The sequence below is a fragment of the Ruditapes philippinarum genome, unplaced genomic scaffold (genome assembly GCF_026571515.1).
Source record: "Ruditapes philippinarum isolate M1 unplaced genomic scaffold, ASM2657151v2 ctg667_1_1_1_1, whole genome shotgun sequence".
Lineage (NCBI taxonomy): Eukaryota > Metazoa > Mollusca > Bivalvia > Venerida > Veneridae > Ruditapes > Ruditapes philippinarum.
This window is the reverse complement of record NW_026859933.1, coordinates 523,979-668,157: the sequence shown is the minus strand read 5'-3', so window position 1 is coordinate 668,157 and position 144,179 is coordinate 523,979. Positions and strand designations below refer to the sequence as shown.

Here is a 144,179-nt window from a genome sequence, read left to right as displayed (position 1 = left end):
CTCTGCTAGATGTGTTTACGCTACATTAGCAAAGATATTTAGACAAAAGAATGAAGATATCATTTTACCCTTTAGACAATGTCTATCAGAATGGGAAAGAGATTAATAGTTCTGGTATAATGAAATAATATTTCGCTGATATTCGTTTCGATGACCCATTAATATTGTCTGCATGGATTTGTAAATGCATTTCTGATTTCAAACAAAGCAATATTATTATGACAATGCACCAACATTTATTGTCAATAATGGTCATTTCATATTGATAAACGACGTTATTATAAAGATATATATTGTAAATTATTGAAATTGTTACCAATCTCAGTGCAGCTACTGCTAGTAAAAATGAGAAAAAATGTCAAATAATAGATATCAAACGTTAAAAAGGGAAAACATATTTACGCATGGCAAAACATACAAACGGAACAACAAAAGACACCACTACTTAACATAGTTAACTGTGGATAAGATATGCAAAATTGAACACGGAAAGGCACCGCCTAGGTAATGCAAATATATTTTGCTGCACAAAGCGACGTTCCGTTTATTTTGTACATATAAAAGTCTCAATATAAAGAATGTTTCATAGCAATGCACACACATGATGGGGAAAATATGTAAAACATAAGAACAATATCAACTAAGAACAATATCAACAAGGCCAGGCGACGTTCACAGAACGTAGCCTCCGACACGACCCAGCCACACCGGCAGGGCACAAAGACATCATACCCATAAGGTGGAGAGGGCACAGGGGCAGATAAAGGATGGCGGGGCACGAACAGATATGAAGAAAAGGAACTGATACAGGAAGTAAAATGACAACGGTGGGATAAAAGAAGAAGAGAGACGAGGAAGGGCACACAATGGGAAATGAGGGAAATAGAAGGAAATAAATGTACTTACCACTGACGACAATTATTAACAAGATTTGACAAAACGTGTCATTGTGTTTGCTTATTTGGTTTTACAGCGCACCACCAAAGTATAGGTCATACGGCGCTGAAATAGAAAGATGATTTTGGCTAACATCGATTGTTACGAACAAAGCAAAACCAGGGGTTAAAACCAACTCATCTGCTGGATCTGAGAGAGATCCGTAGATTCCAGTTGTTCGAACCCATTTAGCCACTTCTTACAATTACGCAGGTAAAAAAGAAGGCTGCAATTGTTATGCCTCAACCATTTAATGCATCCTCTTCAGCTACAAGGGGATACAAACAAAGAGGGGTACCGCCTCGGAAAGGTCAGTTGCAATATCACTATTGGGGAGTTTTAGGTGGTTTTAGGCGAGCAAAACTTCAGTCTTAGCTCCAATAGCTCCAATATATCATGGCTACATTAGATAAAATAACTAAAACACTGAAATGATCATTTTTAATATATGTAAAAAATATACAGTCCAGTGACCTTAAAGGAAGGAAGAGCAACAAAACAATTACCTACAAATGCACGCCGACAGTAGACGAAAATTAAAAAGTGACATCTCTCCTTAATAAAGACGTTACACATGCCCATACTTAAAAATGTATGATACCTGATAACCTTGAAAACATTATGGTCCATCCGCTCTTTTGAACTAATTTATTTGGACCGTGATTGTGTGACAAAGCCCCTATACAAGTTAAAGATCTATGTAATAATCGTAATAATAATACAGGCAGTGATTGTAAACGTTCACTATGTTATACTTTTATTTCATTTTAACCGAGTAAATCTCTTAACATTCAAACGGTACAGAAATATTTCAACTGTGGTAAAAGAAACCCCTAGATTTTGCACTCACATCTGGGAACAGTTGAAGGTCTTTTTTATTCTTAAGTTCAGTAAAATCAAGATTGCATATAAGATTAACACTCAAGATTCTTCCAATTCATATCATTGTTTTCTGCTTGATATAGTTGACAGATGTAGCATATATCAACATTTTGTTAAAAGGTGTAACAAAACCAATATTGGTTTGATAAATGTAAATTGTAGAACGCTAGGTAGCTGTAGAAGTCAGATGACCTGTTTCTTTCTGTGAAATGATAAATCATCACCGCACTGCAAAACATCAAAGTACAGATGTTATTTCTTCCGAATCATTTTGTTAATGTACGATAGTATCCGCCTAGTTGACATTTATGTCATAGACAAAACAAAACTGCTGTGAATATGGTAAAATATTAAGAGCATAAATCTTCTGAAGTTAAACAAGATATAAACTATACAAGGAAATAGACAAAGGACGTCAGTTACAATATATTCGCCTACTCCATTAAATCTTTTAATGCTTTTGTGAATCTTTGAGGAATAATTGATTGTTATCGCAAATTTCAACTACTCAAATGATATAGTATTTGAAATGTGTTTGAAGTATATGTATAGAATAGGTGTTATTAACATGAAGGAAAAGAACTTTCATATTTTTCACATATTTCTAAAGTTTTGTTTAAGTCGTTATAAAATGATTTTGATAGATATGTAAAATAGACATGCAGTTGATTTCAAAAAGATTCTTAAGGTGCAATCATCTAATGAGGAATTATTTAAATATTTTGCCACAATGTCACCATAGCAACTGTAGTATTGACCGTATTTGTAGACTGTATTTATGCCCCCGAAAAGGACGCATGTGGCCGCTGCTTGTTCGTCCATCTATAGGTCCGTCCGTCTGTGCGGGCAAAAAAACCAGTGGTTTATGAGATTCATTCCGTCGATAATTTAAGATTAAAAAGGAAGAAACATCATAAACCAACACGTAAAGAGGAATTATTTACTTGTTTATGAACAAATTTTAAAAAAAAAACATGAACCCAAAATGTAGGTACGTCCGTACTCCTTTTTGTTACGAAGTTTTGTCAGAGTATTTCACGGAAAGCTTTGAGAGAAATTCATCGAAAATTCATCAAAAAGTTATTGACATCAAGTAAGGTATGATTCTTTTCCTGACTATTTCTCAGCACCACTTTCAGAAATTCATTAAAATTTTGTAGGAAAATTTCCACATTATAAGTATGTTCTTGTACAATAAATTTATGCCATTTAAATGCCTTTACCGCTTTGATTTTTTCGGTCAAAAGGCCTGAAAATGATTTTTTCCCAGGTTTTCAACGTATTTCAGAATTTTCCTCTGTACGTGTTACAAGTCCGTGAATTTATTATAACATTAAAATCGGTCTGATTTATAAACTTCTTTTTCAAATTTCTTTGTGTGATTAAACTTTCATTGTTTAAGTCATTATATTAGATATTTTTATATTGGAGATTTGAGCCAATAAATATCAAAACCTTTTTGCGTTCTACAAACTTTTTTGCAGGCTTGTGACGTCAACTCTAAACAACCAACCAGAGCAGCGCTTTTATGAATGTTTTACGTTGTTTCTGTATTTTTCTGTGTAATATTTGCATGTTTGATAATCAAATAGTTAAATAACACATACATTACAATTAGCAAAATACCAGTAATTGGTAAATCTAATGCTTAACAAATTCAAAAATACTATATAAAATTAAAACGCGTGGGTTTTCTTTCTGTGAAAATTATTGTCTAACCGCAAATATGGGACAAAGTGAAACTTACGTTTCTATATCTCGGAAGCCAATAGTGAAACGATTGTGGCGATGTTAGACGCTCATGAATAGAATATGATAATAAATGTGGTACACTCAGCTTTGTGTCTCTGTCTTATTATTTACGGCGATAACTGTTTTACAAATAAGAAGAAACACCTTGGACAAATTGAACACCTTGGATCATACTTTTAAGAATGTTTCGAAATTGGGAAATTGCTGGAAAACGATTGATTTCGTTTATAAATCAGTTTTTACATTTCTAACTAAAAGACAAAGAAAACAAGCTAAAATACTGTATCGTTGGTGACTATGATTATGCTACATTTTTACTAACAAAACAAGAACAAGTATTTCTGATTATTTTGTTCATTATTTTCATTTTCAAGTATTCTACATCTCCAGACATTTACTACTTTACCAACCACAGTTTGCATCAAGTTCATTATCAGATCATATGACTGCCACGATGACAAATAAAACCACGTAGTCAGTTACACAATGTTAAAATTAAATGGATTTTCAGCTTTTCATTATTTCCTGGTATTTGTTTACTCTTTATTATAAAATATAACATTACTTTGTCAATTTAAAACAATACTAAAAGCCTTTAACGGGGTATTTGTTGTTGAGAGACAAGCAAATTTGCATTGCATAAATTATATTATAATATGTGTGCTATTTAGATATCATTATTATATAATTGTAACATTTTATCTATATTTTATCTATTTCATCTTGGAATAGAAATCATTATTATTGAATTGTAATTTTATCTATATTTTATCTTTTTCATCTTGGAATAGAAATATATGTGATATAAATCAGAAAACGTGTCTTACACGTAAAATAAAACATACTATTACTAGGTACTTATAAGTATAATATAGTAATGTTGAACTATTTCTTCGGTAAGATATGTATTTTCTAATATATTTGCAGTCAATCATTTTGAGGAACTGACTGTGAAAATGTACACGTTTTGAAACCCCCATTCTTATAGTAAGGCCCATCATTACAATTTCCTATGATTGTTCTTTATTGAAAGGTTTGTCATTGACTTAAAAAAGGTAAATAAATAAAATAACATAGGCAATGTCAAAAGGTTGACTGAGTTATAAGTCAGAATTATAAAAGTAATTAATTGGATTAGGCTCGTCAAAAATCCTACAGTACTGAAATTTAATTACTTGCGCTTGTGAAAAATACATGGAAATTAATTAAACGTGACTTGTTACTAATAAGCATGTGTCTTTAGATACTAAATAATGAATAGAGAATAAAATCATTAATAGAGAATACGACAGTTCAATAACAGTGTAAACGATTCGTTTGGACTGTTTTCCAATATTTTACGGCTAATCTTATTATTCGACCTCTAATGGCCTTGAAAATACAGACTGGATTATTGCATTATCCTGTAATTGCAAAGAAATATTATTGACATTTTGAAAACTCGTCTTCTTTGTTGAAAGGAGTAACTTATGCATTTATTTCAAGGGTGATTTTCGAAATGGTGTAATTCTTGAAAAATATAAGAAAAGGTTTATAAATGCTTCTTAAAATAAGATTTAAACATATCTTATTGCCAAAAAACAAATATAACAACATGTAAAGACAGTTACAATACAATTGTATAATATATTTGGAAAAAAGGGCTGAAATTAATTTCAATATATTTGTTTTTGTTGTTGGAAAATGTAGTGCAACATTCAACTCATTTTTTCATTGAAATAATTTTGAGAAAAGTTGTTCCATATTTTTGAATTTATACATTGATACTTTATTAACGTAAGAGGTGGTTTTGAATTGACAGGTGATATCAAACTACACAAAAAAGTAGCCTCTATGATTTCAATATGCTCAATGTCTTGTTTGCGGTACATTAAAAATAAAATAAATGTTACATATAATTTCCAATAGATTATGTATAATGAATTAAGAATCATTGTTATACTTCTATATCTTTCATGTGTTAAAAGAAAATTGCGTTGAAACAACCAGTGTAAATGTCAAAGTAAAATGTTAGCTTGATTCAGCATGTCTGCATTAGATTTACTGTTGCCCTACAGCTGATCAATGTAAAATTCATGCGTAGATATCACCACTACAAATAAGTTGTTTCAAACATTTTTGTCCCTACAACTATTTCTTAGACAAATTTGAAACGAAAAACGAATAAAATATATATTTGTACATTAATGTTTAGATTGATAATGTAAAGGAGATTTGTTAATATCATTTTAAAGTGTGGCACATAACAAATTTTTATCATTATTTAAAGTAGACATAGTTTATATTCCTGAACAAATTGTAATCTCCTGAAATGCATGTCTTATACTGTTATTCAAGTAAAATAGAGAATAACGGAATCCCTGAAGAATGTTGCAGGCTCGATTTGATTGAAGCTGTTTATGGACGGTACTGGAAAGTGCAAGTTACCGTCCACGTCCACAAGCACCAGCTAAAGCAGTATTCAACATGAGGATAAAAATGGTGAAATTATGAATTGAGAAACATTCGCAGATGTATTCATACGGCGACTATCATGAACCTTCAAAGTAAATCTTTCGTGCCATTCCATGAAAAGCGGCATATGGTCACTTAGTAAAAGAAAGCGTCTTGTTTATTGGAACAGTGCATAGAATTAAGTAAAAACATGTCATAATATGATAAAAGATCGCATCTTTAAATAACCTCAGTAATATTACAATGGTTTCATTTAAATATAAAATTCTCATTTAAGACAAGAAGCAAAATTACTCATAGATGAAAAATATCTAACGGCAATTTTATCCCTCGAGGAATATTTCCATGTTTTCAAATCGTTTTAATTTAAATCTAAACCGGGTTACTGTTACACAATAAATTTATAAAAGCTGAGGATTTTATTGCAGTGCAGTGCAAAATGATATTAGAGATATTAAGAGGAGCAAAAATAAATGTAGGATAGAATGCATGTTTTCAAGTCATTTCATTGAATAGCGAACATTATTAGTACAGAATTGCGTTGGTAAAGAAATTAAGTAAAATAGGGAATATATGAAAATAACATTACATTAAATCTGTTCCGCTATTTGTGATAAAATGGTATGTGAAACGTATGATTACACATGTATTTGTCGCAAACGTAGTATTGGATAATATGTAATACGGACGTGACTATAATGTTTTAACTTAATAGTAAATTAGCTCGAAAACTTAAAATATTAATGAATAGTGTTACTACTGGCATATAACACATGTCTTTTAAAATAAAAGTACACATACAGAACGATAATATATTACTTGTAATTCAGATCGAAAGTTTACTACTTTAGTGTCCGATTTAACGAAAAAAATGCATTAATATTTTGTATCTCCTATACATTTTAAATTCTGGTTTTATTTTGACTATACAACCAATGTCTGAATTTAATCTTACTCCCAAAGCAAAACTTTACTGTTAAAATTAACATTACTGTTAGGCGTATTTCTATGATATCAATGTACGAAAAAGCGAATCAATCAGTGCGATAAATAAACAATAAAAATATGATTGTTTACTGTTATATAAAATGTTAAACAGCATAATATAAATGAATATCAGTCAACAACTCCAAGAAAGTCATGCTGAGTAGAATATTATCTTGAATTCTTAACATGATGTCCTGCTAAGTTTATTTTCTCTGAAAATATAGACAAGGATACGGCATGCTTACAACAGCAGACTAACACAATGGAATCTTTATAAGGCCGTCTTATAATTCCATCGTAAATGTCAAGAAGATAACATTTATGACAAGATGACATTTAAAATTTCTTAATATGAATAGTAAATCAAATATGTATTTGAACTAACTGAGCTATGATATGGTAGCATCTTACAGTGACCCATAATCTAAAGCGAATTCCTAGTTAGAAATATGTGTTACAATTTTAAAATTGCTCCTTAATATTCTGCTGATAACGCTTTATTTATTTATTTATTTATTTATTTTCCGATAAAATACCACATCTGTCTCTTGATATAAAATGTAACAAATTACATTTCATTGGTTTCATATGCTGTAGAAACAAATGTTTGTTACGAAACATATGTCAGAATAATTATAAACTTATATGCCATCACAGTTCGCTTATGCTTTTCAATTTTCATGTATATTTGCTTCTTATATACCGGTATTTAAACATCTGTGAAGGACAGTCTGTGAATAAATCAAGACGTTTGAAATTTAAATCTAAACATTTTGTAATTTATACAGCAAGGTCAATCATTACCGTTTCAAATGATTGTTCTTTATTGATAGGTCGGTCACTGACTTTGAATGTTCAAATGCATAAATAATATAGGCGTTACCAAAAAAAGGTTGAAAGTGATTAACAATTAGAAAATGTAAGAAGTATACAAAGTGTGGTCAAATGCCACAAACACTAAATTTAATTATTTGCAATAGTTTGTATGGGATATTAGAATGACAACGAAGTTTTTAGATACTGAACAATGAATATAACATCTTGTCCCATTTTTTTCATGTCATATTACTTTCAAGTATGACACATTACAAATGTTAATCATTATATAAAGCAGTCATACTTTATATTTCTGAACAATTTGTATTGTTATTCATGTACGTCTTGTAAAGAACAAAGCACTGAATGTACTGATGGGGAGGCTATGACAGAATGTTTCAGACTTATAGTTTCTTTTCTTTTTGCTTAAAATGTGCTGTTAAATAAGAAGATATGCACATTGCGCCATTTATCGGTCAACCATTCATATATATGGTTAATATGGTTGACTATTCATTTTGTTAATATTCCAGAACATTTCATTGAGGTCAACATTCGGATTGTTAATCATGCAAATTTTGAAAAACCTAAAAACCATTTATAAATGACATACCAGCAGGTATGACGACTGTTCATTATAAGATCATAATACCATTTTACAACTGACGGTTCCTTATCAAAAAATTCTAGGACTGTTCATCATAAATACTTTATGTCATTTTAATATCATTGAATGATAATAACAACTGCAAGTTAAGCAACATTTTAATTGAACATAAAAATTATACATATTTACATGTACCATAATTGAGATCAATAAGACACTGTCTTGTGATGAGTATTTATATTCATGCTCTACGGAGACAGAAAGTTGTCTTCTCCCGAAGCAAATCTCGAATAAAATCACGTTTCAGAAAATTATTCCCAATTCATTAATCGTCGCTGACTTTGACGGCTTCGGATAATACTAAAGCTAAATATTTCTTGAAAAAATACATATCTGCAAAGCTTATTCAAAATTGAATCAACCTAAGTGAAAATTGATCAGGAAGTTATATCTTCTTTTTTTACCGCCAACACTCAACAATATATGGATTTTAAACCTCACTAGCTTGAAATATATACTGCGGAAAATCTGTTGTTAACAGGGTGTGTGGTTATTACGTAGGGTTTTCCTTGTCGACCATTTCCCGCAAATAGATGAGAAACATCGAAGCGTCAGTGCTATGAATGGTGTTATAAATAGCGTGTTTTGGAGGTTTTTGTTGAAACTTCTCCAAATCCCTCCAGAGGTACACACGTCGCGGAGAAGGCACACGGCATGTCAAGGTCAAATCATCTCAAGTACCAGAGGTGATTGGTTGACCTGTCGTAACTTACTCTGGAGGTTTGGCGCTAATGAATGCCGTTTTTGTTGTCGTCAGTCAGGAAGTTGATGCCTTGACAGTACTGTCGTCTCCTTTACCACTAACGAACGAAGAATGGGCTACCAGGAAGATTCTGCTTGAAAAAGACGTCCCCGATGCTATAAACTCGGACATATGGTTATTCCGGCGCTGAGAATAAATGAACTTAAAACACACACTCTTGTTGAAAACATAACAAAAAAAACAGCAACATATTTTCTGTAGTTATTTTTCAAGTGTTGTAAAATGAAAACGAAATTCGTCTTATGCCGCCAATTATTTTTAGAACACAAACATATAAGTTCTTTTTATTTGATTTATTCAAATAAACATTAATCACTTCAGCGCGCGCAAATATCGTTTTCAAATTAAAATTTCGTAAGATATGTTGATGAATTTCCGATGCTCGACTGTAAGTCATTCGTATATATATGCGTTTTTTTGTTTTGTTTTTTAAAGCTTCTTATTCTTTAATATTTTTATGTATCTCATAATCTGTATTGAAAATTTTATTACACATGGACTATCAAATTATGATTCGTTGCCCTAGAATTGAATAAACTTTCCAATTACACAATACGGGGTCATTCATTTGATTGAAGACTGATCTTTGCGTCTTTCTCTGAAATAATTATTTCCTTGTTAAAACATATTTGACCACATATTTCTGTCATTTAACTGTTCACTTTACTTCCGATTTTTGTTGTACCGAAACACATGTTTCTATTTGTGTTTTCTATTCGAATCTATAATCAGTTTAATGGGATCACCACCGGGTAAACGACTACTAGGTACTTTGGTCATGTTTTTTACCCCAAATATTTGAATGTTTCTATTGGGATTAAAATGAGCGTAGATAACTAAACAACTGGTTGTTAAAATCCCTGACGTGTCTAATTCTAATTATGAGATTAGTGGATATATTAAGACTTTCACTACAAAATATTGCTAAACAAAAGAGCACATGTTTAAATTTATTCCTTTACAAATAAAAGATCAGAGTAGGGATCTGTCAATTGCCAGACATATTTTTAAAAGATACTTTTATGTTAAAAGTTTTATTAATGAATTATGTAAGATGAAAATATAAGTATTGCTTTTTTTATTTTGCTAATATTAAATGTAATCTTGTGGTGAAATTTTGTCGGAGGGTCCTTACGGATTTTGTAGTTAAATAACTTTTTTTCGGCGATACATGGTTTAAGAATATAATGTTTTCAAACTATATGTTCATCACCATTAGTGAATTTTTAGTTAAATGTATGCAAAATATTTACTAACAGCTATATGATATAGCGGTTTATGAGCGGTTTCCGCGTACAGCCTCCTAAGGTGTACTAATAAGTTAGTTTTCCTTAGTTATCACGCAAGCATGATCCATGTCTCTGATGTAAGCGACAGTTTACCATTATTTGTCTTTAAAAAATATTAAGGACTATTAATGGTTTATAAAAACAAAAGAACATGCATGATATTGAGACTACGGTGTTGCAACGTTCTAGTTAATGACCCGTCATAAACAGTTGGTCGCTGCGTAGTAATTGGAAAATTGTTATCAAAAATAATAAAGAATATTTGCCACCTAATTAAAGCATTTACCTATAAATTTTCATTTATACTTTTTGTTTAAAAAATATTGATAAAGTTATTATATAGAAGGTTTTCATACCAGAACTATTTATTACCAACGTACGTATGCCTAAACCTGATTACCGCGGCAGTATGACGTCACGGAGTAGTGATTTTGAAAAAATAACAAACAAAAATCAAGAATTTTTCAGAGAATTATTATCTTTACAAATTGCAAATATGAAATAAAAGAATGAAACTATTTTCATATTGTAAATGTCTGTGATGAGTGATGAGTCAGCTTAGAAAAAATCAAGGTACTATTTTTTTACCTGATTACCGCGGCAGTAAGAATTGACGGATGGTATTAACATTGGGGAGGCATAGCCTCCCCAAAAACTATACCTAGTATTAAGTAGAAACATGTCACTACAAGATAAAACAGTTCTAATAGATTTCAATATGTACGATTAACGCTTCTTCAAATAGTAATATTGCAATGGTTTCATTCAATAAAATTAAAGACAACAAGAACTGTTGGAGGACAGTATTGGCTCGACTATTCAAAAATTGTCACAAGGGTGTTTTATTGAGTATAATAATGCTAATTACCTATGAATACATAAAATTGACCGAAAAGGTACAAAGGCTTGTTATTGAGATGTTTTATCAAGTAAATCCAGCTTTATTATTATGAATGCATAACAATGTCCCAAAAAGGCAGAAACTCTTCAGTAGTTATGGAGATAACAGCTTACAAGCAAAACTTTACCATGAATTTCTAAGTTGAAAAAGGGGAGAAAAATCTGCCTAAATGCAAGATGGAATTATGGATATTGGTCAGTGACCTACAATCATGATTCTAAATGCATATGTGAAGTTTTAAATAAATATCTTTAATAGTAATTGGGATATGTAAAACTTGCATGTAAACATTAACCAAGAGACTAAGTAGAAAAGGGGAGATGAATCAGACTAAATGCAAGTAGAGTTATGGAACTTGGTTAGTGACATACAATTATGACTCTCCAATTATGACCCTAAGTGTTTCAAGTAAATATCTTTGAAGACCTTTAACCAAAATTTCTAAGTTTCAAAGGGGCAAATAATTCTGCAAATACTGCAGGCAGAGTTATGCAATTTGCAAACTGATGTACATTGTTACTATAAAAAAGTATTGTAAATTTCAATTGAATATCTCAAGCAATAATTGTGATATTTGACTTTCCAAAAAATCTTTAACCAAAATTTCTAAGTTAAAAAGGGGCATAATTCTGTAAATATTATAGGCAGAGTTATCCAACTTGTCAATCTGATGTACATTGTTACTATAAGTAAGTATTGTAAGTTTCAATTGAATATCTCAAGCAATTATTGAGATATTTGACTTTACAAAAAAACTTTAACCAAAATTTCTAAGTTAAAAAGGGGCATAATTCTGTAAATATTGTAGGCAGAGTTATCCAACTTGTCAATCTGATGTACCTTGTTATTATAAATAAGTATTGTAAGTTTCAATTGAATATCTCAAGCAATTATTGAGATATTTGAATTTACAAAAAACTTTAACCAACGCAGACGCCGACGCCGACGCTGACGCCGACGCCGGGGCGACTACAATAGCTCTCATATTCTTCGAATAGTCGAGCTAAAAAGCAAAATTAAATAATAAAAGAACCCAAGGCAATTGAAATTCTATGCAATTAGAAATTACGATAGATCAAAGTTTTACCCTTAGAGGAATATCTCCGTGTTTTTAAAACGTTTTAATCAAAATCTAAACTTGTTAGCTGTAACACAATTACATTATGTGTCGATGCCATAAAATTTGAGCTGTTTATTGAAGTGAAATGTGACACTAGAGATATGTAGAGGACACAAAAACAAATGTAGAAGAGAATGCATGTTTTGAAGTACTGCACAGAATAACAAATTTGTATTGGTAAAAAATTAGTTATATAAGGATCGTATGAAAAAAAGACATTACATGTGTTGTTTGTAATTAAAGGGTATTTAAAACCTAAGTATACATGTATTTGTTGCAAGCGTAATACGTTTAGAAACTGTTTAGACGCAAAATTTGAAATTTGATTTTACTTTATCTATTTAAATTAGGGTTCATTTAATCCATGTCAATATAATCATGTATGTATAATGTCAACATTAATTGACATTTGTGCCTATCCTCCTAGCATACATTTTAATATATAAATATAAAGACCATCTGTTGATAATTCTTGCAGAATACTTTTTTTATAGCTTTTTTATGAAATGATGTTGACCCAGAGACACTCGTGGGTCAGACCCTATTTTAATCCGCCTTCTATTGTTCTCAGTAAAGGGCGTCCGTGGCCGTGTGGTTAAGTAAATTGACTTCAAACCACTTGCCTCTCATTCTTGCAGGTTCAACCCGAGCTCCGCTATAACGTTTTTGTATTCATTGCGAAAGCTATCCAGTTACATGTAGTCAGCTAACAATCACTTTTTTGTTACATTGAAACATTCTTAAAAATTCGTATGCTTAAATTTATGTACGTTCTGTTCATTTAAAATCATTTATTGCGTTGTTTATCATGGTATTTTCAAAATCAAAGCCATTGAAAAATATTTTGGTGCACATATTAAAAACATGAAACGTAAATTCGGTATCATATAAAGACATTTCTCTTTTAAATCGTCATGATTGTCAAATTCATTCTGAAAGGAATAAATACGTTTTAAGCATAATTGTAAATTAATTGAAACAGACATGAAATCATTGGAATATGGAACATTTTAATACTATAAAGTGAAGAAAGCTAAGTGTCTTGTTAACACCATCTGCCATGTAACCAAAAACAAGGATTTGTATTTATATTTTTCAAATATCGCTAAGATAAATCAAAGGTATGGCATTTGAATGCCAATGTTTTTTCCAAAGTTGTAAAATTTGTACTTTTACACTTTAGTCTAGCGATTAAATTTCACTACTGGTGCCAAAAGTCAGAATTAATTACTGTTTCTGTCTGAAACAAAATTATCAGGACCGTGAATCAGGTCCTAAAGAAAATTTTCCCTGACAAAGCATAATGCAGCACTTAATTAAATCTTTTATAAAAGCGTTGAAAGCTTTCTATTTGAAAAATAATACAAAGTAATGAATGCGCCTAATGTCTAGTGTTTTTAACATCAAAAAATAAGCATTCGTAAAGATTTTAATAGTATATAATAAAACCTTAATTACTAAAAAAATTATGTCATTATTTTGAGTTAATTTGCTCTAAATGCTTAATTAAATTACCTCCGTAAAGCAAATCTTACGGAAATGTAACTCTTTATACATTGTATTTTAATAAAATTGTAGAAGGACAAAAAATGCAATGAAAATGTGTAAAAAAATTCTACGCATGTGTGTGTTGACTGCAACACAACAGCAGCATAACAATATGGCGGAACATTCTTTATTGAAAATAATACGCTCATACGAATTAAAGGAGAATATATAGAACGTATACTTTTGATTATTTGACAAAATTGCCGGAGTATAAGTATATTTAAATTTAATAAAAAAATGTTATGTTATTCAAAAGGCTCAATACTAAAAGTTATTAAGCAGCACGACATTATTGTTTTTGTTTGGTACGTATGTTCCTTCCATTTAATATTTTCTTGTTGGGAATTTCCTTTATTCTATATTATTGTTGGTCAAACTAAAGATATGTTTCTTGTCTTTTTAAAAGTTATATATGATAAGCAATCTTTATAACTTCTAATCCTTTGTATTTAGTCCTCTTCATTTTTTTTTCTTCTTTTTTTATATTTTCATTAAGGACATATGCGTTCTTTTACTGTGGGACCATACACTATTTCTCATGAAATGACCCAATAGTGTCATATTGAGGGTTCAATGATCAACACCGTATGAAAACATCTGTGGATGTTTTTAAGTCGAAAATTACACCAAAGTCAATCATTGCTGCAGCGATGAGACACAAAAGAAAATGAGGCTCAGTGCCAGGGCGTAATTTCTTCTCTTCCGAGTATCGAATAAGCTACCCGTTTATTACAAATCATATGATCTCCATATTGTGTTAAGCGGGAAGAATATGCATGTTTATACATTTAAATAATATACATTATAGATATAATATAATAGCATGGATAGAAGAGATGGTGAAATAAACCCTATTTACGTCAGATGTTCTGCTTCTCAAACAGTGCGATTGTATTTCATCAATTTTTCTATTTCTTATATACTTTAAATAAAAAGTTCGTTTTTTTTACTTACAGTTTAGGAAATAATTGCTTTGTGTTGATACAAGTGTAAGTTCTGACAAAATATGCAAAATACGTAAATATGTTGATGACAATCGATGTAACTAAATTATCACCAAAATGAATTAAATGAACAATCGTGGCTATATACTCATCACAAACGTTAAATGATACAAATTCCTGTTGTCTGTGAAATCTTATATTTCTTAGATGTTTCAAAATTAAATTCTTGTTATTTAATAATAACCGTCTAGCGTAATACAAAATAATGTATGGGACTTGAGTCATTTTCTTTGTGAACCAATTTGATAATTATACATAATTGACGTCTAAGAAGTACGAGGGAAATAAAAAATCTAAAATCAATATTTAAGAGAGAAACACATGAAAACACTGTTTGATTTCAGATTTATCAATATTTGAAAACAGCAAGAAAAGACAACATTGTAATAATTGCGGCTTGTTTTCAATAATAGTCAGCCTAAGCATCCACGGTAATAGCGATAGGTTCTGGTTTCGGCCCAGTCAAATTTCATACTCTTTATTCTATAGTTAATCAATCACATTTGAGGCTTAAACGTTTTTTAAGAATTCTCCATTCTGTTGTAACACTGTTTAGATTTACCACTTTAAAAACTCCTTAGTGCTGACAGGTAGTACATCTTTAACCCTTCCGCCATGGAGAATAAACAAAAAACCCAACTTTTAAAGTTATCATGTAACACACAAAAACTACCCAGACGCAATTAATATACTAAAGATGACTTAAATTGGACCGCTTCAAAATTTCAAATATCAGTTTATTTGACTGATATAGCACCATTTTCCATGGGTAAAAGTAAACGATATGATTTTTTAATGACTTCTGAGTGGTGGTTTTTGATGGCAAACAAAAATCTTAAACTCGCGTATACGAGGTCAAAATGTCTCGGACCATTCTTAATTCTTTTCCTACTTCCAAAGATTTCGGAAACCATAAAACGTTAATAAACTATCATTTTGTATTGACACTAGATTACATAGTGTACTAGCAGACATATTCGTAAAATGTATGTGAGCAGAAAAACAGGATGAAAATACAGATTTTGTTTACTGTTAACGCAGAATTTATTCTTTGTTTCTGATCGAAATGAAGTAATTTTAGACGATTAACACGTAAATATATCTCTTAATTGATATGCCACAGAAACTATCATTATGTGAAAACAAACCTATCATTTGGCGAATTCAACAAAAACATGTATTAGAAATAATTTTGTTGGACGAGTTTATTGATCTGAAACAGATTTTATACGAATGAAATTAATCTGTTTTTACATTGCTATAAATGTATTGTGCTTTAAAGAAACAGTTTATGTAACCAGGGATACATGTATGTGTTTATCAACATGCAACTTAAATATAAAACATCTTAATTCTTCGGAACACAGTCATTCAACAAACGAGATAAAACAAAAGCATGACTTGTTTTCCAAGATAGTCCGTCATAAAATCACATAAAATGTGCAAATTGTATAATTATAATTTCTCGATGGACAATGTCCTATTTATTCAAATGCCAGGTCAAAGTATTAATAAAAGCATGGTAATCAACACAAAACACAAAAAGATAAAAAAAAAAATGGATTCTTTAGTATCTGTATTATACAATATGCGGTAAACGGTGTTCTTTTTGTTTACAGACATGTTCAATCTATGACATAAAGAGCACGTTGTGATGATACTTGAAATGTAACACCGTTCGCTTCAGTGTAATTGAACGGGCTGTGCAGTTCATTTCGTTGTGATTGATTATAAAATCCTTTCGATGGTCATTCGCACTGTTTTATCCACAGACATCCTGTACCATTGAACATTATTTGAGCAGAGAAGATATGTTACATTTTAAAATTTACACACTAGTGGTAAAGCCAGTATGAATACATAATGTCATTAATGATGGCAGCTTTTTAGGAAAGGTACCAGTAATAGGGAATGCCGGATCCAAAACACATTTTCTGCATTTTCACATTTAAATTAGACGACAATCAGTAAGAATTACCTAGAATTCAATAATTTTTTGGAAAAAAAATGTTTTGCCGAAAGATTAGCATAGTATATCGTTAACTTATAACAAGGTGTGACCGGTTTATAAAATCATATTCGTGAAAACCGTAAACAGATCATTTAACTCATTTTCAGAAATCTGAAATCCATTAATATTGCATTCTAAACTAAGTTTAATTTTTTGAGAATAAAAATAACAGATGTTATGAATCTAAACTTAGAAATTTAAATGTGAAAAAGATGTAACGAACAAAAACCAATCATTTGTGTAATACATTTTATACTAAACTATACCTGTAATTAAAACTATATAATTTATATATGTTATTCAAAACTAATATTTATTCTAATGAAAGCATAAAATATGATAAACAAGATCAACAAGGAAAGGTGGCGTTTAATGAACGCCTAAAGGATTTTTTTCTATCCTTAAACTATTATTCGGAGAACCATATCATTTTAAAATTTATAACTGTGTACATGTTGTGATTTAACAGCCAACAAATATTGAGATACGAGTGTATAAAAGACTTCGTTCGTTTCATCGTGCACCGCTATTGCGTAATCTTATAAAGTTGTTTTACAAAATATGTCACAATATCTACCTTAAGACATATTCGCCTACGCTTTTCAAACAATAAAATGTTCTTTCAGAGAAATATTTTCATATCACTATTTGTTACTTTCTCTGCGTTCATACAAACGCATGCGACAATCTTCTAAACACATAATTCCTTGGTAAAGACTTAACGGCTTGAAGTACTTGCATCGTAAATAAGACAACGAATCTGCTGTTTAAAGACATATCATGGCTTCTTTTCTTTCGTTCTGTAGAAAGAGAAAACATGTGTTTTACATAAATTATTGACAACATGTGAATATTTTAAAATTCATTGATTGTCCATTTTGCAATTCGTAATATTTTTCAGACAAACGTATTCCATAAACTGGTGGAGGTCATCATTAGCATTAACATGTGATTACGTTTATTTGGTTGTAACATAAGATACCAATATTAATCTCGGAAGACAAATTAGACTCCCACATAAAGTTGTCAAGTATAGGCGATACCAGGACATCTAAACTTATCTTTTAATTTGTCTCGACAACAATGTCTTGAAATAAATTTTGTGAAACGAAGCTTTGTATGGGCAAAAGTACTTAATGGGCAAAACTACTTAAATACGCCGGATAATATCTAATGTATCAGTCGTACTATTATGTGGATGACTCCTCATTGGATGCTTCAACATCCCAAGTTGCGAAAATATGTCACATATGATTCAAAATTGTTATGTAGAAAATAGTAATTGTGGTAAATCCTATGTTCTTGTTTTTGTTTTGTTTGTTTCTTTTTTGTCTTTTTCTCGATGTCCAGACTGAGAGCTCAAGAAAAAACAAAAAATGCTCCTTGTTACTCTAAAAAGAAGTAGAATATTTTAGACGATGATTGTGCTTGCGACTTCGGTGGGCATGTCAACCGCCTCTTTGTATTTGCAAGAAGTTCCCATTCTTTTGCTAGATGTGTTTACGCTGCATTAGCAACAAGAGCTGTCGGTAGGACAGCAACGCTCGACTATTCTTAGTGCTTGATAGTAAACAAAACTTTGATAATGTAAAATTTTCTAAGTTAACAAAAGGGAAAATTTTTCTTCAAAACCATGTTACAGTTATAGGCCTTGAAAAATGACCTATTATGCTCTCAAAGAAGAGTATAAAATTTTAACTTGTTTCAAAGCCAGATGACAATAGAATATGAAAATATCCGAGGTGGTATGCAAACTTAATTGTAAATTCTAAGTCAAAAAAGGGGCATAATTCTGTCAAAATGCTTGATACAGTTACCTCCTCCTGTCTACAGGTTGGGATCATGATGGTGAACAAGTGTGCAATGTTTCAAAGCCATATGTCAATGGACTTTGAAAAAATTTGAGGTATTACAAAAACTTTAACGAAAATTCTATGTCGAAAAAGGGGTATAATTCTGTCAAAATGCTTGATACAGTTACCTCCTCCTGGCTACAGGTTAGAGTCATGATGGTGAACAAGTGTGCAAAGTTTCAAAGCCATATGTCAATGGACTTTGAAAATATTTGAGGTATTACAAAAACTTTAACGTAAATTCTAAGTCGAAAAAGGGGCGTTATTCTGTCAAAATGCTTGATACAGTTACCTCCTCCTGTCTACAGTTTTGGGTCATGATGGTAAACAAGTGTGCAAAGTTTCAAAGCCATATGTCAATGGACTTTGAATATATTCGAGGTATTACAAAAACTTTAACGTAAGTGGTTACGCCGATGCCGACGCCGACACCGACGCTCGGGTGACTACAATAGCTCTCCTTATTCTTATCGAATAGTCGAGCTAAAAATGTTTAGACAAGTATGAAGATATTATTTTATCCTATATACTATGTCTATCTAGCATTATGCTCAGAAAATTGTGATTTGTTTGTTTTGGGGGGTTTTATGTCACATCGACACAGTATAGGTCATATCGCGACGTTCCAGCTTTACTGGTGGAGGAAGACCTCAGGTGCCCTTCCGTACATTATTTCAGGCACGAACGGGCACCTGAGAAGAACCACCGACGTTCCGTAAGCTAGAGAAAATTGTGATATATCTCTGTAATGCCTAAGTAACAAATAAAACGGATGCCGCCCTAATTTAACGATTTTTAAAACATCGGCGGTTTTGATGATCTCGCAAACGCCGGGCGATTTTAAATCTGATACCTTGCGTGGTCATGAATAAAACGGTCGCCGGGTGATTTTTGCCGAATAGGTTTTACAGAAAGCATTGATAGGATCAGGCGGTCGCCGCCCGATGTCCGAACGCCGCCTGTGCAATTCATAAATGGATCTGAGGTTTGCAGCGCGGGCGGTTAAAACTTGACATCTTATTATATTCTTTTCTGCAGCCATGGCTTCACCCACACAAACCTTCTCCTACGGCCACCTCTTCGCTGACCATTGTCATATGATGATGCTGCAACAATTATAGTTTTCCTTGACTTAAGAGTAATCTGTGTAGACGTACCTGTACGTCAAATAAGTTCAGGTTAAATCCAAAATTCACGAATGCATGTTTGAGGCAATAACAACAAATTCAAACCGCAATTACAACGGACGGCAAAACGATGACCTTGCGTTGCCTGCTAATGAATCGTCCGGGAACCTGGTGATAATCGTTCGCCAACTTGTGTCTATTCTGGTACCGGGCAGGGCCCGGTCGATGTCCGCCCGGGTGCCTTTAAAATCGGACGCTGTTTTTTGTATTAAAAACAATCGCCAGGTCCAAAAAGAACATCGCCGGCCGTTGACCGGGAAGTATCTGCCCGATGATTTTTTGAAAACTCACTGACCCCAAGAATTATCGCCAGCATGCCGTTAGCTTTTAAGTTAATCTTAAAACTCGACGGCGCCCGCCCGATGAGCAAAATTTTCAGCTACTTCCGTCCGATTATCACTGCCCCCGATATTGCGTTTGTTTTGGAGAGACAGACACCGCCCGGCGGCAGTTTCTTAATTGTGTCTGGGGAATAAAATTAACATGACAGATTTGATAGCCAGGTTATTTTCTGTTTGTTTTGTTGCTACACCGGTACACGACAGCTGGCATAACAAATTCTTTCCAGCTTTACTTACAAAAACAAAAAGCTGAAGAAACAAAGATTCGCGTAATGACGTTACTGATACATTAGTTTTGTAATGTTATCTCATTTCCATCCTTTAACCGTATTCGAAGCGCACGTCTTCTATGTGTATTCAACTTTACGCGGCAGTCTAGCGAATTTATTCGGCTTATGACTAGTCTATATAAGAATATGCCTAACATTTTATTATTTTCAATATTTGTTATATTTCAATATTTGTAATATTGTAATAAACGTAAAACTAAGTACATGTAATTTTAGATATTTGTTTACCCGATACCATATCCATTCAAATGGTACTTTTACACATAATGAAAATGAAAAATTATAAAATGCTAACAAATGTTTTGTTTCTTCTATTCGTCATTCTGCATCGAAACAGGTATTTTTCTTTTCAAGAGTTCCAGGTTCATATTTACGAGGGTTGTTCAAAAAGTAATAGGACTAAGAGTCTTATGTCTCCATATTCCATTAGATTTTAAATATTTTCATATCCACGGCAATAGTTAATTGTTTTCTACAACTTCAGCATAAGTTTATTGAATTATTGCGCTAAACGCGTGTTCCCTGTGATTTTAAATAACCATGGTAACACGCACCCGGCGCAGCGCGACGCTAATTTGTACTTTCAGTTTATTCATAATATGTTGTCTTTTCCCCCTAATATTTCACCAACACATTTCATCATATTAAAGTGTCATGTTGTCCAAATTTGACGTCATTCAGACAAGAAATCGCTAAACTATAACGTTTTGAACAGCAGTGATAATCGCGTTAAATGTAGCAAAATGACGTTCGTTGAAAAACTTAAAATGTGTACGATCATTAAATTTTTCCAACAGATAGGCCCTACTCCTTTAGCTACGTATGAAAAGATTAACTTTTCACAGAACAATAATGAGGCAATTATGACACTCGTTTTCAGCTGGAGAAAGCAGTTCAAAGACGGTGAATATGAGATCACAGACACGAAAGGGCTAGGGAGAAAGCGGAAAATTGACGGACGTTAGAGACGTTAATTGCAATAGCGCTACAAAAGTATTGGCGGTATACAGTCAGCGAACTGTCCGGCATGTTTGATGTTTGCATCGGGTATACTGTTTCAGTTCTAAGAAAATTATTGAATAGGGGAAATTTGTTTTAAACAGTACTTTATTTTAATATATATATATATGTGTGTGTGTTATCATTGAATAAATTTGATAATGATACGCGGTAATTATTGGTATCAATTTTTCTCGATTGCGTTTAATATATGATAGCCTGTGCTCAGAAGAAGAGAATATTTTCCAATTAATAAGCATTTTTAATTTACTGTACATAATCATATTGTTTTAAGAATGTAAGATGACATGTGTATATGTGGGTGAAATAAAACAATGCATATTTAATTAAATTTATTATTTTGCTTAAAGAAATCAGAACAAAAACGAGACCTGTAAATCCTACATGTTCTACCTCTAGACTACAAAGAGAAGTCAACTAAATTACTTCCCTGTAGTGTCTTTTACTGTAAGCATATTAGAATGAGGAAAGAGATTAATATTTCTGGTATAATGATATAATATTTCGCTGATATTTGTTTCGATGACCCATTAATATTTTCTGAATAAATATGTTTTTACTTATCTGATTTCAAACAATGCAATATTATATAAATTGCACCCAAAGTTATTGTCAATAATGGCCATTTCATATTGACAAGCTACGTTATGTTATAAAGATATATATAGTTAATTAGTGGAATCGCCACTAATCTCAGTAGAGTAAGTAACAATGAGAAAATAATGTCAATGAATAGATATTAAACGTTTATAGCACAATATTTTGTTTTGGGCTCGGGCATTGATAAATCTGCAAGTAAAAGTTAATGTTGTTGTCGAAATATTTCATGTCATGTAAAGTAATTGGTTACAAATGAATACACATTTTTATTTTCATCTCCGAGACTACATGAATTCCGTTCCTTACGCGAAACAAACATATATATGTATGTCTTTATTAAAGTAAGTGCAGTGAAATTGTGAGCGACTTTACAACGTCGTTGAAAGAATATTTAGACGATACAAAATCTGGTCAATTTAATGAATATATCCTTAATTCTTTTCTAGCATTAAAAGGTTTCCGAAGACATTCAATGTCTAAAACTATTTTATTTTTAGTGTTATTTAACTTTTGTCACATTAGTGTAGACAAATGGTTTAATGCGTACAAGGAAAATGTGGAGAAAGAAAACGATATCTAAGGTTATGACATGTAACATGATTTATTATTTTATGTCTTATTATAATTAATTGCATTTTATAGTCTAAGTTTCATGCTTACGCACGTTCACCGACTTTACAGCTATTACCCCTGGTCATCGGGCTACTGGTATCTATCTATCAATCTCCCTCTCCGCTTAGTGCAGCCGACACTTTGGCACAACGGAATTATACCACCCTCGCAGGTACCCATTTACACCTGGGTGAAGTGAAGCAATCGCGGGTAAATTTCTTGCTCAAGGAAATTAGCAGTGCCCCTGGTGGGGTTCGAACCCGGGACCTCTCGATTCCTAAGCGCGCGTCCTACCACTGGACTACTGCTCCTAATAATTACATCAGGATACATATTATGGAACTAACAAGTTACTAAATATGAATAGCGTCTATACGAGTGCCTATAGTTGATAAAGGATGGCTGCAAATTTTATGTCTTAGTCATAAAACGCAACCAATTCAGCCGCTATGGGCTACAAAACATGTAACAATGCACAAGACATACATTTGAAGGATCACAGAGGATACCGCCTTGGAACGGTCGGTTGTAATAACACAACTGGGGAGTTTTAAAGGGTATTAGGCAAGCAAAACTTCACTTTTAGTCCCAATATGTCATGGTTACATTAGCCAAAATAACTAAACCACAAAAATAGAAATTATCATATCATATGAATAGACGGTTAATTCGGTCGTAAACATTGACGATACCTAAATCTGTAAAACCCGAATACCGGACGGTTGATAGGTGACTATGATGTCAATTGTATCATTGTGTACACACCGACACAATGTTCTTGCATAGCTTATTATCCTGACAATAACGAACGGCGAAGGTGTGCATAACATTGTGTACTTGTTAATTACATGTAGTTGTGTCTAAAACACTAACTGAGCGGTAACGGAACACTGATTGTCTAATTTGTTTATTATGTCTCTTTTCACATTTTGATTTATTTTAGAGCATAGATGTTACCGTTTTATATTAAAGCCAAAATGCTCGAGGAATTGGTAAGTTAAAATCAGTATAAATAACAAAATAGAGAATTTTTATACTGCGTTGCTTTCCAAAATGTCAACGCCATGGAAAAGACATTTATCAGCGCCAAGCTCTATTCCATCGCTAAAAACAATGAGAGCTGTCTATAAGTGACAAAGTTTAATTAATTTAAGACAGAGAATTTTGCCAAGACCAACTTTAAAATCTTTATCTGACAAATTTGGCATCGGGAAATCTGCTTTTTTGTCTTTTGATGTCTTATCTGTGATATGCAGGCCGCATTACCTCTGATCCCCTTTCAAAATTCCGTTTTATTTAGTTCCGCCCATTGTTTTCTTGTTTAGGGCACACGCATTCTTTGAATTTGGGGACCATGTGCCGCTTTTCATGGAATGGCACTTACGTGTCACATTGAAGGTGCCACGATAACCGCCATATGAACACATCTGCGGATGATTCAAAATTGTACCAGTTTATGTTAAATGTTGAATTCTGGGGGCGTGGGAGGTTTATACTCTTTTATAAAGAAAACACACCCACATGAAAAAGTGTATGATACCTGATAACCTTGAAAAACATCATGGTCCGTCCTCTCTGTCGAACTGATTGATTTTGGACCGTGACTATGTGACAATGCCCCTGTACAAGTTAAAAATGTTAAACAATATTCTACGTAATAATCGTGATAATAGTACAGGTAGTGATTGTAAAAAGAATCAAAGGTATGTATTGTTATCTATCCATTTTACATTAACGTTCTCTATGAGGGAATAAGACCCCTTTCCATCAGCTCGAAGCCTAAAAAAACAATTAGCGACATGTTTAGATTCTTTTCTTTCTATACAGGGATATTTGATAAGATAATATTTCTTTTACAATTCTTATGAGTTTTAACTATACAAGAAAACGTGCCCTCCTTTTTCCTTTTAACATCCATGCACTTTTTAATTCTAAAGATGTTTATATCCTTCTAAGACTGTTCTCGTGATTAAATTGATGGAAATCATTAGTGAATACTTAGTTCAGCCACTTAAAATTAATATCACGTTTCGTTTTCAATGATTTTCCCTGTATTAAAGCTACTACTCAGGTTTGATTTTTTAAATAAATTATTGTCAATTTATCTGCTGCTAAATTCGAGAAAGCTTTTGATTAATTCATTTGTTGGCAATTTCATCCTTTATGTCGATTTACTTTTAAATGATATTAAACAAGACTGTGCATTTGCCTTCAGAAATGTACGATTGAAACAAATATAATGGCTAGCAATAGTACAAAAACTTATTACTAAACGTTTCTGCATTTGCATTACCTTTGTCATTAAACATTTGCAACTGCTCCAGGGTGAGATGCTATTTCTGACCACATTTTAATTTATCATAATGTCAAATATACTGTATGTACCGGTATTTGTTATTATTTAATTTCTCCGGTGGTTTATGAAACCGGTCGGCATGGTATTAAATTTAGAAAAGCCAGTTAATGTCAATTATTTCTTTTGTATATAGATCTATACTTTTAAATGTTCAAAAATTGTCCATGCATACCTTTTTTTAAAACTAAATTAGCTGTGTAATACTATAACTGATCATATTCTCAGATACGTTGATAGTACAGTACGATTTGAAGATTTACGTATGAAAATTTTATCGGATGTGTGAATATCTATTACAGGCTATGATATAATGTTATGATATAATGGTTAATGACTAAAATGAAATTCAAAAGTATTATCATCGTAAATAAATTTTGTGCCAATAGTCAAACTTAGATGGTATTTTAATTTCTTGTATTTGGCCTCTTTCAATTTGGGTGGTTCCAGTATTCCTACTTGAATACTGTATAATCACCCTTAGGATATGTTGCCTGCCTTTTAAATGTGTCTTTTGACGTCTTGTCTGTGATATGCTGGCTTCATAACCTCAGATCCCCTTTCAAAATTCCATTTTGTTTAGTAAGGGCACACGTATTCTTTTACTTGGGGACCATACGCCGCTTTTCATGGAATGACACTTATTGTCACATTGGAGGTTCCATGATAACCGCCGTCTGAACACATCTGCGGATGTTTCTAAATTCAAAATTTCACCATTTTTGTGTTTAAATGTTGAATTCTGCTTAAGCCGGTGCTAGGGGGCGTGGACGGTAACTTGCACTTTCCATTACCGTCCATGAACAGGCTCAATCAAACCGAGCCTGCAACATTAAACAATTTTTGCCGTGTTGGGCTTTCTTTAGGGATTCTTTTTTTTACTATTTTATGTCCGAAGTAGGATAGGAATCCCTTAAATCTCGTCGTAACATAACATTAACTCGTTTTTTTTTCATAAAGTGACCAAACAACTTGTCCTTCTATATCTTTCTTAAATGCTTCCAGATCCCACCAATGACTAATCATACTTGACAACATCATTTTTTTTACAGAGTTCTCAGAATTTCTACCCAATATATATAATTTTACAACATGAAAATTGTTACAGAGCTCTCGGTATTTCTACCCAATATATATAATATTTTATTTTTGCCGTCCACAACTTCAGCCTTAAACATCTTGAAAAGGACGTTTGGAACTCTCAAACAGTTTCGTCATTTAACAGAGCTAAACCCCTAACATTCCAAAAGTAACAAAATATTTCTAATGTGGTAAAAGAAAACTCCAGAACAAATCCAAAATCAGTTTGAAAATGTAAAATGTAGAACGCCAGGTAGCTATAGACGTTAGATAATATGCATCTCTTTTGTCTGTTTATTAATGTGAAATTATAAATCAGAACCGCACTGCAAAACGTCAGAGTGCAGATGTTATTTCTTTTTAATCATTTTGTTGATGTACGATAGTAATTGCCAAGTTGACATATACGTCATAGACTAAAGTAACAAAAATGCTCTAAAATTGTAAAGTAATAAGAACATAAATCTTCTGAAGTTAGATAAGCATTAGTAACAAGATATAAACTATACAATGAAATAGACAAAGGACATCAGTTACAATATATTAGCCGACTCCATTAAAACGTTTTATGCTTTGGTGAATCTTTGTGGAATAATTGATTGTAATTGATCGTAAATTTCAATTACTAAAATGATATTTTATTTGAAATGTGTTGGGAGTATATGTATAGAACAGGTCATATTAACATGAAGGAAAAGAACTTTTATATTTTTCACATATTTTTAAAGTTTTGTTCAAGTCGTTATAAAGTGATTTTGATAGATATGTAAAATATACATGCAGTTAATGTCAAAAAGATTCTTCAGGCGCAATCATCTAATGTGGAATTATTAAAATTTATTGTCACCATAGCAACTGTCGCATTGACCGTAGTTGTAGACCGTATTTATGACCCCGAACGGGACGTATGCGGCCGCTGCTTGTTCGTCCATCTATTTTCCGTCCGTCTGTGCGGGCAAAAAATCCAGTGGTTTATGAGATTCATTCAATCGATAATTTTTTTAAAAAAGGAAGAAACCACATACACCAACACTTAATAAGGAATTATTTACTTACGTACAAATATCAAAATAGACAAAACCCATGAACCCAAAATGTTGGTAAGTCCGTACTCCTTTTCGTTTCGAAGTTTTGTCAGAGTATTTCACGGAAAGCGCTGAGAGTAATTCATCGAAAGTTCATTGAAAGTTATTGGCTTCAAGTACGGTATGATTCTTTTCCGGACTATTTCTCAGCACCACTTTCAGAAATTCATAAAAACTTTGGAGATTATAAGTAGCAGTATGTTCTGGTACAATAAAGTTATGCCATTTAAATGCCTTTACCGCTATGATTTTTACCCAGATTTTCAACGTATTTCAGTATTTCCCTCTTTACGTGTTACAAGTCCGTGGATTTATTATAACAAGAAAACGTTCTGATTTATAAGCACCCTTTTCAAATTTCTTTGTGTGATTAAACTTTCATTGTTTAAGTCATTATATTAGATAGTATATTTTATGAATGTTTTACGTTGTTTCTGTATTTGTCTGCGTAATATTTGCATGTTTGATAATTATATAGTTAAATAACACATACACTACAATTAGCAAAATACCAGTAATTGGTAAATCTAATGCTTAACAAATTTAAAAATACTATAAACGAATACTATCTATGAAAATTATTGTCTAACCGCAAATATAAGACAAAGTCAAACTTACGTATCTATATCCCGGGAACCAGTAGTGAAACGATTGTGGCGATTATAGACGCTCATAAAATACAATATGATAATAAATGTGGTACACGTACCATAGTGTCTCTTGCTATTATTTACGACAATAACACACGATTTCACAAATAAGAAGAAACAATTTAAAAGACACCTTGGAACTTAAAAATTTCTCGAAAAGAAATATAGATATGGGAAATTGCGGGAAAATGATTGATTTTATATTTATCAATCAGCTTTTAACTTTCTTACTGAAACACAAGAAAATACAGGCTCAAGCACTATATCACCGCCCATCAACGGTTGTTAACTTTGACTCATGCGACCTTTTCACGACCAAAAGAAGAACAAGTTATTCAGATAATTTTGTTCATTATTTTCGATTTCAAGTAGTCTACATCTCCAGACATAAAATTCTTTACCAACCACAGTTTGCATCAAGTTCATTATCAGATCAAATGACTGCCGCAATGACAAATTAATCCACGTAGTCAGTAATACAATGTTAAAATAAAATGGATTTTCAACTTTTCATTACTTCCTGGTATTTGTTTACTCTTTATTCTAAAATATAAGATTACATTGTCAGTGTAAAACGATACTGAATGCCTTTAATATGTTTTTTGTTGTTAAGAGACAAGCAGATTTGCATTGCATAAATTTTATGATATTATGTGTGCTATTTAGAAATCATTATTATTGAATTGTAATTTTATATATATTTTATCTATTTCATCTTGGAATAAAAATATATGTTATAATATGTAATTTATTGTTGAAATATTTCTTCTGTAAGATATGTTTTTTCTAATATATTGGCAGTCAATTATTTTGAAGAACTAGCTGTGAAAATGTACACGTTTTGAAACATCCATTCTTATAGTAAGGCCCATTATTACAATTTCCTATGTTAGTTCGTTATAGTTAGGTTTGCCATTGACTTAAAAAAGATAGATAAATAAATAAAATAACATAGGCAATGATGTCAAAAGGTTGACTGAGTAATAAATCAGAATTATAAAAGTAATAAATTGAATTAGGCGAGCGTTTGAAGCGTGGTCAAATATAATACTGTACTGAATTTAATTACTTGCGCTTGTGAAAAATAAATACATAGCTAGAAATAGATTAAACGTGACTTGTAACAAAGAAGCATATGTCTTTAGATACTAAATAATGAATGGAACGTCTTTTAAACAACAAAATCAATTATAGAGAATACGACAGTTCAATAAGAGTGTAAACTATTCGTTTAGACTGTTTTCCAATATTCTACGACTAATCTTATTATTCGACCTCCAATGGCCTTGAAAATACAGACTGGTTTATTGCATAACCTGAAATAGATTATCATGTAATTGCAAAGTAATCCTATTGACATTGGAAGGAGTAACTAATGCATTTATTTCAAGGATGTTTTTCGGAATGATGTAATTCTTGAAAAATATACACAAGAGGGCCATGATGGCCCTAGATCGCTCACCTGACCCATCGAACTCATCCGCACATTACCTAGACAAGCATTCTGCCCAAGTTTCATGACAGGTGAGTCAAAAATGTGACCACTAGAGTGTTACAAAGGATTATCCATATTTAACAGTGTGACCTAGTTTTTTACCAAGGTGATCCATATTCGAACTTGACCTAGAAATCATCAAAACAAACTTTCAGACAACTTTCCAGGATACTTAGATCAAAACAGTAGCCACTAGAATGTTAACAAGATTTTTTTTATTTTTAGCTCCTGTGACCTAGTTTTTCATGCGAGATAACCCATGTTCGAACTCATCCGAGCAATGACCTAGACAAGCATCCTGACCAAGTTTGATGATAATTGAGTCAAAAATGTGACCACTAAAGTGTTAACAAGGGGGCAGTGTTACCTAGTTTTTAATCCGAGATGACCCATGTTCAGACTTGAACTAGAAATCATCAAAACAAACTTTCAGACCAATTTACAGGATATTTGGATCAAAACAGTAGCCACTAGAGTGTTAACAAGATTTTTCTATCTTTAGCTCCGGTGACCTAGTTTTTCATCCGAGATGACCCATGTTCGAACTCATCCGAGCAATGATCTAGACAAGCATCCTGACCAAGTTTGATGATAATTGATTCAGAAATGTGACCACTAGAATGTTAAAAAGGTTTTTCCATATTTGGACTGTGTGATCTAGTTTTTAACCCCAGGTGACCCATATTCGATCTTGACCTAGAAATCATCAAAATAAACTTTTAGACCAATTTACAGGATATTTGGATCAAAACAGTAGCCACTAGAGTGTTAACAAGATTTTTCTATTTTTAGCTCGTGTGACCTAGTTTTTCATTCGAGATGACCCATGTTTGAACTCATCCGAGCAATCACTAGACAAGCATCCTGACCAAGTTTGGTGATGATTGGCAAAAATGTCACCACTAGAGTGTTAACAAGGTTTTTCTATTTTTAGCTCCGGTGACCTAGTTTTTCATCCAAGATGACCCATGTTCGAACTCATTGAAGCTATCACTAAGGCAAGCATCCTGACCAAGTTTGATGATGATTGAGGCAAAAATGTGACCGCTACAGTGTTAACGAACAAGTGAAGACGGACGACGGACGACAGACGACGGACGACGGACATTCAATGATCCTAAAAGCTCACCCTGAGGTAGCTCAGGAGAGCTAAAAAGGTTTATAAATGTTTATAAATGATTTAAACATATTCTATTGCCAAAAAGCAAACAAACTAAAACATATACAATGATTTTATATATTTGGAAAGAGGATTGACATTAATTTTAATATATTTGTTTTTTGTTGTTGGAAAATGTAGTGCAAAATTCAACTAATTTTGTCATTGAAATAATTTAAGAAAAACTGATGTTTTATGTGTTCCATATTCATGACTATATACTTGGTTACTCTATTAACGTCAGAGGATGTGTTGAATTGACAGGTGACAACCAGTGTATCTGTTCAAGTAAAGTTTTAGCTTGACGCAGCATTTCTGCATTACGTTTTGTTTGAGGATGAAAAAACTGTATGCATTACCGCTGATAAACCACAAAATCAAATGTGTCAAATACATTTTTCCCTACCGCAGACAAATTTTAAACGAACTACTAATGAAACATACATTTTGTACATTAATGTTTAAATTGATATTGTAAAGGAAACATATCATATTATTTTAAAGTGTGGCACATCACAAATGTTTATCATTAAATAAAGTAGATATATTTTATATTCCTGAACAAATTGTAATCTCCTGAAATGAATGCCTTATACTGTTATTTAATTAAATAAGGAATAACGGAATACCTAAAGAATGCTCAAAACGACAAAATTGAAAATGGTGTAGGCTCGATCTGATTGAACCTGTTCATGGACGGTACTGGAAAGTGCAAGATACCGTCCACGCCCACAAGCACCAGCTAAAGCAGTATTCAACATGTAGACAAAAAATTGTGAAATTTTGAATAGAGAAACATCAACAGATGTGTTCATACGGCGATTATCATAAACCTTCAAAGTAGAACTTTTGTGCCATTCCATGAAAAGCGGCGTATGGTCAGCAAGTAAAAGAAAGCGTCTTGTATATTGGAACAATGCCTAGAATTAAGTAGAAACTTGTCATAATATAATAATACACTGTTAATTGATTTCACACATCTTCAAATAACCTCAGTAATATTACTATGGTTTCATTTAAATATAAAATTCTTATTTAAGACAAAAAGCAAAATTACTCGTAGATGGAAATAATCTATCGGCAATTGAAGTTTTATGCAATCAGTATGGAGAAATTACGATTGTCCAAAGTTTTATCCCTCGAGGAGTATCTTCATGTTTTCAAATCGTTTTAATTAAAATCTTGACCGGTTAACTGTAGCACAATAAATTTATAAAATCTGTTGCGTTTATTGCAATGCAGTGCAAAATGACACGAGGGATATATAGCGAACAAGAGCTGTCACCCTAGTGACGAATGCCCCCCCCCCAAAAGGTTTCTTAAGCATGCAGGTATTTCAAACTATAAGTGTGACCTTGACAGTGAAGTTAGGGACATTGTTCTTAATCGCCACATGTCGTCTTGATGTGGTAGACATTTATGCCTAGTTATTTTAAAATCCGTTGATGCATGGCAAATTTACAGTCCGGACAAGAATGTGTGCACCTATAAACTCTTATTGTGATAAAGTGAACTTCAAAATGGTAGTGTGACCTTGACCTTTGAGGTAGGTACGTAATTATCGATGTTACAATCCGGACATAAATGTGTGTACCAATAAACTCTAATTGTGATGAAGTGAAACTTCAAAATGTTAGTGTGACCTTGACTTTTGAGGTAAGGGCGTGATTATTAAACGCGATACAACGTCTCTTTGTGGTAGACATTTATGCCAAGTAATTCTAAAATCCTTCGATGCATGACAAAGTTACAGCCCAGACACGAGTGTGTGTACCTATTAATTCTATTTGTGATGATGTGAACTTTCAAAATGTTAGTGTGACCTTGACCTTTGAGATAGGGACGTAACTGTTAGACGCAAAACATCGTCCTGATGTGGTAGACATTTATGCCTAGTTATTTTAAAATCATTCGATACATGACAAAGTTACGGTCCGGAAACGAGTGTGTGTGCCTATTTACTCTTATTGCGATAATGTGAAACTTCAAAATGATAGTGTGACCTTGACCTTTGAGGTAGGGACATGGTTCTTGGACGCGACACATAACTAAGTCTTGATGTGGTAGACATTTGTGCCAAGTTATTTCAAAAGCCCTCAATGTATGACAAAGTTACAGTCCGGACACGAATGAAGTGGGGATGCACAGACGGACGGACAGACAGACGGTGCGATTTTAATATGCCTCTCTTCAGGGGCATAAAAATAAAAGTAGGAGAGATTCATGTTTATAAGTCCTTTCACTGAATAGTGAACATTATTAGTACAAAATTGCGTTGGTAAAGAATTAAAGTAAAATATAGAATATATGAAAACAGCATTACATTAAATCTCTTCCGCTTTTTGTAATTAAATGGTATGTGAAACGTATGATTACACATGTTTTTGTAGCCAACGTAGTATTTGCAAAATATGTAATACGGACGTGACTATGTTTTTACTTAAAAATACCTAATGTTCGTGTAGAACAGAATAGTTAATTTTTTATATAGAAAATTTACTGTTTAGATATAGTCATACGAAAAGGAAAATGATGAAAAGAAACTCATTTTATAAAACACACACAAACTATGAACTCAATTTACAATGTTTTACGTATCAGTAATATAAGGATGCGAAGTGAATAATGCAGATCTAACTGGTTTTTGCTTTCATACATTTATTGTTGACACTTAAAAACGTTCCGATTATAACTAAATTCAATTGAATTTGGTTTAAGAAATCCTTTATATAATAGGTAATGAGCTCAAAAACTTAAATTATTAATGAATAGTGCTACTGACATAGAATAGATGTCTTTCAGAATAAAATATACACATACAGAACGATAATTTATTTGTAATTTGGATCGAAATATTACTTATTTAGTGCCCGATTAAAACATAAATAAATACATTAAATAAATTTCATAAAAAAGGAAATAGTTACATTTCGTTTTCTATTTGTATGAGAAACACATACCCTTTGGGTAATCCGTACAGCAATAGAAAATTAACAAACATTTTTAAGTAGCAGTCCGAATTTAACGGTATATTTCCGCATTGTATTACAGATGTTTTCATACAAACAATCTTTTTATGAGATGATTACTTTTTTGTGAACCACAGGACTAATGCACCGTGAAACTAAAACGGTAAAAAGTTGTTTGCACGAGAATATCTCATATTTGCTGTGATCCACATGGTAACAATTAATTTTACCACTGTGACGTATCTCATACACGAGCTTATATACACTATTTGCATGTTGAAATTCGTATAAGAACATAAGTGTTATCGCTGGGTTTTTCTTGTAAAATCTTGACTAAAAGATTTTAAATTCTGGTTTTATTTTGACCATATAACCAATGCCTGACTTTGATCTTACACCAAAACTTTACTGTTAAATTAACATTATGGTCTTTGATTTAGAATGAGAAATTTATATACGAAAAAGCGAATCAATCAGTGTAAGAAATAAACAGTTAAATTATATTTGTTTACAAATATATGAAATGTAAATTAAATTATTCGCAATAGATTATACGGGACATTAAAATGATAAGCTTTTTAGAATCTGAACAATGAATATAACATCTTTTTTCCATTTCTTTCATGTCATAATGTTTTCAATTATGACACACTAAAAATGTAAATCATTGTATAAAGCAGTCATACTTCATTATATAAAGCAGTCATACTTTATATTTCGGAACAATTTGTACTGTTATTTATGTAATCTTGTTGAGTTAAACAGTACCTAGTATCAAGTACAAACATGTCACTACATGATAACACAGTTCTAATAGATTTCAATATGTACGATTAACGCTTCTACAGTTGCATGTGCCTTAGTAATATTGCAATGGTTTATGAGAAAAAGCAAAATTAAATAACAAATAGTCCAGAGCAATCGAAGTTTTATGCAATCAGAAATTACGATTGTTCAAAGTTTTACCCCTCGAGGAATATCTCCATATTTTCAAAACGTTTAATCAAAATCTAAACTGGTTAACTCTAACACAGTTACATTATGTGTCGATGCCATAAACTCTGAGCTGTATATTGAAGTGCAAAGTGACACTAGACAAAAAGAAATGTAGAAGATAATGCATGTTTTGAAGTACTGCGCAGAATAACAAATTTGTATTGGTAAAGAATTGGTTTATTTATTTCGGAACCGTTGTAAACAAAACATGGATCAGTGCACTTCATAAAAGGTAAGTTATGTGTGTATGGGTAGAATTGTAATACTTATTGGGCATACTATTTGCAGGTAGACATTGTAGTGTAGTGCGCTGATCTATCACCTATACTTATGCGGGTTCAAATCCCAGCAATTCCATTTTTTTAAATAATACATTTTTTTCAATGCACGGGTACTTCTCAATTGTGTATCATGCATATAAATAACACGATAAACAAACCTTAATTCGACATTTAACGGAAACCATTAATTACTCTCTAGAAAAGACAAAAACAATGGTATATTAAATAAGAATAAATCATTTCAGCCAAATACGAGATAATGGAATCTCATGTTTAAAACAATTCAGTTGAGCTTTTGTGTTACAAGTGACGTAATAGTTTACAACAAAAAATATATATTTATTGCAAGCACGCGAGTCCTGAGCTGTTTGGTTGAGGTGTGTGTTTGAAGGACACTATCACTATTTTTGTGCCCCCACTTTAGTGGCGGGCATTTAGATTTACCCTTGTCCGTCCGTCCTTCCGTCCGTCCGTCATTTCTCTTTTGTGTCGCACGTAACTCAAAAAGCATTTGACCTAGAGTCATGAAACTTTACAGGAATGTTGATCAGCATGTGTAGTTGTGCACCTGGGTATTTTCGTCTGGATATATTTAGTATTTTTCGAGTTATTGCCCTTGACTTAGTAAAATTTTGCAATTTTCAACTTGTGTCGCATGAAACTCAAAAAGTATTTGACCTTAGAGTCATGAAACTTTACAGGAATGTTGATCAGCATGTGTAGTTGTGCACCTGGGTATTTTTGTCTGGATATTTTTAGTATTTTTAGAGTTATTGCCCTTGACTTAGTAAAATTTTGCAATTTTCAACTTGTGTCGCATGTAACTCAAAAAGTATTTGACCTAGAGTCATGAAACTTTACAGGAATGTTGATCAGCATGTTTAGTTGTGCAACAGGGTATTTTCGTCTGGATATTTTTAGAGTTATTGCCCTTGACTTAGTAAAATTTTGCAATTTTCAACCTGTGTCGCATGTAACTCAAAAAGTATTTGACCTAGAGTCATGAAACTTTACAAGAAGGTTGCTCAGCATATTTAGTTTTGCACCTTGGGTTTCGCTTGTGGATGTAGAGTGTTTTTTAGAATTGGGAAAAATATCAATATTTCTGGTATTATGATATAATATTTCGCTGATATTTGTTTCGATGACCCATTAATATTATCTATATAGATATGTTAATGCTTATCTGATTTCAAACAATGCAATATTACATGACAATGCACTCAAAGTTATTGTCAATAATCGTCATTTCACATTGACAAGCGACGTTATGTTATAAAGTTATATATCGTAAATTATTGGAATCGTCACTAATCTCAGTTCAGTTAGTAAAAAAGAGAAAAAATGTCAGTCAATAGATATTAAACACTAGGGGGGGGATTTAGATTTACCTTTGTCCGTCCGTCCGTCCGTCCGTCCGTCCATCTCTCCGTCCGTCCGTTCCCTTTTTGTGTCGCACGTAGCTCAAAAAGTAATTGACCTAGAGTCATGAAACCTTACAGGAATGTTGATCAGCATGTGTAGTTGTGCACCTGGGTATTTTCCTGTGGATATTTTTAGTATTTTTAGAGTTATTGCCCTTGACTTTACAATATTTAACTTGTGTTGCACGTAACTCAAAAGGTGTATGACCTGTAGGCCTGAAAGTTTACAAGAATGTTGGTCAGCATGTGTACTTATGCACCTTTGGGTTTTCTTGTGGCTTTATTCAGTATTTATAGTATTTTCCCTTTACTTCATAAAATATTTTTAGTTTTCAACTTGGGCACATGTAGCCAATAAAAATATTTGACCTAGAGACATAAGATTGACAAATCGGTGGAGTGTGGGGGCACCCGTGTCCTATGAACACATTTCTAGTTTTCACTTTGTTACAATATTTTATTATTGTTTTGGCCACAGGCATTGATGAATCCGCAAGTAAAAGTTAATGTTGTTGTCGACATATTTACATGTCATGCAAAATCATTGGTTACTAGTGAATACAAATTTATATATATACTTCCGGAACTACAAGCATTTTAGTCCTTATGTGAAACAGTCATTTATCTGCACTTCTTGAAGTAAGTTCAATGAAATTGTGAACAGACTTTGTAACCGCGAATTTGTTATGTCGTTGATAGAATATTCAGACGAAACTAAATCTGGTCAATTTAATAAATATATCCTTAATTCTTTTCTAGCATTAAAAGGTTTCCGAAGACATTCGATGTCTAAAACTATTTTATTTGTATTGGTATTAAACTTTTGTCACATTAGTGTAGACAAATGGTTTAATGCGTAAATGGAAAACGTGAAGAAAAAACGATATCTAAGGTTTTGGAATGTAACATGATTTATTACTTAATGTCTTATTATAATTACATTAGGATACATATTGTGAAACAAACAAGTTACCTGATACAAATAGCGTCTATATGAGTGTTTTTGTCAACAGGTTCAGTAATCCTGTTCATACCCTCATCTGGAAGTGAAAAATATAAGATACAAGTCAAAAAGAGAGAGCAGAAAAAACATTAAGGTGCCAGGGTCCAATTAATCAATTCATTCATTCATTCATACAGCTACAAAGAGGTGGGGCTAAATGAGAAAAATATTTACAGAAACGGTGATACGCATGGCAAAACATACAACGGAAGAACAAAGGAGACCATATTTAACTGTTGCCGAGATAGAACATAGAAGGGCACCGCCTAGGTAATACAATTAAATTTTGCTACACAAAGCGACGTTTTGTTTAGTTTCAATTATCGGTGAGGGATGTTGCACTTTTTCATCATCCCTCATGTACAGATTCAATCAAACCGAGTCTGCAATTTTGATGTAATTTTACTGTTTTTAACGTTTCCAAGGGATCACTTTTTTATATATTTAATCAAAGCAACAGCTGGGCCAAAATTTCCATGCCTGCTGGAGCTAAGAGAGGCATAGACACAAGTTTTTCAAATCAACTTAGGCTCCATAAGATCACACAGGCGTAAATGGTGACTGCAAATCTTGCCTCAGCCATAAAACATTTAACATTGCACAAGACATACATTTGGAGGAACACAGAAGGGTACCGCCTTGGAACGGCCGGTTACAATAACACAAATGGAGTTTTAACTGGCTTTAAGCGAGACAAACTTCACTCTTAGTCCTAATATGTCATGGTTACATTAGCTGAAATAACTAAACCACAGAAGTTATGATATTAATAAACAGTGAAATCCTCTAAATATTGGACAATTAATTCAGTCCCAGATTTTCCTTTCGTAAACATTGATGATACCAGAATCTGTAAATCCGAATATCGGACGGCTGATAGGGGACTATGAAGTCAATTACACGGATATAGATAATTCCCCTGACAATACCGGACGACGAAGGTGTATATAACCTTTTGTACTTGTCAATATGTTGTGTCTAAAACGCTAACTGAGCGGTAAAAGTTTATTATGTCTCTTTTTACAGTTTGATCAATTGTAAAGCAAAGATATTACCATTTTATATTAATGCCAAAATGCACGAGGAATTGGTAACTTAAAATCAGTATAAATAACAAAATAGAGATTTTTTATACTGCGTCGATTTCCAAAATGTCGACGCCATGGAAAAGACATTTATCGGCGCCAAGCTCTATTCCATCGCCAAAAACAATGAGAGCTGTCTATAAGTGAGAAAGTTAAATTAATTAAAGACAATGAAACTTTGCTACTTTAAAATCTTTATCAAACAAATACGGCATCGGGTAATCTACAGTGGGGAACATTATAATTATAAAAGACTTATTTACGAAGATACGAACAAAATTTCAGTGAGAAAAACAAAAGATCAACTTTAAGTGCAAATGTACGATGTAATTGTGAAAACGTTTGAATGTTAAGCTGCTAATAGTTTTATATGTTTTTATTTTCAGAACTGTTATATGTTAGTAAATATGTTTTATGCCTTTGTTATTGTCGGTAAATAGCTTATTAGCTAATGTTTCTTGTAATATGTAAACCGACTTAAAATAAAGTTTCTTGTATCTTGTATCTTGTATCTTGTATGTTCTTGCTCTGCCTTAGGCCCTGTCCTTTTTTGTTTGGGGTCCTCCTGGGCTCCTTGTCGCTGGTTCTTGTTGCTGGGTCATGTGAGGGTTGCGTTCCTTGTTGATCTTGTTTATCATATTTTAAACAAGCTTAGGAAAAGAACATCCCTGTAGCAGGTCCGCTTGAAAAGGACAGTCTATGCGACTTGTCATAAAAAAATCAGACAAGCGTCATAAACTATTTTACTTCAACAAAATGAAAACAGTGACAAAAAGTATATGTCTTTAATTTTTGTAAATAAAGACGTTTCTTGTGTAAATAATTAAATAACATGTTATTTTTAACGTGTTCATCTTAAACTGTGTTCGTTAAATCATTTTCAAGTACCCAAATGTGAACATATGCGATATTATCGGACTACAATTATGAATTAACTTCTGTACGTTGTAAATAAAAAAATGATTGTATTTAGACGCAGAATGTCACAAAAAATAAAACATGTTATTGTGTAGTTCATCATTATTTTATTTAGCAATATACGTACATATGATAATGAAAATGCAAATATACAGGCATCTGTGGGAAGTCATTGCTCGGTACATATTACCCTGAAGGGAACATTGAAAACACCAGTCCGCTGAGAACACCGGACAAAACCATAGGTCCGATAGCCGTTCTGTTTTCTTAACTTTCATTGTTTGTAGGTAGGAAGAGCAACAAGAACACCTACAAAATCACAACGAAGCAGGACAGAAGACGAAAATTAAAAGGTGAAATCCTTCCTGATATCTGATAACCTTGAAAAAAAAATGGTCCATCCGCTCTGTCGAATGCATTCATTTTGGACCGTGACTATGTGACAATGCCCCTGTAGAAGTTAAAGATGTTTAACAATATTCTACGTTATAATCGTTATAATAATACAGGCAGTGATTGTACAAATCAAAGGTATATAATGGTACCTATACATTTTATCTTAACGACTATGTTAGACTTTTATGGAGTGAAAGAAAATGTCGACATGCTTCGATTATCTTCTTTCTAAACGGAAATAATCAAGATAATATTTCCTTTACAATTCGTATAAGTTTTAACTTTACAAGAAAACGTGTACTCTTTTTTCCTTTTTACTTTCATGCAGCATTTTTTTGCCATGATTTTCTAAGGCAAATATGTTTGTGTCCTTTCTAAGACTGTTCTCGTGATTAAATTGATGGAAATCGTTAGTGAAATTTTATTTCAGCCACTTAAAATTAATATCACGTTTCCTGTTCAATAATTTCCCTGTATTAAAGCTACTGAGGTTTGATTTTCTAAATAAATTATTGTCAATTTTATGCGCGGCTTAATCGAGAAAGCTTTTGGTTAATTAATTTGTTGACAATTTCACCCTTTATATCGATGTTAAAGAACGTTTACTTTTGAATAGTATCAAATATACTGTGCATTTACCGTTGATACAGACATGAAGGCTAGCTAAAGTACAAACTTGTTGCTGAACGTTTGTGCATTTTCTTTACCTTTGTCATAAAATATTGCAAACACGTATATATTATTATTTATTTTCTCTGATGGTTTGTGAAACCGGTCGGCAAGTCATTAAAATTAGAAAAGCCAGTTAATGTCAAAAATTTGTTTTGTATTTTAAATCTATACTTTAAAATGTTCCAGAATTGTCCATGCATACCTTTTTTGAAAACTAAATTAGCTGTGTGATACTATAACTGGTCATATTCTCAGATACGTTGATAGTACAATACAATTTAAAGACGTTTACGTATGAACAATTATTTCGGATGAGTGAATATCTATTACAGGCTATGAAATAATGGCATGATTTACTGGCTAATGACTTAAATAAAATTAAAAAGTGTTATCATCGTAAATAAATGTGGTGTCAATTGTCAAACTTATGTCCGAAGTAGGATAGGAATCCCTTAAATCTCGTCGTAACATAACATAAATTCGTTCTTTTTTATAAAGTGACCAAACATCTTATCCTTCTATATCTTTCTGACATGCTTCCAGTCCCCACCAATGACCAATCATACAATTTACAACATCAAAATTGTTACAGAGCTCTCGGTATTTGTACCCAATATATATAATATTTTATTTTTGCCGTCCACAACTTCAGCCTTTAACATCTTGAAAAGGACGTTCGGAACTCCCAAACAGTATAGTCATTTAAACTGAGTTAAACCCCTAACATTTAATGTGCTAAAGAAAACTCCAGAACAAATCCAAAATCTGTTTGAAAATGTAAAATGTAGAACGCTAGGTAGCCATAGACGTTAGATAATATGCATCTCTTTTGTCTGTTTATTAATGTGAAATGATAAATCAGCACCGCACTGCAAAACATTAGAGTGCAGATGTTATTTCTTTTGAATCATTTTGTTGATGTACGATAGTAATTGCCAAGTTAACATTTACGTCATAGACAAAAGTAACAAAAATGCTCTAAAATTGTAAAGTATTAAGAACATAAATCTTCTGAAGTTATATAAGCATTAGTGTAACAAGATATAAACTATACAAGGAAATAGACAAAAGACATCAGTTACAATATACTCGCCTTCTCCATTAAAACGTTTTATGCTTTGGTGAATCTTTGTGGGAATAATTGATTGTACTACTTAAATAATGTAGTATTTGAAGTGTATTTGAAATATATGTATAGTACAGGTTTTATTAACAAGAAAGAAAAAAGCTATATTTTTAAAGTTTTGTTTAAGTCGTTATAAAATGGTTATGATAGGTATGTAACGTAGACATGCAGTTGATGTCAAAATAATTCTTGAGGTGCAATCATGTAATGAAGAATTATTACAAGCTATTGTCACAATGTCACCATGGATGGTAACTGTAGACTGTATTTGTTTCCCCGACTGCTTGTTCGTCTATTTATGGCACGCAAATATCCAAAGGTTTATGAAGTTCATTCCGCCGAAGATTTTAGTTTAAAAAAGAAACCACATAAACCAACACTTCAAGGGGAATGATTAACTAGTTGATAATGTATAAATATCACAGACAAAACCCATAAACCTGTTGGAATGTCCGTACTTCCTTCTTTTCGTTACAAAGTTTTGTCATTAGTATTTATATATCGTCAGTAAAATAATAGGAATGAAACTGCAGAAACATTTTGAGGGACAGTAATTCTTGATTCAACTGGTTCGTCAGGTGTAATATCAGCAAGCACAGTGTACGGCGTCCAAATATGAATGGGTTGTAAACTAAACGTGCGGTATATCTTAAAGTAGTTTGGTCATATCCTTTTGTGATGAAACGTTTGTTTATTTAAGTAAACATATAGTTATCACAAAATTATCATGAGTGAACATCTTACGAAAGATTTATAAAATAAACAACGTCAACCAATGGTGCACAATTAATAACCATACAGCACTGCTTTCTGAAACTTAAAATAGATATGGTGCAACAGAAACGAAATGGCATCACAATGTCCACAAACCTATTGGAGTATGTTGCTTACAAGTTAAAAATTGTTAAACAGTTCGAACTTCGTGCATATTTAATTATTTTCATATGCAAACAATTTGTAGGAGACATCAACTTGTAAAATATTTTAAGAAAAACTTTCACTTTTATATTAGACGTGTGCTTATTGTTATTTTGCGAATAATGTTGTTGTAATGTTCACAATTTTAATGTAAAATGGCCCACGGACTCTCATTAGTTTTATATATTTTGGAAAAGAACTTATACAACCATAATCCACATAATTGATAGCCGCAAGTCGTATGTCTATGTAAGAAACAATGTCTACAACATTCAAATGTAATTTCATTGTAGATATTCACTTATCTAACTCTTTGCACAAGGTAAGAAGATAAAAATAGGCTGTGCAGTTGATGTGAAAACGTTATTTTCCGTACTATGGTAATAAGATGCACTAACAAAGTGCACGGCACACACGCCTTCTTTAATTATTACATACATTCTATATCTTATTTGCTATCCATTCGAATGATGTTGATCACGCCACAATGCACTCCCTTGTAATTTGATACATTTCATCCATTTTTTAGTTGGAATTTCTTTGAAGTACCTTTTAGCAGTTATTGTGGTATAAAATGTTATTCCGTTCATTATTTCCTTCGTTTTGCCTTGCTCTATCATATCGCTGTTTAATCTGGCTTGACTTTACCAACCATTCTAAATTTTACAACAACTAAACAAATGAGCATCATTCTTGAATTTCTTTACAAATTTTATATCTGACTCCTTATGAAAAGATAAGTAGGTCAAAAACCTATTGAAGGTATTGTTAAGAAAAGATCTAACATTTAATAATGCTTTTCTCTATATATGTAAGCATTAGATGTTCATATTAAATAACTCAAAGCAGCTCATCAGAACAGAAACGTTATTAGTACACATTAAACAAAGAAAAACGTTCAAGCAGAAACTGATAACACGTTAAAAGAAATATTGTTAAAATGTTTATTAACAAAATATTTTATATACTTACAAATATATATAAACACACACTAAATATTTGCTTCGACTAAGATATTACCACCTTTAATCAGTGCGGAAAAAAACAATTGAGTTTGCTGTCCCTATCAATGTATTTGTTGTCATAACACAGAAAGGAGGAACATGTTTTATAACTAAAGCAATATATCTTACCAGATATGTGTGTTTTGTGTAGTTATGTATATGAATCTTTTTTATTTAGAAACGCTTGATTTTTCTAGATTAATTGTTTTTATTTTAACTCGATAGTAAAATATTGATCGTGATCGAACGACTTGTATCAGTCAATCCCGAGTAACCAGCACTACTGTAATACCAGGAAAATATGGTTTTGCCAAAGGAAGGTTTTAATCCATGATCACTGGGTTAAGTGGTTGACCCCTTTATCGTTATCAAACCGCTGTGTTTTAAAACGTTGCTAAGACATAAGAAGTCGTATCGTTGTTTCTATTCTAAATTGTAAAGAAACTTTATAGAGCTACTATCATGTTTTATCAATACTTGTTGCCTTACAACCCGACATCGAAACTAATTTACGTATTCGAATAGATAGAAAGAGATACATAACTCAATAAACGTTCGCATACATTATGTGGTCTTCCTTGCTATAAAAAAAACTTTGTGACTTTATCAAATTATATAGTTACTCGACTTGTTTACATAAGAAAGTGTAACAGGTTTTACCTTTAGTATACATAAGACTTTTATCTCGCACGTCCTTTTGTAGAATTTCCTAAATGCAGATAGTATGAAAATATTTTGACTCTAATTCATATCATATTATGAAAATACAATGATACATTGTATAACTGTATAAAAATATACGAGTGGGTTATGTCAACTAATGACTAAGAAAATATAAAAACCCAATATATGTCTTTGTTCAAGTGACAATAAATAACACTTGGACATCTGGTACCATATGATATATGTAACTTTGTCATTACTTGATTACTAGAGCACAGTGTTTTCATTTATTACTTGAATTTGAATAAAAGATTTCCCGTCGGCACGAACAAGTTTTGGTGTGAGCAGTCTTGACGGTGAAATCTTTGGTGTGGCAGGTGATTCTAATTTTGGAGTGTCTGTACTAAACACAGAATCCTCATAGTCACTTGTGCTTGTTTTTGACAGCAGGTCACGTGATTCATCGTCTGCCTCTGTTGGTAATCTACTATACAGGGCTATATTTTCCTTTTTGTTCCCATTAAGAGGAGTTTCCTCAACTTTTTGATTTAAGAAAGGCCCAGATTTAAATGCAAGGTCAGTCATTTTTTCCAACAGTTTTTCACGTCTGTTTTTCTTTCGAAGTATTGCCATTTCCTTGAGATAGCACCTTAACTGCCCATCTTGTTTATTTCTTCTTATATGTGAAGCAATCATCATAACAATAGACAGTCCATATATAAGGACAACTACTACCACATAATATAGAGCACCATCGTTGTCATAGTCAGCCTCCTGTGAGTCGATTGTTGCTAGGAAAGTGTCATTTCCAGTCGTTTGTATACGGAAACGCATGTTCCTGGTAGCGTCCATCATTCGGTACTGAAATATTATATATAAATAAACTTTTTCACAACATACAATTCACCAATACTGATAAAACTTTCAAAGATAGCGTTTGCCTACTGTCAATTTTCATTACAAATAACAATAAGCGATTCGCGATAATATTTTAAGTAAGGTAATTATACTTGAATATACAATATGAAGCAGACCTTTGGTGTTTTCAATGTTCACTAGAAATGTGTCCATAGGACACGGGTGCCCCCACCGCGCCACTGTTCTGTCAATCTTATGACTCTAGGTCAAATATTTTATGAAAACTAAAAATCTTTTTACTAAGTAAAGAGCAAGAACTTTACAAATACTGAATAAATCCCCAAGCAAACCCCAAGTTGAAAATTGCAAATTTATACTACTGTAAGTCAATAACTCTAACAAAACTGGAAAAAAATCCGCATGCAAAGTCCCAGGTTCATAGCTTCACAGTGATGTGAATCATTATTCCTGTAATTTAGTGATGTTGATCATTATTCCTGTAAAGTTGGTCGATTCTAACTCAAGCACTCAAGGAACAAATAACAACATAATGAAACAGTTTTTACTAAGGGAAATAACTCTACAAATACTGGATAAATCCACAAGCAAACCCCAGGAACAAACTAAATATGCTGAGCAACTTTCCCATAAGGTTTAATGACTCTATGTCAAATCCTTTTTGAGTTTCATGCGACACAAGTTGAACAAGAGCCACCACCGGGCGGGGGCAACGCTCGACTTTTTACTTTCTCTAAAAGCAAACAAAGAAATGTTTGAACAAAATCTTAACGTTTCCTTTTTATAAAATTAATCGGTCTGTCTTGTCACATAAGTTTTGTCTATATATTTTGTATATATAAATATACTAAATTATATATATAAATAGAAACACGCAATTCTATAAATAGAAAATTCTATAAATAGAAACATGCAATTCTATAAATAGAAACACGCAATTCTATCAATAGAAAATTCTATAAATATACACACGTGGTAGAGTCACGTGGTGGAGTCACGTGGTAAAGTCACGTGATGGTGTCACGTGATAGAGTCATGTGGTCGTGTCACGTGGCAAAGTCACGTGGTGGTGTCACGTGGCAAAGTCAAGTGGTGGTGTCATGTTGTGTAGTCACGTGGTAAAATCACGTGGTGGGGTAACGTGGTGGAGTCATGTAGTGGTGTCACGTGGTGGAGTCACGTTGTGGAGTCACGTGGCGAAGTCACGTGGTGGAGTCACGTGGTTAAGTCACATGGTAGAGTCAAGTGGTAAAGTCACGTGGTGCAGTCACGTGGTGCAGTCAGATTCACGTGGTGGAGTCACGTGGTGGTGTCATGTGGTGGTGTAACGTGGTGAAGTCACGTGGTGAAGTCACACAAAGGTCTTGTCCTTAAGTATGTTCTGTTATAACATGAAGTTGATCCCTTCAATAATAGCAAAGTTACAGCCAGTTACAGCCAAAACAATGAAAATTTCAATAATTTGAACTTCAAAGTCAAGGTCATTAATGAGTGAAGGTCAAGGTCTGTCTGGTTATTTTTAAGGGTTATCCTTGAAGATTATTATGTTCAAGTTTGAAGACAATCCATTCAAAAATAACAAAGTAACAGCCAATAATAGCCAAACAAATGAAAATTTCAATAATTTGACCTTCAAAGTCAAGGTCATTTATGAGTGAAGGTCAAGGTCTGTCTGCTTATTTTTAAGGGATATCCTTGAAGATTATTATGTTCCAGTTTGAAGACAATACATTCAAAAATAACAAAGTTACAGCCAATAACAGCATGAACAAGCAAAATTTGGACTTTTAACCTTGAAGGTCAAGGTCATTTATGATGAAGGTCAAGGTTAGTGTGGTCTACTGAAAGGTCTTGTCCCAAGGGTTGTTGTGGCCAAGTATGAAGACAATACACCAAGAAATAAAAAAGTTATGATCCAGGTACAAGTTTGCGGACGGCAACGGCAACGCCGCCGCGACTATAACAAACCTTTACTTTTTTTTCAAAAAAAAAGTCGAGCTAAAAATGCAAACATGTTCTAAGTCAAGGGCAATAACTCTAAAAATACTAAATAAATCCAGACGAAAATACCCAGGTGCACACCAACACATGCTGATCAACATTCCTGTAAAGTTTCATGACTCTAGGTCAAATACTTTTTGAGTTACATGCGACACAAGTTGAAAATTGCAAAATTTTACTAAGTCAAGGGCAATAACTCTAAAAATACTTAAAATACCCAGACGAAAATACCCAGGTGCACAACTTCACATGCTGATCAACATTCCTGTAAAGTTTCATGACTCTAGGTCAAATACTTTTTGAGTTACATGCGACACAAGTTGAACATTGCAAAATTTTACTAGGTCAAGGGCAATAACTCTAAAAATACTAAAAATATCCAGACGAAAATACCCAGGTGCACAACTACACATACTGATCAACATTCCTGTAAAGTTTCATGACTGTAGGTCAAATACTTTTTGAGTTACATGCGACACAAGTTGAAAATTGCAAAATTTTACTAAGTCAAGGGCAATAACTCTAAAAATACTAAAAATACCCAGACGAAAATACCCAGGTGCACAATAACACATGCTGATCAACATTCCTGTAAAGTTTCATGACTGTACGTCAAATACTTTTTGAGTTACATGCGACACAAGTTGAAAATTGCAAAATTTTACTAAGTCAAGGGCAATAACTCTAAAAATACTTAAAATACCCAGACGAAAATACCCAGGTGCACAACTTCACATGCTGATCAACATTCCTGTAAAGTTTCATGACTCTAGGTCAAATACTTTTTGAGTTACATGCGACACAAGTTGAAAATTGCAAAATTTTACTAAGTCAAGGGCAATAACTCTAAAAATACTAAAAATATCCAGACGAAAATACCCAGGTGCACAACTTCACATGCTGATCAACATTCCTGTAAAGTTTCATGACTCTAGGTCAAATACTTTTTGAGTTACGTGCGACACAAAAGAGAACGGACGGAAGGACGGACGGACGGAAGGACGGAAGGACGGACGGACGTTCTAACAGGAGAGTAATTATGTGGCTACTCTATTGTTCTCTCTATTGTTCTTTTTAGCCACACAAAAGAAAATAGCCACATAAAAGCATTACGGAATGAATGACATCAAAGAGAAAGAACAGTTACCTATTGTCCCTCTAGCCACATAATTACTCTCCTGTGAGTGCGGATGGACGGACGGACGGACAAGGGTAAATCTAAATGCCCGCCACTAATGTGGGGGCACAATAAAAGTAGCATGCAAACATTTATATTTCTTTCTCAGCATTTGTTAACTGAGCTAATTTGTCTTCAGAAAAAAAAAGATCAACTTACAAATTAAATTATCTGGATTTCTAAAGTTAATGATGTGTTATTGAAATATGAGTAGAAAATTCTAGAGAAACACATATGATCAATTATTCATCTTGATTTACCTTAATTAGACTTTTTCTTAGGCTAATTGTACTGTTTTTATCGTAAAAACACACGAAAAAGGAGCAGTTTATTTTATTATATTTATTGTCTGTTGATTATTTTTCATTTTCATTCACTTTATTTCAGTAAAATAAATTTTAAATATTATAAGTTTACCTTAGACATTTTTCTTTGATGTTATACTACGACCTTCCTCGTACAAAAATCGATTCTGTGTTTCTTTCTTCTTCAAATGTCCTCACTCACCTCTTTCTTCTGAAAGCAACGAAAAAAATACTATCATTATATCATTTATTTAGGTGATCAGTCGTATTAATGTATGAATTTATCTGAACTGATGAAATAGGGCATATAGACATTATATTATTTTAACTGTATTGGGCAGGATATAGGGGTTATACAGAACATCTATATGTACAATTAATAAGATCTAATCAAAATTAAGAACTTGTATTGGGAAAATGAACGGGTTTCCAAAAAGCAACTGGACCGGTTTATTCTTGAACTACATAATTTGTAATTAAATTTGTTTATGCAATATTAAATCCATTGGATTATTTAACAACATAAAATCACGTAAAATTTTCGCCATCGTAATATATTCACAGTTATGAGTTATGATTTACAAAATGTATTGTTTTTTCACTGAAGCATATTTCTATTTTGTGTTTATATATCATCTTTACCATTTGACTGTAAAATATACTCATATCTTATGAGTATGTTGTACGCATGGTAATGTTTCCCGGATATATTTTAAAAATCTACTAAATCTCTTAACGTTAAAATTACTAAATGTTATCCGTTAAACAGAAAAAGCGATTGCATTCTAAGATAAAGTTTTTGATCTCAAGTGACGATTTGACTATAAAATGTGTTCATATGTGTACGTTATGTGTAGGTATATGCATACAGCCCGGATGTTTTGACATTCTTAATTTCTTAACTGTAAAATGATTAGATCGAATTAATTCGTCTAATGGAAAAAGTGCGTGTTTTTAACTTTTGGTCATTTAAGATCAGTTAAACTGTTTCAGATACTTCGCAAAGACAAATTATACATATTCACATAATTAAGGTAACATGTGATTTTCTATTAATATGACTAATGTTCTATTCTATTATTCAACATCTATATATCACAGAAAAAAACACCAGAAAGATCTTTTGGATCGAATGGCAAAATACTTGTGCCCAGTATACAACATAGCAACTCCGTCCCAAACCCAAAGGTCTCAAGTATTATACAGCTGCTGTATATGTATGCATATATACTCAATCAGAAATCACGTTGAGACAAAATAAATAGATGAAGAAAAATAGAAAGGTTCACATAGAATACAGAGGGACGGCATGATCGGCTATTTAAGGATTGCTATCATCATGGGTTCAAATAACGTCAGGGACGAGCCGTTGTTTTCCTTGCTCAATACTGGTTGGTTCCAGAAACGGTTTTGAGAGTGTGTCTATAAGTGAACAGTTTCCTACACATCCAACTAAAATAAATTCTGTTTTAACTAATACAGAGGGCCAGCGCATTTAACAGGGCAATTTTAATTGCCTGCTGAGTAGTTTAATCCTGTTGAAGGTACAGCGGTTTTTTGTGCATTTTATCCGATTTTCCATAAGACAGTTATGCCCACAGGGTGAATATCTTACATGGAATTCAAATATATTTTAAACTCATGCATGTCATCTCTTAGCTAGTACAATACAGCAATCTACCACACAATAATTGGTCCTTGAACATGTTAGCGTAAAGGCTACAATACTTTGATCCTAAAATAGTAGTGCAGCTTAAAGTTCATCATGTCAAAAATTAACAACGAAACAAGACCTTTTAATCCATCTTCCATAAAATGTCTGGAGAAAATCGTGAGCTTTGATGCACACATAATTTGCCTATATGTGCCATCGTAATTATAATGTCACTTCTAAAGAAATACGTCTAGAAAATTCAGTTCTTGCTATCATAAAGTTATTATTCCAAACAAAGTATTTCAATCGTCACGTTTTAATTATACTCATATATGAAATAAACGCCAGAGTTTCTTTCATTAAGAAATAGATTCTCTTGAGATAGTTTATTTATGTTGTCAATATTTCAATACATATAATTAAATGGAAATATGTATAGAATATACATTTGTATATTCAATGGGTTTTTATATCAATTTATGCTGCAATAATTTGCTCATTGAATATCCATATGCCAATGAAACATTACCATGTGAAAACTAGTAGACTTTCAATTCTAGACGTATCATAGAAATTAAAAAAAATATTAATTATATAATCAATTTAATAACTTACATTTTTACATCCGATAAAATCATTCCAAATTCTATACATTAACTAAGCTTAGCTTGTTATATGTGTGTACATCAACTGTATAATGAAGCTTGTATTTTGTTGTAAAAGCGAGTAAAGTGACAGTAAAGTGACAGCATAGAGTACACGACGAGATTCCTAATGAGTATTGACAACCTAGTTCTATCGATGGATAGTGAAGTAAACATGTGACAGCAAGATTAAGGAGATTTTGTTCGTGTTTATATTGATAGAGATATGGGGAAATATGCAACAGTTATTCATTTATTCATTCATTCATTTATTTATTTTAATAAAGCAGTCATGTATTTATTTAAACATATTAATATTAAAATCACAACAGCAAAAAACAGGGATTTTATTTTAAAAGATTATAATATTTGTACTTTTGCGTTGACTTAGGATGTTAAGAGATCTGTATCCCGTTTAGAAGAAATATCTTTAAAAAAACAATTCTTAGCTAAGGTGAACCTGGCCCCGTGTTCACAAAAATTTAAGGATCAAGATCAGGATCAAATTTAAAAACTCAAATACACTCCATAATTTATCCTAATAGGTTAATATTTAAAATTTTAGAATAAATTTATTGTTATTTTTACAAGATATGGGCATTTTACAGTTGATCCAAATATTGATCTTGATCCTAAAATTGGTCCTAATTTTGATCCGATTTTATTGTATCGTTGATTTTTTTCTTAAAATAGCTTAGTTTCTTTGCAAATCATCAATTGAATATGTACCTTTATATTCTAGCAATCTAGCAAAATACGCTTAATTTTAGTTTTATTAAACAATGAAAATACAATAAGGTTTATTTGATCCTGATCTTTTCTGGACACAGGCCTTGTTTAACTTTCTATGTTTTGTATATAATTATGAAGTTACGTTACCAATGCTTGATTGACAATGCCATTCATTTCTAATAAAGACAAGGAAATTGAATTATGAAACATAATATTAACATGTGCATGTGTTGGCAGTTATATAGATAGAATTTAATAAATGATAATGAGTTGTATAAATTCAACAATATTTACATCCCTGAATGCTTGTACATCCATGTTGCTCCGCTTTTGTTGTATTTTAAAATAACGTTATGTTTACCTTTTAACCAGGGTGTATACATAATAACATGTACATCACTGTTATAGCTCAGTGAATTCTAAATGTAGAAAAACAAACTATTCACTAGATAACTGAATGAAAACTCAAAAGCAGTGTAAAATAGTTGGGGTGAAAAATGCTCGTATGCGAAACTCCTTTACATTACTGATATTCAAGAATTCGAAATTACGTTTCAGAAAGTTCATTTCCTCATTTTGCAGATTCCCAGATTTAAGTTCATAATTTGAGATAGGCCCATGGAAGTCTATTGTAATCAATTCTTCCCTGTAAATTCTATAGGAAGTTGATTCGTTCGCAGATGACTTTCGATCAAAAAAGTGATTAGAGTGAACCCAACCCATCTTCTGAATTCAGATAGTGTCAATAAATTGTTGTACAAATGCATAACTTTTATTACAACTGTTTGATATCTCAAACGATTTTAAACATTTGAACAATGCTAATTGAACTAATTTATTGTTAGATTAACGCTTATTCAAACAAATAATTTATAATGGAGAATATAAGAATCCTTAAAGAAAGTTCAAAACGGCAAAATTGAAAATGTTGCAGACTGGTTTGATTGAGCCTGTTCATGGATGGTACTGTACGTTCACGCCCCCTAGCACCGGCTTAAGCAGAATTCAACATTTAAACATGAAATGGTAAATTTTTGAATTTAGAAACATCCGCAGATGTGTTCATATAAACTTTATATCATAATCAAAAAGAATATCATCTCTTCAACCAATTTGTAATTGCTGTATTAAAATTTTAATGTCTTTGTGTTTCATTATACACATTGCTATAATGCATCCGTTATTTCTAGAATATTAAAACTATGCAAATCCAGACAAATTGCTGTAAATGATTAAGAGCGCTGTCAAGACGTCTACTGAAATTCTCAATTACGCTAAAAAATGCTTTGAAATGAATCACTTTCTTATGTTTGTCTCTCACACATATATTTATATTCTGTTAGATGACGATATTCTAGTTATTCATAATATAGTTATAAATGAAATATTGCTGAAATAAAATGCGTATTTTCATTTTCCGTATTTTCACTGTAAACAATTATTTTTCACTGCAGTAAAACATATTTTTCGTATTTTCACTGGTGTCTAGCCGGGCTACTTTCTTATCAATTCAGCCAATACACAAAATTTAAAAGAAAGTCTTTCAAATTGTAATGTAAAAAAGGAAAGAAAAATGTAAATGATAAACAAAAAATTCAATTTTTTCCTGTAAATAGAAGATTTATTTCCATCTTTATTCACTTTCATAAATATTTCATCAGTGGCGGTAGCCACGAGTGAAATATGATAATTTTCATATCACTCAATGAAAAAAAATTCTGTATTTATTGAAAATAAACTTGAATATCCTCTATATATTACACTCTTTAAATTGCTCTTATTATTCTAGTTATATTTTATACTCTTTAACTTGCACTTATTATTCTGGTCATATACTACACTCTTGTAATTATCATTCTAAATATATATTATACCCTTTAATTAGCTTTTACATTCTAGTTTTATATTTTACTCTTAACACAGTGCATATTACAGTAGAAACCCTCAATTAAGACCGACATTGGGACCGTGCCAAAGTGGTCTTAAATGCGGGGTGGTCTTAATTGTGAATATTCTTATCGATGCTTACACACTTTTTGACCATGGTCTATTTTAGTCATTTTGTATGATATACCTGCAAATGCAACATAAACATGTTATAAATTATCATCTGATGGAAAGAAAGAAACATCAAATATATCAAATTGTATTTTTTCTGATTTCAATATCAATTTAAATATTAATTATCATAAAAATTATGATGTACATAATTCAACCCTCAAATAAAAAAATTAGTTCTTCGTATAATCAATGTGCTTAAAGCAAGATAAAACTACTCTAAAGTTTACTTTCTCACCTTATTTCATACAATATCCCTATGATGTAAGGTGTTTTTGACACCTTGTCAAATTAGGTGTCATGCCTAAAGCACTCAAGCTGATGATAACAGCGAATTTAAGATCTAGGTAGGTGTTAACTTTAAATCAGTGATCTCAATACTGGGGTCAAATAAAGAACAAAACAAAGAATTGGGACTGAATCTTGCGGTCTTAAAAGTGGATAAGCGAGGTGGTCTTAATTCTGGATCATGAAACCATTGACAAAAAGAACAGAAGATTCCGTACTTTTAAAAAATGGTCTCAATAGCGAGGTGGTCTTAATTCCGGGTGGTCTTAAGAAGGGATTCTACTGTATTCTATTTTTTAACGTGTACATAGTATTCTAGTTGTGTTTTAATTCTTTTATCTTGTTATATATTTAAATTATCATTCTAAATAATTTATTATTCTTACTAATTTGCACCGATTATTCTAGTTGTACATTATATTCTTTATTTTAGCACTTGTTTTTCTTGTGTCATATTATAATCAATTATTATTCTAGTTTTATCTAGATTCCATTATACCCTTTCTGTACTACAAGTACTACAGTATGACTGTATCCAATTTCAGCTAATGCATAACTATCTGTTTGATACAAATGCTAATATTAACCAAGAAATTTATAAAATGATTCAAAAAGCTCAAAGGCGGTTACCTCTTTTTATTATAATACAATGACGATTGAAATATTGTTAAATTTAACTAAAATCACGATGTCCAATGTTCAACAGCTAAATATTAACTGATCACTTTTTGATAAAGCTCCCTGTCCAAATCATTTAATTGGTGGTCGGACTATCTAAGTTGTTGTTGTTGTTATGAACCCGTCAAAGTAAAATCAAAAACTTTACACTTTGCTTTGTACTGGTTGGTTCTATGAACGGACCCAAAAGTGTTTAATTCCAACAATAAATCCATAAACTAAATAATGGAAATGAAGTAGCTAGATTTGATGTTATCACTTTTCTTTGTATATAACCGAAAGATATACTTGTCATATGTGCAATTCCACAGCGTCTGATTGGCGAAGGGCTAGCTATATAGCTTACTACATAATACAAGAAGAAATGTTGTAATCCATCGGATGACGTGAACTTTAAATAAGGTTGATTATCTGTTTAACAATGGCGGCATCTAGTATGCTTTCTAAAACAATTATTCAAACGATATAAAACTCATGTTTGCCCTTTCTCAAAAAGGAACATTATTCGTTTCTGAGGCATAATAATCTCCTAATGTCCCCACATTATAGGTGTGGGTGTGTGCGTGCGTGTTTGTGTGCGCGCGCGTACGTGTGTGTGGTGCGTGAGCGTGCGTGTGTGCGTGTGTATGTTTGTGTGCGTGTGTGTGTGCGTGTATGCTTGCGCGTGCGCGTGCCTATAAACAAGGCATGTATGTTCAATTTAAGAGTGCACATCATTTTGTTGAAGGACAAGCCCCGTCATATAATGTCAACTTACAGGGCATTTATCAATTTTACTAAGGTCTCTTAATCTATGTTTTCCGTGTAAGAGTGATGCTCTAATATTTGCAGAATATAAAACTGAAAATCAGCAAGATATAACAGTTTTATAGAACGTAGCCTCAAATAATGATGATTTACAGAGACGTCTGAGACAAATCACAGCGAGTGCATATAGAGTTCAACACAATACGTTAATATACACAGTAGGACCAACCAAAACCAAACGAGAACAGAAGATTTAAAGAAGGATTTGATGAAAAATAAGAAATCAGAACTAATACTTACATCAAAAACATTACCAAACAATACAAAATGTCAGGAGCACACTCATGCAAGGGTATAATGTGTACAGACATGACATATAGAAATTAGACTTTTTTAGATTATAGATGTGCCCTGCTCATGAATTGGCTACAGGTAAATGCATCAGATATGTAAATACAAGAGAACAAATCAAGGCACTTACTAAAGATAAGGATAATAGAAAAGAAACACGTATTTAAATGGTACTAAAAAACTTAATTTAAAACTGATTTCGATAGAACAATTATCACACAGTGGTGGAACAAAATGTTTTTATTTCTTTTTAGATCTGTAGCACATTAGGCAACATCCATTTTATAAAGTCATAGAAAGATGTTGCCGTAACCAACTAATTAATGCCTGTCAAACATTTCCTGAATTTAATCAGTTTTACCATCAATCAAAAAGAGCAAGATCAATACAACACGCTAACGGCAGATATTCTATCTACTATCATCTCTCTAATTTAATGATTGCATTAACGTACGTGACCATTATAGACGTCTTTCTTCTTCTTTTCTTTTCTTTTTTTTTTCTTTTTTTTTTAAGTTGTTTGATAGAATGTTTGGACTTCTTATAATGTTAGACACTTTCACAGCCAATTTTGAAGGCTATATTGTAAACATCCAGAGGGCCACAAGAACGTATACAAAGTTACAAATAATATCATTTAGTGGCATTTTCATATCCAGTTACAATCATCCTAATCAGAATAGAACAAAACATGTTTCCATGGTAACCTTACAGAATTAATACTCTTATATCCTCTAACCATTACAACTGTAATTAGAATTTCGACAATTTGATCCCACTTTGTCTCCATTAAAGATAACTATTGAAAGCAGAAATTAGAAATAATGGATTTGTAAAAAAGGACTACGACGCAGTGCAAAGTTCAATCCTTTAACAATATGTTTTTACTTTAATAAATTTTTGTTGTCATTTTAATTAGTATTGAATTCCATGGGGAAACATACGCATGTACCTTGTACCCAACTGTAGGGTTTATTTTGTTGTTGTTGTTTTTTTTTTGTTTTGTTTATTTTTCTTTTTTTTTTTCGTCGAAAATAGATTTTAAAAGAGAAATTGCCAAATCAGCATAAGCATTTGCCTGAAAAGATAATTGTACGATAGATTTTCGTATAGGAAGGTTTATGGTAGTGATATCTATTATAAAGGAAATATCTATACAAGAACTGTATAAACTAGACACACATCATGAAAATAACAATAGTTTTACAAATGTTTTACAAAACTATTTATTTTACATATAATCTATCTAATTATCAGTCAAAAATTGTAGAAAATTTCATGGTAGTCTTCTTTTATACTGTAATCAATTAAAAGAAAAGTTAACGAACATGCTTAACAAATGCATTACAATATTCATTTTACATTTAGTTTATCTAAATAGGAATGAAAACAGTGTCATTCAAAGTGTATGAATGGTTGTCTTCTTTTGTACTAGTAATTAAAAAAATAAGCATGCTTCACAAATGATATATAGGATATAAAGGAGTTTTCGGCTTGTATACCCTTACATGGGATAATGATACAATTTCCGATATCTTTTATTCTAAATGGTAACATTTAACCGAATCCTCCACGTTTATTATTGTTTCTTAATAATATATAATACGACTGTCATTAACATTTCAATTGTCTTTTACTAAAACATATATCTAAAACATTATTTCCTCGAAATACCAGCTCAAATACAACTTTGAATAAAGAAATATTGAAATTCCTACAATTAAACATATAAATCAAAAACAAATATTATATATCTCTTGTGGAATTGATAATGACCGTTAGACAATAAAGGTTATGTTCACTTACGTCAATTTATGGCATTATAGAAAACAATTAATCAATCCAGTAAAACACTTCAATAATCTCCACGAAACTCCTGAATATTCGTGCAGTAAAATACGGCTGGTGTATTAGCTTTCAAACTAGTAAGTCATCAGGGGTTAAAGAGAAAATATCTCCAAATAAAAAGAGACTATTGGCAGCATCGTAGCAACATCCATCAATTGATTGACAAGCACCTAGCAACACAGTCAAAGTGTTAGTAAAAACCAATAAGTCAAAATATTTCAAGAATTACAATCAGATTTTAATATTTATCATTCTCGTTAGAAAGATCATTAGAAGTTTTTTTTATCTATCTCGTATGTCGTGCTTGTTTCTCAATTTAAAATATTGGAGACAATTTGTTTTGCAAACTGCAGCTGTAGTTTCGCCACGATTTGTCTCTCGTTGTACTTGGTTGTTATGCTTTATTGTTATGGCGTTGATGTTTTGTTAAATATCATACAGGCACTTATCTCTAATGTGCAGGCTTAATAAAAACTGGCCTGCATTTTACACTTTTTGTTTTTATTCCTTTCAAGGGATTGGTCTTTTTGCAGAACTTTATATTGATAACACAGGTTGTCAGAAGTTGTTAACGGTTGGGGAATGATCAATTGGAAGTGCATATCCTTTTAAGTCTTATTCCATAACGATACAATCTACATATCAAAATGACTCAGAATATGTAAGATGCAATGATTGAAAGATCTTTAAAATATCTACAAATTCATTTTACGTAAAGCAAGACATAATAATTATGTTTTATTGCATTTTAGAACATACCACTTTGTCACTTTTCAGGAAAGTTTGGGAGATACGTTTTGAGTACTTAATGGGAAAATATGAAAGATTAAAAAAAAATGTACTGTAATGTATATACAGGAAGATTTCACAGGGAAACTAAGCGAAATACTCAAAATGTTCTGACAGATGTTGAATAATGGATTGTTTGACGCGCGTTATTTAAATGAACCAATTAACTGATCAATCTCTTACTATCCCTGCAGATTTAATCATGCTTGACCGACAATGAATGTAACACAATTTCAATATTAAGTAGCAGGGTTAATTTATCATACTTATTAATTAAAGAATGCAATAACATTGTTCAATTCAATTAAATTTCGGCTTAATTTCCAGAGTGACCATAAATTGCATGTATGCTTATACAGATACCTTGGTGTTGGGGCGTTTGGGGTTTTTTTTATCAAGAAACGTATAAAGTATAATAAATGTTAGTATTTCTTTACAAAGACACAGAGTGGTGAAATTTTAAATTTAGATTATTATTGAACCTTCAATGTGACACATTCCACATAAAGCGGTAACTGGTAAAAAGGGCGTTCTATTCCATGAATGTGTGTGTGTGTGTTGTGTGCGTGTGCGTGAGCGTGTGTGCGTGTGTCCTAAATGAAAAACAGTGCAAAACAAACTAATATGGAATAATGAGAGAGGAATAAGACGAATAAAAACTCACTAGAAATTTGATGATTCATTTATAACATACTATGTTTCAAAAGAAAGTGTGCACTAGGTTACTGCGAGACTGCAGCAAATTATTGGCACTTTGGCATCAAAATTTGCTGCATCAATACAACATCCCTTTGTAACCTAGTGTTAACTTTCCTTTGCAACTCTGCAACTTTAAGTATAACAACACAAAAAGTACATCGAAAACAAACAAAAAAGCTTTAAATTGATGATTAAACTAAATCATTAATTTTATTTGCATTTGCTACAAACTTCTCTGACCAAAATGCTATTTAATGTTTGTTGATTCAGTTTTTGAAACAGTCCCTATCGAAGTTAGTCCTCAGATATTAACTTTCCGGACCTTAAAACTATATATCATAACATGTTTTGTTCAAGTGGCTGATAGGGGATAAATTCTAGATTTCATAGAAAATCTTTTTACCACCAGTATTCTCCTTCTTCATAACAGCAACTTTTATTTATCATATTTGTACAATGAAGTACTATTTTAATAGTGACAGAGAAGCCCCAATCACGACTTATAGTTTATATTTATGAAATTATGGTTATTATGTCTCCTAAGTTTGACACAGTCGTTTTTCCATGGTAGATATGCTTATTCAAAATAAGCAACTGAACATGAGTTTCCCCTTTGTACATGTGATAAAAAATCAACTTACAAATTAAATTATCTAGTTTTCTAAAGTTAATGATGTGTTTGAAACATGAGTAGAAAATTCTAGAGAAACACATCTGATCAATTATTCATCTTGATTTACCTAATTAGACTTTTTCTTAGACTAATTGTACTCTCTTTATCGTAAATACACACGAATGCTTCATATGGAGCAGTTTATTTATTTTATTTATTGTCTGTTAATTATTCATTTTCATTCACTTTATTTCAGTAAAATAATTTTTAAATATTATAAGTTTACCTTAGACATTTTTCTATGATGTTATACAACGACCTTCCTCTTACAGAAATCGATTCTGTGTTTCTTTCTTCGTTAAATGTCCTCACTCACCTCTGAAAGCAACGAAGAAGTCCTATCATTATATCATAAATTTACGTGATCAGTCGTATTAATGTATACATTAATCTGATATGATGAAACAGTGCATAAACAGATCATTATTATTTTAATTGTACTCAGTATGATACAGTGAGGTGATATTATAATTCATATTCAAGTTTTTTCAAGAATTCAGAACAAATGGAATATCTATATTTACTATCAACAAGATCTAACCAAAATTAAGGACTTGTATTGGCAAAATGAATGGGTTTCAAGAAAGCAACTTAACTTGTTTACTCTTGATCTATATAATTTGTAATTAAATTTGTTTATGAAATATCAAATCTTTTGGATAATTTAACAACATACAATCACATGAAAATGTCACCATGGCAATATATTCACAGTTACGAGTTATGACCTACAAATGAAATTGTTTTATATATACTTTCTCATCTTGACCAGTTAACAGTATGCGTATTGTGTACGCATGGTATAATGCTTCTTGGGTGTATTTTGAAATTCCAAATCTCTTTACAGTAGAATTACTAAATTTTATCCGTTAAATAGAAAAAGCGATTGCATTTTAAGATAAAGTTTCTGGTCTCAAGCGACCATTTGACTTCAAAACGTGTGCATATGTGTACGTAATGTGTTCGCATTGGCATATAGCCCGGATGTTTTGACATTCTAAATTTCTTAACTGTAAAATGAATAGATCAAATTAATTCGTCGAATGGAAAAAGCGTGTGTGTTTTTAACTTCGGGTCATTTAAGATCAGTAAATCTGTTTCAGATAACTTCGCAAAGACGAAAATACATATTCACATAATTAAGGTAACACTTGATTTGCTTTTAACATGATTTATGTTTTATTCTATTCGACATCTATGTATTACAGAAAAAACACTATAAGGGTCTTTTGAATCCAATAGCAGAAGTGTTAGGCCCAATATACAACATAGCAACTCCGCCCCAAACTCAAAGGTCTCAAGTATTATACTTATACAGCAAATGCATATGTATTTATATATACTCAACCAGAAATCACGTTGAGACAAAATAAATAGAGGAAGAAAATAAATTAAACGGGGCAGTTTTAATTGACTTCTGAGAAGTTTAATCTTGTTGAAGGTACAGCGGTTGTTTGTGTATTTTCTATGATTTTCCACAAGACAGTGACGCCCACAAGGTGAATATCTTACATGGGATCCAAGTAAAAATACGAAATATATTTTGAACTCATCCATGTCATCTCTTGGCTAGTACAATACAGCAATCTCCCATACAATAATTGGTCATTTAACTTGTTAGCTAAAAGCTACAATACTTTTAATCTAAAAAATTTGTGCAGCTTACAGTTCAACATGTTAAAGTCTAACAACAAAACAAGACTTTTTTATCCATCTTCCATGAAATGTCTACAGAAAATCGTTTGCTTTGATGCACACGTTATTTGCCTTTACTGTGCCATCGTAATTATAATGGCACTTCTAAAGAAAAACGTCTAGAAAATTCAGTTCTTGCTATCATAAAGTTATTATTCCAAACAAAGCATTTCAATCGTCACGTTTTAATTATACTCATATATGAAATAAACGCCAGAGTTTCTTTCATTAAGAAATAGATTCTCTTGAGATAGTTTATTTATGTTGTCAATATTTCAATACATATAAGTAAATGGAAATATTTCTAGAATGAATGCAATGGGTTTCGATATCAAATTATGCTGCAATAATTTGCTCAATGAATATACATTACCAATGAAATATTTACATGTGAATAAACTATTTCGTTTTCAATTTAAGACGTATTATAGAAATTTAAAAACAAACCAACATATAATCAATTAAATAACTTACATTGTTACGTCCGATAAAATCATTCAAAATTCTTTCCACATTAACTAAGCTAAACTTGTTATCTGTGTGTACATCAACTGTATAATGAAGCTTGTATTTTGTTGTAAAAGCGAGTAAAGTGACAGTAAAGTGACAGCATAGAGTACACGACGAGATTCCTAATGAGTATTGACAACCTAGTTCTATCGATGGATAGCGAAGTAAACATGTGACAACAAGATTAAGGACGCAACCGAGAGATTTTATTCGTGTTTATATTGTTAGAGATATGGCGAAATATGCAATAGCTATTCATTTATTTATTCATTTATTTTAATTTTATATAGCAGTTTTGCTTTTATTCTAACAATAAAATCATCAGCAAAAAAAGATTTGAATATTTGTACGTTTGCATTGACTGAGGATGTTAAGATATTTGTATCCCGTTCAGAAGATATATCTTTGAATACGATTCTTAGCCTAAAATTGGTCCTAATTTTGATCCGATTATTATTGTATTTGCTTTATTATTCGTTTATTTTTTCTTAAAATATGTTGGTTTCTTTGCAAATCAGCAATTGAATATGTACCATTATATTCTAGCAAAATACGCTAAATTTTAGTATTATTAAACAATGAAAAAAATAAGATTTATTTGATCTGATCTTTTCTGAACACGGGCCTTGTTTAACTTTCTAAGTTTTGTATATAATTGTGAAGTTACGTTACCAATTCTTGATTGACAATGACATTTTCTTATAAAGTTACTGAAGAGCTATTTTCAGACAAAGAAATTAAATTATGAAACATAACATTTACATGTCTCATCAAAGTAGAGTAAGCTATTGTATGTGTTTCTAATATTTGTTTTCACATATGACCTTACAAAATTTGTAATAAAATATGCAAGTGTTGGCAGTTATATAAATAGAATTTATTAAATGACAATGAGTTGTATAAATACATCACTGAATACTTGTAAACCCATGTTGCTCCGCTTTTTATGTATTTTGTTTAACTTTTAATCAGGGTGTATACATAATAACATGTACATATACAGGGAAGACCCGTTGCTAATGTTGAGAGAACTTGTGGGAACTTCCTTTAGGGATTCTGTATTTATCTATTTTATGATCACATCCGTGTTATTTGTGCCGTGTGGCGGCTGTAAAAAGTCTCCCCGTACATTTAATCAATGATGTTATATTTTCGATCCTTGAAGATCGTTCAGCACGACATTATTGTTGTGCTTGTGGTATTTTTAGTTTCAACTTTTCGGCATTTTCTAGTTGGGTGGTTCCAATATTCCTACTTGAATAATGTTGAATCACCCTTAGGATATGTTGCCTCCTTTTTAAATTTGTCTTTTGACGTCTTATCTGTGATACACAGGCTTCATAACCTCTGATCCCCTTTCAAAATACCATTTTATTTAGTTCCGCCCATTGTTTTCTCGTTTAGGGCACACGCTTTTTATTACTTGGGGACCATACGCCGCTTTTCATGGAATGGCAATACTGTGTCACATTGAAGGTTCCATGATAACCGCCGTATGAACACATCTGCGGATGTTTCTAAATTCAAAGTTTTACTATTTCATGTTTAATGTTGAATTCTGCTTAAGCCGGTGCTAGGGGGCGTGGACGGTAACTTGCACTTTCCAGTACCTTCCATGAACAGGCTCAATCAAACCGAGCCTGCAACATTTTAAATTTTGAAGTGTTCAGCTTCCTTTAGGGATTCTGTATTTATCTATTTTATGATCACATCCGTGTTATTTGTGCCGTGTGGCGGCTGTAAAATGTCTCCACGTACATTTAATCAATGATGTTATATTTTCGATCCTTGGAGATCGTTCAGCACGACATTATTGTTGTGCTTGTGGTATTTTTAGTTTCAACTTTTCGGCATTTTCAAGTTGGGTGGTTCCAATATTCCTACTTGAATAATGTTGAATCACTCTTAGGATATGTTGCCTGCTTTTTAAGTTTGTCTTTTGACGTCTTATCTGTGATACACAGGCTTCATAACCTCTGATCCCCTTTCAAAATTCTATTTTATTTAGTTCCGCCCATTGTTTTCTCGTTTAGGGCACACGCTTTTTATTACTTGGGGACCATACGCCGCTTTTCATGGAATGGCAATACTGTGTCACATTGAAGGTTCCATGATAACCGCCGTCTGAACACATCTGCGGATGTTTCTAAATTCAAAATTTTACTATTTCATGTTTAAATGTTGAATTCTGCTTAAGCCGGTGCTAGGGGCGTGGACGGTAACTTACACTTTCCAGTACCTTCCATGAACAGGCTCAATCAAACCGAGCCTGCAACATTTTCAATTTTGCCGTGTTCGGCTTCCTTAAGGGATTCTGTATTTATCTATTTTGAGGGTCAACCCTTTTGCCAAATATGTCATGTCATTGTATTGTAACTGTTTACATGTATGTATATGTCTTATTCTTGGCAATAAATATGTTTAAATCAAAATCATAACATGTACATCCTTGTTATAGCTCAGTTAATTCTAAATGTAGAAAAAAACTATTCACTAGAAAACTGAAAGAAAATTCAAAAGCAGTGCAAAATATTTTTGGTGGAAAAAGCTCGTATCTTAAACTCCTTTAGATTATTCAAGAATTTCGAAATGTATACTTTCACACAGAAAGTTCCTTTATACCATACCCGTGCCGAATTTGCAACTCCGTGAAAGCAGTATTGCTTAAGCGTTTTACAAACATAGTTTAAAGACGCCCTAAATGTTAGCGTTATACTATTTGCGCGTCAATGAAAATGACTCTTTTTCACTAAAAACTGACTTTATTTTGGGTAAATAATAAATGGAATATGAAATTCGTGTAAGTTCTTTACTGAATTTATTGAACTCGTTAAATAAAATAATATTATGCTCACCAGAGTATAATAATATAATTTTATTTAACTCGTTCAATAAATTCTATTAAACTTAAACTCATTCAATATCATCTATTTACGTCATTTTGCTGAGTCCCAGATTTAAGTTCAAAATTTGAGATAGGCCCATGAAATTCTATTATAATCAATTCTTCCCTGTAAATTCTACAGGATGTTGGTTCGTTCTTAGATGACTTTCGATCAAAAATGTTTACATATTAAGAGTGATCCCAATCCCTCTTCTGAATAGTGTAAATAAATGTTTGTACAAATGCACAACTTTTATTACAACTGTTGAATCTCTAAAAAGATTTTAAACATTTGAACAATCTTAATTGAACTAATTCAGTGGTATGTTAACTCTTATTAAAAAAATCATTTATAAACCGTATCAGTATAAAAAAGAAATTCAGAAGAACAGCTTCTCTTCAACCAATATGTAATTGCTGTATTAACATTTCAATGTATTTTTATTACTTATTTCATTGTGTCTTTGCGTCTCTTTATACACATTGCTATAATTCATTCGTTATTTCTAGAATATTAAAACTGTGCAAATCCAGGCAAATTGCTTGAAATGATTAAGAGCAGTGTCAAAATAATATGATAACTTTCGTATCACTCAATGAAAATAAATCCTGTATTTATTGAAAATAAACATGAATATCCTCTACATATTACATTATTTAAATTGCTCTTATTATTCTAGTTATATTTTATACTCTTTAACTTGCACTTATTATTCTGGTGATATACTACACTCTTGTAATTATTATATTTTACTCTTAAAATAGTGCATATTATTCTATTTTTCAACGTGTACGTATTATTTTAGGTGTGTTTTAACTCTTCAAAATAGAGAGATTTCCCACTTATTATTTTAGTTAAATATGTAACTTTTCTTCAATCTTGTTATTTATTCGAATTATCATTCTAAATTACTTATTATTCTTAATAATTTGCACTGATTATTCTAGTTGTACATTATATTCTTTATTTTAGCACTTAATTTTCTTGTGATATATTATACTCTTAAATTAATCAGTTATTATTCTAGTTATTTCTAGATTCTATATTGTACACTTTCTGTACTAGTCTGACTGCATCCAATTTCAATATAATGCATAGCGTTCTGTTTGATACAAATGCTACTATTAACTAAGAAATTTATAATGATACAAAAAGCTCAAATGCGGTTACCTCTTTTTATCATAATCCTATGACGACTGAAATGATCTTGAACATAACTCACCAATATTTAACAGCTAAATATTAACTGATCAGTTTTCATAGAGCTCCCTGTTTAATCATGGACATGGTGGCCGGACTATTTAATAATCCAAGGACTGCTGGCCGCGTGAGTACAAACCCCGTCAAAGTAAAACAAACTTTACACTTTGCTTTGTACTTGTTGGTTCAAGGAACGGATCCAAAAGTGTTTATTTAAGCTTATAAACTAAAATTAATCCATAAACTTAATTATGGAAATGAAGTTTCAAGATTTGATTTTATCACTTTTTCTCTGTATATAACTGAAATATATACTCGTCATATGTGCAATTCCAAAGCGTCTGATTGGCGAAGTGATACTCACTATATGGCTTACTACATAATGCTAGAAGAAATGTTGTAATCCATCGGATGACGTGAACTTTAAATAAGGTTGCTTGTCTGTTTAACAATGGCGGCATCTAGCATGCTTTATAAAACAATTATTTAAACGAATTCAAACTCATGTTTGCCCTTTCTCAAAAAGGAACATTATTCGTTTTTAGGCATAATAATGTCCTAATGTCCAAACATTTAAGCTGTGTGTGTGTGTGTGTGTGTGTGTGTGTGTGTGTGCGTGCGCGTGCGCGTGTGAAATATAAACAATGCCTGTGTTCAATTTAAGAGTGCACATCATTTTGTTGAAGGACAAGCCCCGTCATATAAAAGTCAACTTACAGGGGAATTTATCAATTTTTCTAGGTCTCTTAATCTATATTTTCCGTGTAAGAGTGATGCTCTAATATTTGCAGAATATACGAGGGGTGTCCCAGAATTACGTGGACTTTTGCTATAACTTTTTTATTTTTTAATGCATTTTTAAGCAAATTTGTACACAATACCTTTTACATATCCTTAATGAATATGTCCATTATTTTTAAATTTATAACATTGCTTCTCTATATTTTACGTCGCTATAGTAACGCAGCATGCGCAGGACGGGGCAGTCCAATATTTTGTATTAATAAGTTGTCTTTACTTTCGTATATCTTGCGTATTTATACGTAAAAAATGGCGCGACGTCGTAAGCATATGCAGTGACGTCATATGAACGTTCGTTTGAAATTTTGACGTCATAGCTGTTTCCGTTATTGTTTACCAGCGGACAACTGACAACCGTTGCTCTTGGATATTTAACAAAAAATGACGTCCACGGATTACGCGGAACATCGGACTATCATCAAGTTTTGTGTTAATCTTGGGAAGACGCCAACACAGACGCAGGAAATGTTGGAGACTGCAAAAGTGAGACCTCCTGTTTGCCGATCACTCGTTTTCAAGTGGCATAAGCGTTTTCGAGACGGCCGGGAGGACATTGACGACGACAAGGGTCGTGGGAGAAAGTCAACGTTGACTGCGGCGTCAATTAAGGAAGTCAAGGACGTCATAGATGATAGTGCGCATGATAGGTTATTTCCCTTGTTAACGCACATTGTCTTTGCGTACCAAATAAACTCCACAATAATAATAATAATAATAATAATAATAATAATAATAATAATAATAATAATAAAAAGAATAATAATAATAATAATAATAATAAAAATAATAATGATAAATAATAATAATAATAATACGGCGTCAGCATTATCACCGTCGTCTTTAACACTATTATCGTAACAAAAGTTAATAGTATGCTGCTTTATTATTATTATTATATTTATTATTATTATTATTACTACTATTATTATTATTATTATTATTATTATTATTTGCGGATTAAGTATATGTACAATATCGCTTACTTAAGGGACGGAAGTTCGATTCCTTCAAGGAACTCTCGTTCGCAACGCAGAAAATGGTGGCTGATTTCGACCAGGAGTGGTACAGGGCGATGTACGACCAGTAGATATATCGACACCATAGGTGTATTGAGTTAGGTGGCGACTATGTTGAGAAAAACTGACATTCGACGCCACGCATTTATTAACAACTAGCGACGCCACCGGAATGACGTCGTAACGTCGGAATGGACTGCCCCGCACCCGCTACCCCTTGTCTCATTACCCTGCCCACAGACACTGATCCAGTTGCCGGACAACTTTGAATTTTTTTGTACTAATGCAATAAAGTTGCATTTTGTTCATGTTAATTTTGTTTGTTTTTATTTTCAGTAGTTTTTGAGTTACAGCAAAAGTCCACGTAATTCTGGGACACCCCTCGTAAAACTGAAGATCAGAAAGGGACAACAGTTTTATAGAACGTAGCCTCAAATAATGATGATTTACAGAGACGTCTGAGACAATTCACAGCGAGTGTATATAGAGTTCAACAAAATACGTTAATATACACAGTAAGACCAACCAAAACCCGACATGACATATAGAAATTAGACGTTTCAGATAAAAGATGTGCCCTGCTTATGAATTGGCAACAGATAAAAGCATCAGATATGTAAATACACGAGAACAAATCCAGGCACTTACTAAACTTCAAAAAGGAAAAAGAAACAAGTATTTAAAGGGTACTAAATAAACTTAATTTAAAACTGATTTCGATAGTGATGGAACAAAATTTTTGTGGGTTTTTTATTGTTATTATTATTTTTTATTTATTTATTTATTTATTTTTTGCTGCGTTTTTAGTTTATGATCAATCCTAACAAATCTTTTGAAATACATACAGAGTTATATTAGTTTAGGCAACATTCATTTTATAAAGTCATAGAAAGACGTTCCCGTAACCAACTAATTAATGTCCGTCAAACATTTCCTGAATTTAATCAGTTTTACCATCAATCAAAAAGAGCAAGATCAATACAACACGCTAACGGCAGATATTCTATCTACTATCATCTCTCTAATTTAATGATTGCATTAACGTACGTGACCATTACAGTCGTGAATCTGAGTAAGTATTATACTAATCTTTGTCATATTGAGGAGATTTTCTCATTATTTATCATTTCATTTCTTTCTCTTTTTTTCTTTTCTTTTTTCGCATTTCATTTGTTTGATAGAATGTTAGACTTCTTATACTTACTATCCTTCAACTATTCAACCATCTGTGTCTAGAAAATTATCTGATAATAAGACACATTCAAAGCAAATTTGAAGGCTATCTAGTAAACATCCAGAAGGCCACAAGAACGTATACAAAGTTACAAATAATATCATTTAGTGGCATTTTCATATCAAGTTACAATTATCCTAATCAGAATAGAACAAAACATGTTTCCATGGTAACCTTACAGAATTAATACTCTTATATCCTCTGACCATTACAACTGTAATTAGAATTTCGAAAATTTGATCCCACTTTGTCTCCATAGTAGATAACTATTGAAAGCAGAAATTAATGGATTATATAAAAAAAAAGGATTACGCAGTGCAAAGTTCGATCCTTTAGCAATATGATTTTACTTTAATTAGTGTTTTTTCTGTCACTTTAATTAGTATTGATTTCCATGGGGAAAAACATACGCATGTACTATGTACCCAACTGTAATCTCAGGGTTTATTTATCTCAGGGTTCATTTATTTATTTTTATTATTATTATTATTTTCTTTTTGGTTCCTCGAAAATAGATTTTAAAGAGAAATTAGCAAATTAGCCTTAAGCATTTGCCTGCAAAGATAATTGAACGATAGATTTTCATCTTAATTTGTTAGGATAGGAAGGTTTATGGTAGTGATATAAGTTCGATCAAATAATTATTATAAATAAAGGAAATAGCTATACATTTCTGTATAAACTATACACACATCATGTAAATAAAAATAGCTTAACAAATATTTCACAAAACTATTTATTTTACATATAATTTATTTAATTATCAGTCAAATTGTAGAAATGGTAGTCTTCTTTTATACTAGTAATTATTTAAAAGAAAAGTTAACGAACATGCTAAACAAATGCATTACAATATTCATTTTACATATAGTTTATCTAAATAAGAATGAAAACAGTGTCGTTCAAATTGTATGAATCGTTGTCTTCTAAAAAGAAACCAACAAAAAGCATTCTTAACAAACGATATAAAGGATATAAAGGAGTTTTCGTCTTATACATGTTTACCCTTACATTGGTTAGTGATACAATTTCCGATATCTATTATTCTAAATGGTAACATTAATCCGAATCCTCCACGTATATTATTGTTTCTTAATAATATATAATACGACTGTCATTAACATTTCAATTGTCTTTTACTTAAACATATATCTAAAACATAATTTCCTCGAAAAACCAGCTAAAATACAGCTTTGAATAAAGAAATATTGAAATTCCTACAATTAAACCTTTATATCAAAAACAAATATTATATCTCTTGTAGAATTGATAATGACCATTAGACAATGAAGGTTTTGTTCACTTACGTCAATTTATGGCATCATAGTAAACAATTAATCAATCCAGTAAAACACTTCAATCTCCTGAAAATTCGTGCTGTAAAATACGGCTGGTGTATTAGCTTTCAAACTAGTAAGTCAACAGGGGTTAAAGCGAAAAGATCACCTAATAAAAAGAGACTATTGACAGCATCGTAGCAACGTCCATCAATTGATTGACAAGCACCTAGCAACTAAAGTCAAAGTGTTAGTAAAAACCAATAAGTCAAAATATTTCAAGAATTTCAGATTTGAATATTTATCATTCTCGTTAGACATATATCATCAGGAGCTTTTTATCTATCTCATATATAGTGCTTATTTCTCAATTTTAAATATTGGAGATAATTTGTTTTGCAAATTGCAGCTGTAATTTCACCACGATTTGTCTCTTGTTGTACTTGGTTGTTATGCTTTATTGTTATGGCGTTGATGTTTTGTTAAATATCATACAGGAACTTATCTCTAATGTGCAGGCTTAATAAAAACTGGTCTGCATTTTGCACTTTTTGTTTTTATTCCTTTCAAGGGATTGGTCTTTTTTCAAAACTTTATATTGATAACACAGGTTGTCAGAAGTCGTTAACAGTTCGGGAATGATCAATTGGAAGGGCATATCTTTATAAGTCATACGCCATAACAAGTTGATGGAAGTCGCTATAATCTACATTTGATTGATATATTCATACCAAATTCACTGAGAATATGTAAGCTTCAATGCCTGAAAGATCTTTAAAATAACTGCAAATGCATTTTACGGAAAGCAAGACGTAATTATGTTTTATTGCATTTCAGAACATACCACTTTGTCACGTATCAGGAGAGTTGAGGTGTTACACTTTAAGTACAAAACAGGAAAGATTGAAAATAGAATTTACTGTATTGTATAGGAAGTTTTTACAGGGAAACTATGCGAAATATGTTCTGACAGCTGTTGTATAATGGATTGTTTGATGGACTATGATAATAACGTTATTTGAATGAACCAATTAACTGATCAATCTCTTACTATCCCTGCAGATTTAATCATACTTGACCGACAATGAATGTAACACAATGTCAATATTTAGTAGCAGGGTTAATTAATCGTTCTTATTAATTAAAGGATGCAATTAATCCCAATTATATTGTTCCGTTTAAATAAAATTCGGCTTAATTTCCAAAGAGTCACAATAAATTGCATGTATGTTTATACAGATATACCTTGGTGTTGAGTCGGGTATTTTTTATCATGAAACGTATACATGTATAGTATTACATAAATTAGTATTTCTATTAAAAATTCAGTCAATTGAGTAAATAAGAATGAATGTCGTCTACTCATAGGCAAGTTTAACGCCACAAATATTACATTTAATATAAAGAATATCGGATTCCAAAAGGATAAAATTGAATATGTTGCATACTTTGTTTGATTATGCATGGTGGCAAATACAAGCTACTATTCACGCCCCTAAGGCCAGTTTTGAAGAATTCAAGATTTAAACATGGAATAGTGAAATGTTGAATTTAGAAACATTAGCTTGTTCATATTTCGATTATTATGGAACCTTCAATGTGACATATTCGTGCCATTCCACAAAGTTTTTCCATGGTAGATAAGCTTATTCATAAAAGACATTTTTCCGTTCCTATGAAAAATTCTGTTCTGTTCGTATTTCAGTACACTTAAAAGTAAGAGACGGTTAAATGCTTGTATACGAAGTCATAACCAAATGCATCGTTCAGCGTCTTTCAAATTTGAAATACCCTGAATGTGTAAATGCAGAAATGTTCAAGTTAATTACTTAAATTCACCATTGAATCGGGTATTTATCAAAATTAAGTATTCTAGACTAATGGTTAATCATTTAGATTATATGAATTTGTTTATGAAGTTGTTGAATAATGATAAAATCGGAGACTCATATTACTCTGTGATAAAATGTATTCTTTAGTCATTGCTTTTGTTGCCCTACGCAGAGTGCGCATGCGCGAAACGCTACGTCCGTTTCTGTGGAAATATGTATTGTAAAAAAGGTATACAAGAAAAGCATTGATGCAAAGCATCAAAGGGCGACGCCAAAAGAATTTGATCCAGGTTTACACCTAAATACTTAACAAAAGATGTGTACTTTTTAGCAGTACCATTACATGTGACCTGGAGGCTAGGCCCAGTTTAAGTTGAAACGTAAACCAAAAAGAATAGACTCTGTCTTGCCAAGATGCAAAGACAATTTATAGTCAATTAACCAATCTTATAACACTCATACTTATGATAAGAAAGAATTTCTTTAGATTTATTTTACCAGACACAAGGATTCCTGAGTCATCAGCATATAATCACAGGCACCAGTATTGGACCTGGGAAGAAAAAATATGACCAGATTGATAAAAAAATGTGTTCATAAAAACCAAAAAAAAAATGTAAATAATGACCCCCTTTAAAAATATACTTAGAATAATTATTTTAAAGTATATTTTAAAAGGGGGTTATTATTTACATTTTATTTTGGTTTTTGACACTTTTAAGATGAACACAGGTTTTTTATCAATCTGGTCATAATTTTTCTTCTAATGTCTGATACTGTGCCTGTGCATAGAATAAAAGCTTATTGCTTATTGCTTAGGGTTGCAGACATGTCATTAACATATAACAAAGACATAAAAGAGGACCTAAAATGAACATCAGGGGGACACCATAGGTACTCAGAGCAGTAGCAGAATGAGTACCAGCCACATCAACCAGCTGCTGTCTATCAGAGATAAGACTTAAACCATGTAAGAATGCAGTATAGTGTGATCAACTGTATCAAATGCCCTTTGTAGATCGAAAAGTATCATGCAATACTGCATTTGTCCATTTCAAATTTAATGCAATCTGTAAAATGAATCAAACATGTGTCAGTTGAAAAACCACTTCTAAACCTTGACTGAAACTGCCTGACCATGACTCGAACCCATGACTTTCAGAAGACCAACTGAGATATCCGGCCAGCTACACATTTTATCTTTAATAATGAAACAGTTCTAAACCACAACATATTTCCCCACTATATTGATTTTTGTCCTTGAATTTCTTATGTTTACAGAGCATAGTGAATTGAACTCATGCTTATATGCAGTCACAGGATGAGAAAAACTTTCAGCTTAACCAGACCTCGAACCTGTGACCCACAGAATAATGTACCACTAAATAGTGAACAGTTCTAAACCATGACAGATACTTTTAGATTTTTAAATTAACAGATAATTAATTCTTAATTAATAAATAAGAAAAAAACCTTACATACTCATAGTCTTAATTAAAATAACAATTTATATATTATTGTATAATTGTTTTTTCTAAAAAGAGCTTAGACAGTTATTGGTAATGTGTCATTATTTAAAACAGGTCAATTTGAAAGTGAACATAACTGTGCTAATACAATTGTATGATATCTATTTTTTGTACAGATAAAAAACTAACCTTTTTTCTATGATAAGAAATTTTATGAAGGCTGATTTGCATTTTGCATCAAGGGCACCGGGCGAAAACATGAAAATGCAACAAACAAACCACTTTGTGGTAGATTGTATTTTCATGTTTTCATCTTGCGCCGGGTTACTTTTTGTACTATGTTGGTTTTCATGTGGCACAAATCACCCGCACAAATTTATTCAAGGGCAAGTAACAATCTACTCTATGTAAATTCTGTTGTCGGGTTGACTCAGGAGACCTGGAGGTTGAGACCGGTGTCCCTCCATTACAAATAGATAAGACAGAAGCTGTCATTTTCAAACTATGAAAAAAAAATAGAATAACTATTTAGAATATGATTTTTTGAGACTTTATTAATTATATTGCTTGATCCAAGTTTAAGGACATTTTCAATCAATACATGCATTATCATTTATAACTTTAAATGAAAGTCTCATCCCTTTAATAATAATGACATAACTGTAAATCTTTAAATTCAGAAATATTTTAAGTCTCATCATATCAATATACTAACATATACATGCATGCACATAACATTAATAATTCCCAGTTTCTATTAATGAATATGAATTCTTAACATTAACATTAACATGATTTTGATGACCTTACAACTGGTAAATTTTATACAACAAATTTAAAATAGTATTATAAGTAATACCTAAGATAGACAGAATAGAACAAATAATTTAGTAATCATGAGTTACTTTCCCTTAAAATAGAGAAAACCTGAAACCCAAAAGAACACCCTAAACAGCAAAATTATGAAATGTTGCAGGCTCAGTTTTATTAAGCCATGCAAATTCATTGTAAAGTATTCATAAAAGAATAGATGGCCATGTGACAGCAGTAATTGCAGAAAATCGGATAGCTTTCAACATCCGGATACTGGTACACTTTGTAAAAACAACCATTCAGCGCAACAGATAAACGTAATAAGGATAAAATCAATAGGATAATCGTTTACAACAGTTCCATTACCTATCCTTATACTCGTTTGCATGTGAACTTTCTTCTTGTAGGAAAATTTTGAAAATATATAAATGAATGAATGAATGGATACGGCATCAATGTAGACCACAACGATATTCGAAATCCGGGTTTTAGTATTGTCAATAAAACTAAGGGAAAAGCTGTTAAAATTAACCTGCAATTTCATGAAAATAATATCACAATGCACATGCTTTTTACATAAAGTTATTAGATACAAATATAACAACATATTTGTTTACTTGATTTTTACGAATCAAAATAAAACTAATTAACACAACATAACATTAACTGCTAATAATAACAGCTCCTTCCATAGGCCCAAATAAAAGCATTCCATAAGAGACGACGCCGCTCACCGGCTACTGAACTTGAGTTCTCCTTTTTTACATGTAATAAAAGATTATATAAAACATAATCTAAATTTCTCAAACCTTACATGTGGAAGTTTATTTACAAACCTTCTTTGGAACACATACGAGTATGCTCCAATGCATAGTAGAAGTCTAACACTTTTCTCATGTCAAAAGGGGAGAAATAATATTTAGTTATGTAATTATAAAGCCTTAAGATTTCTGAAATAATTTTAGTTTAAGACTAAAAGTTTTAAAGCGAATTTATAAAATTATGTCATTAGTCTTGATGAATGTACAGTCGGTGTATTCTGGAATTCCAGCGTATGTAGTAGGCACGTAATCGTCACAGTCACTCGTACTTGTCTTTGATAACAACCCACGTGATTTGTCGTCAGTCTCAGATAGCTGTCGGTCAAACAGAACTACTTCATCTCCATTTGATTTGTGAAATGATGTATCTTCGTTTTTCTGCTTCCTGAAAGATCCAGATTTTAATGCTAAATTTGTCATTTTTTCCAGCAGATGCTCTCTTCTGCTTTTCTTTCGGAGAACTGACATTTCCTTCAAATATGATCGCAAATGACTGTCTTGTTTATTCCTTCTTATATGTGAAGCAATCATCATCACAATAGATAGACCATATATGAGAACAACAACAACAACATAACAGACTGCACCACTATTGTCATACTCTTCCGATTGGTTGTCAGCAATTGCCATAAACGTGTCATTTCCTGTCGCCTCGACTCGAAAACGCATATTTTGTGCTGATTCTATCGTATGATACTGTTCGTGAAAAAACAAATTATGTTTGAACAAACCATTAATTGTTAATTATAAAGTATGAAATGCGTTTTACATTATGTCAGCTTTGAACGTTCTTACTAAAAATCTGGAAACAAAGTGATCCCTCGGAAGCATTAATCACAACAAAATTACAAGAGAATTGCAGACTCGGTTTGATTGAGTCTGTACATGTGGGATAATGAATATAACCTTGTATGTAATGTTGTAGACCTGTTAATTTATTATATCGATAAATAATTTTGATTTTTTATAAATATCTATGATTTTGTGAATATACTAAAGTACGTAAATATCTACATAAAACAATTAAATACTTTAGATACTCGTTTTACTAAATTTTTCAACACTAGAACAAACAGGAGAAATACCTTCATGATTTTGTGAACTTTGTCACGTGTTTTCTGTTTTCATACAATTAACTATGTGCAAAAATACAAACTTCTATTCTAACGCCTTTTCCTGAAATATATTAAAGAAATATCATCAATAGTTTGATGCGCCATCAATATGTATGAGCATGTTTCAAGCTGTTCTACTGACAGTATTCATTTGATGTTGTATAGTAATATATAAACGATGAATTCAAATCTGATCGCTAGATGCGCTTAAATATCAGTTCATTTGGGCTAATTATAGGTAGTGAAGTTATAAAAATGATATTGAAGAAAATGAACAATTTATAACCCAAAACAGCTGAAAACAACTTACTCTGTAGTCTGTCAAATATTTTCCACATTTAACATCATCGGGTTTTAATATCATCATAATGATTACTAAGCTTTGAAATCAGTCTCCAGAGTGAATCACTGAAAAGCTGACCTTACTACCGGCGATATTTTATATGACTATTGGCAATCACGTTTTTATTGATGATAGTAATTTATTGCACCTTTTCAATAAAAATGACCAACTAACAATAACAGTTATAACATAGGTGTTCTCTCATACATAAGTTAGGCAGATAGATTAAGTAAATTATGTGTTCATACTTATAGCTCTTTTAGTAATATTACTTCAATAGCGGTCATAGAAATGGTTTTGCAAGTACTAACTTCATTAATATTGTGGGTAAATAACAATACACCGATCAAATCATACACATATTGATATTGGTCACATATTGATATTGAGGAAAGCTCTACTATGTTTGATACGCTATAGAAATTATATGGCGCAAGACTTGGCATATATCATTATGAAAGCATTGGGAATAATTACTCTCGATGAATAAATAGATATTGACCAGTACTGCTCAAGAGTTATAATTGCACTATGTGATAAAATCCAAATACCCAATGGATATACAATGTAAATGTAACCGATCATTTCATATTAAATAGGAAGGTATTTTGTCGTCTGCTGTCAACAATTTATCCTATAGGTCGTTGATAGTTTGTCACATAATTATGTTCGTAACTTATTACATGCCTCAGACATGTGACCACGTTCATAGTAGCACTCTTACGTTTTAATTCTAACAGGAAAAGCCCTTGCTGTTTAGCCAATGTTTTGTTTGTGCAACGACGTTGGTAGAACGCCATAATACTTATAATGAGCATTAAAATGTGCAAAAACTAAAGGTGGTGAATTAACATATAGGAAAGTATCCCATATATAAGGGCATAAACCACTCATGGTGGTGCACTGGTTTTTTCACCGACAGGGTTTGTGTGCCTTAAAATGTTACATTAGAAAACCATGTAATAAACGGGAACCATAACCTTTATTATTGACTACTTGTTGTGCGCAGTAATTTCTACAGAGTTTCGAAACGTTCGTTTATAAGTAGGACTATTTTATTTATGCAATAAATCCCACATTGAATTTACAGAAACAGCATTGCTTTTTAACTTGATTAATTTTTACATTTTCTTAGATTTCCTCCGTCAAAAATATGCCTGTATATCAATCTTGAGCTACAGTTAATTGACATAATAGAGAAATAAATCAAATGTAAGACGAGATTTATACAGTCTATTGTCAATTTGTTGACTTCATGCTGGTATAGCAGCAATATCTCACAGGAAGTGAGCAAGTAACAAATTACAGTCTCCCTTCCATACGTTTACGACTTGACAATATAATTATAGTTTGTCTCAAGATACTATAGTACATTGAGAGACAAGTTCATTGAGAGATAATACACATAAAAGATCATCAAACACTTTGTATAAATACAAGTAAAACGAACATTTCACCCTATCAATGATAAGTCCAGTTAAAGACGGTCACATCTGCGGATATATCTAAACTCGAAATTTCGCTATCCATTATCATGATTATTCATGTTGAATTCTGCTACAGTGGGTGCTAAGGACAGTATGAACCATAGGTAATGTCCATGAACAGGCTTATGCAACGTCTTTATATTAATTTCTTATTTATTTATTTATCTATTTTTTTTACATGTTTTTATCAAATATCCAGTTATTGATTAATGATTTTATTATCATTTTCATATTGTTGTGCTAAATAAAGAATGAAATTTTCGTTTTATTGTTCCGTTTTTATTTACATTGCTTTTGCGGAAACCATTTATGTAACTTCATGTTTCATTTAGGGTGTTTTAGCGGTAAGAAAATACACACGTAAACCGTAGTGGACATGAATACTGCAAGTGTTATAAAAGTTCCAGAACAAGTAAAATAATAAAAGAAATAAAATCCAAAGGTAAAATGGTTTTGTGTATTATTTTGTTTCAGTATGTTTAGTTCGCGACAATTGCTGGCATAGTGCTTGATTTCTTTATCACGAGTATATCTTAATACTAGTGCAAAAAGTAATGCAACATTACAAGTTCGGTATAAAATATTTGAGATCTATAAATGCTCGGATAAATATCTATAGACATTATTTGTGCTATATTCCTCCCGTATATCGCATCGGTTAATCAAATAGCATTACAATATAGTAGTATTACGTTTTTCGTATAAAATCAAAATCAAGCTAAGAAGCCATACAAAATAGATTTATATAAAGTGAAATAAAACTGAAAGACGTAAGCGAAAATCTTTGTCAAATGTCTGCTTTTCATTTAAAGTCTTATGAATGAAGGGTACATGATTATGTCTTCAAACAAATTTTTTATCTTGTGTCCATTTAAGTTTCATTATACGTAGTGTGACTATTTTTCCAAACGAATACCAGGAGCAATCATCCGGAAAGTTAACACCAAGATGGTTATGATTATTTAGGAGAAAGGCTGACCATAAATAAATATTGCTAATGTTTAGAAGCTTTGCGTGACATGGCCATGGTTCTTATGAAGAATTGAGTGTTACGAGCCATTTATCATTCGACATTTGGATAGTTGCTATTACAGAAACGGAATGATCATCAATTATGTGCAAACCTGTATCATAATAAATAGATGTGTATTTGAGCACAAAACATTAAAAATATCATAGCTATATAATAGAAACAATAGATGCCTAAGATTAGATCTTATAATACACATTTAACCATGCTACAAAAAAGTGCAAGAAACAAAGTATCATCCTGCATTCCTTCCTTTTCTTATTTAAAGAATCACAATGGCTACCCTTCAACGCCCGGCGAAATTATCGTAGTGGAATAGATGGACAAATCTGATCAAACAGATACTGTTTTGCCGTTTTGGGCGTTCTTAAAAGTTTGTAATTTTAGCTCCACTGTTCACTACGAGTAGATATATTGTCATAAATAATAATCCTCTCGTCAGCTGTGGCATTTGTGTCGGTGTTGGCGTTGTTGCCGGTGTCAGTGACGGCGTTGGTCAAACTTTTCGTTTATATCCATTTTCTCAGACACTATAAGTTATCCATTTGCAGACATGTTCATTTTCAAAGTGTCACGCCATGAACGAAAATTGTAGCGAGGTACTGTTCTTTTTTATTCTTTTGCATAATTTTAAGGATCTTATTGCTCTTAGTTAATTTTCATGCTTTATTTACAATTTGTAAATTTTATCTCTGTTATAACTCAAAACATTTAAGAGAAATTAGCTTGTATACTAATTGATGAATAGCTATTTTATCTCGGGTTTGTACCTTTGGTAGGACACGGACATGATGCTACTTTCACATACACCATCAGGCATTCTCTCTCCTGGTAGTTTTAATTGATAAAGGTAAAGTGATGTTAATAAAAACATTTGCCTTACCTAAACTGTTATATCCATTTTCAGTTTTAGAAAACCCATCAAATAATAAGATAAAAGAAATAATTAAAGCAATGTTTTTGTTTCTTTGGGATGGCAAGCCAGAAAAATATCAAACGTAAAACATTAAAACTTAATGTTAAAAATGGTGGCTTAAAAATGATCGATATTAATACTTTTTTAAATGCAGTAAAGGCAAATTGGGTCAAACGATATATAAATGAGGACAATAAAGAATTGTGGAAACTTTTTATAAATCAAAAGATAAAACAGTATGGAAATGACCTTATATTTGACTGTAATATTTCGAAATCAGATATCAATAAGCTTTTTCCTCATAATTCATTCATTAACAATGTGCTTTCGTCATGGTTTCATATTCAACAAGAACACAATAATAAAAAAGATAACCTTAAACATATAATATGGAATAATTCGAATACTAAAATTGATAATAAATTGGTGTACTATAAAACATGGCATCAAAAAGGTATTCTATATTTAGAACATCTATATGATTATAGGAAAAATGAACTCTACAAATTTGAAGACCTTAAAAATATCTATGGTATCGAAAATGCTGAGTTTTTTAAATATTACACGCTTGTGAATAATATACCAACAGGATATCTTGATAGTCTAAAATCTACAAGAAATTATAACGAAGTACAAGATACACTCCTAAATAAAGTTAAAAAATCAAAATCCGCAAATAATATTATATAATATTCAACTTGAAAATGATGAAAGGTTCAAAAATACAAATGAAGAGAAATGGGAAAAAGAAATAGAAACTGAAGTGGATTGGCAACAAATATATATGGTTCCATTTAAAAGTACTACAGACGTGTCATTGAGAAATTTTCAATACAAAATTTATTCATAGACTTATTTCAACTAAAATAATGTTATTTAAATATAGTCTTTGTAATTCAAATCTATGTGATTTTTGTGGTAGTAATTTAGAAACGCTTTACCATCTTTTTTGGAATGTACTATTATACAAAATTTATGGTCAAAATTACATTTTTTTCTCTTATCAATCAATATTAATTTCTCATATAATTGAGAAACAGTGCTTTTTGGAGAACTGAAAAACAATATTAATAGTATTTTAGTAAATTATATCATCATACTTATGCAATATTTTATCCTTAAAATAAAATACCAAAAGCATGAACCAACTTTTGATTTTTTCAAAAACTTTTTGCTATTGAGAATACAAATTGAAGAGGAAATTGCTTTTCTAAATGATATAGTTGAATCACATAAACAAAAATGAAGTAACTTGTTTAACGCTCTAACCTACAAACCAACAGTAAGGGAAAGTTAAAAATAAATTCAAAACCATAAAACGTAAGAAAATTAATTGAAATTAGCTCGCTTGTTTCTTTTTGTCTCTGATTTTTTTTTGTGTTTGTATGTATGTTTTGTATGTATGTAGGAAAAAAGTATCTTTTTGAATGTCTGTGTGTATGTTTGTGTATGTATATTTCTCTGACATTTTCTTTGTTGTTGTTTTTTCTCTCTCCTTATTTTTACACCAAATAATGTTAAATGTTTTTGAATTTACTTCAAATTTCCTTCTTTTCTTTCACTCTCCTTCTTTTTACTCCAAATAATATTAAAATGTCTTTGAATATACTTTAAATTTTCAGTTTCGTTATCTGAAATACTCTTTCAATTATTCGAAATAAATGAATATATGGTAGAAATATGGAGTGAATGGGTGTTTTCATACTTTGAAGTGTTTTTTGTTTTTGAAAATATAGGTATGAGTCTATGAATTGTATGTTAAAGTGTATGTTTGTATTGTTATACTTCAAATATCAAATAAATGGGAAAAAAGTTTTAATTGATGACTAAAATGATAAATGGCCATTCATAAACCCCATCCTTCGTCTCCGACTTGAGCAAAAAATTCACAATTCATTTATTTCAAACAATAGCTTTGGAACATAAGGTAAAAGAATATGAAACAAAGAAACGACACTATCAGTCATTTTGGTTTCTGTAGTTTTCATATTTATGTCATATTTGGATGTGATCATAATAGACTTTGCACAATCAAGTGATCTCCGGGCGAGACACATTTTGAATAAATCTAGCAGTTTCCACTTTATTATGCTTCACACGAAATATCGAAGCTCGATCTGGACTTTGCAGTTATAGAGAAGCTTTATTAAATGACAAATTTCAATGTAAAATAAAGTGGTGACTACAGTGATTGATTTGACCTTTAGTTTCTATTTTCAGCTTCTTTGACTGACAACAATAGCCATGTTGCACAAGGCAAATCCTCTCGCCAGAAAGAAGTTACCGGAAGGTTGTACTTTCGTACATTTTACATGGCAAGAGGAAATCCTTAAAAAGCCTTGTAGTTAAGGTCACTTTGAGAACAATTTTCAAGTAAGTAGAAATACATAAGGCAACGAGGAGAAGATTTGCAACATTTGGGAAAACTTGTTGTATAATTATATCATATATTATAAATGATTTTGATAAGTCACTGAAGACATTCTTTTACCCTTTTAATCCTCCCCTACCACGGGGGAGGAAGTGTTACACGAAGGATGGAGTTCCTATGATAACTGTCACGGAGTTTGTCGGAAAACTAATGTATATACTGCAAAACCACTCGTCAAAAATGGTAATTTTCACCTTTAAAAAGTGAGTTTTAGGGGCTAAATTAAACTTTCATGATTAAGCTTGCCTTACATATTGTATTATGTATCAAAAACTAATTCATAGTCCATTTTTCATCGCCTCTTGCTTAAAATCTGGTAGTTTTGAGTGATGTTGATCCGGATCACTGGAGCGCTTGCTTTAAATTTGACAAATCCGAAGTTGACCGAATATTGGTTGTCAAGAGTAACGTGATGTCGGCATTTTCCGTGAAACGATCTGATTGGATCAAAGTATTATATTAATAATCGGTATATTCCGTAAATAATTAAGATTATTAGAAGAGAGAAAACCAATCAGACAACCATATAACATACATGGACACACCTTAGAAGAAGAAGAAGATACAGCAAAATATTTAGGCCTCAACTTCCAAAAGTCAGTAAACTGGAATCATCACATTGACCTCACTACAAAGAAAGCCAACAATGCCATATTTTTTCTACAGAGAAACAGCCATCAATGCCCAAGAAGGACCAAAGAGCTCTGCTATATGACCCTCGTGAGACCTCTGGTGGAATACTCCTCTATCATCTGGGCCCATTCACTGAGGCAAATATCTGGAAACTGGAGATGGTGCAGCGCCGAGCGGCAAGAATGGTCTTCTCAGACTACAGAAGAACTAGCAGTGTGACACCGATGCAGCAACACTTACAGTGGTCTACAAACGCAGAGCCTATGCCAAGGTGACCATGATGGAGTCGGAGCCTAAGAGTGTTACTAAATGGCAGCAAATCTGTGGCAGCAAATCTGGTGAAGCACCTGTTCAGTCCGGTGTCCCACAAGGCAGTGTTCTAGGACCTCTCTTATTTCTCGTCTTTATAAATGATCTACCCAACTATGTATCACCTGAATCCACCACTAGAATGTTTACTGGCGACTGTGCCCTATACCGATCTATCCACTCAGACCAAGATGCTAAAACCCTACAGCAAGACCTAGATGGACTACAAAGATGGGAAAAGGATTGGTTGATGGAATTCCAACCACAAAAATGCCAGATATTCCACATAACAAACAAGAGATTCCCAATCAGACAACCATATACATACATGGACACACTTAGAAGAAGAAGATACAGCAAAATATTTAGGCCTCAACTTCCAAAAGTCAGTAAACTGGAATCATCACATTGACCTCACTACAAAGAAAGCCAACAATGCCACATCCTTTCTACAGAGAAACATCCATCAATGCCCAAGAAGGACCAAAGAGCTCTGCTATATGACCCTCGTGAGACCTCTTGTGGAATACTCCTCTATCATCTGGGACCCATTGGAATAGTTTTCCCCAGACAGTTGTAAGCTGTACAACTATAGACAGCTTCCAGAGGGAAGTACTACCACTCACTCTCCGATCAGTGATTTTACCTTTTTACCAGCACTATAGGCCTACATAGTACTTTTTAAATCACTTTTGTACATACATAGTCACTTCTCACACCGCTCTGTGCTAGTACGAGTATACGCCGGAAGGTGTCTGTACAATATTAAAAGAAAGAAAAGAAGGGACAAAGACTGGATATTGCCCTTACTTACAGTTCGGTGTAGAGTGTGACGTTTGTTTAATGCCGAAATGACTCGGGTCGAGTTTGCTTTGGGCCGAGTTCTTGCAAATGAATATTCCGGATAACGGGAAACGGTCTTTAACTAACATTGATTTTATTGCAATCTATTCTTACGCGCACCGTCAGCAAATGAAAAAAAATTGACAACAACAACAAGAAAGAATAAATAGGATGGAAAACCCCGGCGAAGACTTTCCCTTGCACCAAGGGGTCTTCAATGGAGATGTGAAAACAGTGTCGAAATTGATAAGAGTGCATGATGTTTCACAGAAAGATGTGCATGGTAAGATTAAGAAGCTAACTTTTTTCTGAGTCACAGGCAAAAAAATATCATAATAAATCAATATCCATAATTTTTAAGGATGGTACTAGAAGTGTAGGGTTTTTCAAAATTTGTATACATGATCAAAAGTTTATATCTAAAGAGTATCTACCTAAGTTGAATCACCTGCCCGGAAGTAGAATCTACTAAGTAGTCATTTAAATAAAATTTTGCTTCATACATTTACTATACATTGGAAGTGGCTAGCCAAACGGGCCTGTACGGCTAGCCAAAAGTTCTAGCTGTACATGAGTCAAGTATGACTAGCCAGGATAAACTGTATTGGCTTGCCATACGGCACTTTTCAAAATTATATGGAAATCGAAAATGCATATTTTATTTTGTGTCTTTAAGCGAGGATTTTAATCAAGTCTTTTGTGTATGAAAGATGAATTGTTAAATCATTTTTGTTAATTAAGCACATGGATCGAATAAATAATGATTAGAGGGGACTAAATGAATAAATAAAAAAGACTATTGAAAACAAAACGGTGAAAAGCAAAAATAATTTAATAATTTTCAAACACAGTACTCAGTAGATAAATATCGAACATAAAAGGGACTGACAATAGAATTTTAGAATGCGTTTCGCTGAACATGCAAGCATTCCTTAATGATGGACAATTAAACTTCAATACCGGCGGTAATTGACACAATTATCAGAGCCCAACAACAATTATTTTCAGTGTTTTTTTTTTCAATTTAAAAATCAAACTTAATGAAACAAAATATCACAATTTTGTAAACTATTTCAATTGATGTTATTTAACTGCAACCAAACGCTATTTTTTCTCAACGTCTTGAGATGACAAAGATGGATATTCGTACTTTCTTTACTGTAGCCAACAAAGCGATTAATCTCTAAAAAGTAAACATACGAAGACAATTTTGCTGTTTCTTGGTTAAAATCCTTGCTTAAAGTCATAAAATAACATATGCATTTTCGACTTCCATATAATTTTGAAAAGTGCGGTACGGCTAGCCAATACAGTGTGTCCTTGCTAGCCGTATGTGACTCATATACGGCTAGAACTTTTGGCTGGCTGTAAGGACCCGTTCAGCTAGCTACTTCTTTATACATTTACTTCATGGTTATGCAAAGGCACGAAATACCCAAATATTTCCCAAATATATCCAAAATATACTACAAATAAATGTTTTATACTAAAACAGTGCTGTTTTAATTATGAATTACAATAATATGAAAAAGGCAAAGCCTCAAAGCGAGCTCGATTTTCTTTTACGGTAAAATAGTTTAAAATAATCGTTCATTTTTATTTTTCATTTTCCGTTGTAAAATTGTCATTAGATATTTTATACACTGCTTCCGTTTATTCTGGTTCCCCCTTTCTATTATGGTTCCTATATAATTGGCAGGACACCAGTCTATGCTTCTGTTTTCAATCAGAGTACATCAGCTGTTATCGTTATCTTGTAAATCGAAAAGTTGCGATGTGTCAATTCGGTACTTCGGACGAAAGTTTTCAAAACCATCACTTAGCAGGTACCCGCGTTACCGTAAATCTCGCTTTGTGAGCAGGCCCTTTGGGCCAGCTCGTCGGGCTCGCTATAAACGTTCATTAAGATATGATCAAACATACCCAAATATTTATTTTCCTATCATTGTATTTTGTACCAAAATATACCCAAATACAGTATATTTCTTGACTTTAAAACTATATTAAATTAAAAAAAAAAATAAGACACTTGTATGAAATTTCAACAAAATAATGTATACCCTAAAAATTTAAATGTAGACAATGAATATATATTATCAAATCGTTTGCTCAAATTGCAAGTATATTCACTAATAACCTAGATAAGCAAATGTTAGAAGTTAATTTTCTTACAACATCTAAACTGCCCATTTCAACAGAATGAATGAAAGTTATAGCCGGGTAACTTAAGTCATATTATTTTAGAAATATTAATTCATTTTCTCGTTATAATCTATATTCTATACAAACAAAAATGAATATTACTACATGCATATTTGGGTGTATTTGGGTATTTCGTGCCACCGATGCAAAGTCATATCAAATTAAATACTGGGAAGTTGCTGCCCGGAGCTTTGGTTTGTCAAGCTATAGACTTTAAATGAAAATCAAGTGAAAAAAAAATATATATAGAATTCTGTACCTGTCAATGAAATTTTCAGTGTCTGTTCTAGTTGGGCGCCGCCATTTTCAGTGTAACTCAATAACAGAACAATCGCAACTTTTCACATTAATAATAATCGTCAATCGTCAAATATACACATGTAGTCTATAGCCGGGCAAGTCAAAGCCCAGGACCATGAATGAAAGAAGGGAAAGCTTATGAATGGGGAAATCAGATAACAAAGATTTCATTCATTTTTTATTTTACTTTTTTTTTTCATTTCAAAGGTGTCATTTGATATTTCATGCACCGCTACCATTTTTAATCGGAACAGCATACCGATTATTTTAAAGCCAAAAAGTTGTGATTGTTCTTATTATCATTAAGTGTTATTAAAAATGGAGGCGCCAAAATTTTTAAAAGTTTGTCTGGGCTACTTATCTTTTACTACTAAAGCAATTCAAATGAAACTTTACAATAAGTCAATATTGATCGGTACCTCAAGTACTCGCGCACATTTTAGGGGTTGTCCAGTTGAATTATTTTTGGCTGAGTTATTACCCTTGATTAAAAATGATGTTTCGGTCCTTTAATGACTTGTGTCATCTGCTATACAATAGCTGATTCATGTTACAAAGTAGCCACTACTTATATAGATCACTTTCCCATCCTCTGTCTGTTCATCTGTCAGTCACAAAACTTGTCTGAACTACTTAAAAACTACTGGTTTTCAATTAAAGTACAGGAACAATGAGTAACCAATTTTAGTTGTGCATATTGTCAGCATTTTCCAGTTTAGTGGTTTTTGTTAAAGTAACGGCCCTTCAATAATTTTTTTCTTAATTTTTATCCAGATATCTTCTCTTTTCCTTCTATTGCAATATGAGTGAAATTGTACAGGATTGATGGGTACCTCAAGTTCTTGCCCACATTTAATGATTTTTCTGGTTGAATGATTTTGGTTGAGTTATGGCCCGTTAATGATGATTGTGTCTAACTCTGCAGATTCACAGTATCTGCAACATGTTACAAGGTAGCTGCAACATAACTGTTCTATCATCTCTCAATACAACTGCTTAATTGGCTATCATCAGCCAACATATGTGATCACTGTTCCCTCTTGTAATTAAAGTTTGTCTGGACTACTTCTGTTATACTACTAATGCAATTTGAATAAAGAAATGTAACAGGATGGACCAGTACTTAAAATTTGTTGTTTTTGGTGGTGATTGTGCATGCAATTGAACAAATATATGATAAACTATTAAATACAGCTTTAAAGGCAAGATATTACACATTTTTGTAATTTGTGTTTTGCTTTGCGTTTTCCAATTAAATTATAGGTTTTCCCAACATATAAACTATAACAGGCTTTTATATCTAATTAAATTGGGTGAGTAGTGTAAAAAATTATTATAATTTTATAAACATTTATTGATATGCATACTAGTTGTTGTTTTTTAGCTCACCTGAGCATGCTCAGGATGAGCTTTTAGGATCGATGATTGTCTGTCGTCCGTTCACATTTTGTTGTTAAAACTCTAGCAGACGCATTTTTGCCTCAATCATCATCAAACTTGGTCAGGATGCTTATCTAGTTGATAGCTCGGATGAGTTCGAACATGGGTCATCTCAGATGAAAAACTAGGTCACCGGAGCTAAAAATAGAAAAACCTTGTTAACACTCTAGAGGTCACAATTTTGCCTCAATCATCATCAAACTTGGTCAGGATGTTTGTCTAGGTGATAGCTTGAATGAGTTCGAACATGGGTCATCTCGGATGAAAAAGTAGGTCACCGGAGCTAAAAATAGAAAAACCTTGTTAACACTCTAGCGGTCACATTTTTGCATCAATCATCATCAAACTTTGTCAGGAAGCTTGTCTAGGTGATAGCTTGGATGAGTTCGAACATGGGTCATCTCAGATGAAAAACTAGGTCACCGGAGCTAAAAATAGAAAAACCTTGGGTCACATTTTTGCCTCAATCATCATCAAACTTGGTCAGGATGCTTATCTAGTTGATAGCTCGGATGAGTTCAAACATGGGTCATCTCGGATGAAAAACTAGGTCACCTGAGCTAAAAATAGAAAAACCTTGTTAACACTCTAGAGGTCACAATTTTGCCTCAATCATCATCAAACTTGGTCAGGATGTTTGTCTAGGTGATAGCTTGGATAAGTTCGAACATTGGTCATCTCGGATGAAAAACTAGGTCACAGGAGCTAAAAATAGAAAACCTTGTTAACACTCTAGTGGCTACTGTTTTGATTCAAATATCCTGTAAATTGGTCTGAAAGTTTGTTTTGATGATTTCTAAGTCAAGTTCGAACATGGGTCATCTTGGATGAAAAACTAGGTCACACCGCTCAAATATGGAAAAACCTTGTTAACATTCTAGTGGTCACATTTTCGACTCAATTATCATCAAACTTGGTCAGGATGCTTGTCTAGGTAATTGCTCGGATGAGTTCGAAATCGCATGTGAAATTAGGTCACCGGAGCTAAAAATAGAAAAATCTTGTTAACACTCTAGTTGCTACTTTTTTGATCCAAGTATCCTGGAAATTGGTCTGAAAGTTTGTTTTGATGATTTCTAGGTCAAGTTTGAATATGGGTCACCTGGGTTAAAAAACTAGGTCACACTGCTCAAATATGGATAATCCTTGTTAACACTGTAGTGGTCGCATTTTTGACTCACCTGTCATGAGACTTGGTCAGAATACTTGTCTAGGTAATTGTTTGGATGAGTTTGATGGGTCAGGTGAGCGATCTAGGGCCATCATGGCCCTCTTATTTTTACAAAATCTTTATCTTTCATTTCAATGACATTGTGTCAAAGTTTTTCTTTCTTTTACAGGAAACACACCTCTTCACTTAGCAGTCATGAAAGGCCATAAAGGTAAATGTTATCCTGGTATTCATGTACATGAATGATTGTTTATAAAACATGTAGATTTATTAATTAAGTTAATTAATTATTATAGATACCTTAACCTACCAACTGTTCACCAATATTTTAGGTTTCACCTATACAAGTTTATTGTTCATATTTTGTTTATAATGTACCTTTTTAGTATCCAAATCAGTTAAATTAAATACAATGTACAAATGTAGTTTTATGTACACATAAAGAGTAGAATGAAACTATGTAAAGTAAACATACATGTAGTGGTATTGTATGGTATGCTAAATTCATGAAATTCTAAACAATGATTAAATAATATACTTTTGTATGTAATTTGTCCTTTGTAACTTAGACTGTATTTTTTCAATCTTCTTGTATACAATGAATTATGTTTTTTCAGACATGATATAAATATTTATAACATTTGATACATGTATATTTCAGAATGTATCATGCTGTTGTTAGCCCATAATGCAATGGTGAAAGTGAAGAATAATGCAGGGTGGACACCATTGGCAGAAGCTATTAGTTATGGTGACAGAAGAACAAGTAAATCATACTTTCTCATGTTTAACATAGATTTTATTTAAGTTTTATAAATCTTTTATTCATAAACATGATTCATTTCAACTTTTTGTATTCTGTTTTCTTTTTTACCCTATTTTCATGTTGATTGTGAAGGATGGTTAATGTAATTAATACATATAAAAATGTTATAAATTGTCACCTTAGTGCAGTAATGGGTTATCTCCTATTAAATATTAGTAGGAATTAACCTGTTACTGTGCTAAGGTGATGATATATTATTGAAAAAAACTAAGGAAAACCTGAAACTTCCTTCTCATATAACAGGAAGATCTGTTAACAGGCAATCTGTACACCAAACCACCATGTATTGAATATCCACATATAGATTTAAACATAAACAAATTGTAATCAAACTATAACTATCAACCATTGCCATTATGTTTTTTCATCAAAAAAAAAGACTAAATGCAGATCTTAACAAAAATGTAAAAAAGTGAGTTCGGGTTTACGGCAAGTTTAAACAGAAAAAAGGTGATAAACATTCCATTTCAGTTCACTTATCGATTACTGGTTGGGGAGATAACTCCGACACTTAAATCACATATTTTTTTGCAATATCTTTAATTATCTTCCTGTATATTTTAAATGTTGAACCACCTAAACAAAGTTCTGTTCAAAGACTTTGCATTACACTACAAGAATTACATATGAAAATGGAAACTGGTACTTCTTTAAGGTCTTGAATGAGGTATACAAGACATGGTCTTCTATCCCCACAACAGTAGATAATGTCGACACTTAAATTTGTATGTAGAAAATGACAGGAAAATCAGCATCAATAATATATTTTTACATCTTATATGTTTTATCTATTTTTTGTTGATATAAAAACAATTTTTCAAAAATCTTTCTCAAGTCAGTGGCCTGTGGTCAATACAATTCTAACTACCTTAATGTAATTTAGTAAAAAGAACGTTTTGAAGCAGTTTTTGCCAAAGAAATGTTTAGGTTTTTTGAAAATTATTAAAAAATTTACCATCTTTCAAAAATCATCACATTCTGTCCTGCTCCTATACTACTAGGTGACTATATGCTTGTTTGTTGAAAAACAAAGTTATAACAAAAATATTTATCAAGTTATCGAGTTATCTCTCTGACCAGTATGCAGAATCTTTGTAAATGCTTTGACATAAAACATGCTGTATTGATAACATGTAAATGGCATTTTGTATATTTGTACAGTTTGTACATTATTGAAGAAGTTAAAGCAACAGTCAAGAGATGCTCTTGATGAGAGAAGGCCAGCACTTATACAGGCACTAGAAGATATAGGAGATTTCTATCTGGAGCTCAAGTGGGACTTCCACAGCTGGGGTAATTTACATATGATTACAATTTATAGATGTTATCGTCCATAATGGCAGACACAGTACCATGCAAAAGTCACAATGTCTTTAAATGACCCCAATTTGTACTTAATCATTATAAGCCTAACTACTTTATTTAAAGAATAGTCACATGTGCAGCAGCTTAACAAGAGCATGCAACTTCATGTAAAGCTTCATATCAGAAGCCTTGACTCTTTTATGACTTTTGACTGAATTATAGCCCTTTGTGAACTTAGAAAATCATAACTGTGTCATAGACTTCGAATGAAATATTCACCTTTGTGAATTCTTTAAAAACTTGGAATATCTATGCTTTTGTTTAACTATCTAGTACTGAGAAATATCAGACCCACTTTCCTATTGCCACTTTCCTAGTTATAAAGTTATGTTTCACAGAAGGGTCTCAAGTTAGTAGATTTTTTGAAATGTGTTATAAATGTATAATTATATTTGCTGGAAAAATTTGTAAAACATATTTATTGCATTAGATTTTTAAAAAAAAAAGTAGTTTATAATCTTTCAGGACAACCCTTGTTTTTTAGCAAATGTTTAACAAGTGATAAGACTGATTCTTGGTTTTAAATACTGTTACTTGCACTGCAGAAATTATTTCATTGAAATATTTATCAATATAACAACATATTATATAAGTCCTAAATTATTTTCTCATATCTGATGTACATTTGTACAAATATTATAAATGCTGATTTGAAAACCTTTTTATTTTTCAGTGCCTTTAGTCTCAAGAATTTTGCCATCTGATTTATGCAAGATACACAAAAAGGGGTCAAATATACGGTATTTTCTAATTCATTTATTGTTTGTATGGTTTGAAATATCCTTTATATTTTAAGTTTTCAAAACATGTGATAGTCGGTGGTGGTAAACTGGTCTGAACTATAATTTGTTCTTTAGTTAAAGACAATTATATGAAACCATTTTGATGTTTATGGTTATGTCCGAGATCAATTCAATTTCACTTATATTATACATTTGAAGGTCTAGCCATAAGCATTCTAATTGAGAAATGTATATTTTAAAATCTTTTGTCTTGATGAAAAAGTATGTCTCTAATCACAGTTAAAATTTCAAATAAAAGGCTCAGTTCACATCAGTGTCAGTACTTTTCAGAACATTCTTGTTATTCGAAAGCAACCTTTACTTCATGTAATATTGATGAAGAATTTAAAATTGTCATATGACCTGTCATCATCAAGATATAACCATATTTGAGATGAATATTTTTTTAAGTTTTAGAGCATCGTTGATTTTAATAATAATATACTTTAATTTACAGATTGGATACAACTTTAGTAGATTTTAATGACATGCGTTGGGAAAGAGGGGACATAACTTTTGTATTTAATGGTAAAGCTTCACCTGGAGATGCCCTTACTGTGATGGACAACAAGCTCAAAGTTTATCAAAAAGTCAGACATGAGGTATATAGTCTTGCTGGAATAGTGAATATTTAAGGAATAGAAATTTGATACTTCAATATTCATTTGTATGAAAATATTTTATCTTTTCACTCTAAAAAAAAACAACAGAAGATTATAACTGGATTTGCAACACTTTTCCTTGTTACTTCACTTAACATTCCTTCATATACTTTGAAATAGAATAAAACAAACAAGAAATTAGTTTTTTTTTTTTTTTTTTGCTAAATATCAGAAATCTCCTTAAGACTTGTCTAATTATCTGTACATTTTTAACAAGTACAAAATGTACAATGAAAGTATTGTCTGTAATTTATGTGTGATTAATGAATCAAAATATAAAATGAAGGTATTATCTGTGATTTATGTGTGTATAACGAATGTATTATCTGTGATATAGGAGACAGAACAAGAAATACAAGAAGAGATTGATATACTGATGCGTAGTGACATCATGGCCGCACAGATGTCCACAAAGAATATCACATTCTCTAGAGCACAGACAGGTTGGCTATTCAGGGAGGATAAAACTGTAAGTTGTTCTATATGTTGTCATAATACTCACATCTATTTTAAGTACTTGAAGATGTAAATAATTAATGTTGTATATAATCATGAATAGACCCATAACATTTTCATATTCTTCTGATTAGTGAAATTTTCTCTGTGACAATTGATCTTGGACAATTAATGATCCCTGATTCAGAAATGTTGTGGGTTTAGTGATAGGTCTCTTGTGGAGAAATTGTTGGCTAGTTATCCAGGAAAGTCAGTAAGGTGGAATGACCACCAAGATTATGACCAAAACTGTGCTGAAATTGGTGTATAAACAAACAAACTAATAACAGTATAATTTAATGCTGAAGCATTGATTTAGATGTTTAAATATATCTTCATCTTTAATATTACAGGAATCTATTGGTGAATATGAAGCTGATTTTTATCATGTAAATGGGCTTAATATAGAGTCAAAGAAAAGGTAACAATTGTTAATAGTTATCAATACAATACAATACAATTCAATACATTAAGAATATTGAATTTCCAGTGATTCATTATAACTGAATTCTTTACCAGTATTTATGTTTTTCTCTTTCACTGTAAATATGAATAAAAAAATAATTTTCTTAATTAATGTATCTCAGTTTACTGCAGTTATTGTGTATGTTACTTAAAGATATACAATGCTCAAATTTGATATTATAAAATATTGATAATTGCTACACAGTCTCTTTGTTGATATAGAATAAACATGTTTTGACTTCATGCAAAGTTGATATGTTATATTTTAAACTCTGCACACTATATGTGGACACAATATGAATATATAGTGTCATTAAAAAACTGGCAGTTTTTTAAGGAAGGACAGACTTTACTTGACCTATAACAATTAATGCAGCTTCCCATACATATTCTGTACATTCTTTTATTCAAATAAGACATATTCAGAAAGAATTTTATAGATTTGAATAAATTTCTGCATGAAAAATATTCTACTCTATGATGAGCATAGTATTTCTTTAATTTTGCTCTATTTGATATGTACAACATCAATATTAAACTTGTTTTATCTGATTTTGTTGATGTAGGAGAGAACATTTGTCTCCTGAAGATGTACAAAAGAACAAAGCCATGGTAGAAAATCTAACTAAAGGATCTTGGGATGCAAAAGAAGTACGAAAATCTATTTGAAAGTTTTCTTAGAAACATTGCATAAATTATATATGATGTTGTTTAAAACCCACAAAAGAATTTCAGCATATATTCTTATGCACCTGACTGTCTGTCTGTCTGTCTGTCTGTTCTGCAATTTTGGTCTGGTCTGTATTTTTTCAATAGATGGAAGGAAATTGAAACTACTTGGCCGAAATGCAAAGCATTATGAGACAATGTGCAGAGCGCAGGTTTGACCTTCTTTAGGTCAAGGTCACAGCCAGTCATTTTGTATGATTTTCAAAACAATTTGTGTGTCTTCTTTGTATCTTTTAAACTGACAGAAAGAAATTATAACTTTTTTATCAAAATACTAAGGTGTGAGATTAAAATTGACCCTGTCCTAGGGATTACTTGATTGCAAAACTGATATTAATCATGCCTCTTGGTTCAATATAGGCTCTGTCCCTGGGTTTACTTGCTTTATATAGACTTCTATAGTAAAAACAAATTTCAGACATATTGTGTGAAACTAAAATGCCCAGAACTTAGATATTGGGCATTGTCACTTTGTGGTCCACATCAAAGCTGGTGTTAATCATAATTACAATAAAGTTATATAAATTTAAAGCTTTTTGATGGCATGTTGTCTGTGTAAAACCAAAAAAACATAAAATTTCATTGATTAATTTGTTAAAGACTAATTACTTACAAATTACCATTATCAATTTATGGGAGAGAGATGAATTTGTCGGATGTGTTATAGCGTACGTATTTGATTTTAAACTTGAAAATTAAGTAAATATATGGTAAATATTGACTGTTATAGTTTGAGAGACGAACGTCTTTACCTAAGCCAGAGATACCTGAAGTAACATGGGAGGACTATATAACAGCACCTATAGGTCAGCCTCCTTCTATAGGTAGACATCAAATTAGTAAAGAGAGCAACAAGTTGTTTAAAGCTACCCTAGCAATGGTATGTATATATATTTGTAGTTATGAGAAATAGATTTTCAACAGCTGGTTCAAATTTTTATGCTAAGAGACGTTATGATTGATATTAGAATTTCAAATTCAGCAGTAGTATTGATATAAATATGTCAATTTGGTATAAAACTTTTTTACAATAATATATAAATTGTAATATGAAGATGCTAATGGATGTAAAGAAAGACTGCCCTGTATCTAGAAACACATTGTTTACCAACTGATACTTTTTGAGTACTTTTGTTCTTGTTTTTTTTTCCAGTAATATTGCACAGTATGGTGTATAAACTTGATAGTAGTCTGATTTTACATATAATCATTTACATATCTTATAAATAGTATATATTTTTCTTTCAGAGTAAAGACTTTCCTATGACTGTAGATGTGTAAGTCATGTTCTTATTTATATCAGCAAGTCTGCAGTAACATTATTCTGCGAAAAACTATTTTCTTGAAAAAAAAAACATGTTAACTTTTACAAATATTTTTGCAAAATTTTATTTATAAAAAAGAGTGCAAAATGTTTTATTACTTATAAATCTTTGTTTAAAAAAATACCATGTCCAACGAATTACAGCTTCCTCTTAAAAAAGTTATCTGCTATAAGAAAATATCAATTTTGTCAACATTTTAAGTATATAGTTGATTTTTCTTCCTTAACTATTATATCCACAGTGTTGCTCATAGCGTCTCAATTTCTCAACACACATCTTCAGTAGTTGATATGTTTGTATCCATATCCATAAATCTCTATTCTAAGGTGGACTTTCAGTTTGGTTAGGTCAAAGTCACTTAGGTAAAAAGTAGAATTTCCTAGGTTTCCTCAAATTTAGACCATGATATTAGATTTGTTAAAATGACATCAGGAAGCACCTGTATGTGTTACAGATATTCTTAGTGCTGACTTAAAGGTTTGACTGTAAAGAATTAAGTCATTGCTACCAGGTAATATTACAGTTTTTCTTAGCTTATTATGTGTACCACACTTTTTAAATTGCTATTTTTAAAATGAACTGTTTCTATATTTCAGCTTATTAGACGTTCTTGAAGTGATAGCACCCTTCAAACAGTTCCAAAAATTACGAGACTTTATGCAAAATAAACTGCCTCCAGGATTTCCAGTCAAACTTGGTAAACTATTTAAGCTATATAGATATGTTATCAAGCTTTATATATCAATATGCACTATAGAAATGATTTTAATATATGAAAATGAAAGAAAAGAAAAGAAGAAGATTATTTCTTAGTTTATGTATCTCGACTTTGTTACAATGCATTTTGCATGCATTAAAATAAATAAATCTTTTATAATCTCGTATTTTAATGTAGTGCATAAAGCATCTATTATTTCATGGTTAAAGTTGATTTAAGTGACGACCAGTGATTAAAGTTTTTACTTCCTTATTTATCAATAAGTTACCTGTTTTGTAAGTGCATCCATGTGTATTATGTTTATATTATATATAAATTAATCAATATGTTTCAGAATTACCTGTATTCCCGACAGTTACTGCTAAGGTAACATTCACCCTGTTTGACTGGCGTGAGGAGCTAAACGATGCCTTATTCACCATCCCTACAGGTTATACAGAAGATCCGACACGCTTTCCTGATTTATGACTCCTACATGACATATCAGTAGTAGAAATTATATCTAGCTTCAGGGAAACACATGACATTCAAAATACAAATAAACTTTCAGAAAAACAACTAATGGTAGACGATGTTCTACAAAATGTGAGAAAATCTGTGATAGCAGTAGATATACCCTTAACTAATTTAGGTAGTGCTAGTACAGAAATGGTTCTTGTGTTTCAATAGCTTGTTATGTCAATAGTAAAGTTAATAGGTGATGCTTTCTTTAGTAAACACCTGTATTATAAGGTCAGAAATTTTAAACACATCTGTAAAATTTTAGGTTTGTTGTTTTGTTAATGTAGTATCAAATCTTGTATTATTTATACAATTCAAACATTGTAAAAATATCTAAATTTTAAATGAAAATTATCATTAAGAATTAAAATGATTGAAGTATTTATTATAGACATGCAAAACTGAAAGTTTGCTGAACTGATATCTTCATGATATTTTGATGCACAAAAAATGCCTTGCTGAAAAAAGTCCCATTATATATATATTTCTGGATCCGGAACATTTGCCCACCAGGACACTTCCCCCCTGGTCGAAAAATGCATCATTAGGTATTTTTCTCCCAGTGAAAATGTATAATTGAACACTTTTCCCCCCAGTTTAGAAACTAGGGGGGAAATATTTACCTTAACATTTCCCTTGGGGGGATAAATGTCAAGTAATTCTTTTATATAGTGGGGGCAAATGTCTGGATACCATATTTTCTATGTTAAACATTGTAATACGATTATACAGGAAGGATGACATGGTATAATGTTACATGGACTTATAAACTTAACTTAAGATACAGAAGTAATTTGATAATAGTACTATTTATTCAAAGGGTCAATGTCACAATTAGATCTTTGGTGGAGTTTTCTTGTACAATTAATCAAAGCATTAATGTGTATGTACATAGTAAATGTGCTGTAGATACCTTGCATTAATTGATTATAGTAGAAGTTGTTAATAACTCATCACAAATATTGATATTAAACAGTAATGACCAGTCTTCTAATAGATCTATATTTGTTTGTTAATGAAGTTATGGAATGTTTTATTTTGTCTCTGATTTTGTTTTCCGTCTTGAACTAGAAGTTGCAAATTTTCTTATAGACATTTAACACCAGCATGGCATTTGTATAGACATTAAGATAATTAGTTCAAGTTTATGGTGCAATTTTATATCTTTAACAGTTATGAAGTATTTACTGTAATCTTAATTCACATGTCTTTTTGATCAAATGTTAGGTCACAAATATGGACTTATATTGAAATGTCCTTGATGAACTTAAAAAACTCCTGGTTAAGATTTTTGCATGTGAGTTCTGTTTCCTATAGGTATTCACTTGACACAACACACTTGACATCGGGGTCATAATTTTACGCCAGTAACCAGAACCCACATGACAACTCCAGCAAGAATTTTTATGAAGACAATAAGTTTGAACTTTAAACAGTTCTTCAGGACCATAATGGAGTAATGTCAGGTCCCTGACCAAGACCCACATGAAATTTACTGAACAATTTTAAAAAATTAGAAAACCTCAAGTTAAAGTTAGATTTTTATTTCTAGAACTGTTGAATATATATATCACTAGTAGGTCATTGAACAACATCCAAAGCTCTATCTTTGATTTTACAGAATTATTCTTCTATGTGAACTTAACAATGGCTCTTGTTTTACGATCACGCTCTGAGAATAGTCATTTATTACATGCTTTTTGGTGGTTTATAGAAAAATATCAGTGATATAAAACTGGTAATTTCACTGTTTTAAGCCCAGTGAAATACCAGCGTGCACAGTACTGGGAACCAACTAATGACGTCACCTTGTATTATAATTTGGCGCGCTTTTCATTCAGTATTAGGTTTAATGTCTTTTTTAAAACGTTTCGTTGCATATAATAAAAAGAAAATTTGTTTAGTTTAGTGTAAAATCGAAATATATTTCACCTTGTGAACACCAAAAGTTCATATTTCACGAGTGGCTGCGCCACTCGTGAAATATACCTTTTGGTGCTTACTCGGTGAAATATATTCCGATCTTACACTGAACATAACAAATATCCTCTATGTAAACTTTCCTATGACAGCTCTTGTTTGAAGTGTTGGTAAATGTTTTAAAATGTAGTTTTTGATGCTAACAGATGTAAAGTGTAGAATTTGTAAAAAAAAGTTGATAAGTAGATGTTGATAAAACAGTAGCCCTGTTACCTTTTGTAGATAATTGCTAAGTATCTCTATAACAGAGCTCCCTACATTCCTCATGTAGTGAGCTGACAGTTTTAGTTGCAGTGTTATAATTTTACTAGAAGGTGTTGTGATGATATTGTGAGATATTGATGTATTTGGATATGATTTGTTTGAAAGTGAAATGACTTAATCTGTAGTGGTTTACATTTTGTAGATGAAGTATATTTTGTAAGAGGTGTATGTTTAATATGTATATATTATATATAAAGGTTGTAAGTTTTGTACTGCAGGACAGTAAATGTTGACATTTTGGCTGTTATGGAATGATTTCAACATGTGTGAGATTTATTTCAGTGAAAAATATGACCATTCATGGTGCTTAACTTTAGATCTAGATTTTATTATCCCCCACCCCCCACCCGCTGATAAAATGGGAATGGCATTGCCCATTTTTCTTCCATTGGGATGCAAATATCTTACAATAGGTGTGTCCAATTTTCTTCGAACTTAACAGGATTATGAATAGGCAAATAAAGAAAGAATCCAACTGAGGACTAAAGACAGATTAGAATTAGCATTTTTAAATTGTGTGTTGTTTATTTATGGCCTAGTGTTACTTTAGTAAAGCATTTCTGTCTTGAACCATATCTCATGACAGAGGAATACAGCAAAGTTACCTCATTACAAGCTTGACTATAATGACCAAGTGGCATTACATAATGTTATGATATTATAAGGCCATGATATATCAGAAGGATGATCTTTATTACTGTATATGTGGATATTTATGTGTCACAAACATTTTGTGATGTCAAAAAGTGGACTTTTTGCATGTGGAAATATTTGTGAAAATATGATTTTTTGAATTTAATACCGTTTTTGTGATATCATTAAATAAGAAGGTACATGTTAAGAATATGCTGTTATTGTAATCGTTCTTTTCAGTTGTTTAATACCTTTATCATTTATATAATTGTTTGAAAATTGAAGTACACATTGTTTGTTTGATAAACAACCTGATTACACATTTCTTTGTCATATTTTGAAACATTCTTTTGTTATATGAATAACCTATTGTTTCATTAAAATATTTGTGATTTGATAAGACCAAACTTTTAAACAAACAAGCAATGAGAAAAATTAATCTCACTTCCTGAACAGTCAAACTTATTCATGTAAGATGCTGTATAAAAACATGTTTTCAAATAACATGTATAAAAGAAAGTTTTTGCAATCAAATATTAGCGAATAATTTCAATTCGCAAAAATCGCAAATATTTTCACGTCCCAAAATTAACCACTTATACAGTATATGTGCTATTTTGCTTGACACACTTATTTCTGTGGGCTTTGTATAACAAGAAGTGAAGATAACAAATATTAATTCTCTCTCTTATTCTGAGGTACATAATATTCCAATGATTGGGATATTAGTTTTATGAATTAGCTTGTTGTATTTCATTGAATGTATTTGATGTAAGTTTTTACGTAATTGACACGAAGATTGAGCAAGGACACAACTTGTTGTTTTATTTCTAAAATTTGTTATATATTTGCATGTAAAGGAGCACACACATTGATTTATTTGCTTTAAAGCAGCATGCCTCCAGAGTCATTCTAATTTTCATGAATTTTTTTTTAATGTATTAAAAAGTAAAACATTGTCAAGTCAACAAAGAAAATAATTTACACACTGCAAACACAACTTAAAATTCATGAAAATTACCAAAAAATATTTCAGAATATGCAAAACAAGCCCTTAGAGTGTTAGTGACGCAGTAGAAATATAGTGATTAATAATATTAATAATGCAAAATCAGTCATTAATTGCATATAACAAGTACTTTATTCCTTGAATTTTGAATATATATTTACTTTTCTTAAAATTCTAGTACTTTTTTCTCAAGATTGATTTTTTTGTAATAGTTTGGCTCATCTGGAGGCATGCAGCTTTAATCTTGTTGTAGATATACACAAACTGCTTGATATAAATATTACTGCTTTTGTTGTTTGTTTTTTTTTCAGCAGTAAATCCCATGTACTATATTAACTACAGGTGCTTGCATTTTATTTAATATGTCTCGCAATACTAGTGCTAGTTGGCATTATTAACTCTATCCTAATAACTAATGATTGTCTTTCTTTTTTTTACCCCTATGAAGCTTGTTAAATCCTGATTTTAGTCTCAGTTTGTACAATATTTGAAGTTAATTACAAGATAATATATATACAAATGTATATCATGTGATGAGTATGTAAGACATTCATCAAAAATTACCTTTTCTAGAATGGAAAGATATTTGAAATATCATTTGCTATCTTTAATTTGATTTGAATTCAATGTTTTGTAATATAAGAAAGAAATTTTTTTATTAAAATATGGCGCCTTTTAATCAATGTCATGTATCAAAATGCTGTTATAAACATTTATTACTTCTGGTATTAAAGAAATGTTGTACTACAGTGTGATTTTACTCTGTTTATTTTTTGTTTGTTTTGTTAAGATATTATATTCAATAACAATTTTGAACAAGAATCAATATCACATTAATAACGCTATCCTTTCTTTTATTTTTAATTGTAATATTTTAAAACACCACATTTAGTAATACTGTGAATTCACTTATATTCGTGGGCATGAAATTTCGTAGTCTTACAAAATAACATTGTATATTTGATTTCTCCACATGAAGAAAATGTTAGTCTCTTGTTGTCTATTAAAAGAGTGGACATTTGATGTCTGATCAATATTAGAATTAGTGAAAAAGTTACAGCTTACATGTATTTTAACTTAGTCAAAAAGTTCATGATTTGATGATATCATTTTAGCCTGCCCTGTAAACTAAATGAGGAACATTTCATAGGTTTAAGAGTTGGAATCTTTTCTTTTTTTTTCTCTTTTTTTTGAAAAAAGCAGGTGTTTTTGAAGACAATGATACTATTCAAAATAAAATGGGGAGTATATCAGGAGCTACTTTTTAGGAACATAACTATTGGGGGAAAAAATGAGGATGAAAATGTTTTAAAGTTTTGTTATTTGTATTTTTGTTTCAGTGCAATGTTAATTGCATACACAAAAATATGTGTGCTAAAGACTTGTATTTTATCATTTAATGAAGAAATAACAATTTGATTTTAGAGAAACATGCCTTTTAAATGTTGTTTGATTTAATTATACAGTTCATGGTTGATATTGTGCTGTCATATTGCAGCTAGTATATTATTATTTTCTAGGATTTTGATAAAGTTAACATCTCTTTGTTGTATTGTTAAGGTTTTTGCTTCACTTTAAACACAACAGACAGGTTACAGCCTGGTAATGTGCTCACTATATAGCAAATATATGTTAAATATCAAACTTTATATGACTCAATGTTATCTTTTCTCAATATGTTTACGGAACACTTCGCAGATAACTCACAAATCATCTTGGAAACAGCCAGAATTGAAAGTACCCGTTATTCTAACATGAAATTTTTAATGTTAACCAAACAAGGTATAATCTTGGAGGCCGGTCATGGCTACTAGCTTACTTTTATTGATTTTGATATCATTGGGTCATTAGGTCACAGTGGCATGGACATCTAAAAGCTTTTCTGACCCCTTATTCGAGGACATTTTAGCCATCAATGTGAAGGTTGGTCATAACTAAAAAATGACCGCTATTGCTTTTTAGGTCAAAGTAATTTTGTGGCCTTCTCCCCTGAAAGCTTGTCACCCCAATAACCAGGGTGTCGCCCAAAAACTAAGGAACAACTTTACCTACAATCCAAAAATTTGGTTTTGAGGTTATGACTAGAGGTTGGATCCTACTGATTCTGGGGGGTCATTAGATCAAAATGGAACTCCAGTAAGAAAGTACCTCTCTAATCAAGAGCAAGAATTTCATCACTTATAGATTTGTGAAACTAATTCTGGCATGTTAGCAGTTCCCATATTTTTCATTTAGACACTTGCTTTTTAGCTCACCTGAGCTTGCTCAGGGTGAGCTTTTAGGATTGGTGAATGTCCGTCGTCCGTCCACAATTGCTTGTGAACACTCTAGCGGTCGCATTTTTGCCTCAATCATCATCAAACTTGGTCAGGATGCTTATCTAGTTGAAAGCTCGGATGAGTTCGAACATGGGTCATCTCGGATGAAAAACTAGGTCACAAGAGCTAAAAATAGAAAAACCTTGTGAACACTCTAGAGGTCACATTTTTGCCTCAATCATCATCAAACTTGGTCAGGATGCTTATCTAGTTGAAAGCTCGGATGAGTTCGAACATGGGTCATCTCGGATGAAAAACTAGGTCACAAGAGCTAAAAATAGAAAAACCTTGTGAACACTCTAGAGGTCACATTTTTGACCCAATCATCATCAAACTTGGTCAGGATGTTTGTCTAGGTGATAGCTCGGATGAGTTCGAACATGGGACATCTCGGATGAAAAAGTAGGTCACAGGAGCTATAAATAGAAAAACCTTGTGAACACTCTAGTGGTCACATTTTTGAACCAATCATCATCAAACTTGGTCAGAATGCTTGTCTAGTCAATTGCTTGGATGAGTTCGAACATTGGTCATCTCTGATGAAAAACTAGGTCACAGGAGCTAAAAATAGAAAAACCTTGTGAACACTCTTGTGGTCACATTTTTGACCCAATCATCATCAAACTTTGTCAGGATGCTTGTTTAGATAATAGCTCGGATGAGTTTGAATATGGGTCATCTCAGATGAAAAACGAGGTCACCGGAAATAAAAAATAGAAATACCTTGTTAACACTCTAGCTTTCACATTTTTGCATCAATCATCATCAAACTTGGTCAGGATGCTTATCTAGTTGATAGCTTGGATGAGTTCGAACATGGGTCATCTCAGATGAAAAAGTAGGTCACCGGAGCTAAAAATAGAAAAACCTTGTTAACACTCTAGCGGTCACATTTTTGCATCAATCATCATCAACCTTATTAAGATGCTTGTCTAGGTGATAGCTCAATGAGTTCGAATATGGGTATTCTCGGATGAAAAACTAGGTCACAGGAGCTTAAAATAGAAAAACCTTGTTAACACTCTAGCGGTCACATTTTTGCATCAATCATCATCAAACTTGGTCAAGATGCTTGTCTAGGTGATAGCTCGGATGAGTTCGAACATGGGTCATCTCTGATGAAAAAGTAGGTCACCGGAGCTAAAAATAGAAAAACCTTGTTAACACTCTAGCGGTCACATTTTTGCATCAATCATCATCAAACTTGGTCAAGATGCTGGTCTAGGTGATAGCTCGGATGAGTTCGAACATGGTCATCTCGGATGAAAAAGTAGGTCACCGGAGCTAAAAATAGAAAAACCTTGTTAACACTCTAGTGGTCACATTTTTGCATCAATCATCATAAAACTTGGTCAAGATGCTTGTCTAGGTGAAAGCTCAGATGAGTTTGAACATGGGTCATCTCGGATGAAAAAGTAGGTCACCGGAGCTAAAAATAGAAAAACCATGTTAACACTCTAGAGGTCACAAATTTGCCTCAATCATCATCAAACTTGGTCAGGATGTTTGTCTAGGTGATAGCTCGGATGAGTTTGAACATGGGTCATCTCGGATGAAAAACTAGGTCACCGGAGCTAAAAATAGAAAAACCTTGTTAACACTCTAGCGGTCACAGTTTTGCATCAATCATCATCAAACTTGATCAAGATGCTTGTCTAGGTGAAAGCTCGGATGAGTTTGAACATGGATCATCTCGAATGAAAAACTAGGTCGCAGGAGCTAAAAATAGAAAAAACCTTGTTAACACTCTAGTGGTCACAATTTTGACTCAATTGTCATCAAACTTGGTCAGGAAACTTGTCTAGGTCATTGCTGGGAATAGTTCGAACATGGGACATCTCGGATGAAAAACTAGGTCACAGGAGCTAAAAATAGAAAAATCTTGTTAACACTCTAGTGGCTACTGTTGTGATCCAAATATTCTGTTAATTGGTCTGAAAGTTTGTTTTGATGATTTCTTAGTCAAGTTCGAACATGGGTCATCTTGGATGAAAAACTAGGTCACACCGCCCAAATATGGAAAAACCTTGTTAACATTCTAGTGGTCACATTTTCGACTCAATTATCATCAAACTTGGTCAGGATGCTTGTCTAGGTAATTGCTTGGATGAGTTCGAAATCACATGTGAAACTAGGTCACCGGAGCTAAAGATAGAAAAATCTTGTTAACACTCTAGTTGCTACTGTTTTGATCCAATTATCCTGGAAATTGGTCTGAAAGTTTGTTTTGATGATTTCTAGGTCAAGTTTGAATATGTGTCACCTGGGTAAAAAACTAGGTCGCACTGCTCAAATATGGATAATCCTTGTTAACACTGTAGTGGTCACATTTTTGACTCACCTGTCATGAGACTTGGTCAGAATGCTTGTCTAGGTAATTGTTTGGATGAGTTTGATAATTCAGGTGAGCGATCTAGGGCCATCATGGCCCTCTTGTTAAAAATTGATACTAAATCACACAGATGTGTGAACGAGACAAAATCTAAGTGTCAGTTTGGCAGTAGGTACAATAAACTTTTCATTTTAAATCACTTTCACCTTTGTGTTGTCAATATGTGACCTTGTTTAAACATTAGAAGATTCCATCCTTGCATGGATGCACCAAAATTCTTACATATGACGCCGGTAAGTTTTCCAATAATACCACCTGTATGATGTACCATTTTCTGAAAGGCCGATGGTCAGTTATCATCATAACAACATTGAATATACATAAAGCATATGTTTACATGTTAAAGCATTCTATCAAACAGACAAGTCTACACCGAGTTCAAGCCACGTGACTTGAGAGAATGAAAGAGCATGTATTATATTACACAACAGGCAATATGATGAAAACATGTTTAAAATCAGAATTTTGCCCTATATTATCATATTAAATAAATTTATGGCTTTGAATAGTAAAATGTCATGCAAACAAGCACTTCATTGCATGTTGATGCTTTGGGGATAACGGTACTAGGTAAAAGTACCAGTGTTTAGTCCACACTGTATTTTCTGAACGATATTTCTCTTCAATGACTATAAATAAAAAAATAGGATTGATATAACATCATTGTGTAATTATTATGGGTTGCAGTATCTTTTATGTACAGGAACTACTACTTTTCGTAGAAAATAATGGGTAATTTTGACACCCCATATCAGGCCTTATAACTAAAGATTACTCTATATTAAGAACATATTTGGACTTTGACGAGATGAAATATTGATGTGTAACAATTAATTTTTGGTAAGAGAGAGTATTAAAAAGTGCGGGAACTAGTTGCTTGCCAGTACAGTTGTAACTACACTTCCAACAGACCGCAAAAAAATGTGAAATTTACATATATAGAATCAGCAAGCTGTGTACGGGAATTATTGTCCATAATCCTAGAGATGTTGGGATGAATCAACAAATAAACACAGACATATATTTACAGTTTTATTACTCTTCATGTGATGGCAAACAGATGAAATATAATGTAAAGGAGATATCTACAATGTTTTATGACATGATTATTTCTCACCAACATGAACAATACAAACTCTTGTTACACAGAATATTTATAAATAAATGCAGTCATATACATGTCTTCTTAACGAATTTATATCGAAACAAGAAATCATTTAAACTCTTTCTTCCCCACACAAGGCTTTAAAAGTCATAACATTCTTAAACAATCTCTCTCATAGTCTATATTATCTTAGCTTGTAGCTTTTTATCCTTAAAATATCTTATGTAAGCCTTTTCCTTACAAAACAAAAATAAATGTTTGTAAATGTCATTATGTGTCAGTCAACAAGGGTTTATTAACTACCAGTAACTATGGAATAGAAACACAGTCTAAAAGTACCTCACCTATTTAGCCCAGCAAGACTGAACAGACATCTATCTATTCTAAGAGTAACTTGTTTATCATATCAGAACAGGCAACTAACAGCCTACATCATGCAATCTGACTCTACACTGAACACTATCTAATGTCAACAGTTTTACATGAAATACCATAAATTAACCATCATTAAAATTTTCAAGTTCAACAGGTCTTGCTCATTACACATACTACAGTATAAAATAGTAACGGTTAATGTAATCCAAGTTTTTTCCCCCACTAATTTGTAATTAAAATGTAGCTAACAATACTAAAGACTAAAACACAAGAGAAAACAACAAAACAATGGTACAGTACATGTATAATAAATCATATCCATATTATCATAAAAAATGATGACTGCAGTATGAGAGTTTATATGGAATGACTGCCCTTTAGACATTGACTGTTTCAATAATGGCATATAAAGTAAAAATTACACAACTACAAATATAAAATAACCCCTAATGATTATAAAATTAATTTTTTTTTATCTTCATGAACCCTTTATTTAAGTATTTAATTTTCATGATTTTAACCTTTTTGTTGCCTTCATGGACATAGCCATCCTGCCTACAAGACATTTGTATACTTGTTACTTGAAATGAAACAACTGATATAATTCATTTATTTGTAATGATCTTTTCATCAGAACTTTGGAAATGAAGTTGTGAAAAAAAATCTTTGTTCACTTTATTCTATAGAAGACAAGTTCTTACACATGTTATAAACATTCATCTGTAAAGTTGTTCATGTAACTTCCTGGCTAATTCACTGTAACACTGTAATTTTATGAATACAGTTCTGGCAGTGAAAATGGGTTAAGTGTTTATATACAAGATTTAGCTGTCACAATCAGAAATAAATTTGAAACACATAAAATGTAAAATGATTTCTTTTCTTCATTAATTTGACAAGAAAAATGAAATGTTTTAAACAATATTGTTGAACAAAGTAATCATACACCACAGTACGACTAGTGATGAATTATCAGTACAATTAAACATAAGAGACATCGCTTTTTGACTTTTTGATCAGCATTGATTTTTTTTTGATGCAGATAATAATCTTGCATTCTCTCATTCATGTATGTCTGTGTTAAAAAGCTTTTGTCATTGGTCAATTTTTAATGTAAAAATCGGCATGTAAGTTGAGTCATACATTTTCTTATAATGTACATGTACTAATTTCCAAAATGTAATCTGCCATACCAGCATCAACAGAACTGAAATAAGAAATAAATAAAATTGTATTTAAATTCATGCTATAAAATTCATTTGTTAAAATTTGCAAAACAGAAATCATTGAAGCCCTATCTCCATGCCTGTCATGAATATTTTTCTATCATACCGTGTAACCCTGTGTGGCTGTTAGAGCATGAAATAAGGTGCATTCTAACACGACCCGGATTTTTCCATATTGAACATGTAAGGACCGAAAGTGTGTGTTATTATGCAATAAAATCACTGTTGACGTTCTTGATTTAGACATGTGACGCAACCATTAAACATGTGATGTAAACATTAAGAATGCGACGCAATGAATGTAAGTACAGAAACAGATCAGGGGCTATTAAGCTTGATATCAGGTACAGCAGCATGTATTTGTTGATGTTGAGTTAGAATCGTAATAATATATCCAAATCAGTGATTTTATCGCTTGATAAAATCAGTTTGTCGTTCAAACAGTGATTTTATTTATTATTTCTTAATTTACCTACATCCTTAAATATGACATACAACAAGAGCTATCAGAGGAGGTAGCATATTTGACTTATTTAATACTAGAACCAGTAATCGTAAAATAAAAATTAAAACAAAATTCTAAGTTCCAAGGTGAAAATAATTTTTAAAATATATATGTTAAGAGTTATGAACCATGTAATAATAATAAAGAAAAACAAACTTAAGTCTGAAGTAAATTACTAAAGTAATGAGGAAGACAGAATAGAAAAAACAAAAATTTTCAAATGAATTTCTTAATTCAAAGGGGATAAAAATCATTGAAATATAGATGCTAGTGTTATGATCCTTTTCAAACATGATGTGTGTATGCAGTATGAAGTAAATCTGAATAAAAAGATTTTTAAAATGTTAAAGTAAATAATATTTAACTGAACAAAAACAAAGCTCAGGAAGCTGACACTGACCAAAGTAGGATGCTCCTCATAAACTTTGTAAGCTAAATACATGTGACATAAATAATCAAAATTTCTTACATTTTTTTCTTTAACTTGATAATATGCTACTTTTACTTGAAATCAAACCACATTAATTTTGTTTGTTTTTTTGATTGGGTTTTACGTCACACCGACACAGTATAGGTCATATGGCGACGTTCCAGCTTTACTGGTGGAGGAAGACCTCAGGTGCCCTTCCGTGCATTATTTCAGGCACGAACGAGCACCTGAGTAGAACCACCGACGTTCCATAAGCTAGCTGGATAGCTTCCTCACATGAAAGAATCCAAAGTCCCGGTTGGGATTTGAACCCACAGCAGAGAGGGGCAAGTGGTTTGGAGTCAACGAGATTAACCACTCGGCCACTGACACCCCCGACCATATTAATTATCTATAATGTAGGTATCTTATAAATATAAGAGAAGACTAATATAAAATAGGTGTGTTACCTTCCATCTATTTCCACACTCATTACACAGTACAAATGTTGTCATAGGTTCATCAGCACTTCTTGTTTGTACCTGAAAGCACAATCATATTAACTTTAATCTCTCATCTAAAATCACATCTCATAAATAGGGGATATTGAATGAGTTACGGTTCAATACTGAATTTATTAAACAAGTTTAATAAAACAAGCAAATTCGTTGAATTTATATCCCCCGCCGAGTACTGGTTATTATTAACACAACAACTGAAGACATAAGGCTTTATTTATATATTAATCATGGCATAAACTGTAATATTCTTTGAACTTGAAGCCTTGTACCTTCAAACAAGAAGAATTTTTAAGTTTTCACTATATACATAATATTATAAGGAAAATCTATGACCCCCTGGAGTGGGGCCAATTTTGACCCCAGGGCTAAAATTTGAACAATTTTGGTAGAGGACCTATAGGTAACTGGTTATATCATATACCAAATATCAAAGCTCTAGGCCTTGTACTTTCAGACAAGATTTTTTAATTTTGCATTTTTGAAACTCCTTTTCTGGCCCTGTGACCTACTTATGCAACAGACCGGAACCATTTGATCAACTTTGGCAGGAGACCACCCTAGGATCATTCCTGTAAAGTTTGGTTGCTGTGCAGTCATTTGTTTCTGAGGAGATGTTGTTTAAAGAAATTGCTGACGACGCACGACGACGGACGGTGGGGGATCACAATAGCTCACCTAGATGTAAAAACATCTTAATCTCCAGACTTCATTGCCATTTTCAAGGCATCAAGAAGGGATCTCACAATTTTCAAATATTTTTAAATGTTATTGTAACAAATCATTTTAATTCTTCTTTAATAAAAACTAGAAATGTGTCCATAGGACACGGGTGCCCCCACCGCGCCACTGTTGTGTCAATCTTATGACTCTAGGTCAAATATTTTTTGAAAACTAAAAGGGCAAGAACTTTACAAATACTGAATAAATCCCCAAGCAAACCCCAAGTTGAAAATTGCATATTTATACTACTGTAATTCAAGGACAATAACTCTAACAAAACTGAAAAAAATCCACATGCAAAGTCCCAGGTTCATTGCTTCACAGTGAGGTGAATCATTATTCCTGTAATTTAGTGATGTTGATCATTATTCCTGTAAAGTTGGTCAATTCTAACTCAAGCACTCAAGGATCAAATAACAACATAATGAAACAGTTTTTACTAAGTCAAGGGAAATAACTCTACAAATACTGGATAAATCCACAAGCGAAACCCCAGGAACAAACTAAATATGCTGAGCAACTTTCCAATAAGGTTTAATGCGCTATGTCAAATCCTTTTTGAGTTATATGCGACACATGTTGAAAATTGCAAACATTTTCTAAGTCAAGGGCAATAAATCTAAAAATACTAAATAAATCCAGACGAAAATAGCCAGGTGCACAACTACACATGCTGATCAACATTCCTGTAAAGTATCATGACTCTGGGTCAAATACTTTTTGAGTTACATGCGACACAAGTTGAAAATTGCAAAATTTTACTAAGTCAAGGGCAATAACTCTAAAAATACTAAAAATATCCAGACGAAAATACCCAGGTGCACAACTACACATACTGATCAACTTTCCTGTAAAGTTTCACGACTCTAGGTCAAATACTTTTTGAGTTACATGCGACACAAGTTGAAAATTACAAAATTATTACAAAATTTTACTAAGTCAAGGGCAATAACTCTAAAAATACTAAAAATATCCAGACGAAAATACCCAGGTGCACAACTACACATACTGATCAACATTCCTGTAAAGTTTCATGACTCTAGGTCAAATACTTTTTGAGTTACATGCGACACAAGTTGAAAATGTCAAAATTATTACAAAATTTTACTAAGTCAAGGGCAATAACTCTAAAAATACTAAAAATATCCAGACGAAAATACCCAGGTGCACTACTTCACATGCTGATCAACATTCCCATAAAGTTTCGTTGAATTCCAGCCATTAGTTGCAGAGAACTACTCCGGAAACGAAATACGTACGGACGGATGGACAACGCCAAAACTATATCCCCCTCCCGATTCCATCGGCCGGGGATAATTATATTATGCAAACCTCTGGTCAGCAAAATATTATTATTATTCAACGAGTTCAATAAACTCAGTAATGAACCTACACGAATATAATATTCTATTTATCACATACACAAAATAAAAGACTGTTTAAAGTGAAAAGAATCATTTGACATGTATGCGCATATATTGTAATGCTAGCATTTAGCGGGTCTTTACACTATGTTTGTATAACACTAATGAAGTCACGTCAAAATATATGCACGGCCGTAAAATATCATTTTAACAGTCGCAAAATCTGCATGGGTATTTGATAAAATCTGGTAACTTTGAAAACTTGCCATTTTGAGTAAGATATCACATTAGATTAATAAATACTACAGAAACAGTATCACTATTGTAGACTGAAGATTACCTGGTTGTAGGTACAGTTATTTTTGCCACATTTTCCACATTTAAACAGATCAGTAGATGTGCCACCAGTTTTTGCCATCTGATGATCATCAATAGATTCTTTTGTATACTTTGCTCGCAATGTTTTCATAGAATCACTCGCCATTTCCTGTAAAACATCACAAAAAGTATGTCAAGACTTTTTCAACTTTGCATGTGACATTTGGAATTATGAATATTCACCTTCCCAGCCCGCTACAAGTTTAAATGTGACTTGCCCACTTTCCATATATTATGAGGCTTTTGGTTTCTATCAATTGGCTTTTGGTCATTTTTCAAAAAATTAATCAAAGAAGTTTTGGTCAAGGGGATTTTGCCCTACACTCATGCCCAGATACAGGCATGTTCAAATAACTGTATTTTATTAACATTTACAAAATATTTTCATAAATTGAAAAAAAATCTTTAAAACATATTAAAATATAATAGCTCAGTTGTTTTCATAATTAAAATACATTAATTGTTACCTTTGAAATTATAAAATGTAAAGAAATGTTTATTGCTAGTACAAACCTCTGCAGTCATTTTAGCTATTCTATCAGGAGGAATCATCCCACTCATGACATTGATTCTCAAATCTGGATTCTTTACATCTTTTAGATTAGCAACACGACTTCTAACTCTGTTCTTGTACTTAGTTTCTGTGTTATTAAATTCTTCAAAAATATCTGACACTCAGATAAGGAAGTATCAAACCAAATTGTTTAAAGAGACTCCACTGAGGTTTTTTGACATGACAGGACTGGAAAAAAATTTTCAACATAAATGTTCCATTTGATGTAGATCTTGACCAATAAATTGTGTGTAAAATTTCAGATCATTTGCTCACTCTGTTTTCCAGAATAAATATTTCAGTTGTGAAGAATGACCTAAACTTGAAAAACGTTGCAAAGCTTTTAACTCAAATTGGGCTAAGAATAGCACAAAAATATATTTTGAATTAATTTCTTTCTAAGTATATTCCCTAATTACCTTTCGCGTATCTTTCAAATTTAAGTTCACCAGCTGATCTATGTAAGAAATTAAAATTTTGTGTTTTTATGTTTTTAAATCACAATGGAGTTCCTTTAATATTCGTTTGTGGTAAAACCACCAAACATTCATCATGTGACTAATCACCTTTCATTCTGCAATTTTCTTTATTATTTGTAATTTGGAATGTCTGTGATTTTGACAAACATTTCCATACATGTATTAAAATCTAATGTTATCATGGCAGTAATAAAATTTTAACATGGAAGTAAGCAACTGTTGTAAGAAATTACAAGCTTCAAATTAAAGCAATTAATAAAAGCAAGCTTTAAGACATAATTTACTAAAGCATTATATAGTAAATATCTATCAAGTGAGAGAAACACCGTCAGAGGGTAAAGGATACTATCTTCAATTGCTGCAGCAATCTCTTCAGGATCATTGCGACCAACATGGGCATCTGAATAAGAAAAGAAAGTATATAATTCTGATGACAGAAAATTAACTTTTTGTCTGTTAAGCAGACTCTCTGATTATTAACTTCAGTCAGTTGTATTAAAGAGCACAAATCTTTAATCAAATTAAAGATAAAAAAAAAAACCTTGAGAAGTAATGAACTGATGGGGGAGGCTGCCTCAAGATTCATGCAAGTTTTCATGATCAATATGGTGATTAATATTGCACAATCAGTCATAAATCGCACATAACATGTAAATTTTTACATGAAATTTTTTGCCTTTCTTAAAATCTTAGTACATTTTCTCAGTCCTGATTTTCTTGAAATATTTTGGCTCATCTGGAGGCATGCAGCTTTATAGCAAATGGATCACAAGTTCTAACTGATCTGTAATCAGATCACAACCATATTTCCTCAACAAAAGGTCCTGAAACTGACTCAAAAATGAACAAGTTGAAAGACTGTCATTCCCAGTCAAGCTTGAAATAAATAATCTTAGAACATAAATGAGCCATGTCACGACAAAACCAACATAATGAGTTTGCGACCAGCATGGATCCAGACCAGCCTGCGCATCCGCGCAGTCTGATCAGGATCCATGCTGTTCGCTTACAGACCCTATAACAAGTAAAGAAACTGATAGCGAACAGCATGGATCCTGATCAGACTGCACGGACGCGCAGGCTGGTCTGGATCCAAGCTGGTCGCAAACCCATTATGACGCGGCTCAAACCATACCTGCTGTTTTGAGAGCAGCACAGAGTAGATCTCTACATTTTAACCTGACAGGATCATGTGTATTGGAGGCAGATACTGATTGTCTCCTCTCTTGCTCGTCACCCTTCTTCTCCGACTCCTCCGAATCCATAGATTCTCCATTCTTTGAGCTAGAGGAAGACTTCTCCTTTTTATCACTTTTTGAATTATTATCTACAGAATGAAACATTATATAGTAATAATCCTTAACCTGCTATATTTCAATAATGGATCTGTCCAGCTTTGAATATGAAACAGTCCATGCAAAGTTCAAGGGATTTCAATATCTAAATACAAAATTTAAGCTGCCCACAGTATAGAGCCTGGTCAGACTGCATGGATGTGCAGGCTGGCCTGGCTCTATACTGGTGGCAAAGGCTGATCACTTTTGATTCCAGCAGGTTAGGGGTTAACTGCTTATTCAGAATCTGACATCAAACAAAAAATAATATATTGCAGTTTCCAACTTTAATGATAAACAATATCAAAATAATGCTTAATAAATATTGTGGAATGGAACAGAGTTTACCAGAAAATGAAATGCACATGTAATCATAAATGCTGTTGATATGTATGGAAAACAAGGTTTAACATATCTGCAGATTTTACTAAATATAATTTAAGTTAAATAACTGAATTTGTTATGTGTGGTGACCCTTTTAAAGCCGCAAAAATCCCTGCCCTGGTAGGGAGAATTTTGTAGGCGTGTTTATCAGATAAATCATGCAAAGGACGCTGTACCTGTGCTAAATTTAGCTGATGTAAACAAACACTATAGCAGACGATTACTGATCAGCAGCTCCCTTCCTAGAGTAATATTTCAAGTTTCTACTGGAAAGTTAACACTGCCAAGTGTATTTGTTTACAACCTATAGTTCATGACCCCATTTACTCCGCCCCGGGATTTTCAAATTTTTGACAGTTAACTGATTTTTTTTTTCCACAAAGTACATTTAAGTGAATCTTTTGTGATATTTTCTCTGCCATTTTATTTCAAATGTTGCAAAGAAGTTATACAAAAAGTTTTTAGGCAAAATACTTCTTGGTTATTTTACTATTTCAAAAAAGGGCTGTTAGATGTGAAGCATGTCAAAAATACCATGAAAATCTGCCCCAGCGCCATCTAGTGGCTTAAATAGTCAAGTTGCAGGTTTAAGTTTTAGTTTTAATAATTACTGATACCTGAATTGCTATATATTAGTGTTACTTTATAGTTTATCTTTTCTGAATTATTTAATCAGAGCTTACAACCAAAGTACAACATTCATAATACTGGAATTAATGTTTCCTTATGTGGTAAGTAACTGCAAGTGGACAAGAAAGTTGTTGATATAAAATTACAAGAACTTGTCTCACAATTGAGTTTAAATAAATATGTTTAATCTCATGCTTTCTTACAGTCCAGTCATAGCTAAGCAGAAATAAAGATAATTCTAACAGTTTCTGTTATGATTTATACCTGGCAAGAGTTTTTTCCATATTTTAATGAGATTCTTTGACAGTGAAATTACATCATCATTTGAACTTGCTTTGCGGAAGTTGTTTACAGTTATACCAATCCTTGTTTTCTGAAAATGGAAATAAATATAAAAATTTATCTACATTTAGATAGTAATAATAATCTAAATTATACACAAGTTGTTGTTATACATAAAAACAAACTAGTATTCTACATAATTAAACATATCTGTAAAAAAACAAAACAATAAAAACATAGGAATATCAATCATGTGTTAACAATTCATTATTTGTTTGCAATTTCCAACCATGAGTCTCATAATGAATCAATGGTATTTACCTGTAAAACTTCTAACTTCATTGGTAAATCTTGAAGTGACTTCAAAATGTCTACAGCTGAGCTGTGATCCTACAAGTATACAAAACATAAGTGTTAATATTATAGCAATGAAATTTAGATTTCAAAGACCTTAAGATGAAATTTAACACTTACAGCAATTCAAGAAATTTGGTAATTTTAGGCATGAAACTCCCTTACTACTAAAATTAAATTGTGCTACAAGCCATCTACTAGTCATAATCATTATGGTCCATCTTCTAGTCATGGGCAATGTCCCTACTAAGTTAAACAAACAAATTTGGAAACTTATTCCTTTTCAAGTTATTAATCAGAAATATTTTATGTATTGGCCCAACTGTCACTGTGTCTTAAATGTTTGTCCTAAAGACATGGCATCAGCAAGGGTTATCTACTGGCTATGGGCCTTGTCCCAACAGTCCCAATCAATTTTCACCAACCTCGGGTTATCAACTCTCATGTTATTGATCAGACAAGGATAATTCACATTGTCACTTCTCACTGTGACCTTTGGCCTGACAATGATAAAATCAATATGGGTGAACTACTAGCCATCGGATATGTCTCTACCAAGTAACTTAAGCAGCCTATATTGCTAAAATATTTCTATATAGTGTCAAGGACATGCTTCACTTAACTTAAGCTTTGAAAAACTGGAACTCGGACGTATAAATGCTAAATTATCCCTTCTTTACAAGAATCACCATGTTCTGGTTGCTATCCCTATAGAAGAATATGTCATTATGTGATACCCCTCTCCCAAATATCACCCATGGCCATCCTGTGTTATAGGTTATTCATATAAATTCTCCTTCATTCCTTGGATTGTATACCACCAGAACCACCTACCCCCTGCAGTTGCCCTACTTCTTACCCCAGCAATTCAGTGCAGCTATAGCTAGCAATGAACATGTCTCACCCTAGTTTTCCAGCCCCATTGTTAACATTTTGAATTATCAACTGTTCAATATTCTTCAAAATTCCCCTTTTAACAGTTTAAACAACTGTTCTTAACTTTCTTGCGATTTTGACACACATATCATTATGTCTATCACCCTGCGAGGGGTTTGACACTATTGAAAGATAGATAATTTATCTGATTGATAAAGTGCTAAATGCAGATCTGTATCAAAATTGCTATTTGAATCAAATTATACAATTCAATTTCATTTTTTTTAAATAAGTTCATTAAAATAAAAAGAGAAACATTTTTTAAAACATGTAAAAGTTTAGTGTTGATGGAAGAAAAGAGCCCCTTTTACAATTACTTCAAATTTAAAAATGAAAGTAAAAATTAATTATCTCTCTTTATTAACAAAGTTATGTCCCTTTGTGATAAAACAGAAAATAACGTCTAGAACCGTCTTTAACAAGAAATCGATGTAATAAAACACCTTTTGTAGTTAAACTTCTTCTGAATTCATTTAGTATACTTAGTAACGCTAGTCTTTTGAAACTATTTTTGCGCATTCAGAAATAAACGAAAATAAAAGTAAACAACATCGCGGAAACTAATGACAAAACTTACCGCGGTGTTGGTAGAGATCATGTTTTCCAGTTTTGAACGTACTTTCAGCACTTCCTCTTCAACAGGCATGATGGATAACTACTGTGAGATATATATAAATACAAAATATAACTCAATGAGCAGAAACTGAATTTATATACTGATAAAAAAGGCTACAAATGTGGAAATTGACAGGACTGGGTTTTCTTTTTTGGGATTTAGGTCAATATTGACATTAGTTCCGAATTAATTTTATTATCAAAATATTTTTTCAATTTTATGAGTATTAGTTATAATAAAGTGAAATTACGTTATTTATATTTCCAGTTTTGATCGTTTAACTGGATAAATACTGAGGCTGGAATTTTATCTCCAAAATTCGAAGACAGGCCTAGATGTTGGTAAGAAATCACTATATTTCGTCTGCAAATTCTCATTTTCAGACCTACTTCGGGTAATATAAACTTTTGGCAAGCTGATACAGAACCAGTTCAAGAACTTAAAAAGTAATCATCAATGTTTATGGGCTTTTCTATTTTAGTGGGATGTCGATGTCATGAATAAACGTTTCCCGATTGTTACTATCGCAATCACATGAAGGTTGGGAATATAATAACAGAATAAAATTTTCAAATGTTAAATTGTTAAATTTATCTAACTTTACATTAACACATTGCTGCTGACTATTTTTCATTGAGATCAATTTAAACTTCACTTTTTAATTATTCAAGAGAGAAAACAGTACGTATACAAATAACACACATCGTCTACAATATTCTCTTTTGGTTTTTATTAACAAGTTTGCAGACCCAGGCCCAAAGTGTCTAACATCACATTTTTATCATTGTACATGTAGATGCCAAATAAAGCGTATTATTTCAGGAAGCAATTGTTATCTACTCCTAATCAGTTCCTTGCGAAAGTGAAGGCAACTAGTACTGGTAAACTGCTTGACCAGGAACGTCGCCACGGGAACGATGAATAATTGTTTGGAAAATCAGATAAACTACGAAACACTTATTGGGTTCCTTTTGTTAAATTTTGGGATCGTAATTTTAAAATTTTTTCTTGTAACCCAGGAAATCTTGATTAAACTTAATTTGTATTGAAATGTTGTATTAGTTACATAAGGACTCTGCCGCGCCCAACGTGCTTTAAATTTTGAAATAATTATGTTGAAGTTAAGGCTTATAGTTACTAGTACACAGAAATCTCAGATATCTGGTATTGAAATGTTGTATTGTTCAGTAAGACCTCTCGGGCCAATGGTTGATTGGACATATTATGGTTGAAGTTAAGGCTTATAATTATATAGTTACTAGTACACAGAAATCTCGGATATCTTGTACTAAGGATGCTATATATTTATAAGGCAAATGATTTATGAGGACCTATTTTATATGAATGTTTAAAGTATTGTATTTTTGAAAAGATATATAGGATAAGAAATTGTTGAAATGTAAAGGTAGGGGAATGTAGGACAGATTTAGCTTAGAAAATAAATTGTTTCTTGAAATATGTAGTTTTGAATGATTTATAAAATATATTAAGATTGTTGTTTTGCATCGAATGATTTTTATAAGTTAGTATTCAATCATAAGGTAAAAAAAACAAGAAAAAATTATATATTCATTTTTCAGATCAGTACGGATAAGTATCACAAGAAATATCATACCGGTATATTTACATTTAAGAATATAAAGATTTTATTTTGTAGCACTTGCATGATAAACAGCTATAATAGTGCAACTTTCATAGCTGTAGACCTGTATGTGTAATAGAACTTGTAAAACATTGAACAGCTGCTTAACACATATTGGGTTTTTCAAATCAAATAAGATTAAAATATTTATGTATAAAAAAACACACTTTAGATTAAAGAATATTTATCTCATCCCTACCATATCCCATACGGGAGGTGAAACTACGTTACCTAAGGCTGGCCTGAATTGTACACGTGTTTCAGACGTCACATAAACAGAGAAAAGAAAGTTAACACTGGCATTTAAAATATTTTTCATTCTCTTTATTTTTACAGTATTTCAAATTTGTGACAGAAATGTGCAAATATTCTTTGCATCAGAAAATTTCCTACCCGAATATTAATTTAACTGACAAGTACTGCTTTTCAAGCAATTAAAGGCAACATTCAAGATCATTAAGACAAGGATTTGGCTAAATGACACAATTGTCAGAAATTGTCGTACAAAGTAACAAAGGTAGGCAATTTACGCAATTTACGCATACCTCTCTTCCAAAAGCAAGTGACATTTTTCAAAATTGTAATTCTTTCTTTTGATTAAACAAAAGTCGTTCCGGATTGTTACAGCTTGTTCAACATTGTTACAGAAGAGTTGGCCTTAAAATATTGAAAATTCGTAACATAAAACTGCAAATGAAAAAAGTAACCACCCTTTCAGTTTCAAACTCACGTGAACAGGTTTGCAAGCAGCACTAGAACCATCCTCATTTACCGTATTTACCAGTATTACATGTAGAATATACGGCATGTGTAACGTGCACTAGAACACGTGCAATCACGTACTACAATAGATTTTACGTTTGATACACTTTTTCGGAATTTCTAGTATTCATGTGATTATTTAGATGATTGAAAAAGCGATCGAAAAATGAAGCCTTAGAATTTTTTTCTCATCTGCCAATAGCGGAACCAATATACAGCCTACAATGAAAATACAACTAGTCGTATCATATTTCATTTTCAACTGCGTCGTATCATTTCGTACAAAGCATTATTTTCTTGAAGAAAAAACAACTCATCTCATGTAAATGAAATTTTAGTAAGTGATGCAAAATTATATTTTGGAGTTTATGGTAAACTCTGAAACGAGTATATATATGTATTTGTTTCGAAGATAAAGCAATATGTCTATCCACAAAACTTCATAAAATTCTTGCAAGTTCGCTATTATTTTTGTTTTCCAAAATAGTTGTGCTAGCAACATATAGCAAATGATGCGGAAAACTGCGGAGCTTGTTTATACATATACACATGTATCTGGTTTTCAGTCATCCTAACAAAAAGAGTAATATACAAATTACACCTTTTTCATTCAAAGATGGCGGCTTTTATTTACAATTTGTCTACGACGCAGTCCTGATTCCCATTCCTCTAGGACTTGATAATACTCACACGATGATTTTCAGGAGTAAGTGAATTGTTTCATAAAAAAATATCCAAAACATAGTTTTGCTCAGAAGACCCATTGGAATACCATTGTGCTGAGAGTAGGCCTAGAATAACGGAAACATTCTTTCATTGCTTAAAAGTTTATGAAGTTACAGGAGTTGAGGCATGTAAATCTTATTTTTCTTTAGAAAGTCATCTCAAAACTATGATACAATAGTAATTTGTGGTATAACTTCTTTCGACGATGATTAAATTAATTCAGAATATCAGATAAGAATTTTATAATTATAACAATGCTATTGTAATCTTCGTTACATCATGTTTATTACCTTTACAGATTGGTTTCTCTCAGACATTAAGCTTATATTACTAATAAAATTTAAACCTCTAAGAAAAACTATTAAATAAAAATTCACCTGGGGATTCTATTGCCTTAAATTTGTTTCGAAATACTGTACAATATTTTTGTAAACTCCCTGGGGATTCACCCGTTTAGAGTTCTATATATTGGCTTTTATATGACGCTAACACAATACTGTATTGATTTTATAGTATTGGTAAAATATACGATTAGTAATCAGTTTAAACTTTGCTATAAATATACAGAATTTAAAGTAGAAATACAGTTGATATAAACGAAGTGGACGCATTAAGATTACAAGTAATTTAAAGTGTACATAGCTTTATCGTAGAGAAAGAAATTTACATTTCTGATTTTTAAAGGAAATAAGAGAGAAAGAAAATGCCACCTAAAGCAGCAGCGAAAGGAGGAGCATCCAAGCCAGCAACTAAGACGACGACCAAAACAGGTGCAGCTAAAGGAGGGGCTTCTGGAACTAAAACCGCTGCTAAAGGTGCAACAAGTAAAGATGCTAGTAAAACAGACGTAAAGAAGGTTGAGGAAGAAATGGGTAGGTTTACAGTTTTCAACTCAACTCATTTACTCAACTCATTTAGTTATACTTTGCTAAAAGTTCATTTTTGTCTATAAAACGTTTCGTAATATCTTGTGATGTATGATATTTAATACTATCAACATAATTATTTATGGTATAATTACAGACCTTCCATTATTGACCAATTCACTTTAAAATATAAATATTTAGAATTATATACTTCTGGAAAATACGAATAAACTACATCAAACACGTGCGTCATTTATTACAGCAAAAGTTTCCATTAAGAAGGTCTTAGTTCCTGAAGAAATTGGGTTTAAGGAAGTTGCTGTACTGCTAAACTTAAGTGGTGACCTTGGACAAAAAATAAAAGACTCAAAAAGGTAAACAAAAAACAAATCTTCTTTTGCGATCAAATATACATGTATCTGATACGTTAAGGTATTTTGAACTATTTTCATTTATTACAGAGAAATACTGGCGTTGTTTCGTTTCTTTATATTTTGACAATGTTTTACCACGGACTTTAATTTACAATTTAAGTCCGTGAAATAAAAGTCCGTGGTCAACGAAAAGTAAACATTACATTTTCATAATAACTGTTATTGTTGTAAATATAACGCAATTTCGGCTGTAGCATATATCAATAAATACCTTTATAAAGTAAATACATGTAAGTAAAATCTTTGTAATTTATTGTAGTGTACATTTGTAGAGGCGATATATTTAAATACATAACAAACAAAAAACACGAAGAAAACAAGCGAATATCTCATTTTAAAACGATATTATATAACTCTAGAATCTCTCTGAACAAGTCATTTGAGTTATCTAGTATTTACTTGCACAATTATAACGTTGTAAGTATGTGCTATTCAGGTGGACGTTTATGATAGACAGAAATGGGAACGTACACACGTTTCTCAAGTATAGAGATGTTAACATGATCAGTGTCACATCAAGTTTAGACTTCCAGAAGGAACCTTTGAGGAAAGCATTGATGGGGGCTCTAAGGTAAGCTGCTTAACTATTCAATCTGAGCACATAGTCAATACTCTTGATAACATACTTAAATGATATCGATCTGAAATAAGATTTAAAGAACCTAGTTATATCATTTAGATTTTTAAAAAAGAAAATTAAGAACATTATTTGTATTGAATTAGCCATTCTGAAATAAAAGCTGAAAAAAGATAACGAAAGAATATATAATTATGTTATTTTTTAGGTTCGGTAAGCCTCATATTATAGACATTAGCGATGCAGATCAAGGAAAGGCTCTGGACAAAGCACGAGAAATTTACAATGAAATTTACGATGGACTTTGGGACGATTTAATGGACAGAAGTTTATTAGATTTTGAGAAGTAAGAAACACTTACACGTACTTTTCTTAACTCTGTATCCATTGATATTAATGAATGAAACTTGGTCTACCAACTACGAGATAGTACTAACAACACAATAACTTAAGTGAATATGTAATCTTAAACGGATAATCTTTGAAGATAAGTGGCGGCCTTGTTGTGAAGGTGTCTGCTATTTTGGGGTATATTTGATCACGGACATATATGAGACATCATTCAGTACTAGTTAGTTTAAACGGTTTAAATAATCTTAAAGCTTTAATTATTATCGAGCTGAAATAAATGTTTCAACTACTTATAACCTTAGTAATAGTAACGAACATTTATAAAGATCCACTCATTTTAATTAAGGTATAGGGTAGAAATATTGATTCTATTATAAGAACACATACATTTCTATAATGAGGAATCAAAAACTAAAAGTACAGTGTAGTAGGAAATTTACTAGTATCTAAAGAAACTCGATATCGATATCGGATTTCATAAAATTAATTTAATTTACGGCGTTTGTGATTACTGCTTTTAAATATCCTATTTTAGTACATTCTCGCTTCGCTGGCATTGCTTGACCTAATAATGGATTGCTATTTAATTACGGTGTTACATTTCTGTAACATAGATCTCTGCTTTATTTTTCTATCGATTTGATAGGACAACTTCTTAAATTGATTTTCAAGTACAACATGTATACAGATTTAACAAGTGGATTATTTTTGGAAATCAAATATGTTTAATCTCTGGTGTTTTATTGATATTTCAACACGTAGGGTTTATGTACTTTAAAACAAATCTTGTCCGTAAATATATCTTATTGTAAGGTCATTGTCATCGTGTGCAGACATAACTGTATGTTTTTAAAAAAAATGTTTGAAAATGTAAGCAAATTCCTACAACATGAATATATTGGTTTATTATTTGTACGTCATTTTCAAACATACTATGCAAGATATTTTGAAAGTTAGAAATGTTTTTAAAGTGGATATTTATAGCAAGGTGAACGAAGTGAGACATTGTTTATAAAAGTATTTAAGTAATATCGACAAAAGAACTGTACTGTACACGATGTCACGGAGCTTGTTTTTTTTTTTTTTGTTTTGTTTTTGTTTTGTTTTTTTTTTGTTTTTTTTTTTTTTCCAAATGATTGAAGCTGCTGCTGTTGTTACGTTTCTGATGTAATGTGTGCAGCATTTTGAAAAGGTAAATGAGAAATGATGCTACATCAAATGAACCTTTAAATTCATACCTTAAGTTTAAGTGCTTAAATAGCTACTTTTGCGAACAAATTATAATACTGATTTATTTTTACATCAATTCGAATATTAGTGGTATATATTTTTTTTTTTATTTCCAGGTGTGGAAAATTGTATCAAGCAAATGATGATCAAGAATATCATAACGCTTTTGACTACAGAGTGTCAGACTTCCAATTCATGGTTTACACGACTGCAGACCCACCATCAACAGCTATGGACACATTCTTCCCTGTTTACATTGATTAAAAATACACTGTACTGTTTCGTTGTTTTATAATGATTTAGATATGATTCGTAGCGTGAATATTAACAATAAGCCAACAAGAACGCAAGCGTGTTTGAGTACTGCAAGATTTATTTTAAGACTCTGTTAAATAAACATTTAGTCAGATATGCTGCGCGTTAGTCAAGCATGAATTTATAGTCTTCTCTACATATGCTACAATATATGTATCTACATATGCTACAATATATGTGTTCTGAATTCATTCATACGCCTGTTAAGTATAAGCAGGTAGAAAAAAAAACTTAACCGGATAATCTTTTACAAAAATAACGCTTTTTATAATTTTTATTTTGACATAACAGATTGTGTCTTAGTCACGATCTAATATCTATATATAAAAAATGAAAAGCAATGATAGAAAGGTGCAATTGGGTTTTTGTTTTTAGATCATAATTATGTTTATGTTTTTAACTTTTTATACATTTGTAATTGTTTTTGCAAAATTTGAGTGTGCATATATAATAAACACTCACACATTTTAATTTAGTTATTCATTTGATTCAAGTCTTTGAAGTGTTCTATTTACAGAACTATTTTGTTTATATGCCGAGTTGATATTTTTATTTAACCGTTATTCTGCCGTGCAGCCAAAAATGATAACACTTTGTCACTAAATGATGACCAGCCTGTGACATCCATACTGATAACTGGTCACCATAATGTTGACCGGCCACTTTTTTTAGGACGAAGTCCGTCTGAGATCGATTTGACTTCCTATAAAATTTACAGGGAAGAAGTAGGCCTAAGATTTCAAACTGAAATCCTGATTCTAAAATTAGTATAATAATCTAAAGGATCTTTCAGTATATCTTATCAAGCTTATAAAATAAAATGAACATTATCTATCTATTATCTATTAACTTAAACGAAAATTTAATCCTTTAAACTGTATATTTCGACTATTGTTTTTTATTAGCATTTTACTATTTCATGTTCCGAAAAATAGTAACAGTGAACATTATAGCTAAAATATCACCATACACTATTAGATGACCGGGTGAATCGTGTGCTGCTCCTTTAACGTTTGTTTAAACCGGTATGAGTAAATTACGCTTCTTGAAATATTGTGGTTAGAGGCAAGCAACTTTATATACTTTTTATTCCAATCAAATGATGTAAACATTTTCTTAATTAAATCCGGGACTTGAAATTGTTTGATTGTACTTTATGCACGTTTTGGAGAGGAAATGTTTCCAAATACTTACCAAAACATTAATCAATAAATTGTTTATTGAATTTTACAAGAAACTTTTATTTTGATACTACTTTTAATAGATGCCATTTTTTTTTAAAAAATAGTTTGATAACATAATATAAATTGTTCCCTTTGTAGAAAAAATATCCCAGATGCGCCAAGAAAATGTCCATTTCTCCGACATATAATATTTTAAGACATTAAAAATGAAGTATAAAGCAAACTTTCATTATGATATTATATTCAATATATATAATGGTAATTCATAAACATTCATTAATTGTGCCTTTCATGCAAAAATATTTTCAAATATTTTCGAATTAAATAAATCTGCCACCGATGCTGCAAAAATACCTCTCGCATGCTTCTTTTTAAAGAAGCAAACTTGTAGATATCAAAATTCGGTGTAATGTTCGTCCATTTTTGAATCATTTCCGGTATCCGATTAAAGATCAATTTTTAAAAGTTATATAAAAAATATTTGATGGTTTTGAGTGAATGTGATAAATATTGTACCGAGAAATGAGAAAAATGGATTGTTTGAATGATATAATTTGAAACTAAGAAAAACATGCCATTTTGAACAAAACTAAATTTAACAATTTCGGAATCATAAAAATTAAAACGTATGTCAAAAATGGGCTGAGCAATATTACACGCACGCACACACACACGCACGCACGCACGCACACACACACACGGTGAGTGACTGTATGTTGCGGGTGATATATGGATTTTATCTATATTTAGCTACATGGTTTACAGTACTGCAGTACAGTACAGAACTTACAAAATGTTTTTTTATAATAAAAACTACTGATTTGGGATCGAATTTTAAGATATCTTTTAGTTTCCTCATTTCAATGGTTAACGTAGAAAATATGTTTCAAGACTTTTAAATAATTATTAATTTGTAGGACTTTATTATTGAGGATCACTGAAGAATGATTGATTATAAAATGAAAGTGTTTAGTGGTGTTCAACCTTATACGGTACTGTACGTATACGATAACTTAGTGTATTAATAAAACAACAACAACAATTTTCAGCATGTGAAACAATAATAAATAAAAAAGGGACCCTAAAACACGTGTAAACAAATAAAAAGAGTGGTCTATCGGAAAAAGTTTGGCATTTTATTTATTGCTAACTTACACGGGAACAGGAAAAATGCCTAAAAAGTGAGATTTCATCCTTGCAATAAAAATGTGCGGTAGACCGACGTTTGAACTTTTAATCCCAAAACAACAGTGTATAATAAATAAAATTTAACAGTTAAATGGTATTTGAGTAATAAATGACATTAAATTTACATATGAAGGTACTTCAGTGACTTTAAAACTCCGTATATCGTCTTTTAATCTTTTGTGAAATCAACCTATTTCTTTAGATAATTATACACTTTGTTTAAATTTTTTTTAGAATTATAAATTATTTTACCATGTCTTTGTCATTTCAACCAACAGTTAATTTAGGGCTTACTTATCGACAGACCAGCAGAGACCGTTGTTTTTGCGGAGACCATCAATTAGTATGTCCAATGCGAATAACTTGTATCAATAGACGCTCTGAAAGCAATATGGGTTGTACAATTTATTATAGGGAACAAAAGAAGCTTTGAAACATAACATTTTGCGGAGACCATCGATAAGTAGGTCCATAACTTGTATCAATAGACGCTCTGAAAACAATATGGGTCGTACATTCATTATAGGGAACAAAAGAAGCTTTGAAACATAACATTTCTAAATAATTAAAAATCCTCCAGAAAACGAAGTTATTTGAATATTCTTGATAATGTTTTATTTGTGATATTCCGGAATGTCAATAAAACTGGCACATCGGCACATCCGGGGTGATCATGTAAATTATAATAATTAAAAAACAAATAAACCATGAAATTTATATCCTCATAATTGAATACCCAATTGATCTTATAATCATAGGGTAACAGATTTTAGAATACCCAATTAAATGGAACCAATACCGAATTCCACATGAAATGATGGAGTAATACCCAATTCACTTTCAAAGCTTATCTTTTGCTGTGCTGATAATTCATTCTGATTATATGTCTTCCTTGTATGCATTATATTCGATTTTAGGACTTTTCACCCCCTGGACATGTAGGCCTTGGTCTTTCCACCTCCTGGATGTTATATACATATTTTTTTTTTATAGAATTGATAATAATATTGAGAGTTAAGTACACAAAACAATTAAAAATTACCAATTGCTAAAACAGATTAATTCTACATTTTTGCCACATTTTAACAGGTGTTTAATTAATTCAGTTTTAATGAATTACCATCTGTCAATCTGTTTCCATCTATTAAAAAAACATAAAAAGAGGCGCCGATTTATTAATTTGGGTGCAAACAAAAACTTTTATAGCCGTTTATTTTTGGGGCTTCGGGTTTGTTATTAATTAAAATGCAAGTAATTTTACAGGGGTTTCTGAAACAGAAAAAAGGGGGCAGGTGTCGTATAAACAATGCTCAATAAATTGCTATGTTTGCATTAGCAAATTAGAGGGCAAAAATTGTCTGATGGTCTCCCATTTTTCATGCCCTATGTTCTCTGTAAAGTTTTATTTTTCTGCAAACTTCGAATTAAAAAAATTGGGGATTTAAATCCCCTATAAAAATTTAAAAAAATAGGAGAAGGTGTGAACCGTTTTGGGGGTCCTGGGGGTGAAACTTTTTAAAATTGTGAAATGTTTTTAAAAAGGGGCAGTTTTTGGCTTTTAAAACTGCTCATTTTGAATGCAGTTTTCCAAAATGTCTGAACTTACACAAGTTTTTTTAAATTCCAAAATTAGCAATTTTAGCAATACTTTTTCCCAAGATCAAGAGGTTAAGGCCTCTTCCCAATTAAAGGAGAAAAACGACTGGAAATATTGCCCAAATATCATAAACATAGTAACTTTCAGTAAAATAAAGCTAAAATATTTTATGTACAATGACTTGAAATACGATATTTTACTAATCTTGTACACATAGTCATAATAAGTAAAATTCAGAAGCACAGCAACAGTGTAATTATGTGGACCTCTGTAGGTAACTTACTGTAATTTTTTTTCAATACATATCAATACATTTATTTTGTTTGTTTATCTAAATTAAGAATGCGGTTTTTATTTTAAAGAAAATCAGAGTAAAAAAAAAACATTCATAATAATTGTTTACATAATCATTATAAAATTTCAAGTTCCTATGTATAATATGAATTCTAAGTGAAAAAGAAATAATACAAGTGATATTATGTTTATCACAATTTGAAACTCTTCATGCAGTGGTGCAGGGTTTCTGCATTTTATTGTTTATATGAGAAAATTCTGGATATTTTAAATCATTGCACGTAAATATTTTAGCCATATTTTACCTAAAGTTTATTTAGCGCGGAGGAAGGTTGTCTAGTACTGGTGTAACTCTCCAGGAACGATGGTTAGGAAACTACCCGCCTATATGACTGAAATACTGTTGGAAAAAGGCGTAAAATGAAACAAACAAACAAACAAACAAACTTAAAGTTTATATATGTGTGATATTTGGGCAATATTTTGGCATTTTGTGCCACCCCTCTTGTGAATATGCAGTAAAGGATCTTAATTTTATTTATTGAAAGAATAAGATTATAAATGCATTTTTCTGAACTATAAAATTTTCTAGAAGTAATTTCAATACTAATTGCAGAATGTGTTTTTAGGTTAAGCCTATCTTTTGTCTTATGATTCAGAAATCATGTGGGATAAGTATTTGTCACTTGTGGACAAATTAATAATTACCGGTTAGTTATGCTAGAAAGCTGGTTTGGTAGATTGACTGTCGAGATATTACCAAATATGTGTAACAGCCAGAATGATAAACAAATTAAAACTAAGTACATGTATATTGTAGGTACATATCTATATTTGAGCCGTTTCATGACAAAACCAACATAGTGGGTTTGCGACCAGCATGGATCCAGACCAGCCTGCGCATCTGCGCAGTCTGATCAGGATCCATGCTGTTCGCTATCAGTTTCTCTACTTGCTATAGGGTGTGTAAGCGAACAGCACGGATCCTGATCAGACTGCACAGATGGGCAGGCTGGTCTGGATCCATGCTGGTCGCAAACCCACTTTGTTGGTTTTGTCATGACACGGCTCATTGATCACTTTTATTTCTTTATCTCTATAGAGGAAAAAGGAACATTGATGTTGAAGAGAAAACTGGCCCACGGAAAAAGAAGTCAAAGGTTCATAAGTGGAGTAGTGACTTTGTACCGGAGTATGCCTCGGATGATGAGAAGTTGTATGGAAATAGTGAGGAGCCAGATCCAGATTCCAGGGAGTATATATATGATGATGTGGACGAATTCCATGCTAATAAAGAAAAGGTAGATAAAATTGTTGTACTTTTCATTTCTCTGTCTGTGTATGGTTTATTATCAAATAATTGCATCAGAAATACATATATTATGAAATTCACTAAAACTTCAATGCAGCCTTAATTGATGAAAATATTTGTGATCTTAGTTCTTTCATACAGATATTTTGGACGGATTCAGACAATAAATTTGTAAACTACACTAACAGGGAGGAAATATATAGCTTTTATATACTGTACTGTAAAAAGTCCTTTTCCAACAATAATTCAAAAACTTGATGAATGAATAAGTAATCAATGAATATTTTTGTGTCCAATATTTCCGACAGTATATTGCATCTCAATATATTAATGAAACATACATTGTCTCTTGTTTGTTTCAGATTCTTCTAGATAAAGGATACAGGCATGATGAGGAAATACAACAATCTGATGAGGTTTGTTAATTGGTTGTATACCACTTCATGTGTATTAACTGATTGTGTCTACATTTACATAGCTTGTTAACTGATTGTACTGACATTTATATGTCTTGTTAACTGGTTATATATTCATGTTAAATTATAATGTCTTATAACTGGTTGGTATAAACGTGAAATTATACGATGTCTTCCTTAACTGGTTGTGTAAACACGTTAAATATAAATGTCTTCTTAATGGTTATGTTATTACACGTTAAATATACATGTCTTCTTAACTTGTTGTGTATACACGTTAAATATCATTACATGTCTTTCTTAACTGGTTGTGTATACACGTAAAATAATACATGTCTTCTTAACTGGTTGTGTAACACGTAAAATATACATGGTTCTTCTTAACTGGTTGTGTATACACGTGAAATATAAATGTCTTCTTAACTGGTTGTGTATACACGTAAAATATAAATGTCTTCTTAACTGGTTGTGTATACACGTTAAATATACATGTCTTCTTAACTGGTTGTGTATACACGTTAAATATACATGTCTTCTTAACTGGTTGTGTATACACGTAAAATATAAATGTCTTCTTAACTGGTTCTGTATACACATAAAATATACATGTCTTCTTAACTGGTTCTGTATACACGTAAAATATACATGTCTTCTTAACTGGTTGTGTATACACGTAAAATATACATGTCTTCTTAACTGGTTGTGTATACACGTAAAATATACATGTCTTCTTAACTGGTTGTGTATACACGTTAAATATACATGTCTTCTTAACTGGTTGTGTGTCTGAATTTACATATTAGAATGGTAAAAATGAGAAGTTCTTGTATTTAGATATGTTATACATTTTAGGATTATACAAAATTCTAACTTGTATGTAGGTCACTTATTACATTACAGGAGGAAGTTCTAGCCTTGGACTCGGAGGAGAGTGACGATGAAGAAATTCGTAATTTAAAGGCTCAGCTCAGACGAGTTAAACAATTAGAGAAAAAAGAAGCCCTTGGTAGCGACCTTGAAGATCAATCTGGGGATGATGATGATGATGATGATGGTAATTTTATAAATGATTTATTATTTATATATTATAATCTTGATTTGTATTGAAGTATCATGTTCTTTTTTATTTAAAGAGAATAAAGCCATATATCTGCAGCAAAAATTTAAAAAATAATACTTACAAAATGCTTGTATGAAAAATATATGGTATAAATTGCCTTAAAAGCGAATGGCGCATACATGAAATTATTGCACTAGTTATGAAACCCTAGTTGAAATAGCAGAATGATATTTTTATCCCAAACATTGTTATTCTGTTTACATACTATATTCATGTCATAATGTGTATTAAATACCAGAGACATTCTATGTTACAACTCTGTCTAGAATTGAACATAAGATTATGGAACTACTATACTTATTATGTTGATAAATTAAAAAAAAAATATAATATTTTATAAGATATAGCTTTATACCCTTTAACTTAAATTTGTTTTTAGTGTGACTATATATTGATTATTGTTTATTTCAGGATTGCCAGACCAGAAAGCGTGGGGAAGTAGGAGAAGTAAATATTATGGAGATGATGATATTGGTGAGTTTTAAATGTTAATTATAAGGTATATATGAGAAGTAATTCATTCTCTGTAAGGCAATATGGCCAGCATGAGGGATAGCCTTCTGGCATATGTGTTTATCTTGTATGTATGTACATGTTTTTATGATAGAAATTACCATACTATATTAAAGGAAAAAAGCAAGTGTCTTAGTTTTTATCGAGAATGTAAGCCATTCATTATGCATGAAAAATATTAGAAATATTTTAAAATACAGATACTTTGGTGAGTATAACTACCCTGTAATTTAAGGTAGAAATATTGTGCTAAACTATAAATACGTCTACTTAATAGCTATGCTTAAAGAGTGGATCAAGAACAACTTCTTCAACTTATTTTGATATGATGAAAGTTATTACCATGTTAAAATGTCATCCGTTTGCCTAATATAAATTGATTTGTTGTAGCATTGAACTCCACCTCTAATGGAAATAGTGAATTTCCTCCTAGTTAAATAGTCAAGATGATCTGACCTTCAAACAGGCATAGTAAATACATAAACTGTCTGATCCTTTCACCATTAATGCATTGATTAACAGTTTAGTATGATCTAGTATAGAGTGATATTATAAGAGAAATAAATGTTGGTGTTATATTTACAGATATGAAGGACATGGAGGAAGATGATGCTGAGGCTGTCCTCGAGGAAAAAGAAGCCCTTAGGTTACAAAAACAGATGGCAGAACAACTTGATGACCAGGACTTCGGACTGGACATCTTTCAGGTTTAGTATAAATATATTGTCAAAACAATCTTTATTTTATGTTTATATTATGCCACCGCAGCATCTGCGATGCGGTGGCATATAGCGATTCACCTGTGTGTGTGTGTGTTTGTTTGTGTTTGTGTGTGTGTGTGTGTGTGTGTGTGTGTTATATAGATTATATAGTGAACTTAAAAAATCTTCTTGTGAAAAACCAGTAGTTCCAATTTCAACCAAAACTTGGCAGGATTGATCCTTCGGTTGAAGGGCTTCCAAAGTTGTTCAAAGAATTTCATTCCATGCAGAAATCTGGTTGCCATGGCAACCAAAAGGAATTATAAGAACAAATTTAAAAAAATCTTCTTGTAAAGACCCAAAAGGCCTAGAGCTTAGATATTTTTGCATAAGGCATTGTCTGGTAGACTCTACCAAGATTGTTCAAATTATAGCCCTGGGTCAAAATCGGCCCCGCCCCGGGGTCATTGATTTTCACTATATGTACATATAGTAAAAAACTTAAAATACCTTATTGTAAAGACCCAAATAGCCTAGAGCTTAGATATTTTTGCATAAGGCATTGTCTGGTAGACCTCTACCAACATTGTTCAAATTATAGCCCTAGGGTCAAAAATAGGCCCCGCCCCGGGTCATTGTTATATAGATTATATAGTGAACGTAAAAAATCTTCTTGTGAAAAACCAATAGTCCAATTTCAACCAAACTTGACAGGATTGATCCTTTGGTGAAGGGCTTCCAAAGTTGTTCAAAGAATTTCATTCCATGCAGAAATGTGGTTGCCATGGCAACCAAAAGGAATTATAAGAATAAACTTAAAAAATCTTCTTGTAAAGACCCAAAAGGCCTAGAGCTTAGATATTTTGCATAAGGCATTGTCTGGTAGACCTCTACCAAGATTGTTCAAATTATAGCCCTGGGGTCAAAATCGGCCCTGCCCCGGGGGTCATTGATTTTCACTATATGTACATATAGTAAAAACTTAAAATACCTTATTGTAAAGACCCAAATAGCCTAGAGCTTAGATATTTTGCATAAGGCATTGCCTGGTAGACCTCTACCAAGATTGTTCAAATTATAGCCCTAGGGTCAAAATCGGCCCTGCCCCGGGGGTCATTGATTTTCACTATATGTACATATAGTAAAAACTTTAAATACCTACTTGTAAAGACCCAAAAGGCCTAGAGCATAAGGCATTGTGTTGTAGACCTCTACCCAGATTGTTCAAATTATAGCCCTGGGGTCAAAATCGGCCCTGTCCCGGGGGTCATTGGTTTTCGTTATATGTATATAGTAAAAACTTTAAAAAAAATTCTTCTAGCAATTGACAAATGCTAGAGGTTAGATATTTTGCATGAAACATTGTGTAGTGAACCTCTAGCAAGATTGTTCAAATTATAGCCCTGGGGTCAAAATTGCCCCCGCCCCGGGGGTCACTGAATTTCAATATATACATATAGTAAAAAATAAAAAAATCTTATTGTCTGTAGGTACAAGGTACAAGGCTTCAAAAACTTAAAATACCTTCTTGTAAATGCCCTAAAGACCTAGAGCTTAGGTATTAATGCGGTGGCATAGCATTTTTCTCAAATGCAATCTTGTTGAGTCTACATTATGTATTGAAATTTTCTGATTGATATTGTTTGTAAGTGCTTCAGAATGGTTGCAGCAATGCTCTTATCCAGGATGTCATACTTTTTATGTGGAGATGTTATATGCATTCAATGTCATAATTCTATACAAAAATTGTATCATAGATAATGTGGAAAGTGATTTTGATTTTTTTTCCTTTTTTAGTTAAAGCTAAAAATAATTTTTAAGTTAAAAACAAATTTATTAAGCCACAAAACAACTTATTTGATATTTCATACTTATTTTTAATAAACTTTGTTGAATGAGATGTACATTTTAGACGTAAGAGAAAAGAATGTCCCCTTTTCTGTAAGAGGAGTGTATTGCTTCTCAGACAGCTGTTGTCAGTGTTTCTGTGATGAATTTTTGGGAGTGAGCTTGATTTAGAGAAGATGAAACTTGTGATATAAGTGCATTTAGTACCAGCATTTGATCATTATCTCTATAATGGTGCTGTTCTATTACTGAATGAGATTTTTGAAGTAAAAAATAATTAAAAACTTCATATTTACTGTAGTCTGGAATTTACAATAACAATGTTAATGTTGAAGTGACTCAATATTAAGTTTATCTAAGTTTGTTTTTCTCTAAACAGCCATCAGAGAAAGTGAAGGATACCTCAGAGAAAGAACAGAAGATTGTAAAAGATCTCTCCAAATTGTCAAAGAGAGAAAAAATAAAGGTAAATTTAATATTGCTTTTTCAAGAAAAAAATATTTTCCAAATACAAACATGAACATAAAAATGTAAAATATATCTTAAGACTACAAAAAGAGAAGTTTACAATTTGAGACATTAACACTCCGGTTAACTGATTAACTTCAAACTTCAGATGAAAATTGTAAGCAACGCAAATAAAGCATGTTTTATTGTATTTTCACTGGCATGTAAAAGTGTACTTAAATTCTTCTTAATATTGAATAGTTGGTCTTTTTTAACAGCTGCTGTAACATTAAATGTTTTGTTTATTACAGCTGCTGAAGAAAGAGTCTCCAGAACTGATCACCTTAATTGAAGACTTTAAATCTAAGGTTTGTTTTTAATGTAATAATGATGGTTTGTTATATGAATATTATCACAGTTAAAATGTCTGCCTCTCAACCCAGGGGCCATAGGTTCAAAGCCTGCTAGGATCACGGTTGTATTTCCTGATTATCATATGACACTAATACTGTAAAAAATTACTAAAAGTGGACTCAGGAATTTTTTCAAATAAGCTTCAAGCTTTTTCTTAATTGACCTAAAAATGAATATGCTTTAACAAAAATGACTGAAAATATTTAATGATGATATATTTGCTGATGTAAATAAGATTAATGAATTGATCAATTAATGATTGTAGATGACAGAAGTACAAGATAAGTTATGCCCCTTGAAAGATTGGATAGACAGGAAGGACCTGAAAGGGAAAGCTGTTGATTATGTTCTTACAAAACTCAAACTTGATTTGAAGTAAGTCTTATGAATCTTCTATGTTTTGACACTTACTGTAGTTCAATATGATAATGTTCGAGTTTCCTAAATACTTTCTGATATGTTACTTTTATGTTGTCTTAAATATACAAATCTCCATTATCATAACTAAAATAGTATTAGAATTCAACCTTCATAGATGGATAGATCTCTCAAGAAGAAGTGTATTGCTTAAGTACTTAAATTTTCATTTGCATAATTTTGGAGTTATTTTTTATTGTAAATTTTCATACTTTTTGTCCAGAGCATAACTCAAAGTCATTATGGTCAGGCATCGAAAAATATTTTTAGAGTCACTCATACTGCAGGACTAGTAGCTTCTAAATCCAATGTGCAGGCAACATTTCTCTACTCGTCCTGCATAGATTTCTCTTAAATTCTACTTGTAATTACGAGCCGACAATTGGAATTTTCGATCTCTGATGGTGCATAATAAATTATCACCTGCTGACAAAGCCTAACTACACCAATATTGTAAATATATTCAGTTTCAGTTCAGTTACTCCACCAATAGTTAGCTACCAATAGTGTGTTGTGTTTTAATTTATAGTTATTGCACCAATACTGTTTTCTGTTTCAATTCAGTTACTGTACCTGTATTGCATTTTGTTTCATGTTCTAGTGAATGTATCAATATTTTATTATATTTCAGTTACTGCACCAATATTGTGTTCTACTTGATGTTGAAAGCTAAACAAGCTCCAGTACATAACCATCCTGTCATCAAAAGATTGTTACAGTACAGAAATGTAAGTGGCACCACATTTTAATGTTTGTCTTTTTATTGTTTTTACTCAGGTGCCTGTTCATACTTGAAATATGCCCGGAAGGGCACCAGGAAGGTCTTCCTCCACCAGAAAAGCTTGAAAGTCGCCATATTACCTGTACTGTGTTGGTGCAATGAAAAAACAAACGGGGAGAAAAAACCTGAAATAAAAATAAGACCATTTTAAGAAGGATTATTTTTGTTCAAATTGTTAATATTCTCTTGCTTCTTTCATAAGAAGCTGGTATAAACAGGCTTGTACTGTTAACAATATTCAAAACCTTGCTTGGTTATTGACTTGTAGTGTATGATTTACTGGATGCTAGTTTATATTTAGAAAATATACCTTGATATTGAATGCATTATGGTATGATATTGCACGGTATAGAGTTCAGCTCTGCAGAAATATAATCATGAAAGTCATAGGCCATGTTCACAAACATCTGAATGACTTGCATACATGTACTATGCAATATTATTCCATAAAGCTCTCAAAATTAAGATATATTTTTTTTCTAATACCTATGTATGATAAAAGGGTCAGAAAACATTGTTGGACTAAAGGGCTATTCCAATCTACAGTAAAATTGTTGATACATTTATCAGTCGCACAAATATTTTGTGTATAACAAATTTTTGTAGACTGTAGAATGTTAATTTTCATTCAGTAACCTAGTTGTTGAATGTACTGATGATAAGAGGGTAAACGCATTTATCTGGAATGAACAAATTATGGTGGACATCATAACATAACTGTAAATTGTACATGAGGGAATAAGAACAGTGGAGGAGGGGTGCATTATTGTAATAGAAAAAAAACATGCACACTTCCATTCTACTTGATTTATATACGAAATGAAAATCTCTAATACCTTGTTTAGGATAAACAACATTTTGTTATATGTAGGGTCAACATGTTTACTAATCTGTTCAAATTGTTTTTGACACAGGTAAAGCACAAATTGTATAACTAATTAAAGTTGTAGAGAGCAAAATTACCATGTATTACAAATTGCATGTATATATATTATGTATTGTTATTAGATAATGAAGCAATTGGAACCACTAGATGAACAGATGAAAGAGGAGATAGATGAAATAGTAGAGAAACTTAACAATGGTGAAGATGTAGAATTTGACAAGAACATAGAGAAAACAAGAACTTTTGTCAGGTATGTCTTATATAATATATTTTATAAACCTATCTTGATAATGAACATCTAATGTTCTAACAAATGCCTTCAGTTTTGGGACAAATTAACATGGTAAGTTTTATCTTCTTCCCCAGTCACATATGTGTATCTGACATTACCTGATTGTATCTCACTATTAGTATATTTAAGCTTAATATGTTGTGATGTGTACAAACATAAATTTTAAAATATGAAAGTGTTTTGTTTCATTGTTTTATTAACCAGGTTTTCCGAAGGAAAAAAGTGGTTATAAGATTGAGGTATGTCGGCGGGCGGGCGGACGGGCGGGCGTAAACAATTTCTTCTGTGCGCATCTTCTCCTACATTTTTCAACGGATTTTGACCAAACTTTCACAGAAGCTTTGTCATCAAGTGACCTGGCGCATATTGTCAGGGTTTTGTGATTGGATAATATTTGACCTAATTATGGCCCTTTGTTTTTTTTCCTTATATAGAATATATAGTGAATAATTTCTTCTGTGCCCAACTGTTCCTACATTTCTCAATGGATTTTGACCAAACCTTCACAGAGGTTTTGTACTCAAGTGCCCTGGCGCATATTGTCAGGGTTTTGTGATTGGATAATATTTGACCAAATTATTGCCCTTTGTTTATTTTCCCAATATAGGATATAATTATAGTGAACAATTTTTACCCTGGCAACTTCTCCTACATTTCTCAACGGAATTTGACCAAACTTTCACTGAGGCTTTGTCATCAAGTGCCTTGGGGCATATTGTCAGGGTTTTATGATTGTATAATATTTGACCTTATTATGGCCCTTTGTTTTTTTCCTTATACAGATTATATAGTGAACAATTTTTACCCCGGCAACTTCTACATTTTTCAACGGATTTTGACCAAACTTTCACAGAAGCTTTGTCATCAAGTGACCTGGTGCATATTGTCAGGGTTTTGTGATTGGATAATATTTGACCTAATTATGGCCCTTTGTTTTTTTTCCTTATATAGAATATATAGTGAATAATTTCTTCTGTGTCCAACTGTTCCTACATTTCTCAATGGATTTTGACCAAACCTTCACAGAGGTTTTGTACTCAAGTGCCCTGGCGCATATTGTCGGGGTTTTGTGATTGGATAATATTTGACCAAATTATTGCCCTTTGTTTATTTTCCCAATATAGGATATAATTATAGTGAACAATTTTTACCCTGGCAACTTCTCCTACATTTCTCAACGGAATTTGACCAAACTTTCACAGAGGCTTTGTCATCAAGTGCCTTGGGGCATATTGTCAGGGTTTTGTGATTGTATAATATTTGACCTTATTATGGCCCTTTGTTTTTTTCCTTATACAGATTATATAGTGAACAATTTTTACCCCGGCAACTTCTACATTTCTTAACAGATTTTGACCAAACTTTCACAGAAGCTTTGTTATCAAGTGCCCTGGCTCTCATTATCGGGGTTTTGTGTTTTTTTGTTTTTTTCCTTATACAGAATATATAGTGAAAAATTCTTCTGTGCTGAACTCCTACATTTCTCAACGGATTTTGTTCAAACTTTCACAGTTACTGAAGCTTTGTCATCCAGTGCCCTGGCGCATATTGTCGGGGTTTTGTGATTGAATAATTTTTTTTTTAATTATGGCCCTTTGTTTTTTTTCCTTATACAGAATATAATTATAGTGAACACTTCCTCTGTGGCAATTCCTCCTACATTATTCATGTTTAACATTGCACATAGTTACATTGTTTGTTGCTTGTATTTGTATTTCAAATACAACATATTTATCTACAATGGTGATAATTGAAAACCTGGTTTCATGGCATTGCCATGTTTCTTGTTTGCAAAATGATTGGTTTTCTTTTGTCAGTAACTATTACATTGTTTTTTATTTGTCAGTAACTATTACATGGTTTTTCATTTGTCAGTAACTATTACTTCATTTTGACATAAACTGTTTTTGCCAATATTGATGTGTCTACAATAAGATTTAATTTCCTGGGATAAATAACATCAAGTCTTGGGTTTATGTTTAATTTTCATGTACTATATATGATACTAGTAAAGTACTTGTAAAGTATAAAAAAAAATCACTAAACAAGATCAAAATGTGTCTCACCAAAACCAGAAGACTGTTGCCAGGATCCCATGGTAATGCCACTTTACTGACAGTCTTCATAAAAGATTGGATAATGTTTTTAGTTAAGTGATGTTTATTATTTTGGTAGAATTAAAGAAAAGGACAGAAAAGCACATGCAAAGAAACATAAAGAAAAGGTCGTAACTCCAGGTGCTGTTAAGGAAGATAGTAAGGTAAGTCTTTTGAGTTTATCATTAATATATATTTTTATGCCCCCCAAAGGGCTGCATATTAGAATCACATTGTCTGTCTGTACAAACCCAGAGGTACTTGTGTGACTTGGAGAACAATAGGTAACAGTAAATTCTCTTTGATCATATTCATTCCGTTTTTACTTGTGTGACTTTTATTAAGCCTTGTTTGACTAAAAAATGGCTAAAAAGATCAAAGGAAAAGTCACATAAGTACCATTTTGTAAGTACGTCTGTCTGTGCATCCCCACTTCTTTCCTGTACGGACTGTAACTTTGTCATACATTAAGGGATTTTGAAATAGCTTGGCACAAATGTCTACCACATCAAGACAATGTGTCGCGTCCCTACTTCAAAGGTCAAGGTCACACTAACATTTTGAAGTTTCAAATTATTACAATTAGAGATAATAGGTAAACACATTGGTTTATTTTCTGCCTGTAACTTCATAACTCATGAACCACTGAAGCTATTCTCTTGAAACCTCGTACATATTTTCAGGATCAATATTATTGGTTATCATCAAGGGCAACTATGTTGAGCATAGATATTTACTTTATGCTATGTCTTTTTTATTTTTAATTAAGAATTTAAGTTCTGTTTCCTAAACTTCCAAAGGTATCCAATTAAAAATATTTTTATGTGTATTTAGGGTTGTATTTGTAAGTCAATGTAATACTATTTCTACTAATAATTGTAGAATGAGAAGAGGTATGAGACTAAAGGAGAGAGAGAAGCTTTAGAATATTATGAAATGATGAAAGCTGGTAGACCCGAACTATCTGATGAAGACGAGGAACAAGACAGGGAAAGGTAAATAAAAGAGGATTTGTTTTAAAGATACCAAGCATTATTGACTTTTATCAGGCAAATACAAGCATAAATTCTGTAAATTAAAATAAACTTGAATGAAACTGCATGTACAGTTTGCTTGAAATCCTGTTATAATATGAACCATTGATGTGTCAGGGATTTTTTACCCTATCAAAGTTTTCAATTTTTATTAAACCAAAAATAAAATTTATTTGATATTATTCATGGGCATTTTCCATTAAATATTTTAGAATTTTGTGACATTCTAGATGAGTCAGACCTTGCCTGTAACTCTTACATTCAAGTGTTAAAAATTAAATTTATGTCAAAAGTCACAACTTGAAGTTGTTTTTGGGACATTTATGTTTTTCATAGGTAAAAATGTTGTATGAAACAATGCAGTAACAATGTCAATATTATCCATTTACAGTGATAAGGAAGGTGAGGATAACAATGAAGAGCAGGATGACGGTGATGAAGATATGGATGGTAAAAGAGGAATATCTTACCAGGTTTGTTTTATATGCGTTAACTGAAGTTCAATAGAGTCTATATGTTTACAGATCCAAGTTTTAAGTAATTTCTTTGAAATTGTTTTTCAGACAACAATAACTGAAATTATAAGCATTTTATCAAAATCTTTTCTCTATAAGCTCTAGTTTGAATCAAATATTAATAGTGGATTTTGATGTATTTTTGATCTTATATTTTATAATTATGCTAGGACAAAAGACTAGAAATTTAGCTCCATTTCAGAAATGTTAAGTATCCTACAAATGATATCCTACAAATGTTAGAAAATTAAAGGGAAACTGTAAATATTTTTTATTTCATTTTGTTGAGACATTCTCTATTTCTGTGATCAGATTGAGAAGAACAAGGGGCTGACAGCTCACAAGAAGAAAGAGTTACGTAATCCACGTGTAAAACACAGAATGAAATACAGAAAGGCAAAAATAAGGAGGAAAGGACAGGTATAAGTCAATTACATAAATTGAGATAATTTTATAACTTTGATGTTAAATGATTTAAAATCTGAGGAAAATAATAGCAAATAAGTTAATTTACTTGGCCAGTATTGGGAGTTTATAAATAATCACCAGCCTTTGTATTGTTTCTGATCAGGATATATATGTATAGAACACAAATGATGTGTTCAGTATTTGAATGTTATATGCCTATAACATTTGCCATGATAGAATTTTAACTTGGTATATTTACAATGTTAAAATAAAATTGACTCCATATTTGAAATCATTATGGCATGAATTTTTCAAAGAATCATTTAACATGTTTGCCTATGATGAAAGAAGACAAATTATGTTCACTTAAATCATACTCTTGTAATTGAATTGTCTCAATTAAATTATATGATTATAAGTTGCTGTCATAAATTGTTTTTGTTTAACAGTACAGAGAACCAAGAACAGAGATGCACAAGTATGGTGGAGAGATTTCTGGTATCCGAGCTGGTATCAAGAGAAGTGTAAAACTGAAATGATAATTGTAATGTATTAACGTTTAGAAAATAAAAACTGTTACATATTCTCAGCCTTTAATTATCTTACCTAATTAATCAACTGGTACATTATGGAGCCATTTAATGTTTCATTTGTCTGTGTGCATTTTCGAGAAAGTATGTTCTTCATGAAGGGTCCGGTCCATAGCTTCTGCATGCATGAAGGGATCGGAAAAAAAATTTTAACTTCACATGTTTAAGTCCAAGGTGCATGGTCACAGCTGAGGATTGAATGTGTATTTGTAATATAACCCTTGGTATTGTTGAATTGTGTCCAGTCCATTACTTCTGCTTCAGAAAAAAATTGTTACATAAGAGCACCATAAATAGATGGTGTGCCATATCTCTAGGGATTGGGATTGGGGCGTCCGTGGCCGAGTGGTTAAAGTCGTTGACTTCAAACCACTTGCCCCTCACCGCTGTGGGTTTGAATCCCGACAGGGACTTTGGATTCTTTCATGTGAGGAAGCTATCCAGCTAGCTTACGGAACGTCGGTGGTTCTACTCAGGTGCCCGTTTGTGCCTGAAATAATGCATGGAAGGGCACCTGAGGTCTTCCTCCACCAGTAAAGCTGGAACGTCGCCAAATGACCTATACTGTGTCGGTGTGACGTAAAACCCAATCAAACAAACAAACAAATAAATTCAGGGATTGAACTGTACGTCATATCGTCACCTTGGCGCAAAAAGTACTGTAACTGACATTTTTGAAATTTTACAGGAGACACAAAAAACTGATTTGTTCATTTTGAGTAAACCCTTTTAATTCCAGACAATAATGTTAAAATATCATTAATAAGTATTATTAAATTGGTTTTAAACATTACAATTATTCATTTATGTATAAAAAGTAATTAGACATTCTTCTACACTTACATGACTTTTTGCACTGTGATTTTAAACGCAAAAAGTGATGTAAGTGCACTTACCATAGTTTTTGCACTAACTTTAATTTTAAGTATCGAAGTTACTGCATTGCATAGACATTGAAAGATGTTTATTACAAACAAATTAATTG

General features: G+C 31.9%; 5 protein-coding genes across 10 annotated transcripts; 3 read left to right on the top strand and 2 right to left on the bottom strand.

Moving 5' to 3' along the window:
- Positions 1-43,651: 43,651 nt before the first annotated feature.
- On the bottom strand, positions 43,652-60,150 carry LOC132758347 (uncharacterized). Its single transcript, XM_060749962.1, has 3 exons — positions 60,057-60,150; positions 48,782-48,880; positions 43,652-45,171 (listed from the first exon to the last, which is right to left on the bottom strand). The coding sequence occupies exons 2-3, from the start codon at positions 48,788-48,790 to the stop codon at positions 44,578-44,580; spliced, it is 603 nt and encodes a 200-aa protein (XP_060605945.1). The 5' UTR covers positions 48,791-48,880; positions 60,057-60,150; the 3' UTR covers positions 43,652-44,577.
- Positions 60,151-84,610: 24,460 nt separating this feature from the next.
- On the top strand, positions 84,611-103,001 carry LOC132758339 (ankyrin repeat domain-containing protein 13C-B-like). Its single transcript, XM_060749955.1, has 13 exons — positions 84,611-84,773; positions 89,773-89,814; positions 90,265-90,369; positions 91,591-91,722; positions 92,468-92,534; positions 93,034-93,178; positions 93,576-93,707; positions 94,087-94,154; positions 94,765-94,849; positions 95,658-95,807; positions 96,176-96,204; positions 96,849-96,949; positions 97,305-103,001. Exons 1-13 carry the CDS (start codon positions 84,662-84,664, stop codon positions 97,436-97,438), a joined length of 1,302 nt encoding a protein of 433 aa, XP_060605938.1. The 5' UTR covers positions 84,611-84,661; the 3' UTR covers positions 97,439-103,001.
- A 4,085-nt stretch (positions 103,002-107,086) lies between these two features.
- Positions 107,087-118,410, bottom strand: LOC132758337 (transcription elongation factor A protein 1-like). Of its 3 annotated transcripts, none has more exons than XM_060749951.1 (9): positions 118,200-118,410; positions 116,654-116,722; positions 116,315-116,423; positions 114,838-115,029; positions 114,049-114,102; positions 113,184-113,338; positions 112,633-112,779; positions 110,158-110,229; positions 107,087-108,754 (listed from the first exon to the last, which is right to left on the bottom strand). In XM_060749951.1, the coding sequence occupies exons 1-9, from the start codon at positions 118,266-118,268 to the stop codon at positions 108,746-108,748; spliced, it is 876 nt and encodes a 291-aa protein (XP_060605934.1). In that variant the 5' UTR covers positions 118,269-118,410; the 3' UTR covers positions 107,087-108,745. The 3 variants fall into 3 exon arrangements, with proteins under 3 accessions (XP_060605934.1, XP_060605936.1, XP_060605935.1); XM_060749953.1 differs by lacking the exon at positions 118,200-118,410 and adding an exon at positions 118,066-118,089; XM_060749952.1 differs by lacking the exon at positions 118,200-118,410 and adding an exon at positions 117,521-117,544.
- Positions 118,411-118,469: 59 nt separating this feature from the next.
- Positions 118,470-125,612, top strand: LOC132758338 (IQ motif and ankyrin repeat domain-containing protein 1-like). The gene is made up of 6 exons (XM_060749954.1): positions 118,470-118,579; positions 122,053-122,240; positions 122,497-122,608; positions 123,105-123,239; positions 123,454-123,591; positions 124,943-125,612. Exons 2-6 carry the CDS (start codon positions 122,072-122,074, stop codon positions 125,088-125,090), a joined length of 702 nt encoding a protein of 233 aa, XP_060605937.1. The 5' UTR covers positions 118,470-118,579; positions 122,053-122,071; the 3' UTR covers positions 125,091-125,612.
- A 1,734-nt stretch (positions 125,613-127,346) lies between these two features.
- LOC132758336 (something about silencing protein 10-like) lies at positions 127,347-143,189 on the top strand. 4 transcript variants are annotated; one of them, XM_060749948.1, is made up of 16 exons: positions 127,347-127,506; positions 130,507-130,705; positions 131,079-131,132; positions 132,033-132,174; positions 132,664-132,726; positions 133,351-133,472; positions 135,694-135,780; positions 136,073-136,129; positions 136,441-136,550; positions 137,224-137,320; positions 138,382-138,509; positions 140,727-140,811; positions 141,530-141,642; positions 142,073-142,154; positions 142,509-142,616; positions 143,054-143,189. In XM_060749948.1, the coding sequence occupies exons 1-16, from the start codon at positions 127,496-127,498 to the stop codon at positions 143,141-143,143; spliced, it is 1,548 nt and encodes a 515-aa protein (XP_060605931.1). In that variant the 5' UTR covers positions 127,347-127,495; the 3' UTR covers positions 143,144-143,189. The 4 variants fall into 4 exon arrangements, with proteins under 4 accessions (XP_060605931.1, XP_060605930.1, XP_060605929.1 ...); XM_060749947.1 differs by having other exon boundaries at positions 132,033-132,180; XM_060749946.1 differs by having other exon boundaries at positions 132,033-132,183.
- Positions 143,190-144,179: the final 990 nt, after the last annotated feature.

What these genes read in the sequence shown, in the direction of transcription:
- LOC132758339 (XM_060749955.1), top strand. Translation starts at nt 84,662, where the DNA reads ATGGAAAACCCCGGCGAAGACTTTCCCTTGCACCAAGGGGTCTTCAAT. An exon ending in TTATGGTGACAGAAGAACAA is followed by an intron (nt 90,370 to 91,590) that starts GTAAATCATACT and finishes ATATTTGTACAG; the next exon opens with TTTGTACATTATTGAAGAAG. An exon ending in ATCAAAAAGTCAGACATGAG is followed by an intron (nt 93,179 to 93,575) that starts GTATATAGTCTT and finishes TCTGTGATATAG; the next exon opens with GAGACAGAACAAGAAATACA.
- LOC132758337 (XM_060749951.1), bottom strand. Translation starts at nt 118,268, where the DNA reads ATGCCTGTTGAAGAGGAAGTGCTGAAAGTACGTTCAAAACTGGAAAAC. An exon ending in ATGGAAAAAACTCTTGCCAG is followed by an intron (nt 115,030 to 116,314) that starts GTATAAATCATA and finishes TTCATTCTGTAG; the next exon opens with ATAATAATTCAAAAAGTGAT. An exon ending in TGCTGCAGCAATTGAAGATA is followed by an intron (nt 113,339 to 114,048) that starts GTATCCTTTACC and finishes TCTGAGTGTCAG; the next exon opens with ATATTTTTGAAGAATTTAAT.
- LOC132758338 (XM_060749954.1), top strand. Translation starts at nt 122,072, where the DNA reads ATGCCACCTAAAGCAGCAGCGAAAGGAGGAGCATCCAAGCCAGCAACT. An exon ending in GCATTGATGGGGGCTCTAAG is followed by an intron (nt 123,240 to 123,453) that starts GTAAGCTGCTTA and finishes GTTATTTTTTAG; the next exon opens with GTTCGGTAAGCCTCATATTA. An exon ending in AGTTTATTAGATTTTGAGAA is followed by an intron (nt 123,592 to 124,942) that starts GTAAGAAACACT and finishes TTTTATTTCCAG; the next exon opens with GTGTGGAAAATTGTATCAAG.
- LOC132758336 (XM_060749945.1), top strand. An exon ending in TCCATGCTAATAAAGAAAAG is followed by an intron (nt 130,706 to 131,078) that starts GTAGATAAAATT and finishes TGTTTGTTTCAG; the next exon opens with ATTCTTCTAGATAAAGGATA. An exon ending in AAAGAGGAATATCTTACCAG is followed by an intron (nt 142,155 to 142,508) that starts GTTTGTTTTATA and finishes TTCTGTGATCAG; the next exon opens with ATTGAGAAGAACAAGGGGCT.